This window comes from Haliotis rubra, unplaced genomic scaffold (genome assembly GCF_003918875.1).
Source record: "Haliotis rubra isolate DU_JTF1 unplaced genomic scaffold, ASM391887v1 Scf57, whole genome shotgun sequence".
Taxonomy (NCBI): domain Eukaryota; kingdom Metazoa; phylum Mollusca; class Gastropoda; order Lepetellida; family Haliotidae; genus Haliotis; species Haliotis rubra.
In genome coordinates this window covers 515763-659941 of record NW_025767268.1, presented here as the reverse complement: position 1 = coordinate 659941, position 144179 = coordinate 515763, and the positions used below count along the sequence as shown (strand labels likewise).

The 144179-nt window shown below is 39.3% G+C and overlaps 6 protein-coding genes and 1 long non-coding RNA gene across 8 annotated transcripts in view; 3 read left to right on the top strand and 4 right to left on the bottom strand.

Moving 5' to 3' along the window:
• Nucleotides 1–1187: 1187 nt before the first annotated feature.
• Nucleotides 1188–2313, bottom strand: LOC124254230 (zinc finger protein 671-like). Its single transcript, XM_046688117.1, has 4 exons — nt 2187–2313; nt 1801–1990; nt 1447–1513; nt 1188–1340 (listed from the first exon to the last, which is right to left on the bottom strand). Exons 1-4 carry the CDS (start codon nt 2201–2203, stop codon nt 1222–1224), a joined length of 393 nt encoding a protein of 130 aa, XP_046544073.1. The 5' UTR covers nt 2204–2313; the 3' UTR covers nt 1188–1221.
• A 9643-nt stretch (nt 2314–11956) lies between these two features.
• LOC124254274 (sodium- and chloride-dependent creatine transporter 1-like) lies at nt 11957–21702 on the top strand. The gene is made up of 7 exons (XM_046688189.1): nt 11957–12119; nt 12322–12500; nt 14507–14641; nt 19675–19774; nt 20180–20235; nt 21101–21268; nt 21559–21702. The coding sequence occupies exons 1-7, from the start codon at nt 11957–11959 to the stop codon at nt 21700–21702; spliced, it is 945 nt and encodes a 314-aa protein (XP_046544145.1).
• A 4805-nt stretch (nt 21703–26507) lies between these two features.
• On the bottom strand, nt 26508–48164 carry LOC124254273 (sodium- and chloride-dependent glycine transporter 1-like). Its single transcript, XM_046688188.1, has 13 exons — nt 47870–48164; nt 42840–42971; nt 42309–42591; nt 41816–41948; nt 40480–40614; nt 39811–39914; nt 38680–38804; nt 33251–33363; nt 30035–30166; nt 29312–29411; nt 28101–28201; nt 27425–27592; nt 26508–27136 (listed from the first exon to the last, which is right to left on the bottom strand). Exons 1-13 carry the CDS (start codon nt 48057–48059, stop codon nt 26996–26998), a joined length of 1857 nt encoding a protein of 618 aa, XP_046544144.1. The 5' UTR covers nt 48060–48164; the 3' UTR covers nt 26508–26995.
• Nucleotides 48165–73619: 25455 nt separating this feature from the next.
• LOC124254267 (phosphoethanolamine N-methyltransferase-like) lies at nt 73620–100423 on the top strand. The gene is made up of 11 exons (XM_046688182.1): nt 73620–73697; nt 90417–90594; nt 91717–91872; nt 92296–92432; nt 94730–94878; nt 95699–95875; nt 96571–96660; nt 97026–97244; nt 97808–97939; nt 99397–99513; nt 99934–100423. Exons 1-11 carry the CDS (start codon nt 73682–73684, stop codon nt 100057–100059), a joined length of 1497 nt encoding a protein of 498 aa, XP_046544138.1. The 5' UTR covers nt 73620–73681; the 3' UTR covers nt 100060–100423.
• On the bottom strand, nt 78217–86922 carry LOC124254322. Its single transcript, XR_006892454.1, has 3 exons — nt 86817–86922; nt 86300–86301; nt 78217–78226 (listed from the first exon to the last, which is right to left on the bottom strand). It is a non-coding gene; the product is annotated as an uncharacterized LOC124254322 (long non-coding RNA).
• Nucleotides 100424–110400: 9977 nt separating the features above from the next.
• LOC124254271 (sodium- and chloride-dependent glycine transporter 2-like) lies at nt 110401–129632 on the top strand. 2 transcript variants are annotated; one of them, XM_046688184.1, is made up of 13 exons: nt 110401–110633; nt 119234–119365; nt 120498–120780; nt 121136–121268; nt 121877–122011; nt 122329–122432; nt 124211–124335; nt 124953–125065; nt 126226–126358; nt 126946–127045; nt 127911–128011; nt 128507–128674; nt 128978–129632. In XM_046688184.1, exons 3-9 carry the CDS (start codon nt 120518–120520, stop codon nt 126355–126357), a joined length of 1005 nt encoding a protein of 334 aa, XP_046544140.1. In that variant the 5' UTR covers nt 110401–110633; nt 119234–119365; nt 120498–120517; the 3' UTR covers nt 126358; nt 126946–127045; nt 127911–128011; nt 128507–128674; nt 128978–129632. The 2 variants fall into 2 exon arrangements, with proteins under 2 accessions (XP_046544140.1, XP_046544141.1); XM_046688185.1 differs by lacking the exon at nt 110401–110633 and adding an exon at nt 119061–119091.
• Nucleotides 129633–140189: 10557 nt separating this feature from the next.
• LOC124254232 (glycine cleavage system H protein-like) overlaps nt 140190–144179 on the bottom strand; it is a 16649-nt gene continuing 12659 nt past the window's right edge. Inside the window, 2 exon segments of the mRNA XM_046688118.1 lie at nt 140190–141148; nt 142134–142265. Coding sequence (XP_046544074.1) covers nt 141054–141148; nt 142134–142265 — 227 coding nt within the window. The 3' untranslated portion in view covers nt 140190–141053.

Here is a 144179-nt window from a genome sequence, read left to right as displayed (position 1 = left end):
CATCATAAAACCGTTTTGGGAACTTGTTATAATCTAATGTTCTAATAGCTTTATGGTTTTTGATGTAATCGGGGAGAGGGACTGGAGGGTGGCCGAGCGGAAAATTTGTTCTGTAAATAAAGAAATTCACATTCGTAATCAAAACAGGTTTCCATTTGGTATCGGGGCGTTGTTAAATGAGAAAGGACATGACATCTTGGCTTTCTAGTCTCTGACGCAACCGTTCGAGATCCCTCAGCTCGGTGATATAGAGAGGACTAGTAAAGAGTGGATCGACAGCATAAGGATGGAAATAGCGATAGCGTCCCGTCTCCACGTGACGTAGGATGACACCGAACGCTAGATTCAATCTAAAACTCTAATTTAATGATTGATAGATATCCCTAGCACGTTCCATCAACTCACCTATCGAAAAGTTGTTGTTAAGGGGGAGGTTGTAGATAGAAAACACCTCCCCGGGTTGGTCTCGTGCGAGGATGTAGGGAGCGTCCAGGTCATAGGCTTCCTGGAGTCCGGGCTCCGTCACCTCACCAGTGCTCTCGTCTACCCATGGAGCGGGACCTTCTCCCCATGGGCGTGGTTGGAGCTCACTGCCAGCAGCAGCATCGGTATCCCTACTCCCGCCGGACTGCGATGGTAGGACGCGGTGTCCCTCTATCATCTGATGACGGTAGAGAGACAACCGATCCTCGAAACGCCTATGACACGCCCGGCAGGTACAACCATCCGATGCTGCGACGCGGGAAGACGAGGGAGCTGGTGATAGAGAAAAAAAAATCAATGTATGAATACTAAGTCTCATATAACAGCATCATTCACTCACTACGAGCTCTTATGCTTCACATAAAACTCATGACTAACACATGGTATAATACTTCCAAAGCGAATACATATAAACACATTCTATGATACTTCCAAAGCGAATACATATTAACACTATGACGAACTGAATTAATACATAATTCAGGGCTATCTAAAACCCTTAGCATATAAAATACTATTCAACATCTACCTCCACTAGCACGAGAGTTTCCCGCCCTTGCAGCCTGACCCGAGGATGTGGACGGTGTCGGCTGGCTTGTCCCTGAAATACAAAAACAATTTATTGAAAACATTCCCCGGCCGATGCTATCTACAAACACATCTCACTCACTCACACACACGCACACACATACACACACACATACATTGAAACCCTATGCGGTACGAACCTCGGTAATACTAACCATCGTACATGGATGAATAAAGTGACAGAGAGATATAATAGAGCTTACCCCCACTAACCGGTACTCCTCTCGAGGTAGACGGGCGTGCGTGAACATCTGTTTGCGTAGTTGTGCCTGTAAATATACATCATTATCTGTACATACTAAACTAAAACACACTCGAAAATACACGGAAGCAGCACATAGACAAGATTAATGTCGGAGATGAACATAAACTCACCAGAAGAATGAACGCGCCGAAAATGCACGCCCAGCTCACGGGGAGAAGGGAACACCTCGGGGCATTTCTGTATATAGAAGTAACATTTTTAAGCAAATAGCTCTCAATTATAGGGGAAGTTTGTCGCTATGTCGCTGTAACATTTAACTTTACTGATGATAACCACTGTGATACTATGTGAAAGTAACAATTGAAACTGTAGACAACATTGCTCACGTCTTTAAAATATACACCTTATGAAACAGTCGGTTAAAGACATAGGAAGATAATATCTCTACATATGATGAAATATATCTGATGATATTATAGCAGACAGAAGCGAGAACTTACACATAAATAATAAACACTACTCACGCTACATCGATATTCCGATAGACGTTGTTGCGACAAGGCACATTTGTGTTGCTTCAGTTTTTGATTTGAAGCAAAAGATTTTGTGCATGTAAAGCACACGTAGCGTTCTCCCCGGTGGACTGATCGCACATGGCGGCAAAGGTTATCTTTTCTATTAAAACCTTTCCCGCACTGTGGACAGGTAAATTGTCTGAAAGACATAACGTTTCTTTCAATTCACGCTAGAGATACAAAAATTGTTTCTACATGATTTCATAAACTTGGTCATGAAACTCATAATTACTATACTAACATATACCCTTTTATTGAAATCAAAACATTTGTTAGCTGTAGCATTCTCATTTATAAAAATTAAATAGTGAGACCTCATTAAGAAGTATACTTACGCGTTTGTTGAGTCCATGTTCAGACTGGTCACGTAAAAGTTGATGAATTCTCGCTCGTTGTTGAAACTGAAATGACACTCTGATATTCGGGTGGTGCTTATATAGCACGGTTCTGGCGAATGATTGACATATAGTAACTGATCATTCAACGCGCCCGTGTATCTCGCTAAGACATGACTGACGGGCTGGGATAGGGACCACCCATGTTTGCCCACACGGGAAAAGACATTGAACCTTTTCCTTCACAGCTCTCAGTTCACACACCAAATAGTACACACACCTGCCTGTTCCATTGACTGTTCAGTCATGCATGTCGTCCTCCTTGATTATGCTTTGTGAACTACGGTTTTTCAGTCTAATCTCGTTGCCTATAATCTGATGCTATCTACAACTGAATCTGGATTTAGTTATTTTCAAAAATGTCACTGATATTTTGCGAGTTCTTTTTTATTGGACTGAGGTATAACTATCTTTATTTTATACGAGCTAACATACGCATTTTGAAATGATGAGGTAGGAGGGTGTCACGTCCTAAATTTCTCAAATCTGTTCTCTGTCTGAACAGGGCACGCCAGAACTGTTTCAATAAGCAGATTCCTATTTCTATTTTCTTTCGTCTCTCTCCAAATGACGTGATTTTCATGGTATTATACGTGTGCTATATGATATTGATATGCTTCTATCTCTATCTAGCCTCTTTTTTTTTTCAAACATCTCGCTGTCTTGTAAAACTAAAACTGTATCCATTAGAGTTCATGGCTCAAAATCATTTATTTCTCATCACGCTATATTTGGATGGAAAAAAAACCTAGTATGAAATAACATATAAACCTACACCGACTTTCCATTACTTTGATGGTGTTATACTTGTACAGGACGCGTTCTGTATGAAATGTTTTTCAACTACATTTTACACAACTCGAAGATTCCGTCTCCGAACAGTGTTGACACAACCCGTCTCTATTGTGATACGATGTACTTTCAACACACACACACACCCCTGCATTCATCAAAACAGGTCGCACGCTCTGTCGAGCGCGGGCTATTTAAAACGACGGAGTCATGTCAGTTGTCAAGCGCGCTCAATTCAAAACCGGGCTGACGGGTACTGTCTGTCTGTCTATTCTAGGCAGCATGCTATACATAGCTCTATTCAGGACACTTTGCTTTTGTTTTTCGCTTAATGAAGAGTTTGCTGCCTTAAAACACCCACACCTTTCATTGAACTTTCCTGACCTGTGACGTGCTGTCTATATTTACCTATCAGCTATGATCACGTGACTTACATCAGCCAATCCATGTCCTTACCCTTCCCTCAACCAAATCTACCGTCTGGCGACACGTTATATACTACTAGTGTGTCAAAAATGAAAGCTTATATCATGTGAAGTTTACTGAGAAAACAATAAGTGAAATGCCGTTCTTTCTCACTGATAACATCTACATAAAATTCAGGTGAAACGTTTAGGTGAAATCGGGTTGGTAAATAATCAAAGCAAGACAATTTGACCAAGACGTTTAACCTAAGCTTCAGTTTTTTTCTATGATCTAATATCGTTCACATAGGCAATTCCCTGAACTTGATGTGAAGGAAACAAGTGAAGTCGCCTCATGTGTTTCATATTTAGATATATTCTCACAGACTGCTCACCAACATTCAGGTTAAATGTGTTTGTGGTAAATGTATTCCAAGTGTGTGTGACATAGATACACATGTGAAATATATACTGCATATTGTATAATAAACACCTTCGAATGCATACAGCAAATGTTAACAGACGTTGCACACGTGTCATGTATACATGTAGCATGCCCCAGCACCAGGAATCAGAGTCAACGTGCATCTACCAGAAGTAGCACATATTTTGTTCTATTCAAAAACGGTGAGTAGATGGACGTTTCGAAGCCGCTGTCGACAATGTAGTTTCATTATAATAATTATTTGTCACTGAACGTTGTTATATTTGCTCATAAAACAAAGATTAAACTGAGCTCATTGCACCACGTGTTTGGAAAATAGAGCGCCATATGGAGATGAAAGAAAGGCTTATATGTTTTACACGCGTCGCTGCTTTTGTTGCTCAATCCTTCTGAAAAGCAAAGACAAGGCAGCATATGTTTGGTTAAATCCTGATAATGAATTAATACCAATTGCAACTGCAATTAATACTGACCTCCCATCTTCCCACTTATTCCCAATAACGCCTTAATATAATATCGGGGTCAACGTTTTAAATACTTGCGAACCCAAAGAGATATTTGTGTACAATGTGTTTGGATTCGCATGTCATATACCCATACATAACTTCTAGGGTTTCCTCCTAATATATTATACACCAAAATTTCAAAAATTTAAACAGCACGCTGAAAAAATGAAAATCAATTTTGCGTCCGATAATGGTGAGGACTACAATGAAGTTTTCTCTAATTTCATGAGCTAAATACTGCCTTAGGGCAAGCTCATGATACTGCTACGGGTGCTGATGGTATTTATTATCAGTTACTTAAACATTTACCTGATTTTTGTTTAGAAACCCTATTAAATACTTTTTGATCAAATATGGACGACAGGTAATTTCCCTTCCTCGTGGCGGAATGCTGTCATTATTCCAATTCCAAAACCAGGCCGTGATCATACTATCCTTCCAACTATAGGCCAATATCGCTAACTAGTTGTGTTTGCAAGACCATGGAAAGAATGGTCAATAACAGACTAATATGGTACTTAGAAACCAATAATCTTATTACGAATATCCAGTGGCGGTTTAGGAAAAACAGAAGTACCATTGACCATTTAGTTAGATTAGAAACGTTTCTTAAGTATGCTATCGTCAATAAACAACATGCTTTATCTATATTTTATTATCTCGAAAAAGCATATGATACAACCTGGAAAAGAAAAGATCTTCATGAAATGGGTCTGAGAGGCCGTTTGCATAATTTCATATCACAGTTTTTAACAGATCGACATTTCCAGGTACGTGTGGGTTCCACCTTGTCTGAATTTTATGAACAAGATCAAGGTGTCCCACAAGGTAGCATATTATCTGTAACATTGTTCAGTATTAAAATAAGTAGTTTATCGAAAGTGTTAAATGACTCTGTTGATGGGTCATTATCTGTTGATGATTTTAATGTATAATGTCGGGGTAAAAATATGCACACGATTGAGAGACAGTTGCAGCTCTGTCTCAATAAAATTAATGATTGGTCCGAACGAAATGGCTTTAAGTTTTCTAAATCTAAAACTAACTGCATCCATTTCTGTCGTAAATATAAACAACACAAGGACCCAGACTTACATCTATCGGGTACTCCCATTAACGTAGTATAGGAAGCTAAAATTTTGGGTATCATATTTGACCATTATCTTACGTTTTTACCTCATATTCAATATCTTAAGGCAAAGTGCCTGAAGGCATTAGATCTATTAAAAGTAGTCTCCATTGCTAAGTGGGGAGGTGGCCAGTCGACCCTCCTTCATTTGTATACAGCACTAATTCGTTCTAAACTTGATTATGGTTCGATCGTTTATGGTGGAGCCTGCAAAAGTAATTTAAAACTATTAGATTCTGTCCACCACCAAGGTCTAAGACTTTGTCTTGGATCCTTTAGAACCTCTCCCATTGACAGTCTCTACGTTGAGGCCGATGAGCCATCTTTAAAACTTTGCCGTATCAAATTGTCTTTACAATATATCACAAAGTTATATTCTAATGAATCCAATACTGCTCACAACTGCGTTTTTCATCATCTTTATGAGGATTTGTATAACAAAATACTTCACTTGTTCCACCTCTTAGGATAAGAATCCAACACTATATTTCTGCTGCTGGCATTGAGTTGGAGAATATATCTCCTTCCCGTCTTCTTTCTTCTCCTCCTTGGCAGTTGGTTAGGCCACAAGTCGACCTAACACTCACTAAATTTTAAAAAATCAGAAACTAATGACTTACAATATAAACAAGCACATAATCAATTAAAAAGTAAATATAATACATATAAATCCTTATTTACTGATTGGTCCAAGGATGCTGGCGCGGTGGCTTGTGCCACTGTCATTGGATCCAGAACAATATCTTCTCGTTTACCGCATAAAAGCTCTATTTTTACAGCAGAAGCAAACGCCATATTAACAGCCTTAAGATATATTAAAAAACACCCTAAACACGAACAATATATAATATTTTCAGACTCTCTTCCTTGCCTTTAAGCTATTAAAAGTCTTTCTTGTAAACATCCACTTTTAACAGAAATTATTGAATTGTATATATAATTTTAGCTTGCTACTGGCCAATGCGACATCGTCTTTTGTTGGTTACCCAGCCATGTTGGCATTTCTGGAAATACACTGGCTGATCTTGCTGCCAAGGCAGCACTAAATAAATCTGTGACACCACTTCTTATTCCATATTCTGATTACAGGGCTAGCATTAGAACCTACATCCGTGATCTGATGCAAAAGAAGTGGGACACCCAAGTAGGTATTAATAAATTACATGAAATAAAACCCTATATTGGTTACACCTACTTGGGTTGTCAGTCCAGATTTGAAGAGGTCATCATGCCACGATGTCGTATTGGCCATACAAGGTATACTCACAAATACTTGTTAAAAGGTGAGGATCCTCCGTCCTGTATCCCTTGTGATGAGAGAGTCACAGTCAAGCATATCCTGCTTGACTGTATTGAATTCTCCATCACAAGGGATAAATATTTCAATGTTAAAACGGTTAAGGATCTTTTTAATACTGTTCAATTTCATTTAATTCTTGTTTTTTTAAAAGAAATTGATTTAATTAGTGAATTTTGATAAATATGTTCTGTAGATAGATGTGTTTTAATGATTGGTAGTTTTGATTAATAACTTAGAATGTTAGTGGCTGTACCCTCAAAGGGGGTTAAAGTATCGTAAAATTATTGTCCTCCTGAGATGGTATGTAAGTCCCAAAACTTTAAAAGTCAATTTAAACTTACCAGGATTTTTAAACGTAGTATTCTTGTTATTTTAATTTTGGCTAAATTTTCTTACAATCACCAACGGCTGAAGGGATTGTGTAAATCCAACTAGGGTCCATGCAGGTAGCAAAGGTACTGTAAGTCCCCATGGTCCCTGGTATGGTGATCTACCCTCAGTTGTTGGCGATCTATAGCCTATTTTTATATTATGTTTTCCTCTATAGTAAAAACGTTTTAGATTTAATTACTAGTTTTACATATATATCTGTGATGTTCTAGTTGTTTTACTGTCCTTTGTTGACAGGATTTTATAATCTATCTTTAATTATTGTTAATCTATAACTTGTTTTAGTCACGATATGGCTGAAATATTGCCAAAGTGACTTTATATTTTAACTCACTCACTCACTCACTCCTCCTAATATTATATATACTTAGTTCCATAAGAAACCCGACATGCATGTTTTTGAAATTTCTATAATTGGCTTATCTACTTTACAATCATAACGAATGTGGATGTTAAATGTTATTTTAAAACAATTTTCGAAATTAAACTTCTCAAACAAGACTTTTAACGTCAGATTAGACGTGACAACTGTATCTAATTATTGAACATTTTTATGGGAACAAACAACAGAAACGCATCACATAAACGCATGCCCTGACGCGTTGTGCACGTGGATTTAATGACGCTTTCTTCAAGAAAAACGAGAGAAAGAACCCTTTAAAAGATGCAAAGACAGTTTCTGTTGTGTTCCTTTTCTGAATGGTTCTGAGAACAATATGCCACGTCTGAGCAATGAAGAACGTCTACGTGCTTTTGGGTTGATTGATGCTGGTTCCAGCGTTGTCAACGTTGCACAACATATGGGAGTACATCGGACGACAATTTACCGACTGATTGAACGCCAAAATCAAACGAATTCGGTGAGAGATCGACCTAGAGATGGCGGGCAACGAGTGGCGTCACACAAGGCAAGACCATTACATTGTAACGTCACATCTTTGCAACCGTTTTCTTCCAGCTACTGTTAAAGCCCGTCAGACAATTGGGATTCACAACAGACCAATGTCAGGAAACATTGTGCGTCGATGTTTGAGAGCACATCGGCTACACTGTAGGAGACCCTATGTTGGACCGATTTTGACGCCACAGCACCGTCGTCTGCGCTTAGTATGGGCTCGCAACCATCAGCATTGGAGATATGCACAGTGGCAGAACGTTGTTTTCTCAGACGAGAGTTGTTTTTGTGTCCACGTTGCAGATGGGAGAGTGAGAGTATGGCGTCGACGAAATGAGACCCATGTGTTCTGGAAAGTGACCGCTAGGGTGGGCCATCCCTCATGATGTGAGACCGCCTCCGTGGTGTAGTGGTTAGAGCGTCCGCCCGGAGAGCGGAAGGTCGTGGGTTCGATCCCCGAACGCGTCATACCAAAAGACGTTAAAATATGGTACTTCGGGTAAGGGTACATCAAGGACTGGTCGGCTCGGAGTCAGTATAATGTGTCTGAGTGGGGTATTCATGCTTCACTGCGGCATGGTATCTCAGTGGGCTAGCATTTTAAAACCAGCTTAAGTCTGGGTTAGTTCAAGCAGCCGCATATACACATACACACGCATGCACGTCGTCATGTGAGCGAAATATTCTCAAACACGACGTTAAACCCCAATTTTACCTCACCTCACCGTATGATGTGGGGTGGAATAAGCTGGGGAAGTCATGTACCACCTGTAATTTTCCAAAACAACGGTCATGGTCGTGGAAGGGGCGTAACTGCACGACGCTACATTTACGAAGTCTTAAGGCCTGTTGTCGTCCCGTTCTTTAGCCCCAGACCACAGTTGCAGTTCCAACACGATAATGCCCGGTGTCCTCCCATTACGCACACAGCCAGTTCGCAAACACCTTAAAACAACAACATTTACGGTTCAGTGAACAGAGTATCTACTACCTGTTACCTACACATTATTATGGAATAGACCAAATAAAAACAGGAACAAACTGAAGCTAAATTCTTCAAAGGCATTTAGAAGTTGGTGTAGTAATACAAGACAAATCTTATGGATAACATAAATCAAGAAGTTGTTATCCATAAGATGTTTCTTGTATTAAAACTGAAGCTATATTATTTATTTTGAAAGATGGACGAAAAGACAGTAATTTGAATTTTTATTGCTGCAATATGAAAACAGTTTTTCACAAACATTTCGGTTTAATTATATAACCTTCTAGTCTAACAGGTGTCGGCATCAATATATTGAAAACATTAGCTTATCTATTAGAAATTACGACACTGATGTATCATATAAATCAAATAAAGACAAATGTGAACATAAATGTTATTCATATGGAATAAAGAAGTTATATGTTTTGCACACAGTATTCAGATATATACTACCCATCAAAAGTTTAGACTTACTTAAAGCACTCACTATATGTTATGTATATATACATGGTTACATCGAAGATGAACTTCTCCACTAACCTAGGGGAACCAACTGGAAACCTTATGCAGATGAATTGCACGAGGATCATGCATCAAATTGCTGAAAAGCATGTGCAAATATCGTGCATGTGAACAGCTGCGTTTTGGTGTAAAGTTTTGTTAAGAATTCGCCAATTTTCACTGAGTTTCATCATTTATTGAACTCACGGCAATAATCTTGTCAACATTACAAAGTTGTTTTACAATACATCAGTTCACGTGTAAACAGTAGCTTTAAACGGTATGGAATATTTTGCAAAATCAAGTTTAGAACAGTTGACTGAAGTAAGTGGCTACATTTACACTAGTGAGTCTAAACCTTTGATGGGTAGTATATGACGAGTGCACTTAATTACGATTTATTTAGAATAAATATTTAAAATATTACGCATCATGTCAATGTGTCCATGGATGTGAGAATGTTTTTCATTACGTCCTTGAATGGCCATTGTATACTACTCAAAGACATAAACTGTTACAATCTTTAGAAAGTATTGTTAAAATTAGAACACTGATTTGTATTAATCGTATCTTACATGGCAATGCAGATGTCTCATTTACTGCAAATCAAAATGTTTTCAAATATGTACATATCTATATCTCTCCCACAAAACGTTTTCTCAGTAAACTTCTGTTGTACATATGCTATTATTATTGGGAGGGGGCTTTTCTATCAATAAACACAATCAAACTTCTCAGTGACAAACTTGTTTTTTATATTCGATAGTAATTGATAGTAAAAAACAATTTTGAGAAGAGAAATCATTTATCATTTAAACACAGCAAAGTTCTATTTACCTACAATCAAACTTCTCAGTAACGAACCTGTTTCAGGCTCACACTGCTCTACTCACTAAACAGTGGACTGTTCCATTATACCCGTAGGTGTTACCCTAATTAACCTTCTAGTTCAGTGTCTGTCAATTGGGTGTCTGTCAAATGGGTGTCTGTCAAATGGGAGATAACCTAATGCCCGCGCCCACTCGGTCATTATCACAGGACAATTCCTGGCCAATCACCACCTCCAGACAATGGTTTGGCCACTTCTTAGTCCTGATTTGAATCCAGTGGAACATCTCTGGGACGAGTTGGACCGACGCCTTTGTCAAAGACCAGTTCCTCCTCAAAATCGGCGGCAGTTGGAGAATGCAGTGTTGAATGAGTACAATAACATTCCCCATGCTTTCATTCGACGTTTGTTCATGTCCATGGGAAGACGGTGTACTCATGTGATAAACAATAATGGTGGTCATACCAGGTACTGACAACATCGAATCCTTAAGCTTCTAAACGTGTCTAATGCACACTCTTCAGGTTGGACACAATAAAACTTTCATCAGATCTTAAATCCACTGTCGTTGCTGATGCCTTTTATCTTTCTTTGGTCCGTTTTGTGCAAAGCATATAGTGGCAAGAAGCGTGTATGTGGGATAACAGTTCTGATTTCAAATGGACATGTCACGTTTCTTTTGGAACTAAGTATATATTCAATAACACAATATGCTTGGTGTTGGTAGCTAAAGCTACCTGTCATCAAGGTACTACAAATAGTATATTGTAAACAGAAGCCCCGTGACGTCATTGCTTGCTCGTGACATGACGTCACCTTTTGACAAAATGCATCATGGTACCAGCACCTGATTGAATAAGTTGTGTTGGACCCATGCTCATGTCATCATTCCATAAGTACTTCAAAACGACGACGAAAACACGACAGCATCATCAAACACTGAAGTCATACAGCATTACAGGAGACTCGTAAACAAACAGAGGTGACATGTTTCTTCATCTTAGAAACTGCCTCGACACCACAGACTCGGTGGCATCTTGTTCTGCTGCTGCTGCTGTTGCTGTGTCAGACTCATCACTTATCACTAAGCGTCATACTTCAAGCGACAGAGCATGGCACAATCTGTTGTCTAATGTATGATGGGTGTGGGTGGCACCATTTACTTCAACTCTAGTCGGTCTAATTAATGTTGATATTGAGATGATGTTACCTTTGGTAAAAACAATTCGAAACATTGGAAGACTGAAAACGTAAGCAGTTCGTTAGTTCTGAAAATTTTGTTCGTTTTGGATAAAACAGAGATGTATTGAAAAATACGATGTTGTTATTAAAACGCTCTTTGATCTGATGAACTCAAACAGGCTATTTCTAAATGTAAACATACGTCTCCTGTCCTTTGTGTGATAGCTTGTAATCTAACCCTTGAATAGATTCTCAGAACATAACACAATACGTATGAATATTAACTCAGTCTGTGACTCTCTTCAATCCAGCCTACTGCTGCCCAAGAGAACAAGTATCTTCTAATATCACCATGTCTCACGGTGAGAAAAGGAGAAAGGCTGAAGCTGGTGAGCAGGGACAGATGAGAGAAGTTTGGACAAACAAGCGAGAGTATATTTTGTCTCAAATAGGTTTTGCTGTTGGGCTTGGAACCTTCTGGAGATTCCCCTACCTCTGCAACAGAAACGGTGGAGGTGTGTATACTGGGAAGGCATGATGGTTTATTACGATGTATATAATTCAAGGCTACCCGTGTTTTCTAAGGTGTCTCTGTAGAATGAATTTACCAGTGCCATCTAGTCATGGCACAACACTAGTGAAATTTGAATACCTCAGCTCGTCTTTTGAAGTACTTGGAGAAAGTTTTCATTGAACTTTGCATTTCCTTTATTACAGGTGCATTCCTCATCCCTTATTTCTGTGGGATATTTCTTTGCGCAGTTCCTCTCTTCTTTCTCGAGGTGTCCATTGGCCAGTTCTCCAGCAGGAGCGCTGCTCATGTCTGGGACATGTGCCCGCTGTTTAAAGGTCAGGATTTCCCTGACCTCTTGTCATGTGAAAGAGTTATTGGCAAAGTAGTATGAGGAATTTATCTATGATTTAACGAACATATTTAAACTGTCAGTACTGTATTTGCCTACATGCTCTAAGAAGATCAGTTTAAGTCAAAGACGTGAAATGCTGCAGAAACTTAGTAGTCGTAACTCTTCATATATTTCGGTGTCAAGAACAATGACATATGGTTCTGCGATTCATCGTCAATAGTTGTAACATCGTCGAGATTCCGGGATAGAATTGTTCACACTGGTTGACCAGATCTATTACAAGACTCTTTACAAGACTCTTTGCGAGTCGGACGGTGTTGGGCGTTGTTGACAATAGGAGTCGCTGGACTGGTTAGTCCTGACTCGATATTATCAGGCCACAGCGATAATGTACTCATTAAAGTGAACTATTTACGGTATAAAGATGATATTCGTTCATATGTTATAATTAGTGCGGATATGTGTCGATTGATAAAATCACTTACTTTTTAAATTTTGATGGCGTATGGCATCTCCTCCTACTATGAGATCTTTCCTCTTTATTGTCTCTTCTTTTCAGGCATTGGCATCTCACAGGCCGTAGTGTGTTTCATCAGTTCCATTTCCTACAATCTGATTATTGTGTGGACCTTGTACTATCTGTATCAATCATTTTGGCCCATGTTACCTTGGACCACTTGCAACAACTGGTGGAATACGGCTCTATGCACTGATGATATCGGCAGTAACACAACTTACAACGACAGCAATTACCGCATGATGAATGACCCCAGAATCACCGCTCCGTGGAGAAAACCGAACGAGACATTGACAGCAGCTGAAGAATTTTGGCAGTAGGTCTAAATATGTTTTTTCTTCTTTAGATAGACATAACCCGTCATTTGTTCAGTAATGACAACCAAAGTAGACATATTCATGCATACTGGCATGATATTGGCGCTTGTACCATAGTAATATGCACAGTGTGTGAAGCCCATTTCTGTTGTCCCCCAGCGTGATAATGCTGGAATATTGCTAAAAGCGACGTAAAGCAGAACTCACTCACTCACCTACAATGAGATGTACAAGTTGCACTCGCAGGCACATTTGTAATTTTTTGTCATTACACCGGTTGATGAATGACCCTAGAATCATCCCTCCGTGGAGAAAACCGAACGAAACATTGACAGCCTCTGAAGAATGTTGGCAGTTATTCTAAATGTTGTTTTTTCACTACTGGTAACCCCCCGAACTCACTACCTCTCCATGTCAAGTCATCTCCTTCCATCTCCATCTTTAAATCAAGACTCAAAACATTCTTGTTCAACCACAACTAAATCTTATAACACTTCTTCCTGTATATAGTGTACATATTTACTGTTACGCAAAGAGCATGCCCTTGAGGTGTGGAGTTACTACTGCGCTCTACAAATGTCCATAGAAGAAGTGTGAAGAGAGAACTAAATAAGAAGGCTTCCATTTCCATCTGCAGATATAATGCTATAAGGGTTTCCGATGGCGTTGAAACATTAGGTTCGGTCCAGACCCACCTGCTTCTGTGCTCAGCTGCATCCTGGGCGATCTTGTTCCTCTGTATGATGTCGGGAATCAAATCAGTTGGAAAAGTAAGTGTAATATTGTTGTACAATGCCAAAGAAAGAAGGTAGTCACTTTGGCCTCTTTGTTTGAAAGCCATAGGTTTCACCTTTATCGAGAGTTGATGTTCTTTACTTGATTTTTCACAATTTGTAACTAAAAATAATTATAATCAGGAAATCAGGGATTCGAATCCGCAGTCATAGAATTCCAACACGCTTAAGACAAGGTTTCCTTTGTTGTCATCAGCATAAATGAAAGCAAATGGATACGCTGAAATGTAACAAGCAAGTCAGCGAGCCTTACCATCCGATCCTGTTAGTTGCTGAAGACCAGTTCTAACCCGGTTCTTCACGGGTATTAGACGATGGCTGATTACTCTAATGTAACTGAAGCCTATATGTGTATGGATAAATCTTCGTGCTGCTTGCCCTGTACAGTGCCGTAATCCTATATTGCAGGTAGTGTATGTGACGGCCGTGTTGCCATACATCCTGCTGACGGTGCTGCTGATCAGGTCGTGCATGATGCCGGGGTCGGTGGACGGCCTTCTGTATTTCCTTAGGCCGGATTTTTCAAAACTACTGACAGTCCAGGTAACAGTAATATATTACTTGATCTGTCTGAAGGATACAGGCATATGTAATCCATTTAATGTTTTCAAACCGTACTAGTCATTTCAAGACCAGTATAATCTGGCGATTTTTTATGATAACAATTAAATGAGGGTGGATAAGTGCTTGTCAATTGATAGCTATTTAAGTCATGAAATGCACTGTGTAGAGAACTACTGGTAGAGAATATAACACGTGTATGTTTTAATTTGCTGTTAAACGCCGAATCCAATAATACCCAAGTCTAGGATGGTGGTTTGCATGTAATGAAGCAAGGCAAGACAATCAATGACCTACGCAACTGAAATATGATGACAAGTATCATATTGACAAATATGATATTATTTAGAAACCGAATGTTATGATTATACATGGATTTAGAAAAAGATCATTCTTTTACTAGTGTTATGTACTTTTGCAAACACGCTAATATTCGTGAAAGTGTTTTTCATGGTTTCATGGTCTGGTTAAAATTCGAAATTTGGACGTAGTGTGATAGTGTCTAGACACTTAACTTTGAAAAGTATGTACGCCTTCTTTGGACCAATGAAAATGGTTTCACCTCTAATAAGTTTGTGGTGACGGAAGGTGTGGCTGGAGGCATTACTGCAGAGTTTCTACTCGCTGAATACAACGTATGGCGGCCTCATCACAATGGGCAGTTTCAACTCCTTCAACAATAATTGTGTCAGGTAATCAAATTCTACTCAAGATCAAACATTCAATAAATACATTATATGGCATGGATTTGGAAAATTGAATGACTAAATAAATATGTTAATCAGTACCTGCATTTTGAAGATTACTGTCACTACCATCGATGCTCCAGATTTGAACTTATTAGATTATAATGTTTAAATTATTTTGATATAAACATAAGGTTTGTATTTCTAAATTAAGGGATGTGGTGTTGGTAACAATCATTGGCCAGCTGAGCTGTATCTTCTGTGGCTTCACCGTCTTCTCTACTCTGGGCTTTATGGCTACTGAAGCACAGGTACCCATATCTGAAGTCGTATCCTCAGGTTCGTACATCACTGATCTCATGTAATGAAATCACGTCAAACATTATCGAAGTTGAGCCTAATACGTCTAGTTCATTCATGACAAAATAGTGATTAGGATGGAAGGCTTTTATTTCGGGACAACAGTAAGTTCGACACAATTGTGTTTCACTGCACCTTCGTCTCCGCCTGGAGAACATACTTTGGGACATTGTTGTTTTAGTTACAGCATAAGTTCTGGGTAATTATACACTCCAGTGAATTACAGGTTTTCTTGGACTAAATATGTGACGTTAAATCTTAACTCACTCACTCACTTGGACTAAATCTAGCTGGATAGAGACAGAAGACAAATGCCACCATACACAATATTAAAAGACACCCGTTTATGTATGTATATATGTATGTTATATGAAGTGTGTGTGTAAGTGTGCGTGCGTGCGGGCGTGTCTGTGTATGTTTGATACATTGCACTATTTCATGTTTCTGTGTGGCAATCATCAGACAAACTGAAATCAAGTTGCTTGGAACTTCCCTTCAATACAGTGGTTACATAATCCTGAGTTTCGCTTGCTTCTGTTTGATTGCTTCAAAACGTTCCCTTTTATTTCATTTTGTCTGATTATTGACACACAGAACACTTGTGTCTGTGCGTGCATGAAACTCCGAGTACCAAACATGAAATAAACCAGTGTATAAAACATACATATACATTTGCTCAGCTATCTCAAGTGTAGAGCACCCAGGGCCTAGATTTTCGAAGCTCTCTTAGCACTAATATAGTCGTAAGTTAATGTTATTGTATGGCACTTACGACTATCTTAGCGCTAAGAGAGCTTCGACCATGTAGGCCCTGTACTGGAAAAGAACAACGCGCGCGGAAGACTGTTCACATCTTGTTCAGGAAAGCAGATAAGGCAAAGTTCGGTTTTTCGAAATATCATATAATCGAGACAACACATATTTGTATCACGTGCTATCTTTTACTGTCATTTAATGAATAAAATCAACACTTATTATGACATCCATCAAACGATCCCTTTTGGCTTAGCGTAAACGTCAAAACTCGTTCACAAGAACCATAATCAAACATGGCGTGTCGAGTGAAATCGAACTGACAAAAACTTCAACTATTTACCGTGTCAGTAAGCATAAAAACAAGTAATAAACTGCCAATGGAATAAAATCAAATCACTTGTACATATCATGTCAGCTTAGGACGCGTCCAACTCGTAACTGTGTTCTGAGAACATGCAAACTAGTGCGAAACGAGGCGTGAACTTGACACAGCACAGCGAGGGACAGTTACTGACACTCACTCAGGTACGATGCACTGAATGACGCAGCGACCAGCTGATCGGTTCGAGTGCTCATCGCTGGAAATTGCTGACATATGGTGAAATGCATGTGCTTACACTGCCATTTGTTATGGGCCACCAAAGTACTGGACAGAAATCTTTGTTGAGTCATGAGTACGGATATTTTCACTGCAGTGAACATATCAAATTTCTGTCACTATAGTGAAAATATAACTTTCTCAGAAATCTCCGTCTTTCACACATAATCATATGATAATTCTCGTTAACTTTCCGTTTTCTTCGTAAATTGTTCTTAAGGATCAGGGCTTGGGTTCATCATCTACCCTGAGGCTATATCCAAGCTGCCTTTATCCCAACTCTGGGCTGTTCTGTTCTTCCTCACACTGCTCACCGTTGGGATTGACTCCATGGTAAAGTGTAGGAACCAGCAAATGTATTGACTGACTTTATTGTAACGTATTGGATAAAGAAATCTATTGGTTGACTCCTTGGTAAAGTTTAGGAGCCATACAGATTAAGGTTTTCTAACCAGCTAATCTATTGATTGACAAAGTGGCAAAGTACAGGAACCTGCAGGTCTACTGAATAACTTCATGGTAAAGTATAGGGATCTGCATATATACTGAATGATTTCATGGTAAAGTATAGGAACCTGCAAATCTATTGAATGACTTCATGGTAAAGAGTCGGAACCAGGAAATCTACTGAATAACTTCACGGTTCAGATTAGGAACAAGGAAATGTCTTCATAAGTGAGCATAACACCATCAAATATCTTGATGTAACAAGTTTGGTTTCACAATGGTTTACCCCTTATACGCATCATATATCATGGTTGAAGATCACTTTGAAGTCATCCACCCATAAAGTGACTTCTAAATATATTCACGCAAAATGTATTGTCAGAATAGTATAGAGTAATAGAGTGATAGTATATCAGAAACCCCAGATCCGCGACAAGTAATGTGTTTGCAATAACTAGGAAAGTGTCGGATTTTACAAGTTTTGATATACAATACATTCCATTCTTATATAGTCATTTCTCAAAATAATGTATGCAATAAGAGTCCGAATTGCTGCAAGTATCACGATTCCATCTTTCAGAATATTTGGCGTTCAACTCTTTGACATTAGATGATGTCGTATGATTATTTTTCAGTTTGGTACAGTTGAATGTGTTATCTCTGGTATTCTGGAAGCTTCACCAAAGAGGATTCAATCGAAACGAGCGCTGACCACGCTGGGTGTGTGTATGGTTAGCTTTCTGCTAACTATTCCCTTTGTTACAGAGGTAAGTTCAATTTGATGTTCAATTTGAATTAAATAAATGACACGAAAAATCCCATTCCAAAATATAAAGACACCTCTGCCGAAAACAGAAACACTGTGAGATTCCCAGTACGTCATTAGTATCTTTATAAATTACTTTGAAATCGTGAACCTTAATTACTCAAGCAAGTACCGAGTGCGTTTTTAATGAAATGTGAATACATCTACATCTTTTGCTTATTTATTTGAGTTCTATCAGTTAGGATAATGGTATTCTTTATAGGCAGTCTATATACAACTAACATATATGGTTCAAGAGGTTATATTGTATAATATATGTCAAATGGTCAACAATCTTTACATTTACACCCACAAAGGTCATAAACGGACTTTATTCTTATCTCAAAGCCGACTAACAACTGTTCTAACCCCACGACCCACGGGCTATTGTGTGAACAAACGCTGTTTTAGGGATAGACAGTAGGAATGTGGCGTACATTTTCGATAAATTATAACGTGACGAATATATGCGTGATCCAAAAGACTCTGAAGGCAGTTGTGAATGAATTATTCGTGTTCCTTATATTTCCTAACAAGATTAGTTACCTTGTAGGCACCTTAAACTTGTAGGTACAGGTAAACTCACCCCAAAGCCACAAACGGGGGTGGGGTGGATTTCGTTCCTGGAACACCGCTCAAATACCATGAGACACTTTTCATCCAAATCGGGTTCATGCATTAACCAAAGGCTAAAGTGGTGCTTTTTGCTATTTAGGAATTTTAAGAATATGAATTTGTTTCTTGTTTCCATAGCTCAATAACTACTTTTGTATACGGATGGAAAGATTAGACAGAAATTCTCTCATCAAATTGGACTTAAAGTAACGGTCAGATGATTGGTTCTTTCAAATTTGTGAGGACCGGGGAATTTGTCATCTTCTGATGACTCTTGATCTTTCCGTTATTGATCGTCTTCACCCAGTAGATCTACCTCGCTGCTATAATGAGTATTTTGACTATCCAAAGACTGATACTGATATAGATGAATATGTGTAAGGTCACTGAACAACACTTCCATATTTTCAGCGTTGTTATTGTGTGGTAATGCAAACTGTTGTAAGCTTCTAAACAACGTACTGAAGCAGCGACCGACTGCAAGTAACTCTCCACTATGACGTAGGGTCACGCGATGACAACTCTACTCATTAACACACAGTGGTTTCCAGAATACCAGTATTTCAATATTTTTTGGCTACAAAATACTTGTTTTAATATGCTTTATGAAAATTTTATTTTCAAGGTATTTATTACATTACAGCAAGAAAATTAGCAAATTGATATTCTTGAGCTCAAAGTATTTTTGGTTTGTTTCGAACAAATAATGAGCTGGTTGTTCACTAAATGTGCAACTTAAACATTTCAGGGAGGAGTGTACCTCTTCCAGTTACTCGACTGGTACTCCTCTTCCTTCAATACGTTTCTGACTGGCTGTCTCGAATGTGTCGTCATCTACTGGATCTATGGTAAATGAACCCAAGGAATAAATATGTTTTGGGACCATTTAGACTCGGGTTTAAGATAGCAACGCCCACCTACGGTATCATGGACTGGCGGATCAGTTATCTATAAATGTATGTAACATAGCATATGCTTTCAATAAGAAATGTCCTTGTAGGTTATATCTGATATTGAAGGTGAAGGTCATTTCTTCCTTGCCTCTATGTTATTGGCTGACGTGGTCAGTTATCTAACGTTACATGCATTGTACAGGATGTGTCTATATATAGAATCTGATCACTATCCATTAATAGTTTCTCATGTTTTGATTCAGTTACCGGTGTTCAAGAGATTTATGTCGTAAAACAGACAAATGATATTTAGATCAAAGCACTACCTTTCACGTTGCGTGTGCTCTTTGTATTTTCCAGGTTCTGAGAGGTTCAGCAAGGATATCAAAACGATGCTGGGCCGTCGTCCTCCAACTGTACTGAGATTTCTGTTGTCATATGTTACCCCAGTCATTCTCTTTGTACGTCATATTGGTTTGTTCAAGTCTTTATGTTTGATCGTCAGTTGTTTAACTCCACAACACTCGAGGTTTATGACGGGGCTATTACTGGGGTCTGGGCTAAAGAATATAGTTGGTTGATCATGGCTGATATTGGTTGATTATAGCTGCCATATGTGTTATTGTTATTTGATGCAACACGATGCAATATTCAGACAATACAGTGAATGACATCATGATCATCAGTCTCTGCAAATGGAATGCAATGACATGCATGAACCCGGTCAGCGAGTCTGACCACCCAATCCCGCTAGGCGCCTCTTACGACAAGCATGGGTTGCTGAGAACAAATTATTATGCAGATCTCCTCAGATCTTCTCCTTCTACCAATTGTAGAATGCTTTTGTAGTATTGATGCAAATATGTTCTGTAAATCAGCTTGTGATACACAGTTCTAAACAATTGGTTTTGGCATTTATATTCCACTTAAGGATGCGTTGCCTTTACCTTCACTATGAGGCTTTGATATTTATTGACGCTTTAACATCGGCTCATATCTAACAGAGCAGCACGTGCGTATATATTACGTTTGTTGTCACGGTAGTACCATTCTACTATTGTACAAAACAACCGTACCGCTACGACTGTGGTTAATCTTTATTAAGGTATAGGAATTACAGTCACCTTAGTCCTTTGTCGTATGCCTTATGTTAAGTTGTGGTAGTTACTGTCAACTTAGCGCTTAGCCTGTAGCGAGTCTTATGGTATGGGCGTTCCAGTCACCTTAGTGCTCAGAGCGCTTTGTACAACCTCACCATGGTCTATATTTCTTGGTTTGCAGGCTGCTCTCGTCGTTTCCTTGTTTGGGTACGATCCTCCCAGCTATGGCGAGTACCTGTATCCAGATATTGCCAAAATAATGGGAATTCTTTTGGCAGTAGGGTTTTCAGTACCAATACCTGTCATGTTCGTGTATGAATGTCTTAGGAAGAAAGGAAGTATCTGTCAGGTAAAGGTTTCACTGCAACGTTTGAACACACTTTCATGACACCCAGTTCAATGGTAATACCTTATCGAATGCTCACACTCCACGTATATTTAATAATGCAGTCTGTCTTACACTTTCATGTTTAGCAGTATTGCTCAAATAAAGATTACTACACGTTTTTGTTTGAAACTGGAGCATTTTCCTCTCCTACATAGTTCCAGTGAAAGAGAATACTTGTTAGTTTAAAATGGGTTTGATTCAGTATAACTGAACGTCCTGTTAATGATCAGGTTAAACACTCCCTTTTACAGCGTGTGCGCCTGGCGAGCCAACCAACACCAGACTGGGGACCCTTGTATGACCGGACTGACATAGGGGTCAGGCTGATGCCACTGACGGGAATGAAGGAAGCAGATAGAGATACCCAAATGAATGAAGACATCCTATACAAATAATATAAAGGAGACAGCGTGTTCTGCTAATTGTGAGTTTGGAGCCCTGATTCATGAAGACTGTGACCCGTGAAGTTCCAGCACCACACTCCTGTTAATAATGTCCAGACTCTTGCTCCTCTGCCAGTACCATACCGAGCATCGGACCTCTTGATGAAATGTTGTTTGATATGAGTTTCAATATTCAAGGCCTCAGTAAAGGTTACTGAGGACATGTGTAGAATAATTCCATATTGGATTTGTTATTTGTTTGTTGTTTAACGCCGCACCCAGCAGTGTTCAAACTATATATGGCGGCCGTCTGTAAATAATCGAGTCTGGACCAGACAACCCAGTGATCAACAACATGAGCATTGATCTATGCAAACGGGATACGATGACGTGTCTACCAAGTGAGCGAGTCTGACCACCCGATCCCGTTAGTCGCCTTTAACGACAAGCATGGGTTGCTAAAGACGGGTTTTATATATTTTGCAATCCATTCTGAAAGTTGTCTCCATATGGGGGGGCGGTGGGGGTAGACTAGTGGTTTAAGCGTTGGCTCGTCACGCCGAAGACTCGGGTTCGAATCCCCACATGGGCACAATGTGTGAAGCCCATTTCTGGTGTCCCCCGCCGTGATGTTGCTGGAATATTGCTAAAAGCGGCGTAAAACCAAACTCAGTCAGTCAGTCAGTCTCCATATGATTTTTGCAACCACTAACACAGGCCAACTAACCCATTTGTCGCCCTGTATAAGCACAATAAAAAAGCTATAAAATATGATACGGTTACGATATGGTAAACCCCCACTGCTTAAAGAATAACCCCGAACATACATAAAGTACTGTGAAGAAGCGGACGTCTCTATTCCATGGGGGATAAAGAAGGCGTTAAGAGCTGGCGTGGAGTCTGGATTATAAACAACCAAAGGTGCTCATCCTACCGAGTTGCCATGGGGGTTATCGACATAGTATACGCTGAATGGCATATGTAGAGTCGACCAGAAGACATAAAAGCTTGCTTGTTTACAGTTTGATAATGCAGTACATGTTGTTGTTTGATTGTATCTATATATTTCTTGTTGTAAAGGTTTAAATTTGGTTTGACTTTTTTAATAGTACATCTGTAAAGCATAAATTTTGTTATAATAATAATAGTATTCACAGGGTTATCATTCATACCCTTAAATCCAAAAAGTATATTCTCTTCATTGAATTCCTTCATGTTTCTTTCAGTATATTTTGCAAGCCATTCTGATAGTTGTCTCCGTATGGATTTTGCATTCTGACAGGCATATAAAACATATACAATGGTTTCAAGTGGGTCGTTACATAAAGAACATGCTGGGGATTGAATGTATCCCATCTAAGATAATAACTTATTGGTACTCAGTATATTATGAATGATTTTAAATTGAAACCATCTTAGTTCACTTCTCTGTGTACATCTTTTTGTCATAAGATTAATATTCTCAACTCTGTGTCACTGTACTCGTTTTTTAAATGATCTTCTCCCATTTCAACAGCCCTTTGAACTTTAAAACTTTTGGTCTAATAAATTCATATAAAATGCTGAACAGTCTTGTTGACTGACACAAGAGTTGATGGTGTATAAAAGATGACACTGATTTCTTGACTCCCTCACAAGTCAAATGTCTGCTTTGATGCTATATCTTTTTACACTTTTTATAATCATATATTTTTCCATCATCATCGATTATGTCTCTAAAATATGTTCCCCATGGTCCCTGGTATGGTGAACTACCTTCAGTTGTTGGCAATTTATAGAGAATAGGCACCCCTCCACTAGTTTGGGATGCTAGGCCACTTCCCTAGAGGTCCCTGGTGAGGTGATCTACCTTCAGTTCTTGGCAATATAGCCTGTTTTTATGTTGTATTGTCTTCTGTAATTTAGCTGTTTTAGAGTTGCATTCTAGTTTTATATTCATATCTGTGATATTCTAGCTGGTTTTACTGTTCTTCGCTGGCAGGTTTATTAAAATATACCTTTATTTATTCTAAAGTTATTACTTGTTTTTAGTCATGGCTCATGGCTCAAATCTTAACTCGCTCACTCACTCTAAAATATGTTACACCCTTTTTATGCCTTTGCTGTATATAAATAGTTTCACTCCAAGTTCTAATAGCATTGTTGTAGCAAATAAATTGTGACATGATCTCTTCATCACTGTTTTCACCCTTATCACAACAGTACAAATATGTTGACCATAGGGAGAGTACCTCCTTCCCAAAACCTATTGGAATGCTTGGAGTAATCTTCTCTGTAATATAGTAGGAATCTGCTGAATAAAGAACATTCAAATCCATGATATATTCTGAAACCAGCTTTGTCAGATGACATTGCTGTAGATTAATCTCTTAATCCAACTCAGTTTTTTTGTGCTGCAATAACTGTTTTTACATCAGGAGCGCTGATACCTCTATATTTAGGTGGTAATTATATAATATGTCTTTGGATTTTGTCAGTTTTTCCCTTCCAAATGAATTGATAACACTTCTTTTGAAAATCTTCCACTATTTTTTTTAGAGGGGCTAGGAATACTACTAAACAAATGGTTAAGCTTTGGAAGTAGTAGTGACTTCAATACAACATTTCTACCCATGAGTGTTAGGTGCGCGACACCTATCAGAATGAGCAAAATACTCATCTGGAACACTGCTTTCCACGGGCCATGTTGTGTCCTTCAATGCTATCCTTTGATTGAGCAGTGGGTCTGCCACGGTCGAGTTGTATACCTGGGGGATTGTCTGGGGAACTAGGGACGTTGATGATATCGTGACTTGTGAGCATTGATCGGTGGCGATACCGGAGCGAGTTTTGCTGAAACTTCAGTAATATGTCATCTTTGAGTAGCGATTGCTAGCATGACCTTTGTACAGTCTGCAGATTTGAGGGATGTCCGATCTAGCCAGTCGCGCAAATGAGACTGCCTAATTCAGCACAGGTGGCTGTTTAATCAATATATGTTGATAGTATTGCCATCCAGTCTCCTAACGAATGCGCTCATAAGGTCCATATCTGACTTTCCTATTTGGCTAGCCGTCTCTGTCAATTCCGCCAAAAATGTATCAATTCTTTCCGTATTCATGAATGTCAACGCTGGGCCACATCGTTCTCGTGCAGTGACAACTTTCATTCAGAATAATGCAGTGACTGACCTTCCATAAGCTGCCATGAGTCCCGACCTTGACTTGCTGGAGTATATTTGAGACTCTATCGGGTGGCGGATACAAGAGCGTGTGCCACCTATTCAAAATCTGCATGAGTTGGAAGCAACTTTGCACCAAGACTAGCCACAATTGCCTCTGCATGTGTGCGGGGTCACGTGACGACAATTTAATGTGACTAACCACCAACGTGGTTTGTTGGACGTGTTGGAACAGATCAGATCAGACTCGAGCAATTTTAAAGTGAGTAAATTAGAGAAGCACGTGCACAAGTGCCGACAAAGTTATTGATTCATTAACCTGTGCTGTGCCGTCTCCATCCTGTCTCGCACACCTGGCTGTCCCTTTCTCTGCACTCCTCCCTCGTAACAAATAGTGAACTGTGTCAATATTTTAATGATAGTTTGTTAAACAACTTTTTTATTTTTAGGACATAAATTCTGCAAAAAAAAAAACCCTCATAGAGTTGGTCTGACGTTTTGATTATGATCATTGTTTCATTGAGTATTTTATGTTTATTAGTTTTCAAGTTAGATTGCAATTCATCGGTCCGCTTTTAAGCCAAACGGACTATAAGTGGTTTTGTTATGTTCCGCTGCTTCCAAACTCTCAAGCGTCCATCAGTTACAAGAAGAAGGAATCCGCTTTCATCGGCAGAGAGTTTGATGACTGTTCTAGGGTTGTACCAGGCTCTTCTTGTGCGATTGTCCTGGTACAGATTGTTCTCGTAGAGACCAGGAGAAATGATAAACAGTGGTGCTTCAGAACAGTGCTTGTGAATGGTTAAGCCTCAATAGCGACCTGTCTTCACCATCTGACGTCACGCTGGGTCGTCCAGAACGTTTCCCAGTATTTTCTGACCAAACAACTGGCAACTGTTACGTTGGCATTCATTTCCCCACCAATTGTTTTGAATTCATATTTAAATACCCAGAGGTAAGGATGCCAATATTATGCCATCTCTGGCCATCTGATAATCTTTTTCATTCCACAGCGCAGAAAACTGATCGAACATTGTAACTCATGCAGATTAAATACCGACATGAGGTACGTGAACAAATGCACTTGTGAAAGGAAATATCCGTGGGATTGCTTCTTGGACATGCTCCACAGGGTATGTTTCGGAGACACTTTCCACCAAGTACGGTTGCAATAAATTCGTACCATACGTATTATCATATACAAGCTGAACTAAAACATACTTTTAGTTCTGTTGACAATCGGGGGCGGTGGGGTAGCCTAGTGTTTAATGCGTTGGCTCGTCACGCCGAAGACCCGGGTTCGAATCCCCACATGGGTACAATGTGTGAAGCCCATTTCTGGTGTCTCCCGCCGTGATGTTGCTGGAATATTGCTAAAAGCGGCGTAAAACCAAACTCAGTCAGTCAGTCTGTTGACGATCGACGAATTTAAGGGTGCTTAACATTTTTATAAGTGTATATATTAGTTTTTTGGACAGAACGTGTGATTTCAGTACTTATATTTCACTCTTTTTCAAAAATTGACTAAATGTTTCTGGGATATTTGATTTATCACAGTTAAAAAAATATTCAATATACTTACCCCCAGTGACCAAGGTATCCACAATTGGGATTTCATCTACATTTTTGTTTGAATATTTTTTTAAAACAAAACAAATGGTACGAAGAGAATGTTTATTCAGTGAAAAGAAATAACATCATATAACCGAATATTGTTACCAATGTGTAAAAGGTATAACAAGAGATAATCATTCTTCAAATGTAGATACATTTAGATCAAATACATTCAATGTGCAGACGCTTCGGAATAGGTTGTGTTGAACAAGTTCTGAACAATAATTGTGATTTAACATACAGAGAACAGTAAATGATTATTTAAAATAGTTTTCACTGTCATTTCGGCGACTGTTTACAGCTTTGTAAATAATGCCACTTATATATCTTTAAAAATTTAAACGCCACCTTATGCGCCTTTTACATTGAGCATATTTACATAGACACATTCGATTATTTGATGTATATCCATTTGACAACGGTACAGGAATCTGTATCGAAAACGTCGCACTCACGAAGTAAAGAAGTCGTTATCCATGAAGTTTGTATATGTTGCAAAGATATCTTTTTGAATTACATTCATCCAGAACATCAATGAAGTGAATCACCATGGCGATCTTTTTGTTCCAGGTGCAGGAGAATGCACTGTGGATGACGTTCCGTGTACCGCTTCATGTCATCAGCTGCTGCTGGTCCCCACTGGGGCGAAGGTCTGCTTGCAAATCTCAGACGCTGCAAAAAATTGTTTCCTAGGAAAATGTTGATCTGTTCTGGACCATTGATGGGCATTCATGCGAGTCTAATATGACCTGGGTTTGGCGTTATTGGTAAAAGGGCATACTTCTGTTTTATCATAATACATCACTTCTGTTGGCCAATTAATTAGATGTAAGTGTTCTCACAATTAAGAAGGGATTCTCACGTTAATGAGTCGGCACTAGAACTGATTGTACAACTCTTTAATTTCATGATATATTTTCCGACCCTTTAATTACTTTTTCACAATGCGAACAAACGTACCTCGAAACAGCTCCCCCTCCCCTTTACAACTTGGTACACCAATGTGACGGGTATGGGCAGAGTCAGCACCACAGCAACCATTATACCAATCACTTTGGCAGATTCAGGGTAGATGTACTCGCCATAGCTTGGTGGGTCATATAGAAACAGGGAACATGTCAGGGAGGCCTGGAAACAAATATTACCATCACATGTTTGCTCTCACACCACACCCTCTCTCTGTGTGAATATTTGTATATATAGACATAGGAATGTCCGAATTTCAAAGAATGTCAGCGAGTTATAATAACTTTGACATTGTTTTGTCGAGGTTAGATTTGTATCTATGTCAACCATTACTGGTTTATTTACTTGCTGTTGCGTTCAGAAAATAAATTCAGCAATATGACAGAATCATATCCAAGACTGGCAACCAAACAATCAAGTGACTGACATTATGAGCTGTCGTAACTGCAGCATGTGGTATGACCACTTAACCCCGATAGTCGCCTCTTATGGCAAACATGGTTTGCTAATGATCAATTCCAACCCGATTATTCACAAGAGAATAGTGTTTGGACTTGCCATCGGTTTATCGCAATATTTGAGTGTACACTAACTTCTCCCCGTCTACAGCCATTCCATTCAGTCATTATCATCAATTGTCCATATAATAAAGTCTTGGGTGTGAACTCACGAAAAGAATGAAAGGCGTCAAGTAGGTTGACATGATCTTCAGTAACAGTGGAAATCGCCTTCCCGTCATCATCTCAATATCGTTGCTGAGTCTCCTTGAACCTTAAAAACATAAAATCGACGTTAAAGGTGTGACACTGAAGGGTGTGTTGGTGAAACCCGTTTACACCTACTATAAACATGTCATCAAAATGAATGATTGGAATGACGTTAACGTCCCTCTAGACAATGTATATGTCATGGTCTAGAAGTTTGATGTTGGGGAATCCCAGGAAACGGTGCGGTCCTAGGCATTATAACTCGGGCGGAAACTGCCAGTTTAGTGTAGACTGCTTAAAAGGTATCCAGTCTAAATCTGTTCAAAGCCCGTCATCATAATATTGTGATATGCATGGTATGACCAAACGACTAGTTCATCCGCTCTCCAGTTCTTAATTGTAATACTAAATGTACACACCCTGGCCATACTGTGTCAATTTATTATAAATAGTAGCGACAGAACCTTTGTCACATTCATAAGAGTCGATTGTACAATTGAGACTATATTATGAGTATATATTTATTTCAGCAGTACATGGACCCTAGTATGGTGATCTACCTTCTGTTGTTGGCGATCTATAGCCTGATTTTATATTGTATTGTCCCAATAGTGCTATTAGTTTTAAACTTTTCACGCTAGTTTTAATTCTAATTGTGATAATCTAGTTGTTTTACTGTCCTTCGTCGACAGGTTTTTATAATGTACATGTGTTTCATTTCAATATCAAATGTTCTCGTCACGATATGGCTGAAATATTGCCGATGTGACGTTAAGTATTAACTCACTCACTCACTATTTCAGCAGTAAACGTGTATGTAATATCAACGGTAGAGAACTGTACAGTAGTGTTGAAAGTAACATAAAAACATCACCGCCAGTCGGTGATGACACCACGTGTTCACCAAAAGAGTAAGCATGTTCTGCTCCACCAAAAGCAAACGCCACCTGCATCGTTTGCATAAGATAGTAATAAGGACATTTGCTATGTCGTGCAACGTGGGGTTACCATAGATCCAGGGACGGTGAGATAGCCCACTGGTTACGTGTTCGCTCGTCATGTCTGGGTTTGATTCCATTGACAATTATATTGCATGAGACCCATTTTTGGTGCTTCCTATCGTGGTTAAATATTACTAAAATCGGCATAAAGCCATACTCACTCACTCACTCACCATATATCCAGTTGATGACCACACACTCGAGACAGCCAATGAGAAGTACACTGAAGGAGGAAGTGTACCAGTCCAACAGCTGGAAGAGGTAGATCCCACCCTGTGGCAATGGTAATATCAGTGACGGAATGTTAACTGACATGTTCATATTTGATCAATAATGGATTCTTTTATTTGTAACGATTTCTACACCCCCCCCACCACCACAACCACACACACACACACACACACCTGCCAACATCATATCGAATTGATCCTGTGTACAGCCTTCATTCCAGAACCAAGACCATTCTCCAGTTAAAATACGTACAAAAACCAGTTCGTCACATGCATCAGTTCCTTATACACGCGTCATAACCGTAGTTAACTGTCTCACTGATATTATCCTATACAAACATGTCTAATAAGTACTAGCCACGTCCCACATATAACAAGTAAGCTGGGAGTAATAATTACATGTGTTAGACGATATTATTCTGAGTTTTTGGTAATACTTACATTTGGCTGTTCCAGCTGTTTTCATCGGTAGTCGTTCTTTGCGAATAATAAACATGTGAAAAACAGGTTTAGATTATCTTTTACCCGAAAACGTTAAGCCTGTATCGGATTCACCAGGATATGTTTTGAAGGGAAGGTCAAATGTGTTCTGTGTACAGACCTAATTACGTAAACATGTTTCGCCATGTAACATATGTATATTTGGGATGTTTCGCCAGCACGTACCTCAGTTACAAAGGGAATGGACACAACGAAGCTGGCTAGACACACCCCAGCCGTGACCCACATTCTCCGTCCTTGAAGATACTGAGTCCACAAATCTGTTATTCCAGCAATAGTCGTTTCCGTTTCACCAAACTTTGAAAGTAGAAAGTGAACTTTTGTGGTTTCACAAAGTAGTAATATATATATAGAGAGAACGTCATACTAGAACGTTTGGCTGTTTTGTATCTATCATATACCCTCATATCGTGCATTAACCTGTTACTTAATAAAACAAATCATAGCGTAGTGATACATATTTTCACGCCTCTCGATACTTCCGCATTCAGGTTAGTTTGACATTAAGTATCACTCCGCGCGTGGGCGGATCACGCAACTGACCTAAATCATACATTCTTCCGCATGACGTCATCAATAAAGTCCCACTTTCACACTTACCATTCTAATCAAATTTATTCATATTTTAATACATACAAACATGTATGAAGGAACGAACAAACTATTCAACTTTTAAATCGAATCCCGGAAAACTTTGGAGAAAGTAGAACCGGCAGGGGTTCAATACGGAATCTGGGGTGCAATACGGAATTTGACCACGTCCTAAGTTTACAGGTATATAGTAAATGGTGTTAATGATAATACCAGAAGAAAATCTTCCATTGTCAGTAAATACAGGCTGCTTGTGCACTGATGACGTTTATCTTTTTTAGTCCAGAAGTGAACTATTTCCGCATAAAATTGACACGGTATGGTGAATAGAAGATATGGATGATCGGTATTGTAATCATCTGTGTGAGCACGCGCTGGTTGTCGCACAGTAGAACCTGTAGTCTCTTGATCCACTGGTTGAAAACATTCAAAATGACTCAACAGTGAACGTGTATGACCAATTATAAAATTCATCATATGTACCCGTGTTTTTTTTCCAGATGAAAAAGCGACTTGACTTTGCCCATGTTTGTGATACGTGGCAATGGCGATGCATTACACTCACCGTTTCATGAATACCGAGTATCACGTTTACCTGATACCAATGTATGCTTATGACACATTGGGAATATTACAATCGCGTTAGCAGAGATTTCTTTAGAAAATTAATTTTGTTTCAGTATTATTTAACAAAATCAATTCCAATGCAAATCGGACGTATGTACCCACGGATGAGAGAGGAACACTGGCAAGTATTGACAATGGACAAATACGTAATTATCCAACATTTACAATTATTATGTAAGCATATATTTCCGGCTACCTGATTGGTCTAGAGGCGGTCACGTGATCGTCGACAGAAAAGCATATTGACTCCAACCCAGGTCCGACCAAAACTCATTTTGACTTGAGTTACTTAAAATAGATTTTGTTCATGTAAGGGCGTCAAGCTATGACGTCATTCGATTGTTTACATGTCACAATATTGTTGACATAACGTTATTGGTTTGTAGTGAAAATAAAATTACTTTTCTTCACTAAATGGACATGGTTTTGATTTTAGAAGCTTTTTGTCGGTAATTACATAATAAAATAATTATGGACTGGTAAATTCGGTCAATACCTGTTTGTATGGACCCGCGAAAAGCAAATAATTTTAACAACCTCTCTGTGACCTGCGGTGGAAAAGGGGCTTATTTTAGTCTCGTCTTAATGTCGTAATGGTAAATCGTTACTGCTCTTTCATGCCACACAGGGCCTCCTTTCACAAAACACTAAGGTGATCGTAAATCACAAAGGTAACATTAGTGCAATGTTAAAGAATGGGAGTTAAGGTTAACCTTAGTAAAGGTTGCTTCGTGAAAGGAAGGTCTGTAAATATTCGAGTTCCGTTCATTAAACGATGCGATGTCAAGAAATCAACCACGTCACAGAGGCTGGCCATCCGATTCATTCTTGCGAGCGAGTGAGTGCGGTAGCCGATTTTAGCAATGTTGTTATCACTGTGATATCACACCGAAGCACACCAAAATGGGTTTCACACATTTTGTCCATGTGGGGAATCAAACCCGGATCTTTGACGTGACCAGCGAACGCTTTAACCACCAGGCTACCAAACCGACTCCTTTTGTAGTTGTTGTTTACGAAACGCCATGTATCCAAACCGAAACATGAGTCTCATTAACCTATTAAGACAATGACCTTTTCAGCCGATCCGAATTTTCTCGTGTGAAAGTGAAAATAGACATCACAAACAACTATGGTTAGACTGAATTCCAATTCCTTGTTTCATAAGAAGATGGTATTTACAAATGAATTTTTAATTAATTTTAAACTTTAATAACATCGTATTTCTATATTTTATGGCGAGGTGTAGGCTGCATGACCTTAACTAAGACGTCACAGACTGCCCCTTTTGGATTAGGTCGTAAAATGATTCATAATGCATCTGGCTCACTGGTTACACCTGTTATGAGGTTTTTTTTAGTTTTGTAACGCAAAAAGTGATTGATAAAATATCAAGTCCGTACCAGACCGCCAAACCTTTCTTGCGGAAGAGCCTCGTTTGAGATTTCCACGACTTCCCGGTTTCTGTTTGTCAGGGCTCGCTGTACGACAGAGCACGCTGCACGATGTGTTTGCAAGGATTAGAAGGAGCGTAGTGTTGCAATATACAAGTACTTAGATGTATCAAATAATACTGATGAATAATCATATATCCAGTTAAATGAATTGGTCCCAAAATTCTGGACTGGATATTGTACTAAGTTGCGCAATAGGACGGGACCCAGTCAACAGGAAACGAGACTGTTGTGTAATCAATGTTTTGCCTTGTCCAGCGACAGCGAGCCTGACAACCCTGTTAATAGACTCTTATGACAGACACGGGCAGTTGAACACCATTTCTAAGAATGACTAGCTATATCTTTTACCTAGGAGCTACCTTCCTGGTCATTAACCAAAGAATTGTTTTGATGGGTATAATGTAGGAAGCCCTTTCTTACTGCCCCTCAAAGAGACTGAAATATTGCTGCGTGACGCAATATCACAGAAAATGCTTTGGTTGATAATGCTACAGGTGGATTATTGTGTCCCTAGACTGGAATTTTAAGAAAACGTTCTCATTCAGTGATGACTGTTTGATCATTATTTACGTGGCACCTGGCATTTATATATGTTTCTCAAAGATTCAACAGTAGAGTGTCCATCTCGCATGGAAACGTCATTGAACAGAAGATAAACGTAGCGAATCGTCACTTCAAATATATCGTCACTATTAACATTATTTACCAAAGAATCTATTCCCATCGCAAAGAGCATCAGGAAGAACAGGACTGCCCACAACTGGGGCACAGGAAGCAGGGCGATGGCCTCTGGATAGATGATGAACCCCAGACCAGAACCTGCAACCAATAGGTGTTATAGTTATGTGTAATTGTGAGCTTGAGTTAAGATTTACGCATTTAGCAATATCCGAGCAATATCACGACATGGGACACTGTGAACGAGTATAGTTTTACGCCGCTTTTACAATATAAACATATTGTAGCCATATGGGGAATCTATCCGGGTCTTAATCGTGACGCTTTAACCACTAAGGCACCTCATGGAACACAAGACCAGGGGCTCACACAGATGAAAATCGAACACGAGCCTTTGACGTTACGAGCGAACACTCCAGCGCTGCATCCTTAGTGTGAGTGAATCTGTTTAGCGTCACTTGAGCATTAATACAGTTATATTACCAGGCAGCTCGGTGTTGAGCAACAGGTCTTCGACTTTAGCCACATCGGTGAAACCATTCAAAACGAGTATGGTGTCGACTAAGCAGAATTAAATTCAATGTGAATAACTCGAATCATTTATGTTTGACAATTATGAGTGAGTGAGTGAGTTAATATTTAACGTCACATCGGCAATATTTCAGCCAGATCGTGACGAGAACATATTTGACATTGAAATGGAATATATGTATATTATAAAAACCTGTCACCGAAGAACAGTAAAACAACTACATTATCACAATTTGAATTAAAACTAGTATAGAAAGATAAAACTGATAGCACTATCTGGACAAAACAATATATAAACTGGTTATAGATCGCCAACAAATGAAGGTAGATCACCATACTAGGGACCATGGGGACTTACAGTACTTTCGCTACCTGCATGTACCCTAGCTGGATTTATATCATCACTTCAGCCGCTGGCGATTGAAGTCAAATTTAGCCAAAATTAAAATGACAGCAATGCTACATTTAAAACAGCTGGTACATTTAAATTTCCTTTGAAAGTTTTGGGACTTACGTACCCTCTCAGGAGGACAATAATATTAAGCTACTTCAACCCCCTTTGAGGGTACATCCACTAACAATCTCAGTTATTATTCTAAACTACCAATAATAAAATATGTATCTATTTACAAATTATTTAACAAATCTAATTCTTATAAAAATGCAATATTTAAATGAGAACTTATATTATTAAAAAGATCCTTCATAGTTCGTGATTTGAAATAGATATCCCTTGTGTTGTAATATTCAACACAGTCAAGCAAGACATGCTTGACCGTGATTCTTTCATCACAAGGGATGCAAAACGGAGGATCTTCACCTTTAAGCAAATATTCATGTGTATATCTTGTGTGGCCAATGCGACACCATCGTATGATGACCTCTTCAAATCTGGACTGACATCCCAAGTAGGTCTAACCAATGTAAGGTTTACTTCCAGTAATTTATTAATACCTACCTGGTTGTCCCACTTCTTTTGCATCAGATCACGGATGTAGGTTCTAATGCTAGCTTTGTAATCAGAGTATGGAATAAGAAGTGGTGTCACAGATTTGTTGAGTGCTGCCTTGGCAGCAAGATCAGCCATTGTGTTCCCAGAAATGCCACCGTGGCTGGGTAACCAACAAAAGACGATGTAGCATTGGCCAGTAGCAAGATCATTATACAATTCAATAATTTCTAATAAAAGTGGATGTTTACAAGAAAGATATTTAATAGCCTGAAGACACGAAAGAGAATCAGAAAAGATGATGTATTATTTATATTTACGGTGTTTATTTATATATATAAGAGCTGTTAATATGGCGTCGAGAAGATATTGTTCTGGATCCAATGACAGTGGCACAAGCCACCGCGTCACCATCCTTGGACCCATCTGTAAATAAGGATTTATATGTATTATATTTATTTCTTAATTGACTAAATTCTTGTTTATACTGTAAATCATTAGTTTCGGATTTTTTTAAATGTGGTTAATGTTAAGCCAACGTCTGGCCTCACTAATTGCCAAGGAGGAGAAGAAAGAAGACGAGAAGGAGATATATTCTTCAGCTCAATTCCAGCAGCAGCAATGAATGGTTTAATTCTGTGCCCAAGAGGCGGAACAAGAGAAGACCTTTTGTTATACAAATCCTCATAAAGAGGATTAAAGATACAGTTAAATGCAGGGTTAGATTCGTTAGAATATAGTTTGGTAATATATTGTAAAGATAATCTTATACGGCGTTTGTTAAGAGAAGTCTCATCTGCCTCGACGTAGAGACTATCAACTGGAGAAGTTCTAAATGATCCAAGACAAAGTCTTAGACCTTGGTGGTGGATAGAATCAAGTAGTTTAAGGTTGCTTTTGCAAGCTCCGCTATATACGATCGAGCCATAATCAAGTTTCGATCGCACCAATGATCTATATAAGTGAAGGAGGGTAGTTTGATCCCCCTCCCCACTTTGAATTAGAAACAACCTTTAACAAATCAAGTGCCTTCAGGCATTTAGCTTTACGGGATTTAATATGCGGCAAAAAGGTTAGATGTGAATCGAAAATTAGACCCAAAAACTTAGCCTCTTTTATAACTTGGATAGGTGAACCATTTAGAAATAGTGATCCGTCAATTGAATCAGTTAAAACCCAGGATAAACTGTTGATCTTAATGCTAAACAGTGTGACAGACAAAACACTTCCTTGTGGGACACCCTGATCCTGATTATAATGGTCAGACAGGGTTGAACCCACTCGGACTTGAAATTGCCTGTCTCTTAAAAACTGTGATATAAAGAAAGGTAAACGACCCCTTAAACCAAAATCATGTAAACCCTTTAAAATGCCATGCTTCCAGGTGGTATCGTACGCTTTCTCAAGATCAAAGAATATCGATACTGCATGTTGTTTCTTTACTAGAGCATTCTTAACAAAGGATTCTAAACGTACCAAATGATCAATGGTACTACGATTATTCCTGAAACCACATTGAATATTTGTTATTAGGTTATTGGTTTTTAAGATACCAAGTTAATCTATTGTTTACCATTCGTTCCATGGTTTGACAGACACAACTCGTTAAAGAGATTGGTCTGTAATTAGACGGATCAATATGATCCCGGCCAGTCTTTGGAATAGGGACAACAATGGCATTACACCAAGAAGTTGGGAAGTTCCCTGAAGTCCATATGGTAACAAAGATATTTAGAAGTGTTTCCAAAGATGATTCAGGTAAATGTTTCAAGAGCTGATAGTGAATAGTATCAGCTCCTGTTGCTGTATCATGAGCTTGCTCAAGTGCGGTATTTAGCTCATGTAGTGAAAATAGTTCGTTCTAATCTTCACCATTGTCCGAGTTAAAATTAATTCTTTTCTTCTCCTGTTGTTTCTGATGCAACTTAAACTCGGGGACATAATTTGATGAAGACCAATGCTTGGCGAAAGTTTCACCAAGTTTATTGGCAATGTCAGCCTTATCCGTCAAAAAATTAGCACCATCCTTCAGATGATGGACAGTAGATTTGGACCCTTTGCCCTTTATTCGTTGAATCATGTTCCACAACTTTGAAATAGGTGTGCGAGAATTAATTTTGGAAACGTAGTTTCTCCAAGACTGACACTTATTCTGTGTAAAGGTGCGTCGAGCCCTGGCATTTAAAATTTGTAATTTATCTAAATTATGGACTGTAGGATGTCGTCGAAAATAATGTTCGGCTTTTTCCTACACTTTCTGGCCTGTTTACAGTCATTATTGAACCCTGTTTTTCGAATATGTGGAATTGCAGAGGACTTAGGTATAGTTTCATCAGCTATATTTTTCAGTTTATCAGAGAATAACTGAATCGGATCTAGAGCATTGATAAAAACGTCAGATTTCAAGGTGTCAGTACACAGTGCCTGAAATAATGGCCAGTTGGCCTTATCAAAATTCCACCTTGTTGCCGGTGGGTCATCAGTCGGATTTATTGCTGAGAGAATTGTGGGAAAATGGTCACTTCCACACAGGTCATCGTGGACTGACCATTCGAATTCGTTATAAATAGTTGGGTCTGTGAGAGACAGATCCAGTACAGAATAAGTACAGAACCGGGGTGTGAATATGTGGCTGATCCATCATTGAAGATACATAAATTATTATTAGAAAGGAAGGCTTCAAGGATTTTCCCTTTATTGTTAGTATCAGTACTTCCCCACAAAGGGTTATGTCCGTTAAGATCGCCCATTATGATACAGGGTTTGGCAAGCTGGTCGAATAGATCCTTGCTTCACGAGAATAGAACCGCCGCGAGTAGCTCTAGCACCTGGAGGTGAGAATGAATGAAATGAATTGTATCGACGCATGTCAAATTTATCTGTACTTTTCAGGTATGTCTCTTGTAGACTAAAGGCCGATGGTGTAAAATCTTGTGATAATGATTGTAGATCGTTAAAATTGTTCTTAAGGCCTCTGCAATTCCATTGTATTAATTTCATTAAAATGCTTAGGGAGGTTTAACTGGAGATCGTGAGCGCGTAGAAGCGCCATTCCTACACCCTGTGCGTGAAGGGGTGATCTCCATGTCCAGTGGCTCAAATGGAAGACTCTTCCAAATGTTGAAGAGCTTTGATCTTTTTCTTCATTATTTTCTTTTCTTTACTGTAAAGGTGGGCAACCCTCTCTGTTGTCTGAGTTGAAATTATATCTTCTGATTGTGTGTCCACAGTCTGGGAGGCTGAAGAACGTTGAAAATCTTGTGTTATAGCACTATTGTCATCCAAGTGTATTTGAGTTGCATTAACCCAGGATAACACAGTTTGACAGGAAGTTGAAACTGTTGTAGATATATTAACAGATGTTGGAGCAGAAGATGAACCTGTTTCTGAATATGTCAGACCGGTAGAAGGTTGAAACTGTGCATTCACTAGTTGTTTGGCCTCAAAGTATGACATGTTATTGCTGAATTTCATTTTATGAATTTTGGCCTCGTATTCAAATTTCATTCACTAAGGAAGATAACTCTTCATCAGACGAAGAAGAAAGATGTCTCCGCTTATTTGCTATGCACAGGGCTTGGCTTGACCAGCCGATTGATAGAACCGGGCCAGTTCTACCACCCGTCTAGGTAAAGTAAGGGGCGAAGTGATGTGTTGGGCAAAAGGCACACGGTTCCAGGCTCCCAGTGCCCTTAACCACCAGACTCCCGTCCTCCACCGACGCAGGGGCGCAACCCACGTCAAACGTGTTGGTGGACCAAATATACCCCCGGGTCCACAACGGGGGGTGGGGGCGGGTGTCGAAGAGCGCTCCACGAGGAGGTGGCTCTTCACGGGTGCTTACTTGTCAAAGAAATTGCCACATAGGTACAATGTGTGAAGCCCATTTCTATGTTATTGCTGGTATTTTGGAAACTGAGCTCACTCACTCAGAGAAATTGTCTGAGGATAGGCCAATAAGGAACAAATAGATTTACCGGATGATACAACCTCTGATATCGGTATCTGCGCCTGGTGCGCCATGAAGCCCAAAGTGGAGAAGACCACGAGGCCACAGAATATACTACTTGCTTGACCAACGACAGTAACTATCACCAAGTCTCTGAAATACAAAACATAAAAATATTTACATCACAATAGAATGTATTAAGGTTAAAATGCATATATATAGTAAACAGGTATATCATTATTAAGGTAATAGGTTAACGAACATGTGTCATATATTGCTTAGAGTTTTGGCCACTTGTATAGAGCACATCATTATATTAAACATACGTGAGACCTCAGTAAAACTATCAAAACGTGTTATAATAATAATAATAATAATATTAATGCTAATTTTTTGCGCCTATGATGCAACGCAATGCTGTTCTCTGGCGTTACATTATTACCCTAACGGAATTGTACTTTCAAAGCAGCTACTAAGCGCTCCGCGCGACCGTATAATTACGTACATCCGCTTCTCAGGTACCCATTTTAAACAGCTGGGTGGACTGAGTGCAATGTGGACGAAGTGCCTTGCCCAGGGGCACAACACAGTATGAGACCCAGGTCACAAATTTTGGTGTCTCCACCGGGATTCGAACCTGGGCCTTGGGCGTGAGAGGCCAGCATGCTAACCACTGGGCTCCACACACAAACAAGAGCAGGTAATTTCTATCACTGACTCCGATGCGGTTGCCTTTATTTATTTGACTTCAGACATATGTTCCTGAGTGGTTTCAGGTGGGCAATTGACTCGCCTTGCCATGTGTTTTTAAAGCATGGGCAGGATACACCCACCCGTTTGCATCATCACTATTTGATAGTGATCATATCACACGGTTATCACACAGTCAGAGACGTACAATGGAGACTGATTGGGGATTTAATTTAGCATTTACTGATATCGATCAACAAATCTACATCTTCGCCATTATTGTAACATTCGTTGTTGGAATATCGATCACTTCAGCTTGACCCTGAAAAGCCAAATCCAATTTTAAAATGGATTGTAAGATAGATGACCAGTGCAACGTCAGTTACATATACAGTGCATGAACCTAAACTTGTCTTACTTAAACTATCATCATCCCAAACAATTTGAGAAGTAAAGTATTACTATTTACTTCAGGAGTCTGTTGTTGAAGTTGTTGTAACTGCTCATGGTGATGAGTCCACCGTACGTAACGCTCGTTGAATAGAAACCTTGCAGCAATGTTTCCAACCACACCTATACAATGCAATGTTATTAATACTGTTTGAAACATATGGAAATAACATGTAATCAGACTGTAGGACTCTCAGATTCTCACAAAGTCATTACAGCTGTAGCAGCTGGCATCGTCTACATTTCTCCCTCTCTGTCTATGTCTATCTCTCTCACTGGTCCTAGTTGTCATGATTAGAGCTGAGACACCTGGTATCATATGTATTTCTCTCTCTCTCCCCCCTCCCTATATAATGATTACATATTAACATTATAATCCCTACTCTAATTATTACAGCTGTGGCAAGTATATGCATTTCTCTCTCCCCCTCCCCCTATTAGACCTGTGATGACCTGATATAATCAGTATATGTAATTCTCTCAGTAACATAACACACACACACACACCCTCGTTGACTTGGTTGACACATATCATCGGTTCCCAATTGCGCAGATCGATGCTCGTTCTGTTGATCACTGGTTCTCTGGTCCAGATTCGATTATAAACAGACCGTCGCCATATAGCTGGAATATTGCTGAGTGCGGCGTAAAATAAACTCACTCACTCAATCTCTCTCTCTGTGTGTACCTGAACGGAGGCTAGTCGTGAGAAGTCAGGACGTAGGAAGTACACAATTCCCTCCCCTGCTCCCGGCATCATGCACGACCTTATCAGCAGCACCGTCAGCAGGATGTACGGGATCAATGCAGTCACATACACCACCTGCCAATATAGACAGGAACTGTCAAGTGAGGACAAGCCCTCAACCCGGACTTATTACATGAGTCTCATGAATCCATGCAGAAAATGACATACTTTTCAGCCGATCCGAATTTTCTCGTGTGAAAGTGAAAAGAGACATTGCAAACAACTATGGTTACAGGAAATTCCAATTCCTTGTTTCATAAGACAATGGTATTTACAAATATCTATATTTCATGGCGAGGTTTAGGCAGCATGACGATAACTAAGACGTCAGAGTCTGCCCCTCTTTGATGAGGTCGTAAAATGATTCACAATTCCTCTGGCTCACTGGTTACACCTGTTATGTGTTCTTTGTACTTATTGTGTGTATTTCAGTGTGATTGATATAACATCAAGGCCGTACAAGACCGCCAAAATTTTCTAGCTGCCGAGCCTTCGTTTTGAGACTTCCACGATTTCTAGATTTCCAGAGCAGCTGTACGACAGAGCACGCTGCACGAGGTGTTTGCAAGGAGTAGTGTAGTGTTGCAATATACAAGTCATTAGATGTATGAAATAATACTGATTAATATTTCTTTATCCAGTTGAATAAGTAGGTCTAAAAATTCTGGTCTGGTTATTGTACTACGTTGCGCAATAGGACGGAACCCAGTCAGCAGGAAACTTGCACCAATAAATCTTCGGATATTGCAAGTGAACGAATGTTGTTTTGTGGCGTAGTCAAACATGTCTATTTATGTTTAATTCATGTCGCCCTGTAAAAAGTCGATCAGTCAATCAGTCAAATCAATGACCGAAAGCAAAGAGTAGATGGCAATGGTGATTGGTGGAATGGTGACACGTGATATGGAAAACATTCTGAACTGTAGAAACTTGCGTTACGACAAGCATGACGAGTCGACCATTATATATTTAAGGGAGGCGGTGTCATTAGTTCCCATGTATGCTGTTAAACATACTTTGCTATTTAACCCAAAGAGCAATTCTTTCACTGGAAATGTCGGATGTTCTGAAAACTATGTGGTTTGGATCCAAGTTGATCTAAAAACGTTCAGCTTCTCTTTCCTGAGATTGTACAACTTTAAAATCTCCGTTAAAGTCATTACATGCCTGATCCCCTACTGGAAACAGTAGTCCCCACGGGCCTACAGTTACACCTATATCAATCCTCGTGGTAAGATCAGATGATGACATCGGCAACTTGAATGGAGCTTCTTACCTTTCCCATAGACTTGACGCCTTTCATGAGACAGAAAAACACTACTACCCAGGAAGCAAGGTTGCACAGAAGGAGATCACCCTGCACTGACCCGAACTTGTTGATTCCACTGGACACCCTCAGTGTGCCGTATCTGCCACAATAAATGTCCCTAACAATAAATAACTGTATTTACTTCATTTACAGTGTGTATGTATGTGTGTGTGTGTGTGTGTGTGTGTGTGCGCGCGTGCGTATTCGTGTGTGCGTGTGGACAAATATTAGTTACGTTGTTAGATGTATGATATACAATATCAAAGGTGGAGTGAACCTTGATTATCTTCCGGAGTAGCTGTATCAGTACTACAAAGCAACACAGTGAAAACATGTTATGAAGGAATAAGGTAAAATCACTGAGGGCACTAGGTAACTAAGTCAAAGAGAAAAATGCCTTCGCATATTCATTCCAGATGTATTCACACTATTTACATATCTACTATAATATTTCTCTTACTGCCAAAATTCTTCTGACGCTGTCAATGTTACATTTGCCTTTCTCCATGATGAGTACTGAAGGCGTTCATCATCTAGATGTGTGCTGTTGGCCTGGCTCACGCTGATGGATGAAACGTTCCCAAGTTTATTGACACACAGGGGGGTATTCCACCAGTTGTCACATGTTGTCCATGGCAAAACTGACGAGAACGACTTGTAGATGTAATATATGGACCAGGAAACTATGACATTGTACAACACGCTCCCGAACGAAGAGGCCATTACCTGAGAGATGCCGATACCTGAAACAAAACATGCTTATCACTGTCTGCATCATGATATCCTTTCAAGGTTCAACATATTTAAGACACGTCTAATATGCTCATTATCTGTCGTCGCCTTCCTGCTCGACATCATAGCCTGATTTAAAAAGCACGAAATTTGCTCATCCAATGAAATTATTCTCATGAGCGATGGAAATACTGCGCTACGTTAGTGATAGGCTAGTTTGAGATGATGATATCCGAAACGAAGCAGCTGTGGCACTCACCTTTAAACAGAGGACAGAGGACCCACACGTGGGCTGCACTCCTACTTGAAAACTGGCTGATGGTGATCTCCAAGAAAAATAGCGGGACAGAGCACGTGATAATTCCAATGAAGTATGGAATGAGAAACGCACCTGTATAGAACGAAGTTAACCACATGTAGAAAATATGATGACAACACACAAGACATTTTGTAAATGTCGATTGTGTTTCAAAAGTTGTGAAGTGTAGACATAACAGTTGTTGTTGACTAAAGTTGACTATTGATAAAAAACTACTTATGAATTTACTATATAAAGTAAGAACTGCATTAATCATTGAAAAAACCCGATTCGTCATGACACCAGCCTTTTATAAAGAGCTCATTGCAAGTATTAATTGGAAGGCACATTACATTAAACGAACATAGCATATTGTTTAATTATAATGCTGCATATAAATGGATTCTTTCCTATTTCTAAATCATAAGTATACTTTTTATTAGCATTATCTGACACCGGCAAACTATAATTGGAAAACGTATAGTTTGTTGGGGATGAAATCATGTGTCTAGTGTTGAATAACATTTGCATAATAGTCTGAAATACTGCAAGTACTTACAACTCGATCACAGACTGTGTAACTTTCATAACGAAAAACTAAACATCATAATTTACATGTATATTTTCCCGCGTTAGTCGAATGAAGGTATGCATATTTTGCATATTTCTAAAATAACAACAAAACCATTAAATAGCAACAAATCCAAGATCAAAGTAGTTGGGCGAATTAACGTACATTAATAATATAACACAGCCTCTCGCATGCACGCACACAGACAGACAGAAAGACAGACACACGCACGCATATGGGTGTACACACACACACACACACACACACACACACACACACACACACACACTGATTTTATACACATAGGGAAAGTATCGCAACGCCCCATATTTTTCACAGTATCCCGTTTGTTAGCATTAGCCATAGCATGTAACTTATGTAAAATCTGCTATCATCACACTAGGAATATCTCCAGCATACGTCACCTATTAACAACTGACGCAACACACCATCTTGTAAGATCTATGATGTTGTCCCGTTGGACTACTGTAACAGTTTGCTTGGGAACGTGAACAAGGATCTGCTCTCTAGGTTGCAAAAATTCCAAAATGCAGATGCCAGATTGATCTGCAGCACCACCAAGCACAGCCAGATCTCCCCAATCCTCATGCGTCTGCACTGGTTACCACTCCCAGCCAGGATAGAATGCAAGATACTTAACATGACTTATAGATGTCTTAACAATGCAGCTCCATCCTATCTCTCTAGTCTTGTCAGAGAGTACGTTCCTCCCAGCACTCTGAGATCAGCCAACCAGTCGCTGCTCACCGTCCCAAATACGGACACAGACGTTTTTCCTGCTTGTCAGCTATCCTCTAGAACAATCTGCATGTGTCTCTCAAAAATCCCCCTCAATAGCCAGCTTCCAGTTTAACTAAAAAAACGTTCCTGTTCAAAAAGCACTATGCCATCTAAATGAACTCCTGTTGTAAATATGTATATATGTCAGCGTCATGAGCAATCACTTGGTGATTGGATATAGGGCCCTATACAAATGGACTTATTATTATGTTTTACAGATTAAAGATAGTATGCAGCAGAGAGGGTTCGGGTTATCCTGGCACAGTCAGGCTGGTAAGGCTCATCAGCAACTCATGACCCTTGCCCCCTCTACACGCACCACAAACAGCGAATTGGACTTCCCCCAGGAAACGCTGCCTAGTCGAACCCACCAAGAACTTTCCGGAGAATATGTAGACGCCCCAACACTGCAGCTTTCTGCATTACCCAGAGTGTAAGAAGGGATGTTCAAACCAACGGCACCGAGAACAATGGAGAGTCTGACGACAGTGTACTTGGGATGCATTTCAAAGGTGAGGTCCCCATATTTAGCATTCTTTTCCTGATTCTTGCCAATCACGTTGCTGTCAAAAGGGACAGAAAATTCAATGATATAAATAACTTCATTGGCTTTATCAAAGAGGACAAGATCAGGTTTGTTGGCAGGAATTCTTCTGAGGCTGTATAGTAGGCCTATTCCATTGCAAAGTCGACATTTCATATTAATATTTTCTCTAAGAGTCACATTTAGACGATTACGAGTGGGAAGTGACTGGTCATGAGCAACAAAAAGAAAGCCCTCAGTTTCACATTTAAGACCAGCCGACTTCATCCAGGTGCAGGAGTCGGTGGGATTACTATTCTATTCCACGCACTGCATGTACACACGATGCAATGGTTTCTCAGAAAGATTCTCCACAAATGACCGACTCTGGGCAGACTGGTGAAGGACTTCACCTGGTTTACTCCCATCGCTGTACCGTCCAGCAGTACATTGCCATCAACAAAATCAACATCAAATTTCAGATTCTGTCCAAACAACTTTGGCACGCTTAAAATAGCTGTGGAATTCCTTGCTTTCATCATGAGTGAGTGAGTGAGTTAATATTTAACGTCACATCGGCAATATCTCAGCCATATCGTGACGAAAACAATTTATACAATAAAAAGTGAAAACATTTTGAAGATTAAAACCTGCCGACGATGGACAGTAAAAATACTAGAGAATCACAGATATGAATATAAAACTAGCGAGCAAAGCTAAAACATTCCAATTAAAGAAGACAATACAATTTAAAACACGGGCTATAGATCGCCAACAACTGAAGGTAGATCACCATACTAGGAACCATGGGGACTTACATTACTTTTGCTACCTGCATGGACCCTAGTTGGATTTACACCATCCCTTCAGCCGCTGGCGATAGTAGGAAAATATTAAAATCACAAAAATACTACGATTAAAAAGTATGGTTGAGCAAAACTGACTTGGAAAGTTTTTGGGACTTACGTACCCTCTCAGGAGGACAATAATTTTACGCTACTTCAACCCCCTTTGAGGATACAGCCACAAACAATCTAAGTTGATAATCTGAACTACCAACTATAAAACTGTCTCCATTTACAAATCAATAATGATTAAATGATAATTAACATTATTAAAAAGGTCCTTCACAGTTTTGATATTGAAATATTTATCCCTTATGATGGAGAATTCAACACAGTCAAGCAGGACATGCTGGATTTTCTGGATCATGTTCCATACCTTCGATATCGGAGTGCGTGAATTAAGTTTTGAGACATAGTTCCGCCAAGATTGGCGTTTTCTTTGCTTGAAAGTACGTCGTGCTTTAGCGTTTAAAATTTTAAATTTGTCTAAATTGTGGACCATAGGATGGCGACGGAAATAATTTTCTCCTTTTTTCCTTGCCTTCCTAGCCTGTTTGCAATCATCTGTAAGCCATGGTTTTCGTATGTGAGGATTTGAAGAGGACTTTGGAATATACTCGTCAGCTATGTTGTTTAGTTCCTCTGAAAGCCATTTTATGGCATCAGGAATATCATTAAAAAGTTCAGGTTTGAGTTTTGTCAGCACAAACAGTTTCATATAAAGGCCAGTTAGCTTTTTTAAAATTCCATCTTGATGAAGGAGGAACATCAGATGGAATCACGGGTTTTAATAATGTTGGGAAATTGTCCCTCCCACAAAGGTCGTCGTGGACTGACCATTCGAATTCACTCAATAGGTTGGAGTCAGTAATAGATAAATCAAGAGCAGAATAGGTTCCTGTGCCAGGATGTAAATAAGTATTTGTGCCGACATTATAAATGCATAAGTCATTATTTGAAATGAATTCCTCCAGTATTTTACCTTTGGCGTTTGTATTAGTACCACCCCAGAGTGGGTTGTGGCCATTTAAATCCCCCACGATTAAACAGGGTTTAGGTAATTGATCATAGAGATCTTGCAGATCCGTAAGTCGAACAGCTGTTGAAGGTGGGATATACAAAGAACACAAAGTAAAAGCAACCTGTAATGTAAGTCGAACTGCAACAACTTGAAGATTCGTTTTAAGAGGAACACTGCTATGGATAACATTGCTCCTCACCCATGATTGATGATCCACCAGAAGCTCTATCACCATGAGTTAATAAAGGGCCCCGTCATTAAACCATGATGATAATTATTATCCATGATGCATTGCAGGTGCACACTCATCCTATGCATAATGAAGATCATATCAGTGTGTTCAACAGCAAACTGATAACTCCATTACTAATGACGAAAAGAAGCAGATATGGGACAAAATAATGTCTGAGTAGGTCATCAAACAATCAAAAACTTTCAACATAGTATGTATACCCTATATCCACGTATGATATGATATTGAACAAAACTAAATGTAGATACTCAAGAATCAGTTTCATGACCGATTGTCTGAACTATACGAAAATACACATCATAATACTGACAGTGTAATCGGAAGGATAACTCTTGTTCAGCCGACCTTCACCTCAAAGAAATTGCCTAATATGTGTGAAGGTTGACGTATGACATCACTATCGCTGACCGATTTATTACAAAATGGCCACAAGGGTACACAGGATTTGGCGAGGACTCTTCCCTTGATTCAGGGAAGCTCATTGCAAAAGAATGATACGCATTAAACTGACGTAGGTCAAAATTACAAACCGGGTCCAAAGAATGATACGCATTAAACTGACGTAGGTCAAAATTATCTGTCTGTTTCAGATAAGTTTCTTGTAAGCAAAACGCTGACGGTTTTAAATCTTGGACTAATAACTGTAAATCGGTTAAACTAGTCCTCAGTCATCGACAATTCCATTGTATTATAGGTGTGGACATTATGTCTTCGGAGGATGGACTGGAGATCTACCCCTCATCTTCCTTGAAGGCGACATAATGCACGTGATGCTCGCCTTTGGATGTGCATATCGGAATCAATGTATGGTGTCCCTGAAGGGTGAAAATAATCATACAAACAAATATTATTAGGATATAAATATAAATGGCTATGTGGTAGTTACAATCATTGGAGTTGCGATGCTTGTCTCCACATAGATATATAGAGTCCATGTACACTGTAATTAAACGTCTGAATACACTGTTTATACTGACCACCACCATTTCTGTTACACAGGTATGGGAATCTCCACAGAGACCCTAGTCCCACTGCGTATCCGAGGAGGGACAATATGTACTCTCTCTTTCTGGTCCATTCCTCTCTGGTCGGTACGGAACCTCTTTCTCTATTCTCTGGAGAAACGTTGGGACGGACATCATCAAGAAATATTTCACTCTCTGTCATGTTTGGATAGACAATGAGTCCTTATGGCGAGCATGCGGATATTCCCTTTCAGTTGACAAAAAGAACATTTCCTTTCCGTGCTAACCCAGTGATATGTGGTACAGCTGGAATATTCATCATTCAGCATAGCTTGCTGACATGTATATAGTTAATTTATTATAGGTGTGGACATTATGTCTTGGTCTGCAAGTTTCGATTACAAACGGTATGAATATCATTATTCATAAGTTGATAATGAAACCAAATAAATACTGGAAGTGCTAATATAAATCGTATTTCGTTGGATTTCATTAACAGGTGTTGCCAGGTGTATTAGTGTAAAACATGTTTATTCCATTTCTGATGTCTATTTCGGTATACCTAACAGAGTCGACACAGTTCATCAAAAATGAAACTGACTAGTTAAAAGGCCGAAAAATATCGAGAGGGCGATTAGAAATACTGTGAGATCCTCTGTTAGGAAGCAAATGATTATCAGTGGAAAGTCGGAATACCAAATAATCACAATAAATCTACTCACAATTTCGGCATTAAATTTTACCAAACATATAAAATTGTTATTGGCACTGTCATAATGTCATACCAAATACGGACTCTAAAGAAACCATGTATAAATTACGTTGTTTTAACCCTCTCAGTCAGAGCAAATATTCCTATCTATATTCTAAAAGAAAAGTTGTGATCAACACATTTGTTTATAAAAATGAGAAAAAAAATTATAACGCATTTATTATTTTTTATAATACACTTAATCCATAACCCATACAGGGCTCTGTGGGTAGTTTTTGTTTTGAATGCGTTTTCCGTGCTTTCAAGAAGTTCGTGGAAATAAAGTATAAAACGTGACCTTGAAATAGTGTGGCTCTAAACCTCGACTCCTTGTCACCCGTTGTTTAGACGTCGACGGGTCCGAAAACCACCAAATTGGAAGGATCTGCTTGCATTTCTTTATGCCATGACTAACTGAAAATACAAGATGGCGAGCCATTTGAATGCTTGAAACAGGAATACTCCAGTGCAACGTTGCACAGCAGTTTAACGTGCACAGGAACACCATATGCAGCTTGTGGAGACGTTATCAATAAAACACCGTCGTTGCAGACCGTCCCCGACGTGGCCGTCCACCTGTAACAACGCCACGCAACGATCTTTGGATTCGAACCACCCATCTGCGCCAAAGATTCCAACCAGCCACACTGACAACCCGAACAGTTCCTGGTGTCAATAGGATATCGCCAAGGGTCATTCGCCGGCGTCTGGCTGCACACGGGATACGTGCTAGACGTCCTGCCAGAGGACAAATTTTGACATTATGTCACCAACGTCTACGACTGCAGTGATGCAGACAGCATCTGAGGTGGAGAGCACGTGGGTTGAGACGCATTCTCTTCACTGACGAGTTCAGATTCATCTTGCACCACGCTGAAGGCCGAACCCGAGTTTACCGGCGACGTGGTGAGCGTTGTTAGCAACTGTGTCCTTGCCGCCGACGGTATTGGCGGCGGTGGAGTGATGGGTTGGGGTGGGATAACGAGTGCTGGACGTACACTTCTGCTTGTCATGAATAGAAATTGAATGGGTCTCAGGCACAGAGACGAAATTGTTAATATTGTCGCCATATCATTTCTCCATCAGAATTGACCAGGATTGATCTTCCAACAGGAAGACCTCATGTCGCCAGGGTGGTTCAGCAGCTCTTGTCGCTGCACAATGTTAACGTCCTTCCCTGGGTAGCTAAATCCCCAGATCCGGCAGATCTGGGACGAAATGGAGAGGAGATTGAGACGGGTTTTTTTCTGAGACAAAGTCGGACAAATCCATTAGAGTTTCGAGAATCCTCATTATATTTATTTCACGTCACTTCACTTCACTAAATATATAGAAAGTCCATCGGTGAGTGTTTCGTGGATCATGATTTATCTCTGAGATAAGGATTAGGTAATATCCTTACTGGAACCAGTGGTATCTCTTTCTTTTACAAAAGTGGAATGACATGTCAGGTTTTAGTGAAGGCAAAAGTTGATGGCACTTCATAGTATTGACAGATTCGTCTGTATACTGATTCCTTAAACGCCACTAGTCAGCAGCATCAAAACTTAATGTTGTGTTGCTTGCATGTAATGGTCATGTTATTTGTGGTATTGTCAGAGGGAACAACTACAAACGTGCAACCAGACTTTGGTAGTTACCTATTACAATTTTGATTGCTCTTTTTCGGTTTGTGCATCCTTCCAATGACAACATCTGATGACTGTTAGAGGCAGTGTCATATATTCGAATCAACAGACTCCAAGGTTTGTTTACGTGAGTTGTGTGGGTGACGTCATAAAATGTGACGTCACGACTTTGTGAGTAGAGGAGTGACGTCTGCGAAGATTAAAAAGGCGAACGACACCAACGCTTTGCTTGTTTTTGTCAGCAAACTAGCGGGCCTGCAGCAGGGCCAGAAATCCTCCAAACAATGATAAACGTTTGTAGGGCGTCTATTCTACATGGTGGAGATGCAAAGGTAAATGTTACACTCGGAAAAGTCGTTTCAAATGTGAACATTCTCGTCATTGTATCGTGTCCATGGCATTGGGCATGTCGCGATCCAGCGATTTGGATTCGTGTCTCAAGTCTATCGTAACTACGTTCTAACATCTGGAAAACTACCCAGTTTCACGAGCTGAATTAATAATTGGGCCCTGTCTACAACACGAAACCGACTGCATTATTGACGGCAAACTACAGATGTGAATCTAGGAATTTCTGTAATGGAGATTTACCATCCCATGGTCACCACAACTCACAGCTCACCTTGTACCACATGCACCGGTACCTGTCCAATATTTCTGAGGAACAGCTATTTATCATCGTAAGGTCTTGTGTAGATATCCGACAGAAGAGAACTCAGATGTACTCAAAATCAATTTTTCATTCAGAAAGTTTGGAAAATGGAAGGAGATTAAACAATTCTAACAGGGACATCTTGGCTAAATTTGTAGAGGGCCTACCAGAAAGATTAGCTTTCTATGTACGAGCTGGACGCTCTATCAGTCACCAGGCAGCTATCAATTCAGTCAAAATGGGAGAGGTTTATGGTTACCGTTCTGTTACAACAATCTTCCAAACAATAGTTTCCAACCAGCCTCAACATCTACCCAAGGCAGGTGATAGCACTCAGGCTATGGTTTTCCAGCCGACCCGACAATATGTTGCTTAAGTTGGAAGATCAGAAATGGATACACTAAGGGAAGAAATACGGAAGCGGATTTGAACTTGGGTCACGTGACAATGATGGCGGCACGCATGAAATCGCTCTCGGATTAAATGCTGAAAACGAGGTGAACTAAGTAGCACTCTATTCGAAAACCAAATCCCTGCTGTGCATAAGGTAGTGTACTTCCTTGGAAGCACCATGTCTATATCCATTGAAACATGGAGAGCGAGAATTGGAACATTCTCTCCCCGAGGAGTGAGACAGGGCACCCTATTAAACCGCGTTATAAGGACGCCGGGTGGTATACGTCTTTGCCTGAGACTCGCTATTCTGTCTTTTACGCTGCTGGCGATAGCAGGAGATGTTGAAACAAATCCAGGTCCGCCTAAAAGGCCACAGACTCTACTCAGATCCAAACACGGCTCTCGACGAAATATATACCAGGAGAGGTGGTAACTGATGATGCACTAACACTCGGCGACCTCGCTAAAACGCTGTCGGCTATCCAGGCGCAACTTACCTCCCTTGACCGGAAGCTGGAGTTGTTTACAATTGACTACAATAACAAACTGTCGTCGCTCGAAGATGAGAACGCAAATCTCAAGACACAGATACAGGCTATGGACAAAAGGTGGACAACATGGAGGCACAGTCAAGACGCAACAATTTATTAATACATGGACTAGATGACAAAATAGGTGAAACTTGGGATGAAACAGAAGTTAAAGTTCGACAATTTCTTCAAGATGAGCTTTCATATAAATCAGCTGATACCGTTGGAATAGAACGAGCCCACAGGCTTCACTCGAAGACTGGGAAGCGACCGGTGATTGTGAAATTCACTCTGTTCAAGGAGAGGAGTAAAATCCTCGAGACCGCCAAGAAGACCCTGAAAGGTAATGCTCTATTTAGGGTGTCGGAGGATTTCACGGAGGGTGAGGAATATATGCTCCAAACTGTTCCCGTTCATGAAAACTGCAAGAGAAGATGGCAGGATTGCATATATGAACTATGATAAACTTAACATAGATGGTGCAGTATATGTATACGAAGAAAACAAGAACGACATTAAACAAATTGGACAGCGTAAACATTGGGAGAACCGAAAACGTCAGCTAACAACTCTGCAGAATCTCCAACATAGGATTATGGCCGAGGCCCCAACTACTCTGTAAAACATGATGGATCGTGCAGACAGAACACATTTACACAAATTTGTACATGGAACGTTCATGGTTTACTTTCAAAGCTAACATTCCCAGACTTTCAAACCTTTTGTAAACAATTTGACATATTTTGTCTCATCGAGACTTGGTGTATTGATGCAATTGATATACATGCACTGTTTACTGATTATAAATGTTTTATCTGTGATCCTATTAAGCTATCAAAGTATGGTAGACATTCAGGTGGTATTGTTGTGTGTGTTAAAAAACAGTTAGCATCATCATGTATAAGAGTCTATGACAAGTGGCAAAACTGTGTGTTCCTAAAAGTTCTCAATGACTCTACTGTTGAACATACTTTCCTTGGATTTGTATATGTACACCCTGACAAATCACCATTCTATAATGGTGCAGAGGAAAACAGTATTGACTTGAGAAAAAACTCACCAGAATTTATAACGATTTTAGTGACGCTTCTCTATTTATACTTAGTGGCGACTTCAACGCTCGGACAAGTAATATGGACGACTTCATTACTGATGACAACCCAGAATACCTACCTCTACCAGATGATTATAAAACTGACTCTTTTAGTGTACCCAGAGAATCCTATGATTCCGATATAAACGTATACGGAACACAGTTATTGGACCTATGTAAATTATTTAATGTACATATTGTAAATGGACGTACTGAGTCTGACACACCCAGTAAACTCACATTTATTTCTCATATGGGAACAAGCATAGTAGATTATTTCCTAGTCTCTAGTCAATTATTTCATAAGGTTGTGGATCTAAAAATATGTGACCGTGTTGAATCTGACCATATGCCGGTATTGTGTACTCTGTCGACAGTATTCAATGACGTTGTAGCACCTAAAAAGTAGTATAAATCTAACTATTGTTCCCAGAGATATAGGTTACCAGAATCAGCTTCATCTACTTACAAAGAACTTCTGCGATCACCTAGTGCACTGGACGACTTTCTTGCTATGTTACAGACTGATATAAATCTTGCTGTAGTAAAACTGAATGATTTTCTTATTACATGTGCATGTGCAGCCGGGGGGTTTTGTGTGTCAGAAATGAAGAATACTAGAAAACAACCATTATGGTTTGATAGTGAATGTGCAGAACTTAAAAAAGAGAAATACAGAAGCTTGAATTTATTCCAAAAACCTAGTTAAGTATGTGGAATCTAAGGCTCAATTTAGAAAAAATATGTGCTATGAAAAGGACAATTTGGAAAAACGTTTAGCAGACGATCTGTGTCGAGCTGCTAAGTATGGTGACTGTAAAACATTTTGGAACAGTTTAAAAAGCTCTCTACGGAATAAAACAAAAAGGATGTCCTATAACACCAGATACTCTACAGCTATATTTTAAGGATCTCTTAAACCCATCTAAACTTCAAACAGATGACGACTTTGATCAACATGTTTCTGATTTTATAACTAACCATTATTGTGATGAGTGTGTGAACTCCTCAGGTATAGATCAATTGTTGTCTGATAATATTTCTGAACTTGAAATCACTGAGGCTATTTGGAAACTGAAAACTGGTAAATCCCTGGCGAAGATGGAATTCCTCCAGATTTTTTAAGATTGGACAATCGACGTTACTTGCTTTCCTTAAGCCACTATTTAACTCAGTATTAGACTCTGGAATATTTCCAGATGCCTGGAACTCTGCACTAACCATACCAAATCAAACAACTACAGGGGTATATCACTCCTAAATGTTTCAGGGAAAATATTTACATCAATACTAGATAAACGCCTCCGTCTGTGGATAGACTTGAATGATATTTTAACAGAAGCACAAGCTGGTTTCAGGCCCGGATATGCTACTACAGATAATATATTTACCCTTCAGACTTTATGTTCCAAATATCTTTCTAAGCCTAAGGGGCGATTCTTCTGTGCTTTTATAGATTTTTAAAAGGCCTTCGACTATGTTGATAGAGCCAAACTTCTATATTTGTTACTTAAGTCAGGTTGCCATGGTAAATTATACAATCTTCTTCATAATATGTATTCATCTGTAAAATCTTGTGTAAAGACTGGAAATTGTAAAACTGATATATTCTCAACAAGTTCTGGAGTACGTCAAGGTTGCATTTTAAGCCCAATTCTTTTCATCTTTTTATAAATGAACTTGTTGCAGAAATATATAAATCCTGTAAACATGGTGTGTTTATATCTCAAGACATTGATGATATTATGATGTTACTTTTTGCTTTGATGATGTAAATATGTTTTCCTATACAGTTAATGGTTTACAGCAACAACTTAATGTTTTGCATAAATTTTGTATTACTTGGGGTTTGAGTGTTAATATTGAGAAAACTAATATTATTGTGTTTAGAAATGGAGTTGTGCAAAAAAAGGATGAGGTATGGTATTATGGTAATACAAGGCCGAAATGTGTTTCGTATTGTAAATATTTGGGTTTAATATTCTCATCCAGACTAAATTGGTCAACAGCCTGTAAACATTTATCTGTTCAAGCATCAAAGGCTATGCAATCTGTATATCAGCTATTCAAAAGAATTCTTTTATTTCTTTCAAAACGGCCTGTACCATCTTTGATTGTAAGATTTTACCGATTCTTTTATATGGGTCCGAAATCTGGGAACTAAATACTTTCATTGTATAGAAAAGGTTCATGCATCATATTTTAAATGCTTCCTAAATTTGGTAAAGTATGCTTCAAATAAGGCCGCATTAGGGGAAACTGGTCGTTGCAATATATTTGTACTACTCACCAGATTACGAGTAATAAAATTTTGGTTGAAATTATTAAAATTGATTCTTATAGGTACCCAAGGCAAAGTTATATGTTCCTAAAGCTACAAGATGATATTGGCAAGCTTAATTGGGCATCAGAGGTTAGACAGTTACTTTTTTCGACTGGATTTTCTCATGTGTGGATTTCACAAATGGTTGGAAATGAATGTAATTTTTATATGTTTTTAAAAGCAACGTCTTCAGGACATTTTCTTCCAAGAATGGTCTATGTCTATAAGTAATTCAAGTTTCTTAGAACACTTTTCTTCTCATAAATCTCTGTTAGAACCGGAGTTTTATATTATGAACCTACAAGACAAATCGTTAATACGGGCGTTGTGTAAATTTAGAATTGGCTTTCATGATTTTAGAATTCACTATTTACGCAAACCCAATAGAGCTTTCAGTGATGTAAATGAATCCATCTGTAAAAATTGTAATACAGGTAATATTGAAAGTGAATTTCATGTATTATTTGTGTGTACCAAATATTTAGATTTAAGAAGTAAGTATTTATCATTTGTACAAACACCTGTAAGAGATGAACAAACATTGTCCAGTCTGTTAAAATCTAAAAATATTGATATTATCAAATCTATTGCAATTTATTTAAAACATGTCTTTAATGCAAGAAATGCCTCCACAACCAACACGTGCATATAATTGTAGCGAGTGTATTTGTACTATAGGCCTTTAGGCCCGAAATACTGAATAAAAATGAATCTGAATCTGAAATACGGAAGCTGTCTGAGACTGTGCATGAACCTCAAGTTAGTACACAGTCACAATCACAATCACAACGAAACGCAACTCACCAATTTCGGCTAAATTATAGCTATCAGGGACCAAGAGACGAATCAGCAAATCAGACACCCAGCACTGATATTTGTTTCAAGTGTCAAGGAACTGGCCATACTTTGCAACTCACCAGACGATATCAGGGGATGGTCGGATCTCTCTTGCCAGGTTCGTCATCAGAATGGTCACTCTGCAAGGAAGTGCAGGCTTGTGACTGTCATAGACATGGGGCAGGGAAACTCGACAGTCCCAAGGACACAAGCGCCAATTCTAATCATGTTCATTCAGACTCTAATTTGTTTACAACTAGCAACAGTCAGAATTCAGATAGGTGTATTGTCCAAGAATCAGCCAACAGTTCAGAAAAAGACAATTGCCATTCTTCTCAGTCAGAGCAATACGACAGTGATGCAGAAGAAAATGAACCCCTCCGTAATGTTGACACCATACTGCTGTAGGAAGTCCCGTGTAGCTCTGACAGTATGGGCCCGGGCGTTATCATGCTGGAAAATGTTGTTCCGGTGACGTGCGAAATATGGTATGACGTGGGGTCTGAGAGCTTGGTGGCACCCGTGAAGAGCCACCTCCTCGTGGTGGGTGCTGGGTCACGCTAAGCGCTCTTCGACTCCCCGTTGTGGACCCGGGGGTATATTTTGTCAACCAACCCGTTTGCCGTGGGTTGCGCCCCTGTGTCGTTGGAGGAAGGGATTCTGGTGGTTGAGGGCACATTGGTTCCAGGAACAGTGTTCCTTTGCCCAACGATGGCACCACTTACGAAACCCCCATTAAAAAAACAAAACGTCCACTCGACACTGATCCTGTTGATACTGACCACAGACCGTCCCTATCGATTGGATATTGGCCACGTTTCCTTGTGATTGAGACTCTTGACAAGACGCCGTTAAAGTTGAACCCTTTCGCAGTATCTAAGGGTATTCAAGGTATTGCTGGGGATGTCAAGAACATTAAACGCTTACGTTCGGGTGCGCTGCTAGTTGAGTGCGGAAAAAAGCAACAGTCAATCAACCTGATGAGTACTGAATCGTTCGTTGGCATTCCGGTCACGGTCTCTGCTCACAAAACTTTGAACACAAGTAAAGGTATCGTCAGAGATCGTGATCGATTGTTTGCTGATATGTCAGAACTTGACATAGTATCAGAGATGAAAGATCAAGGTGTGCTTTATGTAAAGCGGTTTTCAACTCGAAAAAACAATGAAACTTTCAAAACAAATACCTATCTGTTTTCCTTTTCGTCTCCAAATGCTCCCAAATCACTGAAGGCAGGTTACTGTAACATCCAAGTTGACACCTATATCCCCAACCCGCTCAGGTTTTTAAATGCCAGAAATATGGACACGGTGTAAATACCTGCACATTGTCTGTTGTAGTGTGCTCACTGTGGTGAGAAGACACACACAACAGAAGATTGTAACAGCGATTTTAAAAGTGCACCAACTGCTCAGGCGACCATTCATCTTTTTCAAAGAGTGTCCGATTTGGAAAGAGCAAATGGCGATAAACAAAATCAAATTTACCCAAAATATCACATTTTCTGAGGCAAAAAAACTGGCAAAGAGATCCGACCTTCCAGGAAGTTATGCTGCAGTAACCAAAACACCATCTGAGTCTAGCTCTAAAATAACAAAATCATCCACTAGCTGCCAAACAACCTTGACTTGGGTCAATTGCGACTCTCCACAGCTTTTGTACCCTGTGATATCATCTCAGACTGAGGAATCACTTCCTGGTACGTCAAAGTATTCTTCTGATCATAAATCATCTTCTCAATCACGCTCAGAGTCTCAATCGTCATCCGATAGTCAACAAATTGTTAAAAGTAAAATCAAACCTAAGCCTGATGTTTCAAAAAAACAAAGTGGCAGAGCCCCTAAAGGGTCGCAAAATAAAGTTCAGTTGTTCAACAAGTATGGATTTCTTGAGGACATGGACGTATCTGAAAACGTCCATTCTAGGGCACATAGCTTGTCGCCCTCCAAACAAGTGCGGGGTAGATCCCCAATAAATCCCCCAAAAGATATTTTATTCCAATAGTATTGTGCAGTGGAACTGCAGAGGACTGAGGACTAATTTAAGCGATTTACAGCTATTAGTCCAAGATTTTATACCATCAGCGATCTGTCTACAGGAAACATATTTAAAACAGACAGATACTGTTGACTTTTAATGCATATCATTGTTTTTCCCCTCCGGGTGATAGGGCCACTGGAGGATCTTCTATCCTAGTCAAACAGAACGTTATCCATAGCCCTGTTGCACTTACTACTAATCTTCAGGCTGTTGCAGTGCGACTAACTTTGCACGTTGCGTGTACATTATGCTCTCTCTATATATCTCCGTCTTCAACGTTTCACAAAACTGATCTTCAAGCGCTATATGACCAACTCCCGAAGCCCTGTATTATTATGGGAGATTTAAATGGGCACAACCCACTCTGGGGTAGTGCAAATACAAACGCTAAAGGTAAATTACTGGAGGAGTTTTGTTCAGATAACGATTTATGTATTTATAATGATGGTTCCAACACATACACTCAGTCAAAAAAAGAAACTTCACACTCATACATTTCTAAATATTTTCTTGAAACTAAATACAAGAGTTATTATTATTATTATTAGGGGTAAATGCGTCGTCAAAGACATCATGACACACATCAACTCCGACGTGCACAGGCATGCAGCACGTGCGAGCGTACATCACGGTAAAAGCATGTTTTCTCGTGTTCCCAGTCACGTGACCTTATGAGAAACGTGCAATTGAGTTAGCACGGTATAGTGACATCTCGGGAAAACAAGTTCTGACAGTCAATTATCCGTTGATTTGCAATGCCACGACTGTCAAACATTCAACGTGAACGTGCCATTGGCATGCTGAATACGGGAACGTCGGTCACTGACGTTGCCAGGGTTATGGGATACAGTCGACGGACTATCCATGATCTTCGGACACGTCTCCAACAAACTGGCACCACAGCAGACCGACCTCGTTCGGGTAGACCACGTGTGACGACACAAGCAGAAGACCGACAAATCGTCTTACGTCATTTGCGTAATCGATTTCTCACTGCAACGTCCACTAGGAATCAATTGTTTAGAGGTCGTGTGACTGCCCAAACAATACGTAATCGCCTGCGCACTGCTCGTCTCCATGCACGTCGGCCATATCGTGGACCAATTTTAACCCAGTTACACCGACGTCAACGGCTGATCTGGGCACAACGACATCTCAGATGGACTCAGCGTGATTGGAATAGGGTCGTTTTTAGTGACGAATCCAGATTCAATTTGCACTTCGCTGACGGGAGAGTTAGAGTTTGGAGGAGACGCGGTGAACGCAACGCCCAGTGTTGTGTGCAGGAAGTGGACCGTTTTGGGGGCGGTAGTGTTATGGTTTGGTGTGACTTTAATGGTCCTGCCCGTTTCAGACTGATTGTCGTTCAAGGAAACCTAACTGCTGCAGGATACAGGGATCATGTGCTTATTCCAGAGCTTTTGCCATTCATGGCAGCTCATGGCCCAGGTCTGACATTCCAACACGATAATGCCATACGGACGCTCAGGAATGCTGGCAGATCTCCCGACCTTAATCCCATAGAACATGGGATGTGTTGGGCAGAAGACTCCGTCAAGTAAGGAACCCTCCACAGAATTTGCAGGAACTTGGTGCCATGTTGGTACAATTATGGCGACGCATCCCCAAGCTGTGTTCAGACGCATCATTCAATCCATGAGGAGACGTTGCGTCGCAGTTGTGAACGCTCATGGAGGGCATACGCGCTATTGACATTCTTTCATCAAGTTGTAACTTACCATATTTACTCTCTTACATTTCCGTAGCTTTTCCGGTGGAACTGGTTACATTATGAACATAATTTTTATGGTACACCGTCCTTAATGGGTACAGAATGGAATAAAATCATTATTTAAAACCTCTTTTCATGTATGTTCAACTTATCGACCTCCAAACGAGTGTGAAGTTTCTTTTTTGACACACCCTGGTACGGGAACCTATTCTGCTCTCGACTTGTCAGTCACAAATTCAGAACTACTAAATGAATTTGAATGGTCAGTTCACGATGACCTATGTGGAAGTGAGCATTTCCCTACTATACTAAAACATGTTACTCCATCTGATGTACCTCCATCATCAAGGCGGAATTTTAAAAAGGCTAACTAGGCTTTATATGAAACACTGTGTGCTACAAAACTGAAACCTGAACTTTTTATTGACGTTCCTGATGCTATTAACTGTTTTTCTGATGAACTGAATACCATAGCTGATGAGTGTATACCACAGTCCTCTGCAAATCCACATATCCGAAAACCATGGTTCAACGATGAGTGCAAACAAGCTAGGAAGGCAAGGAAAAAGCAGAACATTATTTCCGTCGCCATCCTATGGTGCATAATTTAAATAAATTTAAAATGTTAAATGCTAAAGCGCGGCGTACCTTTAAACAGAATAAACGCAAATCTTGGCAAAATTATGTCTCCAAAATAAATTCTCGAACGCCCATGTCCAAGGTTTGGAACATGGTCCAGAAAATTAAAGGTAAAGGTACTAAATCTAGTGTCCATCATCTTAAACATGGAGATCGATTACTTACAAATAAATCAGATATTGCGAATAAACTGGGTGAAACTCTCGCTAAACACTCTTCCTCTTCTAATTATGTGCCTAAATTCCAACAATATCAAAAACAAGAAGAAAAGAAAACTATTAATTTCAATTCAGATAATGGGGAAGATTATAATGAAACATTTTCTATTCATGAACTCCATACTGCTCTTGAGCAAGCACATGATACTGCTACAGGTGCAGATAACATACATTATCAACTCCTGAAACACTTACCAGAGTCATGTTTAGAGACGCTCTTACACATTTTTGATGATATTTGGACGTCAGGGAAATTTCCTTCCTAATGGCATGATGCTATAGTAGTACCAATACCTAAACCTGGACGTGATCATACGGATCCGTCCAATTATCGACCGATTTCACTAACAAGCTGTGTTTGCAAAACCATGGAACGCATGATAAATAATCGACTTGTTTGGTATTTTGAAACTAATAACCTTATAACAGATATACAATGTGGTTTCCGTAAAAACAGAAGTACTGTCGATCACCTAGTTCGTTTGGAATCATTTGTTAAAAACGCACTAATTAATAAACAACACGCTGTGTCTATCTTTTTTTATCTTGAAAAGGCATATGACACTACGTGGAAATATGGCATTTTAAGAGATTTACATGGCTTCGGATTGTGAAAGCCGTTTGCCTCAATTCATAGCTAACTTTTTAAATGACAGACAATTTCAAGTCCGCGTGGGTTCTACCCTGTCTGATCATTACAATCAGGATCAGGGTGTTCCACAAGGCAGTATTTTGTCTGTTACTGTATTTAGTATCAAGATCAACAGTTTATCCAAGGTTTTAAATGATTCAATCGATGGATCACTTTTTGTCGTGGTAAAAATATGCATACTATTGAACGGCAACTGCAGTTGTGTTTAAACAAGATAAATAAATGGTGTCTTGAAAACGGCTTTAAATTTTCTAAATCCAAAACTAATTGTATACATTTCTGCCGTAAATACAAACCGCATAAAGACCCAGAACTATCTCTAAATGGCACACCCATCAAAGTTGTGAAGGAGGCCAAGTTCTTGGGTATTATTTTTGACTCACACTTAACGTTTCTACCACATATTAAATCCCTTAAAACTAAATGCCTGAAGGCACTTGACTTGTTGAAAGTCGTTTCCAATTCTAAGTGGGAGGGGATCAAGCTACCCTCCTACATCTATATCGATCACTGGTACGTTCCAAACTTGATTATGGTTCCTTCGTTTATGGTGGGGCTTGCAAAAGCAACCTCAAACTATTAGATTCTGTCCACCACCAAGGTCTAAGACTTCGTCTTGGGTCCTTTAGAACTTCTCCTGTTGACAGTCTCTACGTCGAGGCCGATGAGCCATCTCTTACACAACGCAGTATAAAATTATCCTTGCAGTATGTAACAAAACTATATTCTAATGAGTCAAATCCTGCATTTAACTGTGTTTTTAATCCTCTTTATGAGGATCTGTACAACAAAAAACCTTCTCTTGTTCCGCCTCTTGGTTTGAGAATTAAACCATTTATTTCTGCTGCCGGCATTGAGCTGGAAAATATATCTCCGTCCCGTCTTCTTTCTTCTCCTCCTTGGCAACTGGTGAGGCCTGAAGTTGATCTAACTCTTACAAAGTTTAAGAAATCTGTAACTAATGAATTACAATATAAACAAGAATATAATCAATTAAAAAATAAATATAATACATACAAATCCTTATTTACAGATGGATCCAAGGATGGTGGCGCGGTGGCATGTGCCACTGTCATTGGATCCAGAACAATATCTTCTCGACTACCAAATAACAGCTCTATTTTCACAGCAGAAGCTAACGCCATATTAACAGCTCTTCAATATATTAATAAACACCGTAAATATAAACAATACATAATATTTTCCGATTCTCTTTCGTGTCTTCAGGCTATTAAAAATCTTTCTTGTAAACATCCACTTTTATTAGAAATTATTGAATTGTATAATGAGCTTGCTACTGGCCAATGCGACATCGTCTTTTGTTGGTTACCCAGCCACGTTGGCATTTCTGGGAACACAATGGCCGATATTGCTGCTAAGGCAGCACTCAACAAATCTGTGACACCACTTCTTATTCCATACTCTGATTACGGAGCTAGCATTAGAACTTACATCCGCGATCTGATGCAGAAGAAGTGGGACACCCAAGTAGGTATTAATAAATTACATGAAATAAAACCCTATATTGGTTACACCTTCTTGGGTTGTCAGTCCAGATTTGAAGAGGTCATCATGCGACGATGTCGTATTGGCCATACACGGTACACTCACAAATATTTGTTAAAAGGTGAAGATCCTCCGTTTTGTATCCCTTGTGATGAGAGAGTCACAGTCAAGCATCTCCTGCTTGACTGTGTTGAATTCTCCATCATAAGGGATAAATATTTCAATGTTAAAACTGTTAAGGATCTTTTTAATTCTGTTCATCTTCATTTAATTCTTGCTTTTTTAAAAGAAATTGATTTAATTAATGAATTTTGATAAATATGTTCTGTAGATAGATGTGTTTTAATGATTGGTAGTGTAGATTATCAGCTAAGATTGTTCATGGCTGTATCCTCAAAGGGGGTTGAAGTACCATAAAATTATTGTCCTCCTGAGAGGGTACGTAAGTCCCCAAAACTTTCAAAGTAAAATTTTCACGTACTGTGTTTTTAAACGTAGTATTCTTGTCATTTTACTTTGTGGCTAAATTTTCCTACAATCGCCAACAGCTGAAGGGATGGTGTAAATCCAGCTAGGATCCATGCAGGTAGCAAAAGTAATGTAAGTCCCCATTGTTCCTAGTATGGTGATCTACCTTCAGTTGTTGGCGATCTATAGCCCGTTTTTATATTGTATTGTCTTCGTAAATAAAATAGTTTTACATGTTCATGCTAGTTTTAGACTCCATCTGTGATACTCTAGTTATTTTACAGTCCTTCGATGACTGATTATTTAGCAACTTTAATTTATTGTTTATGTAAAACATTTCTCGTCACTATATGGCTGAAATATTGCCGAGGTGACGTTAAATTCTAACTCACTCACTCACTCTGAGAGCTTGGTCGATGTAGCGCACCGCTGTGATGCCGCCTCCTGTCCCCGGACCAAGGTTCTGGAACACCACAAGACCCACTTTCTGGTTCAGGCCTATTCAACCCCATACCATAATGCTTGCACCTCCCCATGAGTCCCTTTCCATAACTCATTGGTCTGAGTAACGCTGGCCACGTCATCGCCATGTTCTTGTTCTGCCATCTGCAGTTGATACGCAGTACCGACTCTCATCTGTGAACAGAACAGTTCTCCATTGCCTGTATCGCCCGTTTTGGTGTTGTAGGGCAACCTAAAGACGTTCACGCCGATGACGAGGGTTGAGGATAGGTCCACGGTAAGGTCTACGGCAATGGAGGTTCCCGCTGTTAAGACGTCGGCGTACTGTATCAGTACTGATTGTTCTTCCGTGAGTTCCCACTGTCTGACGTGCTGTTTCAGATGCCTGCATGAAGGGATATTGTATATGCTGTCGCACAACATGGCGGTCTTGTCGTCTTGTGGTAACCCTTGGTCTTCCAGTACGGGAGCCCGGAAACGTTGCTGCAGCCTGTAGATGCTCAGAACGGTGACCTGGAAGTGATTGGCAACGGCTTGTGCAGTGTGGCCAGCTTCAAGTCTTCCTAGCGCCTGGTTCCTCTGAGCTAGCGTGAGTCGCGGCATCCTGCTGATGTTGTAATGTGAATGTTTCAACCAGGTTTGGGGGTGCATTTTATAGGGCTGGTCCTTGTGAACAGCACGTGCAGCATGAGTTGCATGAAAAACATGGAGAACACCGTACCATCTCCGAGGTCAGGTTGCGTTTTTGAGACCATTTCCTGGGTTCTATTCTAAGTTTGGGAAGGAATGTCTTTGCTCAAGTAAAGTTGGAGATGTAAAAAATATACAATCAAAACATTACAGTTTACAGTCCTACGTTTCTGCGAAGGAAAATTCCAAACTGACGTTTCTTTTGCTGCTTAGTATAGTTCAGTTACACTCAGCATGTGTAATGCCTGTCAGTTTACCATTACTGAGTAGTCTCACTCCAAGACATGGATCTTAACACGTAGTCTTCATTGTGTAAGTGCCCGACTCTGTTGTGAATTTGTCTCAGAGGAGTAGTCTCCCCTGTATCAGTAGAAGACCATATTGTGAATTTGTCTTGAGACATGAATTTGTGGAGTTTTTTTTAGGCAGTTTAGCAGTTTCAGATTTTCTGTTTCTATGTATACTCAAGGTTTGACTGTATGAATACATTGTCACATCTATGGGCATTAGTTTAAGGAAGCAACATCTCATCAGCTATGTTCAACAAACTTTGGAGTCAGTCAAAATTTAAATGTTGCCAATTTTCTTTCAGCGGCCCACATGTCATATATTCGAATCAACAGACTCCAAGGTTGGTTTACACTAGTTGTGTGGGTGACGTCATAAAGTGTGACGTCACGAGAGTAGAGAGTGACATGTGCGAAGATTAAACATGGCGAACGTTTTGCTTGTTTTTGTCAGCAAAGACGCGGGCCTGCAGCAGGACCAGAAATCCCCAAAACAAGGATACACGTTTGTAGGGCGTCTATCCTGCAGCAGACAATTGAAACCCTCGTAAGAGAGGCGCTTATGTCAAGTGATCTTTTGTCCTATATCGGTAACCCCGTGGCAGCTCGGTAGAATGACCATCTTAGGTTGTATATAATCCAGACTCCGCACCAGATCTTGACGCCTTCTTTATCCCTCATGAATAGAGGTGTCCGTTTTGTGGGACATGTTTTCATACGCCTTCGGAGTGATTCCCGGGACAAAACTACTTGAACGGAGCTAGTCTCCCTTTGAATGACAAGCTCGGAGCTCATTTCTAGTTTGAATGACAGTTCTGTATGCTTCTGCTAGATATAAATGATATTAAATCTAAAATATAATTGCAAGCAACGATGAGGGCTCCTTGGCTTTAGTTCTATCTATTGCATCTGAGGGCTAGAAATCATCGTCCAAAACGGAGACAGAACACATTTTGACAGGCGAGCGGATCTTCCAAATACAGCACAGCCCCGGGGTCGCGGGGTGTGGTGTGTGGTGGGGTGGTAGGTGTGTGTGGGTCATGTCCTTTTAAGAAGTTCCGGAGAAGAAATAGTTCCCTCATAGTTCCCTGTATCTCAGTTGTTCTTGGGTCTACGGTCAGAAAAATTAGTGTTCTGGAATCACCAAGCCTTCATCTATCACACTGGCAGAATTTGCACATTTTGGGAGCAAACTACTCAGAAAACTGCTGAAAAACATGGCCAAAAACTGAAAACAAAAAATAACTGCCAAACAGTACGTTTTAGCGACTTGACCCGTCCAGGCAAAATTGTTGGGAAGTCGATTGTGCATCTGTACATTTGAAAGTGTTGGAACAATTAGTTCTTGAGATATTTGCTGTCAAACTTTGAAATTAATTTTGACTTATCTCCCCTTTGCTATTGGGCCTAGAGCCTAGAGATTTATAAGGAGAATATCTACACCTCGGTGCGCATCTGTGTGATTTTCTGTAAGCGATTCGGAGCATTGGTTTAGGAGTTATGTTTCGTACAAAAATCGGCGGAATAATAAATACTACTACGACTAATAATAATAATCCGAACGATTACAATAGGTCTCCTGCCTAGAGGCAAGGAGCCCTAAAAATAAGATTAGTTATTTACTGTTCAAGGAGGCATGATCACTAATTCTCATTTCTCAATGTCGCTGTCTATTTAAGGTTATTCTTTGATTAGTCGAATGATTGGACTAAATGCAGTAGTATTTGGGTGTACTACAACAGGCATACATTCAGTTTTATTTTTATGTAAACTTCAAAAGCGCAAGGGAAGGATAATTAAGATGTTGTAATGTACGTACTGTTTCCAGGCTGAACTGTGATAAACGAGATATGTGTTTCTATTAGGCTTCAATGATTTAATCGTTCCGTGTGTTTATTTAATCGTTTTATGTTTTTACCGCGTCTCCAGTTTTCATGCAACGCACTACTAACTTCATAAATACATTGACAAAAACTATATTTACGGAGTAAAAACAATTATTTGGGTTTGTTTTAAGTGATAATAATGTAGTTTACAAGAAAACAATGTTTGGTTCTTACAAAAGAGTTGTTTAATGTTTCTACACTCATTTTATGTACCCGTGAAGGTTCAGGTTAGAATATTGATCTTCAGTAACCTTCAGCTTGTTGTAAGAGGCGATTAACGGGATCGGGTGGTAAGGCTCGCTGACTTGGTTGACACATGTCATCGGTTCCCAATTGCGCAGATCGATGCTCATGGTGTTGATCACTGGATTGTCTGGTCCAGACTGGATTATTTACAGACCGCCGCCATATAGCTGGGATATTGCTGATTGCGGCGTAAAACTACACTCGCTCATTTTATGTGCCAGTATTCAATGGTTATTGTTAAGGATGTAACCGACTGTTCCTCAATTTGAGGTCATTATTAGAATAATGCCTGCAGTTGTTTTTATGCAATATGTCATAGAAAAGTGGCAAGTTCGACAAACATGGGATCAATAAGGACAAACTTGTACATGACCGAAATGCACGTTACCGTAATGTACGTTACCATCAGATACGACACTGCCAACAACGGGTCGCTGAATTTGAAACGGCTTGCCATTTTGCTTACGTCATTAGAACCTACGACGACCGACCATATATTTCAATTTAGAAGATTATCAACAAACCTCGGTAAGTGCTTTGGGCGTCTTTTGTCAAGATAATATGAAGGTGACTAAATATCTGAAAAGTTACTTTATCTACACATTATTTCCTGGGGCTCCTTTCACAAAGCACTAATGTGATCGTAAGTCCCTAAGGTAACCTTAGGTCAATGTTAAAGAATGGGAGTTAAGGTTAACCTTAGTAAAGGTTGCTTCGTGAAAGGAGGCCCTGATCTGTAGCCTGTACTCTCTGAAAAAGTGGCATATTGATGAATGCTAGGCGAAATACGTTTAATGGTTATTACTGAATACGTTACAATTGGTAACATACATTTCCATTTCCAATTGTCCAATGAAATTTTAGTAATACTTGTTTGATATATTGCGAGGTAAATGTTATTTTTTGAAGGACAGGTTGACATAACTCAATTGATCCATATTTATACCATTCTAGTTTGCACCAAGATCTATGGAAACCTTCATAACATATAAGTACCACTGTTAGTCCTTGTTGATAGTATAATGACACATTTCCTTTCGTGACAATGTGCTAAACTAACATATTATTCGCATAGATTTACTGTATAAGTCTACTACGTAAGCTATTGAACTTTTATTTATGTGGACCTATTACCAAGAAACACATGCACAAGATCTGGTAACGTATGTGTGGTAACGTACATTACCAGATACTTTCATTGATGGTATTTACTTTAAAGTGTAACATAAGACTGCGATATATTGTGTAAATAATCCACAGGTATGGGAAAGACCAGAGCAGAGATACAGAAGGCCTATAGAGAAAGAAAAGGAAGGAGAGGAGTACCTTGCAAAAGAAAGAAGGAGAAGAATGACTTACTGAGTTCCTAGCAGTCAGCTGAATCACAAAGAAAGGAAAAAGAGAAACAGTGTTAACCAGGAAAGAGTAATAAAGCATAATATTACGGCGGCTCTGAAACACGAAGAAAACATGCAATCCCCTGAAGACACTAGCGGGTATGATAGTGTAGGTGCATCAGACAATCAAGCCATGGTTGTCAGGCTGAACTTCAATAGCCAAAGAAGAGCAGAACAAGACGCCGAACTAGTACAGCTCTCGCTTCAGCCCACAAAAGAATATCATAGCTTAAAACATCTCAACAGTAAGAAAGAATAAGACACAACAGAAGCGTTTGCAAAGAAAGAGACGTAATTAAAGCAGTGGACTCGCCGAAAACGCCAAACAGTATGACTCGTAGAGACTTACTGCAAGCAGGTCTGTCAGTAGCAGAGGGTGACAAAGTGCGACGTCAAAATTATTTTAGGGAATACTCTGTTGTGTGAAGTTAAAGATGCTAGAGGTGACGATGTTCACAAAAAAGAACCAAGAGAAGGCACTCCACAGCATCGTGTGTGTGAAGATCACCGAGAAATATCGTGAGATGAGTTGTCTGTCCACACAGACCGGATGAACAGAAACACGCTTGGTAAAACAGGGAAGAAGTGGACATCTGTACCACCTCAGACACGATATAGGATTCAACAGATTTAGAAAGGAAGTCGAAAGCGTCATGGAAAGGGATGATAACAGCATCAAAACATTGCACGTCTCTCGAAGGCAATGAGGAGAGAAGGCTTATCTGTGTGTGCCAATCATGATACATGTATCAGACAGCAGAGGCCGAGTCACCAGGATCTCTCTGAAAAACTACCCGACGACCTTGTCTTTGGACAGTGGATGAGAGTTGAAGTAAATGAAAAAGGACGAGGAAGGAAGGTCATGAGGATAGTCGAGTCTGAGCTGGAGAGGTCTAAGGCAATAACATACATTCAGTCGCAGTTAGAGGAATTTCGTGATCATGTGTCTATAGTGAAGAGACAGTATGATGAAGTTAGACGATTGAAAGAATACCTTCCAACTCACAACATCATGCATCAAATGGACTTGCAGAAGATTATAATGTTGAAGCTGGGTGAAAACGAAATGGGGTTGGTTTTGCAGGCATTTCAATCCTGCACAGATATCCCTGAGAATGGAAATTATGGCCAATCTATTTCTAAAATAGCAAATATTTTTCTTTATACCAGCATTGACTAGATCACTTCTGTTGTTATAACGATCAGTGGAAACACTATTTATGTAACGATCTTATTCACTGGGTAACAATTTTGAAAACATGACCATTGTTGCAGGGATGTGTATATTATGACCATATATATATATATCGTCTTTTTTGCTTTAATCGCTGCCACTGTAAAACCTTTGCGGTGATTTGTATTGATTTGTAAACGTAGTTAATTTTAGAATACAATTGCTAATTATAGGCGTTGCTTTGTAGTTTGATGGCTTTACACCGAAGTATTTTACTCTCTGAGGTTTCAACTTTGGAATTCACTATTAACAGCTGGAAGTCAGGTCATGATTAGATTTCAAAATTCTGGCATACCACCTGGCGGATTAGTGTATCGGTGTTTGCCTTTTATTGAGTTTTATTTATAAGGTAAAATTTCACATGACTGTCCAGCCGAGTGTCATTATAAATTACAATGACATTTGCTACTACCTAATGATGTTGCTGGACAAAATGAATATTTGTATTACCTTGATTGCCCAAATAGAGTTAATGACAATGAGCGAAGTGGGGTTAGCGAGCGGGCATGACACCAATAACACCATTCACGTCCACCACGAATTGAACTCGTGGTTAACAGGAGACAGCCTAGCTACTTGTTCCACGTACGGGACAAACACACGACAGACAGACGGCGGATCGAGGCTAGCGCGATCACCAGCAGCACACAGTAAAAACGTGAGCCAAAGTCAGTGCCATTAGTTACTTTTTGTTGTAATTGACCAGCTATATAACGGCGGGCTACAAATCCTCGAGTCTGGACTAATCCAGTGATTGACATCATGAGCATCGATGTACGCAACTGGGATACGATGACATATATCTAACAAGTGAGTCTCACCAGGATATCTAGTAGGTCGCGTCGTATGAAAAGAATATTTTCTTGAAGACTAATTCAAACCCGCGTCTTCACCCTTTCCTTCTGAACCCCGAGAAGTTGTGGTGTTACAAGTAGTGGACATTTGTTTGTACCGTGACCCGGATTGAGGACCAGAAAGGACGTCAAGTGAATAGTGAACTCCATATGAAATACTTCCATGTTCAAGTTACCTTGGCATTTTAACTTCTACACCGTGATGACCCGGGGGTAATTTGGTCTTCAGCAACCAATGCTGATCTTAACCAAGTTAAACATGTTATCGTAACCAAGTTGCGTAGGCTGATGCTCATGGTGTCCTAGCGAACGGTTTTGGACTAGACTAGAACGGTTTTGGACTGTGGCGTTTATCAACACGCAAACAATTTACTCTTCTTACTTACATTAACCTCCAGTGTGTCACTGGGACATATGTTAACCTCCAGTGTGTCACTGGGACATATATTAACCTCCTTGGACATATATTAACCTGCTACTGGGACATATATTACCTCCTGGGTGCTACTGGGACATATATTACCACCTGGGTGCTACTGGGACATATATTACCTCCTGGGTGCTACTGGGACATATGGTAACTTCCAGTGTGTTACTGGGACATATTTTAGCCTCCTGGGTGCTACTGGTACATATATTAACCGCCATTGTGTTACTGGGACATAAAGTAACCTCCAGTGTGTCACTGGGACATATATTACCCTCCTGGGTGCTACTGAACATATAGTAACATCCTGTTCACACATAACTCACCATGCACTTAAAAAACCCAGTGTTTTGATTCTGATGCAAATTACAGCTGACCATTAGGTACATCGTATATATTCATTTTTACATTTTACAAAACTACAATTCGTTTTTCGTGTATGATTTGAATTACAAATACCGGATATTTACTCGGAAAATTCAGTTACAAATAGGGCATATTAGTGATCGATTCGACAGTGAATGTTCTGAATTGTCGCTAATAAGCCTATATTAATAACAATATTTCAGAGAATGTTCGGAAACGGACGCCATGTGAAATATCCCACACATTGTATAGTTTGGACAACATCGCAGATGCCTGCTATCTAACACCTGCTCCATCATATTTATGTTTTAGGAAATAAATACAGTTGAGTTGATCATGCATTTACAACAAAACAGACAAACTTATGATTTTGAAACTCGACAACAATCGTCAAAAATTTAGCTCCAAGCATCGCCACTGTTGACACAAATGATACACACCGACTAATATATGTATTGTGCCGTATTCTGATTTGTATTTTGCAGAATATGTATTTTTATTTTGAAATTTTTACTTTGGATATTTCATTGATCGTATTTACATATAAAAATGTAAACTGAATAACAATTAAATATTATCTTTGAACTAAAATAAATAATTCAACGATATGGGCTATTTGGTTTCATATAGAGTGCATATGTGCATATACAGTTGAAGAAAACGTTTTCAATGTTTTGATCATTTTATAATAGAATAGTGGTTTCAAGTGCATATAGTCCGGAACTAATAGCTCCTATCGTTTCAGGTCATTTGATCAAGTGTAACCATATATTGAAAAATTAACTGTTAAATTAGATTTAAGAATATGACGCATGCAAATATGACGACTGACATGATCTAATTCCACAATGATATCTGTCTATCTCCACTCTATCTCGCATTCTATCAGTTGAAGGCATTTTCATCATGAAAGTAATAAAACAGTTAGTAAGTGGCACGAAGATTTGTAATTCGTTACATAAAATAATAAGACTAGTACTGCATTAAGTCAAATTACTTCTTTACAGTGAGGTGAATTTTACTATTTAAAGATTAATTTACCTGTGAGATAGGCCCAGCCATTTGGCTCGACATCCAGAGGGTTAACACAGACTCCTAGGTGGGAATTGGTCCGAATACCGTACTCCACTGTTTAACGAAGATCCACACCCATAACCCCTACACTCTCATTTCACCTCCACCCCAGTTCACCTACACTTATTCAATGCATGTTTTCTCAGTACCCCTACTCTTTGCTTTGGTTCTACCCTATTCACGTGTGGACTCACTCATTTCTGTAGAAACTCGGGGCTTGATAGACACAATGAGCATAAACTTTGATTTCTGAGTAACACAATTGATTTTGTGAAGGTGTTATGCGTTGTCTATTTAAACAATCAATGACTGACAGCTTCTAGCTTACTTCCTCACATTAGAATGTAGTCTATTTAAGATGTATATTGCATTTCAAAGCACATTTGTAAGAAACACACTAACAAAAAGGCTCTTTTAGATGCTGTTGGACATTTGGTGAAACTTGGAATTTAGGCATTTTAATGTTATATGTTTTTAGCATTTGTATTGCTAAACTATTGTTTTCATTTTTTATATGACTTTTATTTTTTTTATTTTTTGCAACTTTTCATTCTTAAATTATTACATTATCATTTGATGTTCAAATCCATTTTAATATTTATTTACATGTTTATATATATTGTTATAAGAAAAATATATACAATGTAAATGACAAAAAATGATTTTAACAGATGCGATTTATTTATGAAATTCTTTGGTCCAGCAATACACTTGTAAGGTAAAATATATTGTTTGTTTTACACACAGATTGAAAGTGTCCATTTTACAAGAGAGGATGTACATCATGTACAGCGTTTATTTAGGACACTCCATTACCCCAACACTTTTTTACCCCCAAAAGAGTAGGTGAATGTAGAGTGTAGGGGTAATGGTGGGCCACCTTAACGAACTATGCAAGATAGGGAAGACAGCCTTTTATACTTACATATTGTGTTCACATTGCCTACATAATGGTCTTGTTGTTTGAGTGACAACAAACAAGTAAACAAACTAATTATTACCAGACAGTGAAATAATACAAACTAATTATTACCAGACAGTGAAATACTATCCAGAAAGACGATCAAGGGTAATACAATTTCTTATGAAAGGACGGGAAACGATAACTTATCATCTGTCTTCTGCTTGTCCTCTGGGAATTATTCGCCCTCGGAATCCCCGGAAATGATAGTCTAAATTGAAATAAGATAGTACAGCTCCAAGTACATATAATATAAATATAATCTGATATAAGCGATGAATGATCGCTTCAGTTAACAAAAGAATATTAACATTTGCATTTAGTTAAGCTATGATGTGAATCAATAATTGGCGTTTTCCAATCACGTGTTTATCATATTGTTATTGTACTGACTACAACCCCGTTCTTCGCTCTCCTTCTCAGCCGGAACGTGGACTCACTGACGCATTTGTCAGATCCCATCTAGCCGTTTCAAATGGATCAACATGACTGTAAGTAGCATTTGTTTTATCCTGACTGACATGTCCATGAGTTTAGGTAACATTTTCATAAGCATGATTGTCCTATAACTATTTCCCCTTAATTCTGTGATAAGACAAACTTATCACTAGTGTATGTGTTTGCTTAGTGTTTAGAAGATGCTGTACAGTTACTTGGCTGGGCTCCGTCCCTTATTAACATAAATGAAATGCACCATCTTTGTTCTTGTACATAAACCTCGCTCAGTCATTTGTTTTGTCTCCCTAAAGAACACAGTGGTATTACCAAGTGACATCGCATCAATAAAATAACCTTGATGATTTATTCTTTTGATTTAAACATATTTTATTCACAAATGTGAAAGGGATTGGGGACAAGTTATCCAACTTAAAATACCCGCTCCCTAATATTTACATACATACAATTTCAATTATATACATCTTAGGAAAGAATACAGAGAAGAGATAGGAAAGTAAAAGAGAGAAGAGAGGAAGGGACACGACTTATGTGATCACTCAAAACGTTTTGATTGATGAATAAAAGTTTGCACACATTTGAAAATGCATTCATTCTGTTGAATAACGTTGATGCAAGGCATTAAATGTTTTCCGCCCAAGAATTTCATAAGTGGACGCAGAACATGTAACCATATGTTGTTGTTATAGTATTAAACAACCATATGACATGGCATAACATATACAGTGAACACAAAATCAGTATCAGAAAATGTATTGTTGATAAATGAAGTCGGTAGGAATATTGAAGGTGGTAGGAAAATACGAAACTAAATCTTGGCATCCGTGTCTTCAGAATGGTTGTAATTAGTGATATCATTTTAAATGCGTTCGTGTACGTGCCACTACGAGTAACAGTGATGGAATTATTATTTTAAGACGATGAGTGAGTGAGTGAGTGAGTGCACTTAGCAATATTCCAGCTGTATGGTATTTACGGTCTGTAAATAATCGAGTCTGGATCAGACATTCAGGGATCAACAGCATGAGCATCGATCTACGCAATTTGGATACGATGACATGTACATCCTTTAAGACGATGAAGTTTCGTTCCTTATATTCCATTATGCTGCATCAGTGGTCATGGAAATTACACAACAAGATGTCCAGCAAAAATTAAAAAGTAAGTCTGCGCAAACAATATTTATTCAATCTCAACATTTCCCTATCCCAGCCGGGTAGATTTTCACGTCGAAAATGGTGAAAGCTTGACCTTCATTCTTCGCACACTGCCTATATAACACGCGATGTAGTGCAAAAGAAGTTTACATTAGAGTTATTTGGATGAGGAAGCTAATTAGAGACTCCCTAAACAGCCTCAACTTACGGATTGAATAATATAAGACCTACAGCATTGCAAGGACAATATTAACTGTAACAATAACCCGTGTGAGATGAAGCAGAATGGCGCTACCCATCAGTGAAATACAAACCAACCAGATACTTCCCAGCCTTCAGGTCGGGTAAGAGTAACAGGCACCGATCACAGGCCCTCATGTCTTTGCGAGGATAAAAGATTTTAACAAATATAACAAATGTGAAATGATCTCCAACCCCATATGCCTTTCTTTAAATTTTTTTAAAATCTTTACTACTAGCAAAGACACGAGGAAATTGATATCATTATTCTGCAGACGTTCTTCCCACCTGTGTCATGATAAAACATTGAAGGCAACACTGCTTTGGAAACGGTTATCTTTTAAAGAGCATAATTACACATGGATGCAAACGTGAAAGGTCTGTTATCATAGAACATTCTGAATGAGGGTAACCGATAGTTATATATCAGCGAGACCTGAGTGTATGGTGACACGTTGAAGAAATAGTTGAAGGCAAGTTTAAAGAATTATTTTCTCAAACAAACTCTATTCTATTCTATTGTATAATTGGAGTGTGTACATCTTACGAGTTTATTAATATTTATCCCTTGTAAATAATAGAAATCTGAAAAGCCTCGTCATCGGGCACTGGGTACAGTCACTGCCTTGTCCTGTTAACAGTTTTTATTCATTTATGGTAACAAATAATAAGATAATGTTTGAGTTTTATTTATCCCTTTTTACCTTCAGGATTAAATTTTCAGCTCTGGTTTATGTATATCAACAAATAGACAATAAAATGCCCTTTTGACAGTATATCGTTTATGGTGATATAGAAAGAAAGCCAAGCAGATCAGAGCAAGTATAACGAATACCACTTTGACATTCAGGCAGACAAGGAGGCGATAGACTTAACTGCTAAAGCAAAACTTCCAATTGTTAAGAAGACTCTGGGTCCTACACTTAGTGTTGCCTCACCGTCTGCATTCCGGCCAAGTAGCTTGACATGACCTTGGGAATGTCGCTGCTGCTCCAGAAAGTTGGCCAAGCTCTTCACTTCCTTTATATTTCTGACTGTCGCAAGTTTATGAGACAGATAACAGAAATGTGAAGCAATTGATTTTACCTCCATGGATGCATAGCTGTGTTAATACTTTAAGTATGATAAAAATAAACCTAGGAGTTTAACTTTTATAGTGTGCCAGAAACTGATAATCCCGACATCCAAATCTAGGTGGTTTCTTGGTTGGTCAGCGCCATAACCATTGTGATGGCTTTAGTAGGTCGATGAATATAACATGGCTGTAGTTTCCAAATCCTTTGCTCAGTTCCTAACAAGTCTATACTCAATTCAAAACAATTCAACTTCAAAGTAACATGTCATGCACTTCTTCAACAAAAAAATGACAAAACCTTCAATACAGTTGACTTGACTTTTATTCTTCATCAGTCCTTGAATGATTGACATTAATATATATGATGATGCAGGTCCTCAAATCCTTAAAGAACCACTAAACTTTGTTTTTTTGTTACTCTTTTAACCATTACATATGAAAGATTTGTGGTTAGTCTTATGCGGAACACCAAATTTATTCTTTAAAAACTTGTGGTTAATTAATACCGAGCGATTAAAAGTGGCCAAAAAGTCGCCTGCTTCCCTCTCGCCCGCCAACGAAACCACAGACAGGTTACGTAACTCTGTCGCCAGAGCACTGCAGTGACGTCATATGAGGAACGATTTTCAGTTAGTTGTATAGAAAATGTGTAGCACGCTCATCATTTTGATGATTTCTCGACATCAACGACGACATGCCGAATCGTTGCTTTGTCGTCAATTGCTCCTAGGGGTCGGGCGATGGTGTCCCCATGCACAGATTTCCACAGGACCCCGCAGTTCGTGCTAAATGGGTTATGTTTGTGAGTGCGAAGCGAGCGTTATGGAAGCCTGAAACGATATCTTACTTGTGTTCAGATCGCTTCACGGAAGTTAAAGAATCAAAACTACTTACTAGTTGTAGTAAAATATGCATATGATTGATGACCATAAAGATTTTCTATGACACAACTTGTAACATAACGATTTCTTCCTCGGAAGTGAGGTTGTGGTCGAAGTAACAATAATATTGTAAGTAGTATTATATTGACACCCACCTCGCTGCCACGAGAGAAATTGTTATGATATACGCTATGTCATGCAAAATCCTATTGGCCATCAATAAAATACATATTTTACTACCAGTAGAAAGTAGTTTTGATTTTGTAACTCGGTGAAAACAAACCTAAATACCATTTATCCTCAGACTGGCGGATGTTCCCGACAGGGCGCCGCCATTTTAAAAATAAAAATCTGTTAGAATTAATGAGATTATAGTTTGTTTTCATCAAGTTAGAAAATCAAGACTACTTTCTACTCGTAGTTAAATATGTATTGGAATCATAACCAAACGGATTTTGCATGACACAACTTATAACATAACGATTTCTTCCACGGAAGCGAGGTGGGGGTCGAAGTCACAATACTGCGCGATAAATTTCTTGCTACATTCACATGGTTAATATCCACTCACCAGTATGTAGATACTAGTCAATGTGCGTCTTTATATTTGGTCTTATAATCCTAATTAGTTTATTATTACACTTGTATGCATTTTGAAACTAAATAAAAAGCAGACGATCTGCTGATACTTATAGTGAATTTATAACAGAACTGTAATATCTAGACATTTTATAGTTTGCCAATGTGAATCATAATTCGCACACACACCCTAGTGCATGTTGTCTGTCTCATTACACTTCACGGCGAAAACAATGATTCTGTTGAATGCTACGACAAATGAATAAAAACAAAATGCAAATATTAAAATTAAAACAGATTAAAGTTATAGGAACAATATCAGGCCATTACCTTGTTCGAGGAATGTATCCATCAATATCCACAAAACTGTTCCAAATGATGTGTCTTTTAACAGTTTAATATACGAAAAAGTGATAAATCTTTTCAGGTATTGGTGTATTGTCTCATTGGTCACCCAAGATAGCACACCTGGCAACTAATTGCATAATGTCCACCTTTCTTTAAAAACAGTAATTTAGTTAGCCAATAATGGGCAATCAATCAATGTATTGCAGGTTAATCCTTTGAAAGAAGGACGTTGTTTTTACGCAGACACCGACACGACAGAGTGTATTCAGTATAGATTATTAAATCTACATACATAAACACTACCTTTTGACAATTCCGCTGTGTAAGATAAAAGTAATTAATCAATCAGCGTGTTATCGGTTAATCCTTTGATCGATGTTTATAATGTTGAATATTTACTCCAGACACAAGAAATGCCAAATGGGAACCTTTGTCGAGGTAATCTAAGTGTGTTACCACTAATTATACCTGTTATAAATTCATTAACTGACCATCAAGTGAATGATGACAAATAACATGTGTAGGTTTATACCACCTAGCACGGGTTACAACAAGGGAGTATTAATTGCTGTATTGCATGTGAAAACGTATGGGCCGACACTGTTTTGAGAATACAAACAGATTTTTACATGACATGATTAAATATCGAGGTAAAAAATCACAGAAATGGGATCAATTTGGATCAGTCATTATACAAATAGGGCCTAACGACACCTATCGATTTTGACAGAATCGTCTATGAAAACAAGTTGTAACTCGGAAACTAGGCAAAACAGGAGACAAAATTAAATGACAGTAGATTGTGAGAACATATAGCTTTCATTTTCCACAACAATTGTCACGATTTCAGGTTTGTACAAGCCTGTAAACAAGATAATTTAACCCCTAAAATGTAGATGAATTCTGCATCGGCCCTCAAAGCTATTCCTCATATGACGTCACAGAGGCGCGCCGCTCTGATTGGTTGAAATTTCGTTCGCGGGTGAGAATTGTGCACTGTTGTCAAAAAGGTCGATTTAAGTCAATTAAAGGTCGAAATGAGTAGTTTTAATGACGGGGTTTCATTTATAACGATGCCAGTTAGTGATTTATGTATTTGTACCCCCTAGGGTTTATGTGACCTTTAAACATATAGAGCCAACACTCCAAATCCAAATCCACAAATTACACCATTACATGGAATCCCTCTGACCATGTGCTCACATCTCTAGTCATGTGTCAACTCATAGAATTACTTCCCTTGGCCCCTGGCTGGAGCTAACTGTCTCAAAATGTAGACCAATTTAGTTTCGCACAAAAATTAAAGTTTTGACATAAAAATAATTCCAACTCATAATTCTGGCCATAACAATGGCAATGCCACTTTGTTTTATTCCATATCGATCCACATTTCATGTTGTATACTTTAGGCTTATATATAGCATTTCAACAGATGAAGTTAGATATAGATATATGTTTCCGAGGTAAACATATCTGTCAGGGCTCCAGATCATTTTTCAACATCAGGAGTACGTACCCCTTATTTTTTCAATATAGGAGTACTGGAGAAAACTTAAGAGTACATTTAGAGCACTGAATGGAATTTAATGGAGTATCAGTAATCTTGTGTTTCGTTTCATATATGCACCACAGCATTGCTACTATTGCGTAAACAGGTCAATAAACAATAATCAATACTTTTTCTGATAAATACGTCTGTAAATGACCGTACACCATTGCCGTGGTGCGTATCTGCTACGTTTTCTAAATGATTTCCTACCGTATCGTGCACATGCCGATCTGGAGCCCTGGATAATATCTATTGTGATAAAATTCTGTCTGGTTTTTAAATAACAGCAGCTATTGTAGCTACTTATCTGCATATGTGACCAATGTGAATTCAATAACAATTATATGGAAGTTTTACGATGTAAATGAGGTCATCTCTGTCATGTGAATTTCAAAGTAATTATCAAATAGTGCAGCTGTTGTCAGTAGTGTTGAAACCGTGATATTTACATAGTTAATTGTAGACAGTTGGCAAGAATGCATTGTTAATGTATACATCGCGGGTCTTTAAACTCATTTTCCGATGTTTGAGTGGGACATTACCGAACTTTGCTTTTTATGTCATACTGTCACTTTTTGGTACTACCCGGCATTGAGCTGGAAAATATATCTCCTTCCCGTCTTCTTTCTTCTCCTCCTTGGCAACTGGTGAGACCAGAAGTTGACCTAACTCTGATAAAGTTTAAGAAATCTGTAACTAATTAATTACAATATAAACCAGAATATAATATATTAAAAAATAAATATAATACATACAAATCCTTATTTACAGATGGGTCCAAGGATGGTGGCGCGGTGGCATGTGCCACTGTCATTGGATCCAGAACAATATCTTCTCGACTACCAAATAACAGCTCTATTTTCACAGCAGAAGCTAACGCCATATTAACAGCTCTTAAATATATCAATAAACACCGTAAATATAAACAATACATAATATTTTCCGATTCTCTTTCGTGTCTTCAGGCTATTAAAAATCTTTATTGTAAACATCCACTTTTATTAGAAATCATTGAATTGTATAATGAACTTGCTACTGGCCAATGCGACATCGTCTTTTGTTGGTTACCCAGCCACGTTGGCATTTCTGGGAACACAATGGCCGATCTTGCTGCTAAGGCAGCACTCAACAAATCTGTGACACCACTTCTGATCCCATACTCTGATTACAAAGCTGCTATTAGATCTTATATCCGTGATCTGATGCAAAAGAAGTGGGACACCCAAGTAGGTATCAATAAATTACATGCAATAAAACCAAATATCGGTTACACCTACTTGGGTTGTCAGTCCAGATTTGAAGAGGTCATCATACGACGATGTCGTATTGGCCACACAAGATATACTCATGAGTACCTATTAAAAGTGAGGATCCTCCGTTTTGTATCCCTTGTGATGAAAGAATCACGGTCAAGCATGTCCTGCTTGACTGTGTTGAATATTCCATCACAAGAGATATCTATTTCAAATCCCAAACTATGAAGGATCTTTTTAGTTTTTTTAGTAATATAAGTTCTCATTTAATTATTGCATTTTTAAAAAAAAGTAGACTTGTTAAATGATTTGTAAATAGATACATATTTTATTATTGTTAGTTTAGATTAGTAACTGAGATTGTTAGTGACTGTGCCCTCGGGGGGTTGAAGTAGCGTAAAATTATTGTCCTCCTGAGAGGGTACGTAAGTCCGAAAAACTTTCAAAGTAAAATTTTTACGTACCAAGTTTTCAAACGTAGTATTTTTGTTCTTTTAAATTTCGGCTAAATTATCCTACAATCGCCAGCGGCTGAAGGGATGGTGTAAATCAAGCTAGGGTCCATGCAGGTAGCAAAAGTAATGTAAGTCCCCATGGTTCCTAGTATGGTGATCTACCTTCAGTTGTTGGCGATCTATAGCCTGTGTTTTATATTGTATTGTCTTCTTTTATTGGAATGTTTTAGCTTTGTTCGCTAGTTTCATATTATCCCTGTGATTATCTAGTATTTTTACTGTCCATCGTCGACAGGTTTAATCTTCAAAATATTTTCACTTTTTATTGTATAAATTGTTTTCACTCACTCACTTTTGGTACTACATACTGTCGCATGTAAGACTTCGAGGATATTAATTTAACTGTGTCAGCTTTTTAACTAACATCAAACGTTAACTAATGTAATAGTGGAAGTGTACCATGCATTAACGTGAAAATGCATAGCATGAGCATACAATGATGAATATTATTGCTTGTTTTGAATCCCTTTCCCATTTAATGATCAGTATATAATCCGATTTTGGTTCTAGTAAATTAATTCATGCCCAGGGCCCAAAAGAGAACCAGTTTACATATATTTGCAATAAAATGTGACCCTTATTTCTGCGCTTGATATGGCGGTGGGGGAGCCTAGTGGTTACGGCGTTTGCTTGTCACGCTGAAGACCCGGGTTCGATTCCCCACATGGTGTGAAGCCTATTTCAGGTGTCCCCCGTCGTGATATTGCTGGAATATTGCTAAAAGCGGCATAAAACACAAATTGTGTTTATTTCCTTCTTTCTCTGTTTGTGAATATAATTATTGTTATGGATGTTCAAACGGCCGTATTTACTGAAGCAACAAGCATTGAAAGTACAACTAACCAAACATTCTTCTGCCCAGAATACAAATGTAGCTTCAACAGTATAGTAATCGTTCAGCTTACACACATCCTACAACACAGAGAATATTGTTGTTACAACTGTAAACGTCTATCTACACCGCACCCATTTTACAAGAATAAATGTTATCTATAAATATTTAGATCAATGTCAATTATATTCAGAAATGTCACTTCATGTATTTGGTATGAGACCACGTTACCTAGTCTTGTCGCGGCTGGGTCTTCAGTCGACCTGTATTTTCTGGTGTAAAGACCTTTGACTGACATTGAGTTTGACGAATATGTATAAGGTCTGTGAGCCAAGATGTATCAAACATTACAGTGAGAGGTGATGTGTGGTCCTGTGTGCAGAACCCAGGCCACAAGTCAGTTCAAGTTAAGTAATGATGGTCACGAAGAATCCTTATATTACCATTTATCAGTCCATTCTAAATGAGGATTGAATATTCTGATTGTAGTCATGCGGTCTTCGGCAAATACATAACGTGATGCATAATGAGCAGACAGTTTATTTGACTGCATATCATAAAAGTGTCATGTATCAAAGCGAAAAAGTAGAGGGACAAATACAGATCCCTGCTGCACGCCTGCTGCTAAATGGTTTATTTTGGAGCACTGAAAATTAATTACTGCTCTCTGGATTAAAAGGCATGCATAGCATTTCAATAAACTTCCATTGATGCACACTGTGTCTAATTTTAATTAATAATACCTTGTTTCATTAAATATCATATCAAATGCCTCCAATGCCATGGGTAAAATGTGTGAATCCCATTTCTGGTGTCCCCCGACGTGATATTGCTGATATATTCCTGATATAGCGGCGTAAAACCAAACTCACTCACTCACTCTTACGGACAGAAAATTGTGCCATATAATGTATATTGCAGTTTATGTTCTGTTACAACACAGGTGCAATCCAGTTTGCGAACCTGTTTCTGGTCACACACAAAAAGCCCTCATTGTTGATACTTCCTATTTCACCATCTGCACCATAAACGGTATCACTATTAACCAAGGGAAAGGAAGAGGCGACCAAATACGATCTGAGTAATTATGTAAATGTAAGATGCTGTCACCCGCGTGATATTGCTGGAAAATTGTGTAAAGCAAAACTCACTCACTCTTACTGACAGAAAACTATGTCATATAATGTATACTGCAGTTTATGTTCTGTTGCAACACAAGGGCAATCCAGTTTGCGAACCTGTTTCTGGTCACACACAAAAAAGACTCATTGTTGATACTGCCATCTGCACCATAAACAGTATTACTATTAACCAAGTGAAAGGAAGAAGCGACAATATATGATCTAAAGTAATTATGCAAAGGTAAGATTCTATAACGTTTTACTTTCCTTTCAAACATTCATTCTGTCGACTTGCATGATCACGTTTCCCTTTTCATACCATGGATATGATCTGTTTTTATAGTTATCTGAACGTATGTCAGAGTATGTTAATATAATTTGTGTTTATACCCATGGTGTCAGATGGGGATATTCATATTTGTCAAATCTTTGAAGGGCATTGTGAAGTGGAATGCATAAGATAATTTTATGCAAGCTCACCGATGAAGGAGCAAGCATACACTCCGACACGTCGTGTTATTCACAATAAAGAAGTTAACATCCATAAATCTTGCTTTTCTTATTCATATTGTGATTTGAAAAGAAAATCATTGCAAGTCTTGCTTGTTCAAATACTGGACAGTGGTATTCCAGACATCACCACTATATTTGACTGAACATGAAATCAGTTGATGCATCGGAATGAGACGTGAGAATTTGCCTCACTCTATGTAGGACCTCCAACTTGAAAGCTGCCACCTCGTTTCCAAGATAATATTTATAACCCCTGGTAGAGACCGTAATCATGTTACGATCGACACGATTTCAAATAGATTCAAATAGTTTATGCTTCTTTCTGAATGGTACATTTTACCTATGATGAACATTTAAATTTAAATTTTAACTTGTACCCAGTTTGCCTCAAGACCCAATAATACTAGATGAACTCTTGTAACATATGTTGCTATTCCACCTCATCTTGTCTGTATGGAACATATACATGCAGGTAATACAATATCACAACCATTAGAGAGTGCATCTAGTCTGCATACGTCTTATAATTGGTAGATTACATTACCAACAGCGACTTTTGTTAGTGGCTGTAACCTCAAAGGTGGTCAAGTACTGTAAAGTATTGTTCTCCCGAGGGTACCCTCCCGAGTGGGTATGTAAGTCATAAAACATTCAATCTCGGTCTAGCAAGCTTTTTAATCGTAGTATATTTGTTATTTTAAGTACAATCGCTGAAGGGATGGTGCAAATCCAGCAAGAGTCCATGCAGGTAGCAACAGTAGTCCCAAGGTTCCTAGTATAGTAATATACTAGATCTATAGCCCGTTTTTAAATTGAATTGCTGTTATTTCAACTTTACATGTTAGGTTTACTTTTATCTGTGATATTCTTGTTGTTTTACTGTCAATTGACGACATGTGTTTATTGTACAAATGTATTCCTTATCACGATGTTGTCACGATGTGCCTGAAATATTGCCGATGTGACGTTAAATATTAACACTCTCACTCTTTGGCCCAGGATGTAACGCTTCACCCCAGCAAGTAATACAAGTATCACGAAATAAAAAAAACTCCTCTAAATATACATAAATAATTGTGCAATATAAGGTCATTAAACGTTATTGCGTAAGCATTTGTGGTAGATTATGCAACCTGTAATACAGTGTCATTGAACTAAGTCAACCCCCATTATCAAGTCTGAATAAATCAATCTTACATGCCAACTTGCAGATAGTTTCAGTGACAATTTGGATTGCAAATGAAACTGCATTGATGAACAGATAATAGATTTTATGATATCCCTTAAAAAGTGCTAGTGTACATTATTCACCTGTATCTTTGGATCACGAAGGGAAATACGTTGATCGTGATGGCAGATAACGGTTATCAGTGGTGAATTCCATGAGTACCGATGTACAATATTTAGTTGCAAGCTTGGATTATAAAGTTAAATGATTAGGTGGTGGTCAGAAGGTGAGTAAAAATACATTGTACAGTCATAATGTTTAAGGTGACAATTTCATATGTAAATGTAAATGAAATTATCTCTGTAGACACGTAGTTTAACGTATTGGTATTATGAGATAACCATATAGGGAGTCTTTAATAAGGAGCCCTAAAATGTTTACGTATTGTAATATTAAATTAACGATTTCTTGTGAAACATATTCAATTCATATAACTGTATCCAAATATAGATCTTGTTTTTCACGATTTAGGTTAAGTTCCCATAGTTTAGAAATTGAAAGAGGTCGTTACTATAACATTCCCCGGGAACAAAGAAAATGCAAAAATGTGTAACTTAAACGTAATTGAAAATGAATAACCCTTCCTACTTATCTGTCCAGCCTACATTGAATTAAGACGTAAATATCTGTTCTATGTTTTTCCCAATATACACAAAATTAATTCGTTGTTATCATCCAAAAATGTAGACATTTCCTTGAACACTGTTTTATGCATTTGACAAAAAGGAAATAAGTTTTTGTCATATTAAGTTTGTATATGCTGTACTAGTCTGTCTCACAGTCCCTGAACCACATTATTTTCCCTACTTCCAAGCCCTCTCTGCAGTGCTACAGCCCTAAATAAAGCAAGTCTAGATTTTCCCCAGGTTCTACCTAGGGCTCCTTTTCAATTTAAATGGGCTTTTTTGTTACTATCAAAATTATATATATTCAGAGACTAAGCATTAGTCTAATGCTGTACATGCTTTCAGTGTTATTACATTTCTGCACCGATGTGGTGATTTGATTGGTAAGGACTCTTTATATAGTATTCCCAGAAATTATTGAGAAAGTTGTTTCGGTAAATATCTAATACATGTATATAAACTATAGACGTTTTACTTCAATTAATATGTTGAGATATGATTCTGTGACAGTCTAAGTGTCTTTTCAGTACTTTCTGTGACCTCCTTGGGTTCATGGCCGGGAAGGCTAAAATCGTGACGCTTCTCGGTTCAATACAATGTTATGGCTGAATGAACACGGCGCGCCTCACTCGCAGGCTCTGACAAATTACAAAGACAACGGTTAACGCGGATGCTATTTAATTTGGGCACACATAAATAAATGCATTTACACATTTCCACGTCTATTCTTCATTATACTTTTTTTTAATTCGACATTAAATTATCATTTTCCATAGTAAAACAATCTACTTCGAGTTTACGTCAATTTGAGAAGTTCAGACACGTGGTCAGTGTAGGCGATGTCCCCGATTAAGTTGTTCACAAGATCGTCCTTCAGGGTTTGGAGTATGGAGTCTAACGACTTCGTAGACGTTTGGGTGTTTCTTCAATGTCCCCTTGTTGATCTTGTGGTAATGTTGGCGCGATGTATTAATTTGGCCTTGAAAGCATCCACTTCGAAGATGAAGTTTGGATCCGCATGATTGTGGTTGTGCTCTGCTGTCTGAAGTCGGTCTCCACTTGACTCGATACATGCAGAACACCAAGCCTCTGTGCACTTCCAATAACTAATGCCTCCCTTCTGTCATCACGAATATGTGTATGAAGGTTCGGTGTCAGTTTGCAACTATCTACTCCCCACATTTATTAAGCTTCCCGATAATTATTGTGCTCTGATGTTTTTTTTCTAATCAAATACATCTGAAATACAAACGCCACTTAAATAAAGTTCTAAATAAGCGAAGAAGATAAATACTCTATTATAATAATTTCTTGAAAATAAATCTATCTACTCCAGACATGGATTATGCCACCGTATCTTTAACTTTGGCGGTACTCCCCTACTCCCTTGGAAATTAGCTCTCCCGGGAAATCCAAAATATAAATGTTATCCTTCCCGGGACATCTGAAAAATATATTTTAGCCTTCCCGGCACGACATCCCTCCTTGACCTGCAATACACGACTGAATACGCCTAGGTACACTACCGATCAAAGTTTGTAGGAAATCGTGTGACAGCGTATCCCAATATTCGACCACTTCTTTCTTCATATCGTCACTATTTGGAAGTCCTTTTGGTTTATTCGGTCCTTCATTAGTCCACACACATTCTAAATCGGGTTAAGATCTGGGCTGTCTAAAACATGAACATTTTGTCCGACAACCACTGTTTTGTGTAGCCAGCAGTGTGTTTTGGGTCGTGATCATGCTGGAAAATCCAATTATCTTCTTAAAAGGTTCGGGCCGTTGGAAGGAGGTGATCACTTTAGATGTCAACATATCGTTCCTTCGTCATATTTCCAGTGAAAATACACAACGGCGTCACTCCACGTGATGATATCCTGCCCCACATGTGAAATTATGGGCTATGTTTTGATTTTCGTCAGCCGTACACCAGTTTAAACGTCTTTCATTTTGTGCATCTTTCATCAATGGTGAGGGAATTCCGCGCTTTTTCACCCAGTTCAGTCTTTGTAATTCTTGTCTGAGGGTTTCATTACATACTTGAGGACTTCCTCTATTAATCATCTCATTTCTGATATTCTCAACGCTTTTCAATTTTCCACTACTCACAATCTGACCAAGTCGACGGCGATCCGTAGTACTGAACTTCCTTGGCCTCCCTGTCCCTGTCTTGTGCTCAATCCCAACTCCTGACTGAATATTCTTCAAAGTTCTGTATACTGTAGACCTAGGGAATGCCATGTCTACCAGCTTACTATTTTGCATTAGTCACACCCCTTTCAAAATCATCTGGAACCAGCTTTCTTTCTTTTCTAGAATGTCAACAAAGGAAGCTGTCTGCTACACCAGGGGAGATAACTCTTGATGTAGTAAGGTTCATTCTTAAGCCTACACGAGTTGCCTCCCATATTGAGTACCTTACCACATAATGTAACACTGACTGACTGAGTTGGCTTTTACGCCGCTTTTAGCAATATTCCAGCAACATCACGGCGGGGTACACCAGAAATGGGCTTCACACATTGTACCCATGTGGGGATTCGAACCCGGGTCTTCGGTGTGACGAGCCAACGCTTTAACCACTAGGCTACCCCACCGCCCCACCTATTTTAAAATTCTATTATCAGTATTAGGAAACAAAGATTTTCTCAATGATTACTCGGAAAACTGTAAGGTCATTACCCGAAGCAGCCCAAGGGTCGTGTCTGCGATGCTGCAAAGCAATTCTGTCATTTTAATGTTTCATCGTTATTCCTAATGGCAATGAAGTATCACCACTGCATATTCTTATAACATACATATAAACATGAATCAACCCATTATCAGACAATAACTACAATATACGACATTTTTATGAATATAGTATTCATATGTTCTAGAATCTATATATCATGAAAGAAAATGTATCTGACAAAACGCGAATTTGTCGAAAAAGGCAATTTTAACAATGGATGACTGAAAATCGGTGACGAAACCAGGTGTTCGTGAAAGGGCGTATATCTTGTTCTACCGATAGCACTCGCATAATTAGTATAAGAAAGTGCTTGTTTGTTTCCCCGACACCACACAACGGCACTCCTACCATGCAAACGATAATGGAATTCAGTAATGATTTCAAACTTTCTTATGGAGCTGGGAATTTGTGTGCACTTCATGCTCATAGACAATAATGCTGTACATAAATGCGCGCTCAGCAGTAGCACATACATGTACGCACACCGCACGAGCGCACACACAGACACACATTACTATTGTTATATATACATGCTTGCGTCAGTTGTTGACAATCTATAGCCTGTTTTTATATTGTATCGTCCTCTATAGATAAAGTTTTTTAAATCTAATTACTAGTTTTAAATATATCTATCTGTGAAAGTCTAGTTGGTTTTACTGTCCTGTGTTGGCAGCTATTTTAAAATGATTACCTTGATTTCATTGCTATATGGTATAATATTGCCGATGCGATGTAAAATTTTAACTCACTCACTCACTATACTATTACATGCTTGCGAGTCAACAAAACGTCAACATTAATACTGATACTATCCAACGGCAAGATTGCTCACAAGGACGAAACCAGCAATGGTGAATAATACTCTTACGCCACATACGGCTCTTTCACTGGCCGATCAAGAGTATGAAAGACACATTTTATGACTTTGAGCTTCAGCATTTGTTCGACACATTTTCTTGATAACGTTTCAGTGATCGACTGATGTCTTTCATCTGTGTTAACTGAAGATACAAGTTCATTGTCAAATCTCACCCTTCACTCTCATAATGTTAGTCAATTACACGTCTTGTGATTGAATAAATGAACTTCACTGACGAAGAATAATCAAGTATCTACAGAAAAAGGCAACCCTCGATAATCTCCAAGGCATACGGTCCGATAAATATCTACTGGTACCCTGGATGCATCTACGGCTCCGTTCGATAATTGAATTACCTCCCTTTGCTGACTTTTTATCCAATCAGGTGTCTACGCTGGGAAGTTGAGCGTACTGATCACAAGGCTTCTATCATAATTCACTTCCGTTTCTTCGGTAAACAGTAATGTTAAGAGGTAGGAAGAGTTCTTGCATACGTTGTTTGAATGTTTCAGACCTGTCAATTAGTTTGTTTCATTTCCCCCTAAATCTGAGTCGCACAGCGATCAAACGTTCGCGGCTGCAGCCAGATCTTCACGGGTCGATCTATGTATGAGACTGACTGACTGACTGAGTTTGGCTTTACGCCGCTTTTAGCAATATTCCAGCAACATCACGGCGGGGACACCAGAAATGGGCTTCACACGTTGTACCCATGTATGGATTCGAACCCGGGTCTTCGGCGTGACGAGCCAACGCTTTAACCACTAGACTACCCCACCGCCCCCTATGTATGAGAATTCACGGTGACAGATAAAAACCCCGATGACTCATCGTCTGTATGACAAGATAGGTGACTTCAACTTTCCTATAGACACGTTCCCATCTGTATCGAGCAGTATTCCAGCACATCCAGCCTTCGGCCTTGGTGTTGACATTTAACTGTTACAAGTTTGAGTTACACTCGAGCATGCTCATTTTACCAAGATTTCAAAGAGCGTCATACGAGTCTTGTTCTATTTTGTAACCTATTAAGGTTACAAACTTCAAGGAAAAGTACCACTTTCTTAACGTTTTATGGTAGAGGTGCAGGACATTTCCAAATTTGACGCATCAGTGACAAAGATGACGTCAGATGCTATTCCATCGTTTAATTACAGTGACACGACCATGAATTCATTAACAACATTGGGAATTTGGAAAATATGACACATGGACCTCACTGAATAATGTTCTACATTAAGGTGACCGAGTGTCCATGGCAGACTACTGGAAAGAATTCTCCACACCATCAGCTTCCGTCGTTGAGATGATGTTGGACAGAGGGGGTGAGAAGCTTGCTGCTTTGGAACAGCCGGAGATACTATCTTATCTACCGGACTTCACTGGCAAAAGGGTGATCGACCTTGGAGCAGGCATTGGGTGGGTACCTTCACTACATGTGTCTCCTAATGATAACAAGGCCATCTAAATAGCGCTGAAGTCCACGCTGCACGGGCATGTTCTAAGCGCGTACGTTGAACCAAGCTGCCTGTGTAGCGCTAGAGAGCTAATGGCCACATGACTTATCCCACCGGGTACCTAATTTTCTACTGGATGAACAGAGGCAATTATGAACAAACTCGCTTGTCTAAGGTGACACCACACGCATCACGTGTGCTTTATAAAATAGCATTGTATTATATCTTGTGCATAGATACGTTAAGCAACGTTGGGCGTGGAGAGTCCTTGGATGGGTGGCCCTGTTTGGCAGCTTGACCCCTGAGAGATTCTAGGACTTCCGTCCTGCGCCACAACGAAGCACATGTGATACATGTGGTCTCACCGGGTTGGGATAAGTCATAAGACTATAACCTTCTAGCGCCTGACAGGCAGCTTGGGTTATCTCTTCTTTGATGGACATATTAGAAGTTGAGTTGATGAATAACTATTCTTCAGCTTGGGTTATCCATTGTAGTAATGAACTCTGACTGAAATGGGCTTCACACGTTGTACCCGTGTGGGAAATCGAATACGGGTCTTCGACGTGAAGAGTGAACACTTTAACCACAAGGCTACCCCAGCACCCCATGTCTTGTGCGAATGGTGACCTCGAAAGTTACAGAGCCATGTCACCGAAAGGCTATATGTGCGAATTACTGACTTCCTTTTTGAACAGTTGGTGTGATACCAGGATATTATTCAAGAGACATAGGCAGGATTCAGATGCAAATATTCCATTGCTGATCATGTATTCTCTCTCCATGCAATATGCTTGTGAAAAAAGGTGGATTCTACTGCTTGTACATTGATTTTTGATGTTCCTAAAGCTTCTGATACTGTTGAGTAGAAAGTGAATATCAATGGGAAAAACGTCAATATCATTTCATGAATGTTTCAAAGCTACCAAGCCGTGCGTTTAGTTCAGATACATTGTATAATTATTACTTCATATATTTATTCCTATATGTTTATTTTTAGATCCTATTGTTATGCTTGGTGGAGATACGTATTTCAATATGTCATCAATGATACCTTCACAATTTGCTGTGCTTGTATTCATAGGCGCTATACATCCACATTTGCCAAGTCAGCCTACAGCGTGTTCGCCATCGATTTCATGAATGAATTTATTGAAAAAAATGAAACTATCAACAATCTCTACAAAAACATTGACTTCCAATGTGGAGACGTCACTAAACTTCAAAGAGACAACAGAAGGTGATTTTTGTCAAGCTGAAAGTTATAATAGATAGTACAGGGGAATAAATATGCTCGTCACCATGATGAGTACGAGAATCCAGCGAAAACGAAAGGGGCAGTGTTGGTCCCCTACTTTTGTAAATACCCTTTAACCTTCTTTACATATGGTGTTCGACATCAGTGATGCCAAATTACTGCACAGTGTCAATTCATTTAACATTGGAACATGATATTATTATTCCAATTATTTGTTTTCATAAAAACCTAACTGCATTATGAAATAAATATGAAAATCATATTCGAAAGGATATGATAATGTTTGCATGACATTGTCCATTTACATGCGGTGTAATCATTGGAACATCTGTTTAGTGTTAATGTTTGTTAATGCATAGGCAAGAGAAAGCCACCCTCCAGTCAATGATTATGCTGACTTTGCAGTGCTGACTTTGTGTTCTCCAACTGGCTGTTGATGTACCTGTCGGACACGGAGGTACTGGAGCTGCTGCAGAAGGTGCTGGAGTGGTTAGATGAGGACGGTTATCTATTCATTAGAGAATCCTGCATGGGTCCCTCAGGTTTGTTGGTAATCAGGAACATTCCAGTTATCTCGCCATGCTGACACACACAACTCGGTTAAGACCAAATCAGTGGATGATAGTGATGACATGCTACCAGGTCGTCAGTTGGTTATGTTAAACTTTAATGGACAAATTACAGTAGGGTTTTACACAGGCGATTAAGTTACCAAATTTCCTCCTAAAACACATTAAATAACTACCATTAATGAAATCTATACACCTTGGCCTCCTTTCACAAAACACTAAGCTGATCGTAAGTCACTAAGGTAACCTTTATACAATTATAGACTGGTGATGAGGTCAATACCTGTTTTTATGGACCCGCGAAAAGCAATATTGACCGAGGACGAAGCTTAAGTCCATAAAAACAGGTATTGACCGAATTCACCAGTCTTTAATTGTTTTATTATGTAATTACCGAAAAAGCTTATAAAAACCAAATCATGTCCATTTAGTCAAGAAAAGTAATTATATTTTCACTACAAACGATAGCCAAAATATACATCATAATACCGAAAGTGTAATCGGAAAGATAGGGCCATTGTGTTTACTCTTGTTCAACCGACCTTCACCTCAAAGAAATTCCCTAATATGTACAAAAACGTTGACGTATGACATCACTACCAATGACCGATTTCTTACAAAATGGCGACTTAGCTGACAAGGGCACACATGATTTTGCGAGGACCATTCCCTTGATTCAGGGATCGTTTGTACATAAATATGAAAAGTGAGTAATCAGAATGATTCCGTCTATCTGTTGACTGTTATATTTTTACATCGTTTTCATTGTAAGTAAGCGAAGAAGCCAGAAATGCTGATAATTACCGTTGTCGTTCTGCGTGATTTTGCGTCAGTCATGGCATTACGCTGCACGGAAACTTTGACAATTTCTTATCAATTATCAAATCATTGCATATTATCTGTTTTTAATTTCCTATTTCTTGCTACGATACCCTTTCCATGCATACTCTAAAGGCATTGAGCCAATGCAAGCAATGAATAGACGACTGGATGTCGGAAAATTTCAGAAAATGCTACGCAGTGTAAAATCGGAAGTTTTTCTTTGTTTACATTTCAAACAAGCGCAGTCTTTCGAGCACTGTTTTCGTTTTCACACTCAATATTTTTCGTTTCATTTCATCTAGACAGTTGATATTGGTCTCAAATGCCATTTGCAATTTAATTCTAAAATGTATGGGGTATTCAGTGATTCATTTGTCGCCGCATTTGAAATATAGTGATGTAATATACGTCTCAATACCGGCCTTCGCGAAAGGTGATTTTGTAAACACTATCCAATATGGCGGAAAGCGCACTTCGGCGTTCGTGTTAGTGTATTTTTGAAAACATCCCAACCGATTCTAAGTTCATCGGCAACGTTTCAGAATATTCATTAGTGATTTCATGAAAAACTAATATATGTGATTATTAATATGCTATTTTTGAAATTCGATACTCCGAGTAATTATCCGACTTTCACATTTCAAAACATAAAGCAAATAAATACATTTACGATGAAGCTTATGTTGAAAGGTGTTTTACATCACTTTAGCTTTGTCTGAGATAATAGTGGATGGTACCAGTAAACAGGAAATCTCCCGCAAAATTCGAAACTATGAAGTATATTTGTGTGCGTGATATATTTAGAATTTTATTGGAGTTCAAAGTGAGGGTTGAGGAGGAAGGACATATATGTCCCTGTGGCAGCCAGGGGGTTTACGAATGAAGCGTAACGGGGATGCCGTCAAGCAAAGCAATCTGATTGCTTGAATCAAAGGGAAGTCAAATATTTACGCTACTTCGCCCACAGGCGATCAGTGTCAAAGAATGTATACGTTTGCTCAAAATTCATGTTTTATAAATGAAGTGTCATGACACACATTTCAACATATTTTAACTTAATTCGGCTTATTCAGAGCGTAATTAAAATATCTCGCCCGTGGTCGTGAATATTTATTTTTTCTCGAGCTCATTATTTGGAAGCTGCAAATGAATGAAAATATGTGTATCATTATGTATATCATTTTATCCCCGAACAGGCGACATATACACGTGACACCTGATTTACACATGATGAACAAACAAATTGTACAAACCTTTAAAGTTTGAACGTTTGGTAACTAATCAATTTTGGCATGGTCTAGTTGCATTCATACAATACTGTGCACTTCCGGCAAAGATCGATGTGTTGAACTATCTGTAAGAAAGCTCTGTGCTGACCAGTGTGTTTTTATTATTGCTCAGATAACAGGTGTCCCCATGCCTACTGAAACAACATAATTTCATTGCAGGTGACTATCCAGTTCGATTCAACCCAACTATCTACCGAAATGCAATGAGATACGAAGCATTATTCGCTTCTTCTGCTATATCATGCGATGAAAACAAGTCATATGGATTTGAATGCGTGATGTCTACTTCAGTTGACGCATATGCTAAGGTTAATATATGTCTTCACAGCAGAGCTGCATGTATTGTCATTGCTGTATAGTAGGTATTGGTCGTAGATGGCTCGGTCATCTAATTTATTGTGCAGAGTAGTGTCCCTTGGGTGTACCGGGAACCTACGATCGTGGAGTCAAATCTCTGATTCTCATTGGTGATCTGCGTGAGTTCTGACACAGCAAGATATAACTGTCGCTGGGTAACATACTGGATAAAGCTTTCGCTCGTCACGTGGATGATCCGGGTTCGATTCCCCACATGGGTGCAACATGTGAAGCCCATTTCTGGTGTCCCCCGCCGTCACATTGCTGGAACATTGCCAACAGCGGCGTAAAACCCAATCTCTGTCTGAGTGTATGTATACATAAAATCAAATTAAGCACTGGAAACCAAAGTGATATAGAATTCCTTTTACAACTTGGTAGTCAAATATATATATACAGGTAAAGGAAGTGTACAACCATTATGCCAATCACTTTGGAAGATTCGGGGTAGATGTCCTCGCCATACCTTGGCGGGTCGTATAGAAACAGGGAACATGTCAGGGAGGCCTGGAAACAAATATAACCACCACATGGTCACAATTGTTTTGTTAACAGTTGAAACAATTTCAGGAATCGCTCTCCTTTTCACTCACTGTTTCCTCAAAGCCAGCACGGCTAGCACAAGCTGCCACACATACACATGCATGCACGTCGTCATATGAAATGAAATTCTCTAGAAAATGAATTCTACTTCATCAAATACGTTTCAGTCACATAATAATGAACTCACTAGTCACAAAGAATTTAACCAGAGGAACTGTGATTTTTCAGGTAAAAGATAACAGAAACCAGATAGTATGGTTGTTGCAAAAGGTTGAGCGAAACAACGGCACCAATAAGGCATTCCTAGAAAGCCATGAGTTACAAGAGACCTATCAACACCGTGTGATTGGATACCAGAAGATGTTTGGTTGTACGATGTTTGGTGACGTCCTGGAGACTGGTGAGGTACATGGTAGCACATCAATAGAATTCAGATTATACGAATACAAGATCAATAATAATCTGTGTTGAATATAGGTATTTGTGATAATAATTGCAACACGTATCTGAACAGGACATATTATAACAAAAGCAAATACATTATGAAATGTAATTATCTGTTTTTGAGTAACTGTTCACAAAGAACATGTATACTGCAAGTTCAAAACACATCTTCAAGAAGATTGTTGAAACATTACACAAAAAAACCCCAATACCATTCCATCAGTGCATGAAATCCTTAGTGAACGAAAATATGAATTTGTAAACAAAACATGAACAGATTAAGCATTACAGCTTTATGACAAATAGACACATGATAAATCCAAATAAGTGACAAATAGACACATGATAAATCCAAATAAGTGACAAATAGACACATGATAAATCCAAATAAGTGACAAATAGACACATGATAAATCCAAATAAGTGACAAATAGACACATGATAAATCCAAATAAGTGACAAATAGACACATGATAAATCCAAATAAGTGACAAATAGACACATGATAAATCCAAATAAGTGATAATTATTTTGAAAAGATAATACCCCAACTCACTTAGTGCATGAATTGCTATGCAGACGTACCCTCATGTCTTGTTGGGTTATTAAATGTGTTGCGAATGCTTGTGTTACATGTAATAAATTGAACTGTTCAGGTGGATGTGGGTACGCTTGACCTGAAACCCCACCACACCGTGTTAGAAGTCGGATGTAGTTTTGGTGACAGATCCGTCGACTTAGCGAAGGTATGATTTTAGAGCCTCTGCATATGACTTTCAATTTACAATGATTATCTTCAGATATGTATATATCTACGGTTAACGTGAATAGTTTAAGATTAGAAATATTTCGTCAAGCTTCATTTGCAGGTGGAATCAAATTAACTTTGTCTGAAATAACATTTCAGTGGTAAAAATCTTGTTTTACTGTATCATACAATTACTATATTTGAATATTTGTGTAACGTGACACCTTTTTGCGAACACCTGGTGTCATAGCTTATTAACTAATTTTATTATACAGCTGGAAAAGCACCATTAACTCTGTCTCTGTCACAGGTTACAATCTACTTATGATATATCTACACTGCAAAACATGGCTCATTTAACAGAAATACGGATGCAAGGTTGTTGGAGTTGCCATGTCCATCATACAAAGGCGCCATGCAGAGAAAAACGCAAAGGAAAACGCCATGGGTCCTGATCAAGTGAAGTTTGAGTTTGCTGATTTATTGAAGAGAAACTACCCGAACGAGTCTTTCCATGCGATATACAGTCGGGATTCCATATGCACAATCGCTGACAAGATGACTCTGTTTGGGAACTTCTACGTTAGTATAACAATTGGAAATCTTTCGGTTCAATATACTACTCCAAAGAAGTGTAAGGAACACCGACTACTGGAATTCTGGGCTTTGCAAATGAACTATACTTGGGTGTCCTTTAACTTGAAATATTACAGCCATGTAAATTGATTAATCGATCATCATACCTGTCCACATTCTTCCTTGTGTATTCATTTGCTGGTGGAGTGAGTGAGTTTAGTTTTAAGCCTCACTCAGCAATATTCCATCTATATGGCGGCGGTCTGTAAATAACCGATTGTGGACCAGACAATCCAGTGATCAACAGCATGAGCATCGATCAACGCAACTGGGATACGATGACATGTGTCAACCAAGTCAGCGAGCCTGACCACCCGATCCCGCTAGTCGCCTCTTACGACAAGCATGGGTTACTGAAGATCAATTCTAACCCGGATCTTCACGGGTATTAAATTTTGCTGGTGGAAGACTTACAAAAGTTAAATATGCTTGGCATATGAACTGCCTTGGTTTAATATGTAATCCATTAAAAGTACTTGTGGAAACTAAACAATATAGCTATGTTTTAGAAATGGCTAAAACCAGGCGGAAAGGTCTTGATATCGGACTATTGCAGCAGCACAGAGGGTCACTCAGATATCTTCAGGAAGTATATGAAGCAGAGAGGCTACACCTTGTACAGTCCCGTACAGTATGGGAAGGTATTTTGTACGCTGCGTTATTAAGAGAAACTTCTTAACTTACACACACCATTTTTTTATAAAGTACACAATGATATTTCAATGTAAGTGTTTTTAAAAATACATCTGATAAGTTTAGTTTTCCTCAGGAAAATATATTGTTTTTAGAAATTAGTATGTAAGCGTTTCAAAGGAGTGCATTATCATTCAAATGTAGGATACTGGTATTTTTAAGACATAGCTGCATATCGACTTAACAAGTCACAATAGCAAATACAGACAGTACGTGAGTGAGTGAGTTAAAATTTAAAGTCACATGGGCAGTATTTCAGCCATATCGTGACTATGAAAGTTGTAAATTTATAAATGTATACATGAAATAAAAACAAACGTATATACTTATCTGTCTGCGAAGGACAGTACAATGACTAGTGTGTCATAGATTTATACTTAAAACTAGCATATAACCATAAAACACCATTTCTAATTTTAACGGTACAATATAAAAAGATACTGTAGATTGCCAACAACTGAAGGTAGATCACCATACTAGGGACCATGGGGACGTACAGTAATTTGCTTCCTGCATGGACCCTAGCTGGATTCACACCATCCATTCAGCTGTCAGCATTTTAGTCACACATAACCATACATTAAAAGAACACATATTCTACGATTAAAAAGGTGGTAAGCATAAATTTACTTTAAATGTTTTGGGACTTACGTACCCTCTCAGGAGTACAATACTTTTACGATACTTTAAAACAGACAGTAAGGGTCAAAGCCTTGTTCCAAATCACGATATTAACTCTGCAGATGGCGTATTATGGGAGTTTATGTTTCCTTCTCTTGACACAAATCCAAACACAAGCAATGAACATTAGTGACCTGTTTCTGTAACAGGTCGTTACAGATCTTTAGTAGATTTGAAGATCAAGATCCAAATATAATTTCCAGAAATAGTAAGGTCATTTCACTATCCTTACTATTTCACTTTATCATCCAAAACTGTGTTCCACAGGAGATATCGCTTGTGTGACATCAAACGATATCGCCTAGGAGATATCGTTTTGACAGTAGATTTTGTACAATGCCCTGACAATGCTATGACGTCATGTACTTGATGACGTCACAATGCTATTATATCGCTGCACTGCAAGTCTAATGGCAGCACCATGTTCAGAGATGTACATTTTTCATTGAAAATTAATGAAGAGTGATGTTGGATGATAAATAGAATCTCACCCTCGTGTCTTCTGATATCAAATATATCAACACTCGTTGATAAAAGTAAAAATATCCTCGGCAAGCCTCGGATATTTGTAACTTTATCAACTCGTGTTGATATAATTGATATCAGAAGACACTTGGGTGAGATTCTCTATATCCTTACTGGTATATTTTGAAAACATGGAGCTGTCGTGATGAAGTGTTCGTGTTTTGAAACCATATCCATGGCTGCTAACTATATCTTTCAGCGTTTTGAAGAAGCAGGGTTTGTAGACGTCAGAGTTGAGGACAAAACAAAGGTCTTCACAGAAGCACTAACTACAGAGCTCAATCAAATCCATAAACGGCGTGCTGATTATATTGGGGTAATCTAATCTTCTGTTGACTATAGATGTTTAACTCAGTGTTGATGTGAGTTTATAAATATTACCAAAACAACATTTACTTTTACGAATCGATGTTTGGCATCGCTTGAATAGGCAGCAAATTAGTATTATATGTCCGTTGCAGTCAAACGGAAATGTGTTTTTTCTGTTAACGCCTCACGCAGGAATAATCTAGCCGTATGACTATAGTTTTGTACACACTACATCGTTACGCGATACAGGTATATGTGGATGTGATGACTGCAGCCACACAACGGTGACAATGACCTAAATTCTTATTTTCTTTTGTACCAAAATAGTTCATGCATACTGGGCAGAATCTATCGGAATAATAGCAACAAAGACAAAACACGCATCTCATTTTACACCTATAATGACATTTCATGGAACAATTTGCAGGATGTCCACAAGAAAGACTGTGATGACATTGTCAGTGACTGGAAGGACACACTGCATCTGACTGGAGAAGGGGAACAAAGATGGGGAATCTTCTGTGCCACAAAACCATCACGTCCTTTGACATAAGGGCAACTGTACATTTCTTTTGAATGACATTTAGAAGTGATACACATAAGGTAGATAGTTTTTATGGATGTCAACATCTTTATTATGAGGAACACAACGTTTCGGAGTATATCCTTACTTCTTCATCACCTAACATCCATCTCCGAAACGTTGTGTTCCTCATAATAAAGAAGTTGACATCCATAAATTCTACCCTCATTAACCGTACATTTCAATTACAAAATGTATTCTAATTATTATTGATTTAACATTTCCACTCATCCAAATGTTTGGAAAGGAACCAATATATTCAAGTACTTGTAAAGAACACGTGTCTTTTTCAACTTTGTACACCTGATGAAGGAACAGGAATTAGCTCTGAAACGTCGTATAAAGAATAAAAAGAAGTTGATATCCATACAGCGTGTCATGTGTTCAACTTTGCACACATTTTCGATCCTAATGTCGAAGAGCTTTTGCTTTTTTATGGCTTATTCTTATCGTAATCCAGTTATCAAGAAGATGCACCAAGACAGTTCTAAGATGATTCATCCTATTTGTTTCACAAACGCCATCAGTTTCACAAAGGAAATCTTTAAGACATTTTCAACTGCGCCAGTCACACCTGAAAGTCGGTATTTGAGATTAAAATGAATGCAGGCATGGCAAATAGGATTATTCTGTCTTGTTTGGGTATCGCAGGTTATCTATGCTCCATATATTTGTCGATTCAGAATCAAACTTCCCTGTTGTAAAGTCGGCACAGAAAAGGAACTTAGTGGAAGGGCCCGACTTCAGACTAACAACGTGAGCTTTACGCATTTTGTTCGAAAAATGAAATGCATGTAACACCACTCGATACTTCTATTTGTATTATTGTTAGATGCGTTTGAAAACGTGATGTTATGTCTGTGATATCATACACTGTAAATTGCTGTTTCCACAAGGAAAAAGGGTAGAAAAAGCTGCAGTGTTAGTTTCACGTACAAATATATGAACTAGTTTATCATTATTTCGTTGTATGATTGTGCTAGATGTTATTCAGGCAAGTGAATATTTTAAGCAGTTAAATAGTATAATACAAATTTATACCAGAGTTTCAGACGTAGGTTTATCAGTTGCAGTATATCCGGTATGGTTGATACATGTTATGTGAGGGCTGCTTCATTGTCTTTGTTCTCAATGGTTGGTTTGATGTAATTGCAATTTTATTTTTTTATACGTTGAATGAAGATATGTTTTGAGAGTAGAAATGTTTGACACCGTTTGGTCATATTTACAAATGATCTAGAACGTAATGAAAATGTAAAGGTGTGTTGTTTGGTTTTTACTAACTGTTTTTCTTTAGTATATATTTCGTTTCAGCTTTGAAATCGCTGGATTTGTTATTATTAAATAACTAAAAACCGCCTAGTGCTACTCGTGAGTCGCCCTTCACATCCATCTTAGCATTAGCATTAACAGATATGAATACTTTTGTCAATATGATCTTCCTGTTAAAGACATGGAATTCAACACGAGGTCTAACCTAAGCACGGTCATCCCAGAAGTCCTACGTATCCATCCACCCTGGAAATTCATGGCTAACAACATTAGTTCCACTAGGCACATCAGGAAATAAATGAGAAAACTCATGAATCAAATCTGACATTTGAACTTTCTGCTCAGGGGATAAATGTGATAGTTTCTCATCAAGGTGAGCTAACACATCGGAACTTTGGTGAAACATTATCACTAAGGTGATCAAACTTCACATTGCTAACACCATCATCAATATTGTCAACATGTTCACCATTGTCTTTAGTACAATCAGTAACTGGAGAGAGTGTGGCAATACAATTGACCTGTTTGGTTTCTAACCTGTCGTGGTATTTCTTAAACATGTTTACATGACACAGCATCTTTTGCATACGGCGGCCAGGCGTCAGGACGACATGTCTGTGTCGCTAACCTTTTTTGTCAACAACATATGGACCTTGATATCTAGCTCTCAGTGGTTGACCAGGAGTGGGAAGTAAGACTAACACTTTCTCACCACAAATGATTTTTCTCTCTTTTGACATTCTGTCATAGTTTTGTTTCATTTTTGCTTGTGAAACTTTCAATTTTCAATCATATTCTTCAAAGTTTCATGAAACCTCTCTAAAGCTCCCTGTGACTCCGGATGATAACCACTAGACTTAACTTGCTTAATACCCAACTGATACATAGCTTGTTGAAACACCTTAGACATAAAATTTGAGCCCTGATCAGACAGAACAACATCTGGCAAACCAACTAAGGTGAAAAACGTGATCAAAGCCTTGACAATCACAGGAGCAACAATCTTACGAAGTGAAATTGCTTCAATCTGGAAATCTGGCAGAAGCACACGATAGTGAGAAGATACTGATTACCAGACTTAGTCTTAGGTAGTGGACCAACACAATCAATAATAACTCTATGGAAAGATTTCCTCAAAAGCCGGTATAGGCCTTAAAAGATTGGTAGGAATTTTCTGATTTGGTTTTCCAAAACTTTGGCATGCATGACAGGTCTTGCAAAATTCAGCCACATCTTGTCTCAAACTGGGCCAAAAGAAATGTGCCAAAATGTTCTCAAAAGTTTTGTTTACACCCAGATGACATGCCATGGGACTTTCATGTGCCAATGAAAGTACATACTTTCGAAATAATTTTGGTACTACAATTTGATGATACAATTTCCATTCATCCTCCGTGGGAACGTCAGGCGAATCCTTGAAGTAATAACAAACTGGGACCTTGCTAACCTCCTCAAAAGAAACAGCCTTAAAAGCCAACTTCTTCAATTCAACATCCTTGCCCTGCGCACTAATAAGCTGCTCTCTGGAAAGAATGTGATCACCACCTGACAAACTATCAGACTTATCAAGAAGACCTGAAGCGTTACTACTCTTAGAAGATAAGTCATCAGCCTCTACCTCACAAAAAAGAATGATCCATGAAAGTACCTGACAAATCATAAATGGAATCATTTGGCAAAGAAGTCTTGGAAGAAATGCCTTTTGACATTGAACGAGTCACTGCACAAGAAGGAAAAAAACCCCGGAAATTCATCCTCCAACTTTTCTGTACTAACTGAACTCTCCGAAGAACAGTGACAATGGGATCAGCATCAACTTTGTCCCCCATAAGATCATGAGCTATCAACAAATCGACACCCGGAACTGGGAGAGAGAGTCAAGAACACCAACTTTCATCTTACCAGAAATCAGATCTGAAGTCAAATTCACAAAATGAAGAGCAAACGAATTACCACCAAGACCCTGAAGCAAAACATCTGAGACTCATCAGAAAAAGGCAAAATATCCTTCAAAATCAGAGATTGAACAGCTCCAGTATCCCTCAAGATAATAACGGCCGTGGGGTAGAAGTATCTCCCATAAGTGACACAGAACCCCTTAGAAACAAAGGGCAAATACACCTTCCGAACTACAGAATCTGGGGACTTACTCTCACAAAGAAAACTCTCCTCAGAACCACCTAAGAAAAGCTTAGGTGCGATAGACACAAAAGCAATTTGGGGAACCTACAGCCTGATTTTTAAACTGGAGTTTGTAACATGCAGAAATCAAATGACCTGGCTTCTTACAATATGCACAAACAGGATCAGAACCACTGGAAGTCTTAGGTTTAGACTGAAAAGAATGTAACTGCTTGTCAGAAGAATTTGAACCTGTTCTAACACCACTGTAACCTGCATGTCCTGAAGTCTTTCCCGGGAAAAAGCCCTTTTGGCCAAAAAACTTGATACTACCCGGAGACATGAAAGAAGTCTCGTGAGTGAAACAATAATCATCTGACATCGCTGCCTCATGTAAGTCATCAACTTTATGTTCATCCAATAAGTCTTGAGATAAGAATGAACACTGCTTGAAATCCTCCATCAAAACGAACTGTCTCAAACCATCAAAATCTGTGACTTCCTTAGACCCACACCACCTAGCAAATTCTACAAAAGTCTCATTGTCCCTTTTATAAGCATTTCCGAATTTCTGACGATAAGCTTCCGGCACTAACTCATAAGCTTTTAAAAGTGGCCTTTTGACAAGATCATAGTCTGAACTTTGCTGTATGGACAAGGCCGAATACGCATCCTGAGCTTTACCCTTCAAAACAGTTTGCAGTAGCATAGTCCATGGGTCCCCAGCCCACTTGAGGTTTTCAGCATCTTTTTTTCAAAATGTAGAAAATATTTGTCAACTTCTTTCTCATTAAAATGGGGTGCCAGTCTGGCATGCCTTGCAATGTCAAAAGAGGAAGAATTTGAGGAGAAGGGTTTTTCAAGCATTTTCAGTTCCATTTCTCTGTCAATTTCCAATCATCTTTTATCAGTTTTCAATTTTCTTAATACTATTACTTTTCTGAATTCTATTTCTTTCTCTATTTCCAACTTTTTCAATTCTCTTTCCTCTTTTTCTCTTTGAATTTGTAACTGAATTTCAAGTTTGGGGCGGTGGGATAGCCTAGCGGTTAAAGCGTTGGCTTGTCACGCCGAAGGCCCGGGTTCGATTCCCCACATGGGCACAATGTGTTAAGCCCATTTCTGGTGTCCCCCCGCCGTGATATTGCTGGAATATTGCTAAAAGCGGCGTAAAACTAAAACTCCGTCAGTCAAGTTTGAAATGTGAAGAAATTTGCAATAAATCTGATTTGCGCAATTCACTGACTGTGTCAGGGTCAGGAAACTTAAGAAACTTCCCAAGTTTACATACCATTTTGCTGGTTTCAAAAATTACCTTGTTGCAAAATTGCAGAAATTTGAAATAATTTTCACCATAGGTTTCAAATGTCAAATAAATTCTATCCTGGAAGAGCCCCCAATTTTGTTACGGTTAACAATTTGCCGTGACAAAAGGTTTAAGAGATCCCTTTGAACAAGCAAAAGACAACACAGACAAGTCTGAAATATTCAATGATATATTGAATAAACAATGAGCAAACTACAATGAATGATAATGCAGATTTCTAGTACAATGCAATTGAGTCACAAATCTAAAATATTGGGTCACAGATATCAAATATTAACTCACCAGAGTCTTGATATTTACAGTAAGAACAGATATACTGATTGAAGGTTGTTTACATTGACAGCAGTTGAATAGGCAAGCACGGTCGGTCTTGAAATGTTGAACAACTTGACGATGGCAGACAGATGTGTATAAATCCAGTCGTGTAAAAATCCCGTGTCGCACTACTCAACAACCAGCTTTTATATAGCTCTTACACAGCTCTCGAGCATTCTAGCAAAGCTATTCTCCATCATTATTCTCTCGGAACGCCATGGAACTACGTGGAAAACACACGACGTGACAAGACCCGGAAGTCAAAACAAAATAAAGCCAGCCAAGGGGGGCAACTCTGAAGCGCTCTCAAAAAGGCGTGCTGCTACAAATCATATTGCCATTGAACATATATTATGCGAGATGCGAGTCAAAACCCACACTCAAAACTTTAAACATTGTGACCCATAATAACTATCACTTAATCAATGTGATATTACAAAAAAGAAAAAAAGAAAAAAAGAACAAAACAAACAAACAAACAAACAAAAAAACACCCCCACACTCTCATAACACATGGAAGCACTGTAATGTTCGCTTTCTAAAGATACTCAATAGTGGCATGTGCTGTGCGAGGCCTTGCTTTATCTTGCATGAACAACTACCGCTGTCGGTCAATGATTGGAACCATGCGAATCCTTCAGATTTTGTCTTTGTGCCGAGTAGCTGTTATATTATCCCCGAAGGCGCACAAAGTTAGATTTCTGCCCGTAGTACGTGGCTCCCCACATCAGAACACTCTCACCACCATATTATCGGTTAACATGTTCGACACAGTTCTGTTTACAACGTTCTTTCCGACGTCGATAAACAAGTACGTTTCCGTCCCGGCACTGAGTAGAAAGCCTGATTCGTCACTAAACCATACACGTCACCAGTTCTCTAGATTCCAGATTCCAGTTATTACACCACTGGACTTGTTGACGTCGATGTAGTCGTCGTAGCACTGGGCCAAAGTAAGGTCTTCTGGCTCGAGGTCCAGCTTCTCGTAAATGATTACGAATGGTTTGCGCCGACACTCTCCTCAAACCAGGCCCTGCATTTGCAGTAGCAGTTACTGTGACAGTTCCTTTCCGCAAATGAAGTACCCGGATGTACCTATCCTGCGCTGCATTGGTAATCCGAGGTTTATAACTTCGAGACAGATCTTGCGTAGAGTTAGGTCGTTGATATCGGTCCCATATACGACTGATGGCACTCTGGTGAACATTGAGGTGACGTGCAATGGCTGATTTAGACTCCCCACCTTCCAGTGACAATGCTTCGATTTACAGAAGCGAATCGCGGCATAACGATATTCTTTCATTTAGCTTTGAAATACCAATGGCCGTCTTGAAGGAAACCAGCCTTATATTGGCAATGTTCGTGCTCACGATTCCTCAAAACTGCACGTGCATATCCACTTTTTTTCCATGACATATTCATGCAAGTTGACCAGGACAAAAGGGTTTAAGTGTGGCGTGAGTGTGTAGGTGTGTGTGCGTGCGCGCGCAACCCCCCACCCCCCATTTTGTCCTGAAAGTTTGTTAAATGACCATAGAAACTCTCGTGAAAATGAAATGCGCACCCCACCCCCCTTTCTCAAAAGTGTGCACCCCCCTTTCTCAATAAACTGTATCCGCCCCTGGTTTAACACGCTTAACACATCATTGTGTATGCCAGTTATTACAACCATAAAATATGGCTGGGAACTGCTGCTATCATAATATTTACAGGTGAACAGTCAACTTGTCTTTGCATATGTTTATAATGGGTGCCTACGTTGGCATGAATTAGCAAGATATATGCGTCACGGAACAAAATGGTATATTCAACTGAATTGAAACTGAAACTTACAATGAAGCACGAAAATTGCAAAGCGGATAGCTCTATCGAATCACGTGATACACAGTGAGCTGAGAGAACAAGAATCGCCTCTTTGTGCATTGGCAGTGTGATCACTTGGTACAGTCGCAGTCCCCTCATCATCGCTTGGTATGTATTCAGTATTGAGACCATTTGTAGACAGAAAGTGTTGAGATCATCACTTGTACATTGGCAGTGTCGATATCATCATTTGTACATAGACACTGTCGGGCTAATCGCTTGATACGTTGGCGAGGCAGTTACCTGAGAATACGGAGGCGGGACCGGCAGTGGAGTCTCTTGAAACAGGTAACTCTATGCTTCGTGTTGATCTGATATAGCATGGAAACATTATTTTCTTGTTCTCCTCTAGGAGAACACTTCACTCACCATTGCATGTGTTTGACCACTGTCGCATATTCGCAAACACCTGGAGTCATCGCTATTTGATAATTGATAAACACATGCTTATAATACAGTCGGAACCCTACATGTTTATCACACAGTCGGAATCGTACATGCTAATGTTACTGTCAGAACCGTACATGCTTATGATACAGTCGGAACCGTACATGTTTATGATACAGTCAGAATGGTACATGCTTATTATACAGTCGGAATGGTACATGCTATGATACAGTCGGAATGGTACATGCTTATGATACAGCTAGGCCATGAGCCAGACAATTTTTTTGGTACAACACTTTGACGTTTTTTGACGTTGTTATGGTCTCAACATATCAAAAAAGTATGATGGCCATGTCGGTTTGGTAGCTCAGAGGGACCAAAAGTTTTAGTGTTTTTTATATTCTTTTATGTCTCTTTATATCACAAATGTATGATGGACATCTCAATTTGGTAGCCCAGGTTCAGAACGAGGCTAAATCCAAGATGGCCGCCCAAAAACCCCAACATTTAAAAAAAAAATGTCAATTCCAAGCTTTAATTGTGAGTGAAGTTTAGCAAATAAATTGGAAATGAAAAAAGGGAGGTACAAATAGTGCTTACTTGATTAAAAGGATCTAATTGATATCAAGTGGAGTTGTCAATGCCTTACCAATGGACTGAAATGCACTATGACATGTCGGAACCAGACTTGTGACAACATGGTATTCGAGGACCATGATATGCCGAAGAGAGACACTGATGATGGAGTTGACGTTTATGATGCGGAACAGTGACTATCACAAACCAATTTAAGGAACATGAAGGTGCTCTCACTATTTGAAGTTAACGAGCTGTCTTAAGAATAAATGAAATGATGAGTTTTCGAAAAAGTTCTTTGAGCTTACAATTTCGACTCTTAAACATCAGGAAAAAATATGATTTAAAGGTATCAATTAAACAAAACTTGATATTAATTGAATACTTTTAATCATGTTAGCACTATTTGTACCTCCTTTTTTACATTTCCAACTTATTTGCTGAACGTTTCTCATGATAAAAGCTTGGAATTGACATGTTTTGAAAATGTTGGGGTTGTTTGGCGGCCATCTTGGATTTAGCCTCGTTCTGAGTCTGGGCTACCAAATTGAGATGTCCATCATACATTTGTGATATATAAAGACATAAAACAATATAAAAAACACTAAAACTTTTGGTCCCTCTGGGTGGTACCAATATGTGAATTTTCAGCTCCTGGCTTAAGTCGGATGGTACATGCTTATGATAGAGTCGGAATGGTACATGCTTATGATACAGTCGGAATGGTACATGCTTATGATACAGTCGGATGGTACATGCTTATGAAACAGTCGGATGGTGCATGCTTATGATACGGTCGGAATGGTACATGGCTGTGATACAGTCGGAATGGTACATGGCTGTGATACAGTCGAGATAGTTAAAAGGTAGTCGCCGCCTATTTAATTCAGTAGTGTCATATGCACGTATTCGATGCCTGTACGTATCCCGTGACACCACTGCGTTTGTATGAATTTTGATTTTGAAAAGAAATCGACATTTCTGTACTGAAAAGTCTACGACAGAAAAAGACCAGTTTCGATTATTCCCGGAACATGTACATAAGTGAAAATCATTAATCTGAAAATGCAATTAACATCAGTACTAAAAAAATGATTCTTTTGAATAATATATTGTGCTGACACCTGAAACATTTTAGCTTTCAACAGAATAAACAATTGTTACAGCTGTTGTCACGACCTATAAATGTTACAATGACCGACGTTCATATAGTGTATTGAAAACATGTGGTAATTGTGTATGTGCTACCTGACACTGAAATTTTCACTTTGTCATTCTTTCTTCCAGGTAACTCCGAAACAGTAGAAAAGAATTAATACACTTTAAGATCGAATTACACCAACGTTATCAAAACGTTCCTAGGCTTTTAAAAGTCGCCGAAACACTGAAACAAACTAAAGGTCCAAAACACGCTTCTGATACCGATATTAAATACATGACCATCGTATAACCATTTCATTTTGTGCCATTCTTCAGCCACAGTCAAACATGGGTGTATAGTTTCTTTTGTCCAGTAGTATAACAGATGGATTCCATTGTTTCTCAACAGTAATTGTGCTTTTTATTAAAATTAAGATGGATGTGCACAGCGCTTGGGGAGATATTACACAGAAAAAAAAAAAAAAAAATTTATGCAAAGTGTAAGCAATGGTTGAATCTGTATTTCTGTAAGTGGCATGTAAACTGCAGTTTCAATGAACAGTTAACGCATGTAATTAAACGTTTATATGTTTTCCATAAGATTTTCAGTTTAGATGTTAAAATTCATAAAGCAAGCGCTGGAATGAAATCAACTTGAGAAAAAAGAAATTCTAATTCATGTCAGTTCTGTATTTCTAACAGAAAAAAGAAGAAAACTAAACATAACGCAATGCATATAATGGAAAGAGTCCTAAGAACCATGCAATGTGGTGTTACAATATGCTTCAACGGTATTATGTATTATATACTTGTACCATTTGAAAAGGGTAAACGAAAATTTAATGCTTATTCGACCATACTCTAAATATACTACCCATCAAAAATTGGGGGAACCAGCTGCAAACCATATGCAGATGAACTGCACGAGGATCAAGCATTAAATTGCTGAAAAACATGTGCAAATATCGTGCATGTGAACAGCTTCGTTTTGGTGTAAAGTTTTGTTAGGAATTCGCCAATTTTATCATTTATTGATCTCATGACAATAATCTTATCAACGTTACAAATTTGTTTTATAACACATCAGTTCGTGTGTAAACAGTACCTTTAAACAGTATGGAATATTTTTCAAAATCAAGTTTAGAACAGTTGACTGAAGTAAGTGGCTACAACCGAATGAGCACAATCTGGATACATTAACTATACACATGTCAACAAGCTATGCTGAATGATGGATATTCCAGCTGTACCAGATTATCATTTGTGTAACTCGGAAATGAGATATTCTTTTTGTCTACTGCCAGGGAACATCTGCATGCTCGTCATCACAAGGACACATTGTCTATCCAAACATGGCGGAGAGTGAAATATGTCTTGATGATGTCCGTCCCAAAGCTTCGCAAGATAATGGAGAAAGAAGTTCCGTACCGACCAGAGAGGAATGGACCAGAAAGAGAGAGTACATATTGTCTCTCCTTGGATACACAGTGGGACTAGGATCTCTGTGGAGATTCCCCCTACCTGTGTAACAGAAATGGTGGTGGTCAGTATAAAAAGTGTAGTCAGACTATATTGTATATTCATGTTGAAGAAAGTATCGCAACTCCTATGATTTTCACAACTACAAAGCCATTTATATTCATTTCATAATTATGTTTGCTTGTATGATTACTGTCACCCTTCTGGGGCACCATGCATTGATCTAAGATGGCGAGTTATTGATGTGTGGAATGCTGGCTATTATGTATATTGCCATCCATCGACTATCGGCCAGAAAACATCAGCAAACTAATGACGTCAAGGACCGTAAGTGTTCAGGCTGACCAAGAGTGACAACTCGGGGAGGATACAACCTTTCTCGGCGAGCTGGCTAAGGCGCCAGATGGGCATCCAGCGAGATTGAGGTGCCGGGATCGAGCCCTCCTGTGACCGGGTGTAAAATCCTTGAGTCAGCTATGTGTGCAGACTCTCTCAGTGTTGTCACAACCCCTAGTGTACAGTACACAACCCCGTGATCTTAAAAGAACCCACGAATCCGTTGGTAAATGACCAGATGGTGGCTTCATGAGTACGTGCAAACAAGTAGTTGCGGGTACAGCAACGTGCAGTAAAACTTGGACAAAGTACTCTGACTATGTGTCCCAGTCCACCCAGCTGTGAATGGTTACCTCGTAAGGATGGTAAAGCCACGTGAACTCGGAGATTGATAATACGGTGTGTTGTTTGAGATTGACATCGGATCAAATGATCGCGGGAAAAACAAAGCGCCTTTGAGCAGCTGAGCAGGATATTGGCGCTATACAAACGTTAGTATAATTATAATATTAAGAAAAAGAATCACAAGACTTCATCTGTTCATTTCAAGTGGCGTGATAAACAGATTAACTTCCATGTCGTCGTTTGTGAACCAGATTTCCTATAATCGGCCGGGAGTAAACCAGCCGACCCATCAAACGTCCGTTGTTATCCCGTTGGTGTCAAGCTGGACGTCACTGTATTTTGAGGTCATTTGAGGTCATGGTCCACTGGTTGGACGAAAGTCGATTTTATTTGTCCTGACTGATGGCAGAGATCTCGTTTGGCGCTGTAGAAACACTGCATAGGCACAACAGTGTATCTGGTTGTCGGGTGTACATTGATGGTGTTGACTTGACCACGTGACTCTCAGACAAAATCTGAATGGACCACGGTCTAAGACATTTCACACAGGGTTGTTGTGCCACATTTCCTCTGACTACAAGACCAGACGTCATGGACGACAATACAAGGCCACATCGTACACGTGCCGTAGTTGATTTCTTACGTCAACTCTACTTTAGCCTATCAAACATCTGATCCGCCATCTACATGGAGATGAAGCAGTATGCCTATCAAGCATCTACTTTAGCCCGCCAATATACAAGTTCCTAATGCCACAGAGCATGTCTGTGACATAAAGAGTCGCATTATTACGCCAGAGAGATCCTCCAGCAGCAAATCCTGATGTATTGGACTGACTGACTGAGTTTGGTTTTACGCCGCTTTTAGCAATATTCCAGCAACATCACGGCGGGGGACACCAGAAATGGGCTTCACACATTGTACCCATGTGGGGAATCGAACCCGGATCTTCGGCGTGACAAGCCAACGCTTTAACCACTAGGCTACCCCACCGCCCCCTGATGTATTGGAACAAACCATCAAGAATGGATCGCAATACCTCACCGTCATGTTTTGACGTCTAATGGTATTGCAATTGGCGGAGGTTGCACCAGATATTGACATTACGCTCGGTCATTGATACTCATGTGATGTCTTGATTGTATGCCGGCATATTGATTGAGTGAGTGAGTTTAGTTTTACGCCGAACTCCGCAATATTCCAGCTATATGGCGGCGGTCTGTAAATAATCGAGTGTGTACTAGATAATCCAGTGATCAACAACATGAGCATCGATCTACGCAACTGGGATACGATGCCATGTGTCAACCAAGTCAGCGAGCCTGACCACCCCATCCCGTTAGTCGCCTCTTATGACAAGCATAGTCGCCTTTTGTGGCAGGCATGGGTTGCTGAAGACCTATTCTACCCCGGATCTTCACGGGTCCCGGCATATTGAAAATGGCCGCACTTGTTGACGTCAAATGACCATAGTTATCGGCATTACAAAATGAATGAACAAATTGGCACGGCTCCAAGCGCCGAAACACGTTTAGCCGACTTGGTTAGACTTTCTGTACTGGCGATTAGGTGCCTGACTCTGAGGGTGTGGGTTCGAATCCCGAATGGGACCCAACCCAATAAAATACTGGAATCTGTGCTACCGAGAAAGTGTAATCCCAAATATAACGTGTTCCATTTGAACACTTTATAAATGGCATTGTGTATTCATATTAAGCAAATGACACACGATCTCATTAATTAAAATCTTTGCGTTTTCCAATTAAAATTAGCCGGTGTTAGATAACAGTGCTAATAAACAACTAGCTAATAATGTAAGGTAAGGATTAAAAATACGTAAAATAAATCCATCTGTTAAATTTTTATTGATCAATTTTCAATGTTCGTTGGAGACAATGTGCCTTCCAAATATTACTTGCAATTAGTTCATTATGAAAGGGCTTGTCTCGCGAAGGTGCAGTTTCTTTGAATGAATGCAAAATTATTCTTTAATTTGTTTATAAACAGTCAACTCTCCGTTCATGTCCAAAAATATCCCCGCTGTTACAAGTGAGTGAGTTAATATTTAACGTCACATCGGCAATATTTCAGCCATATTATGACGACAAAAAGTTATGTACTAAGAATAAACATATGTATACATATTTAAAAACCTGCCAGTGAAGGACAGTATAACGACTAGAATATCACAATTCGATTAAAACTAGTTTGAGTTCAGTGTAAAATGTTAAATCATTTCAAAACATCACAATATAAAATCGGGCTATAGATCGCCAACAACTGAAGGTAGATCACCATACTAGGGAACATGGGGACTTACATTACTTTTGCTACCTGCATGAGCCCTACCTGGATTTACACCATCCCCTCAGCCGCTGGCGATGGAAGGGAATTTAGCCATAATTTAAATAAAAAATGTCTACGTTTAAAAAGCATGGTTGAACTAAATTGACTCAGGAGGACAATAATTTTACGATACTTTAACCCCCTTTGAGGATACAGCCACTAACAATCGCAGTTTGCTAATTTATACTACCGTTGATAATAAAATGACATTTATCTATTTACAAAACATATTGTTCAAAATTTATCTAATAATTCAATTTCTTTTTAAAATGCGATACTTAAATGAGAATGTACATTATAAAAAAATCCTTCATTGTTTTGACACTGAAATATATATCCCTTGTGATGGAAAAATCAATACAGTCAAGCAGGACATGCTTGACTGTGATTCCCTCTTCACAAGGGATGCAAAATGGAGGATCCTCACCTTTAAGTAAATACTCATTTGTGTATCGAGAATGGCCAATACGGCATCGTCGTAGAATGACCTCTTCAAATCTGGACCGACAACCCAAGTAGGTGTAACCGATAGTTGGTTTTATTGCATGTAATTTATTGATACCTACTTGGGTGTCCCACTTCTTCTGCATAAGATCCTTGAGACCGCCTCCGTGGTGTAGTGGTTAGAGCGTCCGCCAGGAGAGCGGAAGGTCGCGGGTTCGATCCCCGACCGCGTCATACCAAAAGACGTTAAAATATGGTACTCACTGGTCCCCGCCTGGCGCTCAGCATTAATGGGTACAACAAGGACTGGTCGGCTCGGAGTCAGTATAATGTGTCTGAGTGGGGTATTCATGCTTCACTGCGGCATGGTATCTCAGTGGGCTAGCACTATAAAACCAGCTTCAGTCTGGGCTAGTACACAGCAGCCGCACAAACACATACACACGCATGCACGTCGTCATATGAGCGAAATATTCTCGAGCACGACGTTAAACCAAATTTCACCTCACCTCACCTTCATCTGCATAAGATCCCAGATGTAACTTCTTATAACTGGTTGATAATCACTGTAAGGTATCAGAAGTGATGTCACAGATTTGTTGAGAGCAGGCCTTTGCAGCAGAATCGGCCACGGTGTTACCAGTGATTCCAACATGGCTGAGTAACCAACAAAAGACGATGTCGTATTGGCCAGTAGCAAGATTATTATGGAGTTCAATTATGTCAAGTAAAACAGGATGCTGACAACGAATTGTTTTTAATTGCTTGAAGACAAGACAGCGAGTCCGAAAAAATAAATACGTCCTTATGTTTAGACTGTTTGATATATCTGAGGGGAGATAAAATGGCCTTTGATTCGGCTGTAAATATGGAAGCGTGATCTGGTAATCTAGTTGATAATGTTTTGGATCCAATGACAGTGGTACAAGCAACTGCGCCACCATCCTTGGATCCATCTGTAAATATAGATTTATATGTATTATATGTACTTCTTAGTTGATTATATTCTTATTTATACTGTAACTGATTTGTTTCTGATTTGGTTTAGTTTGGTTAATGTCAGGTCAACTCTTGGCTGTACCAACTGCCAAGGTGGAGAAGAGAGCAGGCGGAAATGAGATATGTTAGTGAGCACAATATTAGCAGCTAAAATAAAAGGTTGAATTCGTATTCCCAGAGGTGGAATAAGCGATGACTTTTTACCGTAAAGATCTTCATACAGAGGATTAAACACACAATTGTAAGCAGGGTTAGACTTATAAGCATATAACTTGGTTATGTACTGTAAAGAGAGTTTAATTCGGCGTTGTTTTAGGGATGGCTCGTCAGCTTCAACGTAAAGACTGTCAATAGGTGAAGTTCGGAAAGATCCAAGACATAGTCTCAGACCTTGATGGTGAATAGAATCAAGCAGTTTAAGATTACTTTTACAAGCTCCACCAGAGACGATGGAACCATAATCAAGCTTGGAACGGATCAACGATCTATACAAGTGTTGTAGGGTTGACTGATCACCTCCCCACTTAGAGTTAGAGACAACTTTCAAGAGATCCAAAGATTTCAGACATTTTGTTTTAAGATATTTGATATGAGGTAGGAATGCAAGATGATGGTCAAATATGATACGTAAGAATTTAGCTTCCTTAACTACTTTAATGGGAGTACCCGATAGATTTAAGTCTGGGTCTTTATGTGGTTTATACTTACGACAGAAATGGATGCAGTTAGTTTTAGACTTAGAAAACTTAAAGCCATTTTGTTCGGACCAATCATTGATTTTATTGAGACATACTTGCAACTGTCTCTCAATTGTGCACATATTTTTACCTCGACATGAAACATAAAAAAATCATCGACAAATAACGACCCATCAATAGAGTCGTTTAAAACTTTAGATAAGCTGTTGATTTTTATACTAAACAACGTTACCGACAATATGCTGCCTTTTTATTACACCCTGATCTTGATCGTAAAAATCAGACAATGTGGATCCCACTCGAACCTGGAAATGCCTGTTTGCCAAAAAACTGTGATATGAAATTTGGCAAACGGCCTCTCAAACCCATGTTATGAAGATCTGTTAAAATTCCATGTTTCCAGGTGGTATCGTAAGCTTTTTCTAAGGAAAACAATATAGATACTGTGTGTTGTTTATTAATAATACCATTCTTCACAAAAGTTTCCAGTCTAACCAAATGGTCAATGGTACTTCTGCTTTTCCTAAACCCACATTGGATATCGGTAACAGTTCATTTGTTTCTAAGTACCATATTTGTTATTGACCATTCGTTCCATGGTCTTACAAACACAACTAGTAAGCGATATTGGCCTATAGTTTGAAGGATCAGTGTGATCGCGGCCAGGTTATTGGTATAGGAATGACGACAGCATTGCGCCATGATGAATGAAAATTTCCCGTTGTCCAGATGTGATCGAATATATTTAATAAAGTTTCTAAACAGGAATCAGGTAAGTGTTTAAGTAACTGATAATGAATATTATCAGAACCTGTAGCAGTATCATGAGCTTGCCCCAAGGCAGTATGCAGCTCATGAATGGAGAAAACTTCATTATAGTCCTCTCCATTATCTGAAGCAAAATTGAGTTTCTTTTTTTCTGCGTGTTCTTTAGTTTTTTGAAATTTCGGTGTAAAATTTGATGAAGATGAATGTTGAGCTAACGTTTCTCCCAATTTATTTGCTATGTCAGATTTACTGGTTAAGAGTGTGTCACCATCCTTCAGATGATGAACACCAGATCTTGAACCTTTACCTTTTATCCTTTGCACCATATTCCAAACATGGGTGTTCGAGAATTAAGTTTGGACACATAGTCTCGCCAAGACTGCCGTTTGTTTTGTTTGAAGGTACGACGTGCCTTCGCATTAAGTATTTTAAATTTATTCAAGTTATTGACAGTTGGGTGATGGCGAAAATATTTCTCTGCCTTTTTCCTCGCTTTTCTAGCATGTTTACAATCTGAACTAAACCATGGTTTCCGCACATGTGGACTCGTAGAGGACTTTGGTATACAATGATCAGCTATATCATTTAAAGCGTCAGAAAATACCTGAATAGGATCAGCTACATCACTGAAAAAATGAGTTTGTAGTTTTGATTTACACATAGTTTCATACAAGGACCAGTTAGCCTTGGAAAAATTCCATCTTGTGTAAGATGGAGAATCAGCTGGGTTTATTTCTGAAAGGATAGTTGGGAAGTGGTCACTTCCACAAAGGTCATTATGGACTGACCAATCAAATTCATTGAAAAGGTTAAAGTCAGCCAGAGACAAGTCCAAAGAAGAGTAAGTTCCGGTTGCAGGATGGAGGTAAGTGTGTGAATCATCATTATATATACACAGATCATTATCTGAGAGGAAATCTCAGATCGGGTTATGACCATTTAGGTCACCCACAATAACACAGGGTTTCGGAAGTTGATTATAGAGCGATTGGAGATCAGCAAGATAAATTGCTGATGAAGGCGGAATATATAGGGAGCATAATGTAAAAGCCACGTGAAAAGTAATCCGCACTGTAACGGCTTGGAGATTAGTTTAAAGTGTTAAAGGACTATGGATAATATCCTGCTTAACAAGGATTGAAGATCCTCCAGTGGCCATGTCACCCAGAGGAGAAAAATAATGATATCCAATGAACTGACGTAAGTTAAAATTGTCAGTCTGCTTCAGGTAGGTTTCCTGTAAGCAGAAAGCTGATGGTTGTAAATCCTGAATCAACAGCTGTAATTCATTGAAGTTGGTCTTTAGTCCTCTACAATTCCATTGGACAATACGTGAAGAAACTATGTCTTTTGTGGGTTGATTGGGGATCTACCCCTTGACTTTTGTTTGGGTGACAAGCTATGAGTCATGTACTGGATGTTTTCAGAGACATCCATGTCTTCGAGAGATCCAAACTTATTGTAAATTTGGATTTTGTCTTCTGTACCTTTTGAGGCTCTGCCACTATAGTATTTTCTTGAAGATTCGTTTATTGGTTTGTTTTAATGTTTCGATATTTGCTTCCCATTAATTCCAGATGGAAGTTCGGAAGTAGACTGTGATGATGATTGCTCCTGGGAAGATGGCCGAGATTCAACTTCTGCTCTAGCAGTTGTTGTTGATGTTGATACAACGGTTTGCGTTGACTGGTCAGGAGAGTAGACTTCGGGTGCATCAGAGTCAACCCATGTCAAATTAGTTTGGCATTGTGTTGATGAAGTGGACACAGTTGAAGTTACATTTTGATGTGTTCCGGTTCTCGTAACTGAAGCATAGGACTCATTTGGTTCTGGTGTGTGAACAAGTTTTTTGGCATCAACAAAACTAATATTCCTTATGAATTTAATTTTATCAATTTCCATTTGTTGTTTCCAGATTGGACATTCTTTTGAAAAAGATGAATGAGTACCAGAGCAGTTAGTGCATTGTTTAAAGTTGTTATCACAATCTTCAGTAACATGGTTTTTTTTCGCTGCAGTGAGCGCATGAAATAGAATTGGTGCAGTTGTTTACACCATGACCATACTTTTGGCATTTGAAACATCTCAATGGGTTGGGAATATAAATATCAACGTTGAGATGACAATACCCTGCTTTAATTGATTTTGGAGCAGTTGGATAAGAAAAATGGAATTGGTAAGTGTTTGTTGGTTTAGTTTCAGAGTTTTTCCGTGTTGTGAATCGTTTGACAAACGCCACTCCTTGTTCTTTCATTTCAGAGACTATGTCTAATTCACTCATATCTGCAAATAGTTGATCCCGGTCTCTGACGATACCTTTGCTTGTGTTCAAAGTTCTATGTGGAGATACCGAAACCGGTATTCCAACAAACAGCTGAGTTGACATCAAATTTGTTGATTGCTGTTTCCTGCTGCATCCGATGAGCAAAGCGCCTGAGCGCAATCGTTTGATATTGCGGACCTCAACTGCAATACCATGTACACCCTTTGACACTGCAAAAGGGTTTAATTTTTAGATTCTCGAGAACTAAAAATCGTGGCCAGTATTCAATTGAGGTAGACGGTCATCATCACTGTCCAATTGACGTTTGTTTCGTTTTTTTTGTTTTTTGTAGTCCATAGTTAGCGTAGAAGGGTCATCAACCGAGCTCCCCACCCGCCACGGAGTATCATAAAGACAATGCTAAAACCAGTGGATATCCGACTTGCAGCACCTTGTTCTTTACAGGTGCGTTTCTCATTCCTTACTTCATTGGAATTATCACGTGCTCTGTCCCGCTCTTTTTCTTGGAGATCACCATCAGCCAGTTTTCAAGCAGGAGTGCAGGCCACGTGTGGGTCCTCTGTCCTCTGTTTAAAGGTGAGTGCGGCCCAAGTGCTGGTCCTCTGTTTAAAGGCGAGTGCAGCCCAAGTGTGGGTCCTCTGTTTAAAGGTGAGTGCGGTCCAAGTGCTGGTCCTCTGTTTAAATGCGAGTGCAGCCCAAGTGTGGGTCCTCTGTTTAAAGGTGAGTGCAGCCCAAGTGCTGGTCCTCTGTGTAAAGGTGAGTGCGTCCCAAGTGCTGGTCCTCTGTTTAAAGGCGAGTGCAGCCATAGTATGGGTCCTCTGTTTAAAGGTTAGGGCGGCCGAAATGGTGGTCCTCTGTTTAAAGGTGAGTGCAGCCCACGTGTGGGTCCTCAGTCCTCTGTTTCAATGTGAGTGCAGCCCACATGGTGGTCCTCTGTTTCAATGTGAGTACAGAACACACGGTGGTCCTCTGTTTGTGAGTTCAGCACACGTGTGGGTCCTCTGTTCTCTGTCGAATCAGTCCAAGGTATCTGTCATAATAGGAGGTGAGGTCAAATGGGGTTTAACGTCGTACTTAAGGAATATTTCGCTCATATGACGACGTGCATGCTTGTGTATGTGTGGCTGTTTGTACTAGCCCAGACTTTAGTTGGTTTTATAGTGATAGCTCACTGAGATTCCATGCCGCAGTTAAGCATGAATACCCAACTCAGACACATTATACTGACTCCGAGCCGACCAGTCCTTGTTGTACCCTTTAATGCTGAGCGCCAGGCGGGGACCAATTCGGTACCTTATTGTAACGTCTTTTGGTATGACACGGCCGAGGATCGAACCCACGAGCGGAAGCTATTCCCACTACACCACGGAGGTAATGATAGGAAGGCGGTACTAAACAACAAAGAGTCTGATTTTCCTTTGTTGATTACTGCCGCACTCAGCAATATCCCAGCTATATGGTGGCGGTCTGTAAATAATCGAACAGACAATCCAGTGATCGGCAGCATGAGCATCGACCGACGCAATTGGGATACGCTGACATGTGCCAACCAGGTAAGCGAGCCTAACCTTCACATCCCGTTAGTTACAATAAGCATGTGTGTTTGAAGACCAATTCTAACCCGGATACTTACGGGTTTAGTTTACAGATAATGAGCTTATTAGACGTATCTTATGATGCAGATAGTGATAACCATGTTTTGTTCCAGGTATCGGTATCTCGCAGGTAATGGCCTCATCGTTCGGGAGCGTTCTGTACAATGTCATAATTTGTTGGTCCATATATTACATCTACAAGTCGTTCTCGTCAGTGTTGCCTTGGACAACGTGTGACAACTGGTGGAACACTCCCCTGTGTGTTAATAAACTTGGGAACGTTTCATCCATCAGCGTGAGCCAGGCCAACAGCACACATCTAGATGATGAACGCCTTCTGTACTCATCATGGAGAAAGGCAAATGTAACATTGACAGCGTCAGAAGAATTTTGGCAGTAAGGGAAAGATTGTAGCATGCATGTAAATGGTTTATTACCAAGATACCAAATAAAGAATATATCTGGCATAAGGACAGTTTTCTCTTTGACTTTGTCACCTGGTGCTCTGGTGATATTCAGTAATATATTTAAATAAGTTGTCCACTGTTTTGCCTTTTAGTACTGGTATAACTATTTCGGAAAATAATCACGGTTCATGGATATTCTATATTTTACATCCAACAACGTAACTAAAGTTCATTCGAACATGAACATGTGCATGCGCGCACACACACACGCACACACACATATACACACTGTAAATGAGCTTCATACAATCGTTATTTATTGTGAGGGACATTTATTGTGGCAGATACGGCACACTAAGAGTGTCCAGTGGAATCGACAAGTTCGGGTCAGTGCAGGGTGATCTCCTTCTGTGTAACCTTGCTTCCTGGGTAGTAGTGTTCTTCTGTCTCATGAAAGGCGTCAAGTCTGTGGGAAAGGTAAGAAGCTTCATTCGCAAAGACACCAACAGTTCTGATGTCATCATCCGATCTTACCATGAGGACTGATATACTTGTAACTGTAACCAATTGGGACTCTTGGATAGAACTGTTTCCAGTAGGGTATCAATCATGTCATGCCTTTAACGGGCATTTGAAGATGTTTACAATCTCCGAAAAGAGAAGCTAAACGTTTCAGGACCCATTTGGATCCCAAGCACATAGTTTGCAGGCATTTCCAGTGAAAGCATGGCTCTTTGGGTTAAAAAGCAAAATAATGGTTAACAACATGCTTGGGAACTAATATAATGGTCGACTCGTGCTTATCGTAACGCAATTTTCGACTGGAAAGCATTGATTGTTCAGAATGGTTTCCATATCACGTGTCACCAATCCGCCAATCACCATTGCCATCTACTCTTGCTTTCGGTCATTGATTTGACTGATCGATTATTTACGGGGGGACACGATTTAAATGATAGACCTGTTGGACTGCGCCACAAAACAACATTCGTTCACTCGTTATGTCCGTAGATTTATTAGTGGTATGTTGTAATATTAGGTTTGAGAGCTTGTCCTCACTTGACATTTCCTGTCTATATTGGCAGGTGGTGTATGTGACTGCATTGATCCCGTACATCCTGCTGACGGTGCTGCTGATAAGGTCGTGCATGATGCCGGGAGCAGGAGAAGGGATTGTGTACTTCCTACGTCCTGACTTCTCACGACTAGCCTCCGTTCAGGTACAGAGAGAGGGAGGGTGTGGGTGTGGGGGGTGGAGGGGGATGGAGAGGGAGAGAGAGAACTATCATACCAGGTGTCACGGCTCTAACAATAACAATAAGTATAATGTGTAATCATTACTGTATAGGGAGAGAGAGAAATACATACTAGTATTATACCAGGTGCTTCAGCACTAATCATGACAATTAGGACAATTATCATCACCATATATATAGAGAGGGAGAGATGATGATCTGAGAATTTGAGAGTCCTACAGACTGAATATATATTATTTCTATATTTATCAAGACAGCATTATTAACCTTGCATTGTATAGGTGTGGTTGGAAGCATTGCTGCAAGGTTTCTATTCAACGAGCGTGACGTACGGCGGACTCATCACCATGAGCAGCTACAACAACTTCAACAACAGACTCCTGAAGTAAATAGTAATACTTAACCTCTCAAATTGTTTCCGATGATAGTTATGACAAGTTTAGGTTCATGCATTGTATATTAAACTGAAGTTTTGCCACGAATTGCACTGGTCTGCTATCTTACCACCCTTCTTATAATTGCGGGGCGGTGGGGTAGCCTAGTGGTTAAAGCGTTCGCTCGTCACGCCGAAGACCCGGGTTCGATTCCCCACATGGGTAAAATATGTGAAACCCATTTCTGGTGTCCCCCGCTGTGATATTGCTGGAATATTGCTAAAAGCGGCGTAAAACCATACTCACTCACTCACTCTTATAATTGCATTTGGCGATTCAGAATCAGGCTGAAGTGATCGAAGTTCCAACCAAAAAAATTCCAATAATGACGAGGATGCAGATTTATTGATCGATATCAGAAAATACGAAAAGAAATTCCTGATCATTCTCCGTTGTACGTCTCCGACTGTATGACTTTATTATGATTCACTATCAAATAGTGATGATGACAGGTGTTTGCAAATGGGTGGGCGTATCCTGCCCATGCTTCAAAAACACATGACCAAGCCTGTCACTTGCCCACCTAAAAGTCAGTGATGGAATTGACCTCCTCCTGTCTAACATAACAAGTTTTACTGAGGTTTTGAACGCTCTCACGTATGTTTAATTTAATGATGTACTCTATACATGAACACGTGTCAAAAACGCTAACAATTATCTGTTTAAAGCCATAATCTTAATAATCCTGGACCTGGTAACGATACATGCATTTTAATGTTAATACGTGTTGAGATGAGAAATTTGACTCCGAGGTCCATCCATGGTACGACCCTGAACATGTCCAGAGCGTCAAGGAAAATGACGCTTTAAACTTCTTTCGAATAGATCCATATATAGCCTAAGAAGAATAGGCTGATGTTGTTATTTTTTATAAAGCCAATGAATTCATTTCTATCATTGAATTTTCTGTCCCTTTTGACAGCAGTGTGATTGGCAACATTCAGGAAAAGCATGCTAAATATGCGGACCTCGCCTTTGAAATGTCTCTGCTGCATCCCAAATACACTGTTGTCAGATTCCCCAGTGTTGTCGGTGCCCTTGGTTGGGTACCTCCTGATCTCTTGGTGCAGATCAGGAGAGTGTCCGGGTTCTCAACCGGGAGCACAGCCCTTCTGACACTCTGGGTAATGCAGAAGGCTGCAGTGTTGGGAGTCTACATATTCTCCGCTGGGTTCGACTAGGCAGCGTTTCCTGGGAGAAGTCCCATTCGCTGTCAGGGCTGTGTGTAGAGGGGGCTGGGGCCCTTAGCTGATGATAAGCCTTACCAGCCTGACTGTGCCAGGATCACCCACACCCTCGCTGCTGCATTTTATCTTAATCTGTAAATTTAAACATAACAAAAATGATAAGGTTCAAGTTTATATGGAGCTTCGAATCCAAACGTTGCTCAAAGACGCAGGATCTTCATGCTGGAATGTCTGAAAGAGAAGCGACAAAAACCTTTCCACATTCATCAGAAATCTCTGCTTAAAGCAGAGTCAATTGTACAATAGTGACTATATCATGAATATATATTTGTTTCAGCAGTATTGCAGCTGGATGATGCTGTTTGAGACAAATCGACTCTGGGCCAGACAATCCAGTGATTGTCACCATGCGATACAAAAGTCAGCTGTATGTGATCTGGAAGTTCATTCCAGAGGACTTGACCTTTATTAGCAAAACCCTTGTTAATATAGGATGGCGTTTGAGTTTTGGGCATAGTTACTTGATGTTTTGTATATTTCAGAGATGTGGTGATAGTTACTGTCGTTGGTCAAGCAAGTAGTCTCTTCTGTGGCCTCGTGGTCTTCTCCACTTTGGGCTTCATGGCACACCAGGCGCAGATACCGATATCAGAGGTTGTATCATCCGGTAAATCTATTTGTTCCTAATTGGCCTATCCTCAGACAATTTCCTTTGCGTGAGTGATTGAGTTTAGTTTCCAAAATATCAGCAATTACACCAGAAATGGGCTTCACACATTGTACCTATGTGACAGTTTCTTTGACATATGTGTACCAATGTATATAAATGTGCATAAACCATTTGATGAAAGTTACATCATAATAGTCAGAAATACTCGTTTTGTATGGTTTCACCGATGTAGCTGAAGTCGAAGACATGTTGCTTAATACCGAGCTGCCTGGTAATATAACTGTAGTAATGCTCAAAATGACGTAAAAATAGATTCACTCACACTGAGGGTGCAGCGCTAGGGTAGTAGTGTTAGCGTTTGCACGTTACGCCAAAGGCTCGAGGTCGATTTTTCTCATGGATATAATGTGTGAACCCATGTCTTGTGTTCCATGGGATGGCTTAGTGGTTAAAGCGTTATGGTGAAACCCGGTTCGATTCCACATATGGGTACAACGCGTGAACATTGCCAAATCTATACTCACTCTCTGTGGTCCATATCTTGATATTGCCAACAGTGTGAACCTTAGCTCACACTCACTACTGCTTACAACTATAACACCTGTTGGTTGCAGGTTCTGGTCTGGGGTTCATCATCTATCCAGAGGCCATCGCCCAGCTTCCTGTGCCCCAGTTGTGGGCAGTCCTGTTCTTCCTGATGCTCTTTGCGATGGGAATAGACTCTATGGTAGACAATATTTATAATTATCAGATATCTGTAGGTTTGTCTTAATGACGATTCTTCGGTTAAAGAGCGGGAAGGTAACACCATGGTAAAGCTATAGGTATTCATTCTCAAAATGGTCCAGCTGCCTGTGCTTGCTGTAAGAGTCGATTAACAGGGCCGGGAGGTCAGACACGCTGAATTGGGTGATACATGCCAGAAACTACGCGTTACGTAAACACCAACTGCTAAAGGTGTGTGTGTGTGTGTGTGTGTGTTTGATTCCCCAATGGGTAAGATTGTGTGTAGCCCTTTCTGGTGTCTCTTGCTGTGATATCGCTATAACATTGCTAAAAGCAGCGACCATACTCACTCGATCATACTCAATGTATCGGCTGGCCAGCCTCGGTGACTTGGCATCGCATCGTCTGATATACGTAACTTGAATACTTACAGGCCTGCGTGGCATGAGAGAATACAGCTGATATCTAATTCAGTGACGTATCTAGACGTGATCATTGTTTCATCATAATTTGAATGTCCTTAAGCAACTTATCTAGACGTGATCATTTTTGCGCCATATTTTGAATGTCCTCAACCAAAGGATCACAACATGATCAGTGTTGAGTGTCCACATCCAAAGGATCAAGATCTGATCATTGTTGCATCATACATTGAATGTCCTCAAGCAACTGATCTAGACGTGATCATTTTTGCGTCTTATTTGGAATGTCCTCAAGCAACTTAACTAGACGTGATCATTGTTTCGTGATATTTTTAATGTCTTCATGCAACTTATCTAGACGTGATCATCGTTGCGTCATATTTTGAATGTCCTCAACCAACGGATCTAGAGTATACGGGATCCAGTGTGAGAAAACTAGCGTGTGATCACCCAAATGAATGCTAAGATTACATTGCAGAAGCACCATATCTAGTATTCAACACACTGCTCGAATATTTAACTAAACGATAATAGATTAACCCACCGAAACGTCCCTCATATTGATAATAAGGACTTTGTAAATCATCAAGACGTGACGTTTGTATATCCATAGAACTCTCTTCGTTGTTCAGAAATGGTTTCACACAACTCTCTTAACCCTTCAATAAAAGAAATCAAAACGATATTCCACTATATTACTACTTTGTGAAACCGATAAGTTCCCTTTTTACTTTCCTAGTTTGGCTTAACGGAAACGACCGTAGCTGGAATAACAGATTCGTGGCCTCAGTATCTTCAAGGACGGAGAATGTGGGTCACGGCTCGGGGTGTGTCTAGCCAGCTTTCTTGTGTCCATTCCCTTTGTAACTGAGGTGTGTATTTTAATATGAGTGAGAGAGTTAAGATCTGAAGTCACATCGGCAGTATTTCAGCCATATTTAATTGAGGTCTGATCACATCACAAATCTGATCTTCCCTTCAAAGTATAATCCTGGTGAAACTGGTAAATAGCCCGAACGTTTTCGGGTAAAAGATAATCTAAACTGGTTTTTAGGTTTATTCATCGATAAAAGAACAACTAGCAATGCAAGTGGTTTTTAACCAAGATAACATTTTCCAACACGCTACCTTTACTACCAGCTGATTGATTGCTTGGTTGGTTGGTTGGTTAGTCGGTCGGTTGGTTGGTTGGGTGGTTGGTTAGTCGATTGATTGATTGATTAGTTGATTGATTGAGATTGATTGAGATTGATTGTGATTGATTGATTGATTGATTGATAAAGAATCGTCTTGGTTCTGGAAAGAAGGCTGTTAACATGATCATATTCGCCATGATGTTTGCAGGTCTGATTTTTAATATGGAAAACGTTACAAGTGAAGAAAATCATTGTTGATCAAACATGAACATGTCAGTTAACATCTTGTTACATATCCAGCACTGATGTTATCTTCGATACAGGGTGGGATCTACCTCTTCCAGCTGTTAGACTGGTATGCCTCCTCCTTTAGTGTTCTTCTCATTGGCTGTCTCGAGTGTGTCGTCATCAACTGGATATATGGTGAGTGTGTGAGGCTTTATGTCTCTTTAAGCAACATTCAAGGAGGACTCACAGCAGGAGACACCAGAAATGGACTTCATACAATGTACCTGTGTATGGAATCAAAACTCAGACCTCCGACGTTACGAGCGAACACTGTTACCCCTTGGCTATCTCACTGTCACTGGTTCTATAGTAAACCCACGTGGCAAGACATAGCAAATGTCCTTATTACTATTTTATGCAAACAATGCAGGTGGCGTTTGCTTTCGGTGGAGCAGAACATGCTTACTCTTTTGGTGAACACCTGGTGTCATCACCGACTGACAGTGATCCATTTATATAACTTTCACCACTACACTACTGTCTAGCGTTCATGTTATAGAGTTTATATATTGACAGAGTATGGTGTGTACACTTCCTGTTTCAATTATGAACAAGAACGGATGAACTGGCCCTTTTGGTCATACTAAGCAAATCAGAATATTATGATGACGGGCTTGGAACAGATTCGGGCTGAAGATTTTAAAGAAATCTACGCTGAACTGGCAGGTGTCACTCCAGTTAAACGTAAACGCCTTCGTTTTTGGCATGGCTGAGGACCTAGAAACTCTCAGGAGTCAAGCTGCCGAACACGGTCACCCATTAAAAGACTCCCCGCGCCCAACGTTGCTTAGCTTCAACTAGCTTGTGACCGGATCTGTATGCACAGGACCACACACCACCACATTTCCTGGTTTTCCTAAACAGCACACTTCTACACCATGACATGTACACTGTCTAGAGGGACGTTAACGTCATTCCACTCATTCATTTTGATGACATGTTTATAGTAGGTGTTAACGGGTTTCACCAACACACCTAACGTCGATTTTATGTTTTTAAGGTTCAAGGAGACTCAGCAACGATATTGAGATGATGACGGGAAGGCGATTTCCGCTGTTACTCAAGATCATGTCAACCTACTTGACGCCTTTCATTCTCTTCGTGAGTTCACACCAAAAGGTTTATCAGATAGAAACAAAGTCTTGATGTTACTCCTATTCGTTGTTACAGCGACTGGGAGACTAGATGGGGTGTGTCTGATAAAATCTCACAAACATTGCAATAAACTGATGGTGTGTGTTTTGGTTGGGGCCTGGGGAATTGGTCATCAGCAACCCATGTTTGTTGTGTGAAGCGACAAACGGGATTCGGTGGTCACACGACATGTTGCTGTTACAACTGCTAATCATGCCAGTCAGTCTGATCTACTCCGTCCTAATCCTGAATTTTGTTTCTGATGGCAACAGGAAGTAAATAAATCAGCAATAGTTGACATAGAAACAAAACTAACCCGGACTAACCTAACTAACTAACTTACCTGCCAAAATTATTATAACTCACAGAAATGTGTTTGAATTCGGACATTCCTATGTAAGAATATATTCACTGAGACAGTGAGACACTTTGTGACCATGCGATGGTAATATTTGTTTCCAGGCCTCCCTGACATGTTCCCTGTTTCTATACGACCCACCAAGCTATGGCGAGTACATCTACCCTGAATCTGCCAAAGTGATTGGTATAATGGTTGCTGTGGTGATGACTCTGCCCATACCCGTCACATTGGTGTACCAAGTTGTAAAGGGGAAGGGGAGCTGTTTCGAGGTACGTTTGTTCGCATAGTAGTTGTAACGTGTTCGGGATATACTGTAATAAAGCAATTAACGAGACGGAAAATATCTCATGAAATTAAAGAGTTGCAAAATCAGTTCAGACTTATTAACGTTAGAATCCCTATTTAATTGTGAAAACAACAATATCTAATTAATTGGCCAATAAATGTGATGCATTAGGATGAAGCAGAATTATGCCCGTTTGTCATTAACGCCAAAACCCAGCTCATATCAGACTCGCATATATGCCCTATCAATGGTCCAGAACAGATCAACATTTTCCCATTCTTTGCAGCGTCTGAGATTTGCAAGCAGACCTTCACCCGAGTGGAGACCATTAGGAGCCAATGACATGAAGCTGTACACAGAAGGTCATCTGCAGAGCATTCCCCTGCAGCTGGGACAAAAAGATCGCCATTATGATTAACTGCAATGTTGTTTTGGATGAACGAATGTAATTAAAAAAGATAACTTGGAAAGATAACTTGCTTATCATATGTGCATCAAATATCCACATGTGTCTATGTACACATGCTCAAATTTATTAATGTAGAGGACGTATAAAGTGTCGATCCAAAGAAATATCCACCTAGTGTTGACCATAAAAATGCTACTAAGCTGAAATGACGGTAATAACTATTTTAAATATTCATTTACTGTCGTCTGTATGTTAGATCACAATTATTGTCCACAACGTGTTCAACCAAACCTGTTCTGAAAGGTATGCATATTGCAAAACAAATTTGATCTGCCTATAAATGATGAGGGAATTTTAAGAATGATTCGCTCTTATCAAACTGTGTACACATTTATTAACATGATTCGGTTATATGATGTTAATTTCCATCTTTAAAGTGGCCTTACGTCGCCCCTTGTCAATGTTATTCAAGATCATGTTATTATGTGAGAATGGCCGGAAGCCCCTTCAATGAATAAACATTCTCTCCATACTACTTGTTTTACTAAAAAGGACATCAAAACACTGGATAATTCAGATTATACACTGAATCTGTACAACACTAGTCATTGAAGTCAGACAACCTGCCGTGGACATCTGGAGCTCAGAGCTAAATGCTCGAAACAGGGTCATATACGTTTGCTGCACCAGTCCTTCCCTATTCCTTTGGAGTAGGCTGATTGGACAAAACAAGACATACAGGGCTTGACCGCCTGATAGTAGACTCCACCACCCTCATTCCTCTCTTAATCGTTCATATAAGGCAATCAATTCTGGGAGTCGGGGTTTGATTAATGTGGAGGCTCTTCATGATAGTTCTGTACTTTTGCACAAATATATTTATCGGATGATCCTCTGGTGATGCATGTCAAGACTCATGACGAAAGCAAGAAATTCCACAGTATTTCAAGCGTGCCAAAGTTGTTGAACAGAAGCTGAAATTTGAGGTTGATTTAGTTGATGGTGATGTACTGCTGGACCGTACAGCAATGGGCGTAAACCAGGTGAAGTCCTTCACCAAGTCTGATCAGAGTCGGTCATTTGTGGAGAAGCTTTCTGCGAAAACACTGCATCGTGTGTACATGATGTATGTAGAACAGAACAGTAAGCCAACCGACTCCTTCGCCTGGAGGAAGTCGGCTGGTCCTAAATGTGAAACAGAAGGCTTCCTTTTCGCTGTCCAAGACCAGTCACTTCCCACTCGCAATCGGCAAATTGTGATTCTTAAAGAACATATTTGCATGAAATGTCGATTGTGCAATGGATTTAGCAGAGACTGTCAATGGATGCCCTTCCCTGGCACAAACAGCATATCTTAAAAGACATGATGGTATGACTCGTTGTTTCTACTATCGTCTTCGCCATGTCTGTGGCTTTGATTCTGAGGTCCAACCATGGTATGACCCTGAACATGTCCAGGGCGTCATGGAAAATGACAGCTTTAAACTTCTTTGGAATAGTTCCCATATATAGCCTCAGAAGAATTCCAACCAACAAACCTGATCTTGGCCCATATACAGCCTACAAACCTGATCTTGACCATTTTGATAAACCAATGAATTTATTTATATCATTGAATTTTCTGTCCCTTTTGACAACAACGTGATTGGCAAGATTCGGGAAAAGCATGCTTAATATGCGGACCTCGTCTTTGAAATGTCTCGCTAGCATCCTAAGGACACTGTCGTGAGGCTCGCCATCATTCTTTGTGCCCTTGGTTTGGCATCTCCTGATCTCTTGGCGCAGATGAGGAGGGTGTCCGGGTTCTCCACCGGGAGCACAGCCCTTCTGACACTCTGGGTAGTGCAAAAGGCTGCAGCGTTGTTGAGGCTACATTGTCTCAGGAATGTTCTTGGTGGGTTCGATTCGGCAGTGCTTCCTGGGAGAAGTTCCATTCGCTGTCTGGTCTGGGCCCTGAGCTAATGATGAACCTTACCAGCCTGACTGTTTTAGAACCCTCTCTGCTGCATTTCCATCAATCTGTAAAACATAATAATAATAGTTCTTTTCTAGTGATGACAGCTCTCGTGTTACATGACGAGACCCCCGTTGTTAAGGGATCTTTGAATCAGCATTGTCATGGCCGCAGATATAAGATTTCCAAAACATCCTCGGGCAAGCCATATAGGTAGAGGATCCAGGACACAACACCCAGCAGGTGCTTTCTTGATACTTTCAGTCACTTCTGTAACTTCGACTTTGGTAAATGGAAAAAGCATGAGTATACAGGTGGTAGGACAATAGGCCCACAAGGACATAACACCCTCAGACAAAACACCCCTAGGCTAAATGCCCCCATGACAAAAAGCCCTCAATGGGTAGGACAAAAGGTTCTCAATGAAGAGATGTAATAGAATACCAACAAATCTTTTTTTCATTCCCACATGAATACAATATAATATAACATTAAATAGCATATGTAATAGCACATACTTCACAAATGTAAATCAGTCTAATATTGTGTCCTATACCAGTCAAAAGCGAATGCTGTGAACACCGTCACCAATAGCCGGCCGCTGGATTCCAAACTTTAAAGAAGGTAGCAGGAAATCAGCATCAGACCATCTTAATAAACACTATGTTCATTGACATACCACAATGAGTACCTGCCCAACGAAATCAAACATAAGAGGAAGTGACCAATTTAAGCCAGTTCTCTGAAACAACATTTAGCAGACTTCATTCCATTGTTACAATAGCAACATCGTCACCGAGGAGCCTGTAACAACTATCAGCAGTGGGAGGAATTGCTTAGAAAACATCATGTTATCACCTGTCAACTCAAAATATACACAGAGGGTGTTTTATCCTATGGGTAGAAATTTGCAAGGGCTTTTTGTCCTGGGGGCATTTAGCCTAGGGGTTTTTTGTCCGAGGGCTTTTTATCCCAGTGGGCTTATTGTCTGCCCACCGAGTAGGACTGATCTGATGTGGAAAGGGATTCAAGTCGAAGTCGCGTAACTTTAGCTGTAAAGAAGTCTGCTAAGGAATTTGCCTGGTTCTCTGATAGCTTCGTGGATTGTTCCTTGATTACAGTTCATGGTTTCGTAAGTTGGTTGGTGATAGCAATGATTTGTCTTGGATTGATCCTGTTTTCAGAAATTTACTGCTTGATATTGTTGATCTTGGCCCACTGGGTGAGGATGTTGGCTTAGCATGGTCAAGTCGACGTGGCCAATATTGTGGACTCCTCTTCTCGTCAAACTGCTTGGAAATCAAGGAACAGAATTGTTTATAACTGTATAAATTAGCATGATTATGTTACTGTAATATCTAAAGGTTAATTGTATGTTTTCTATATGGTCAGTAAGTATAATCAGAAGCTTCTATTGGTACTCAAAATGTCAACTAACTAAAATTAACCAAATCAAGGAAACAAAACAAAAGCAATATTGGACTGAAGCAAAGTTTAAACAAAATATAGATGAAATCGTAATTGTTGAGGTCTCGATGATTCGAATAGCCTTCTTAGACCTTTCGGGGATTAAACATTGTAGTCACTGGGGGTAAGTTCACTGAAACTTTAAAAAGAAATTGCGATAAATCAAATTTCCCAGATACATTTAGTCATTTTGTGGAAAAGAAAAAATATAACATTCGTAGAAGGTATTCGAGGGTCCAGGTGAAAGTACTGAAATCACACGTTGTGTCCCAAAACTAAAATATAAACCCCAAATTATGAAGTAACCCCTAAGTATGTTGACCGCTTTCAGAATTATGTTCCAGTTCAGTTTGTGTTTGATGATACGTATAATCACGATATTCCTTAAAGAAATTATTGCAAGTGCAGTTTGTGCACGTTCCATGTGTTAGTATTTAATCTGCATTAATGACAATGTTCAGTCATCATTCTGCCACTCTGGTACGAAGATTATCAGATGGCTGGAGGTGGCAAATTATTGGTATGCATAACTCTGTTATGTCCCTTGAAGCGATTGGTCGTGGATGAATGTCCACTACACAGTTGTCAGTCGTTTGGTCAGCAAATACAATGAGCTTGAGGTGTGTCCATGTTCTGGACGGTTTAGGGTGACTACTGAGGTTCACTCGTCGACAACCTTTCACCACCAGCACTGTTTAGAAGCACCACTGGCAACCATTTCAGCGGGTTTCTCCGAGAACAGTCCTGAATCGCCTACAAAGAGCCGGGTAAACAAATGGTCTCTAAAAACTGCAAACTTTATAAATTTGACGAATGACCAGCATATCCAGGAAGTGCTGGATGCAATTGTTGTCCGCCCTTTTTGATAATCATCCTCTTGCTTAAAATTAGTTCGTTTGGCTCAAAAGCGGACCGATGTATTGCAATCTAACTCGAAAACTAATAAACATATAATACTCAATGAAACGCTGATCATAATCAAAACATCAGACCAACTCTGTTATTTGTTTGCAGAATTTATGTTCTAAAATTAAAAAAGTTGTTTAACAAACTATCATGTAAATGTTGACACAGTTCACCATTTGTTACGAGGGAGGAGTGCAGAGAAAGGGACAGCCAGGTGTTAGAGAAGCACGTACACAAGTGCCGACAACGTTATTGATTCATTAACTTGTGCTGGGCAGTCTCCATCCTTTCTCGCACACCTGGCTGTCCCTTTCTCTGCACTCGTCCCTCGTAACAAATAGTGAATTGTGTCAATATTTTAATGATCGTTTGTTAAAACAACTTTTTTATTTTTAGGACATAAATTCTGCAAAAACCTCACGGAGTTGGTCTGAGGTTTTGATTATGATCAGTGTTTCATTGAGTATTTTATGTTTATTAGTTATCGAGTTAGATTGCAATTCATCGGTCCGCTTTTGAGCCAAACTGACTATACAACACCTGTATTTATGGACGACACCGCTGGGCCACGCCATTCTCGTGCAGTCCCATCTTTCATTCAGAATAATACAGTGACTCACCTTCCGTGGTCCGCCATGAGTCCAGACCTGGACCTAAAAAGGCGGATTGTAAATGGACCTCAGTCTATTATTTATTATTTTTTAGTAATTATCATTTGAACTATTCATTTTTATCTTGGAGACTTTCGCAAGTCTAGTCTACATACAACAATATTTATTGCAATATATGATATTTAAATATAAAACACAATTTTTGGCAAGGCTCAAAATGTTCTTTCGGAAAAGGTGTGGTCGTTAGTAACTCTTGAGTCATTTACTTACCATATGTCCAGAAAAGGCGTTACTCCTCACATAAAGAAATCTCAAGCATTTTTTCGAAATGTGTCTTTAGTCCGTTTGAATAGTTTATAAATCTGTGTTGTGTAGTCTGGGAGATGTCATGCCATATGTGAGATGAGGTGAAGTGGATTTTTTCACGGCCAACAGGGTGCAGTTACTTACAGTAAGTGAGTGAGTTTAGTTTTACACCACTTATAGCAATATTCCAGTAATATCACAGCGGGTGACGCCAGAAACGGGCTTCACACATTGTACACATGTGGGGAATCGAACCCGCTTCTTCGGCGTGACGAGTGAAGCAGTTACTTAGAAGTGTGTGTGTGCGCGTGAATGTTTTGCTTTGTAGGTTTTATAATGCAAGCTCACCAACATAAATCAATAATCAAGAATATGCACCAGTCAGACAGACTGATCTCAAGTTCTCAACAGAATATTCTGAAATAATAGGCCACGATTTCATGATGATCATCAAGGTCAATGGTCGCACTTTACTGAACAACATATAACATTCTGTGTAAATGACACTTTATTTATCCTGATGTATATTTCATCACTGACTATGACACATTTTCAAATTCACCCTTTACAAAATGTCAGTATTAAATTCAGACACAGGTGGTCTCAACACTCACACATCATAGAATCATCTACTCTTTATGTCATAAAAACGGGAAGTGGAACCCTGTCAAATAAAAACTCATCCACTGGAAAACAATATAACATCCAGTCAATGGATTTCCCTGAACACAAATCAAGATACCTACATTCTTGAGAAAGCCTTATGAACTTCACATTTCAAATTCCATACCAGACCCATTAACATCAAATATAACATGTTTAAATCATGCAACAAAACCCTGCAAAAAATGTGATACCTTTCCCAAAATGAATTCATCTGTCATATTCATCATCAAGTTTTGATATCAATATATGTGTACAGTGACTGGCAACATCCATATATAGTAAGCATTTCCGTTATTTACAGAGCTATAAGATTAGTGAGCTACTACCTGTTTGATGTATCCTAAATGTCCATTAGGTCATTGATTCGACACTAAAATTCATATTGTCTGTTAAGTATTAACAGCAATGGTGAGTATGTTGGGTTTAACTCTGCTGTTAACCATGTCCTTGTTAAATCAAGGCATGTTAGCCCGTAATGAGGAAGGTGAAATGATGCACGTCACAGACATACAGCAATTCTTTTAAACCCATGGACATGGGAATTCTGATGGACATAGAAACAGAAGGGTAAACCGGAATTCAAACCACTCAACAATTGTAAGTTCTTTAAACACAACATAATTAAACATAACAGGGTCAAAATCCACAAAAGCGTTCATATTGTTATGACATATCGTACCTCTATAGTTTACCATAGGCTTACGATTGTGATAAGAACGCTATGTGGATCACAACGCAGTTTCTTAATTAACATCAACAGTGAGATTCTACCTGTGTAAAGACACCTTTTCTTCATCTAGATCTATGCATATATAACATATTTTAATCAACCAGCAACACAATTGTATATCTCAAAACAAATAATATGATTTCCTATGCAAATGAATATTGTTTAAGTTTCAATTTAATCTATTAACTTCTGTAGACAATTCAAAATTTTGTCCAATGTACATAGGACATAACTGAACCTGATCAGCAAAACCATTTACTACAGAGAGCAATACATAACAAACTTGGTCAGCATGAAATAATTTTTGCAACATAATTGATGTGAACTGTCATACTAAAACTTGCAGTTTTATTTCAACAATTCTGCTCCTGCGGATATCAGAGATTGATCATTATGCAATATTTGTTGGCATTACTTTAAATATCTTGATATCTTTCCTGAGAATTTGATTACAATTCAGAAAAAAACCTCATGCATAACAATACAAAATGGATATTCTGTGCAAAACCCAAACATCTGTTATTTTCAACAGCTGCTCAATACTAAACAAGAATTCATGAATACATCAACCATGACATCCTGAATGAAGCATTATCCATTTCAAATAGGCAATGTGTATCTGTGATTACTTTACACACAACCTAAAATGACTGCAACATGAACCGGAATTATTCGATCCAGCAGCCCAGGACTAAATGAAAACTATACATCAGCACCGGACACGATTAGGAAGACTCTTACATTTACACTTAGAAAAAATAGATTTCAGTGCAGATGTTACGAGATTGGAATATTTGCTGAATGTTGTTAATCAAGACTAGATATAATTGTACATAAAGCTACAGCAACATGCCTTCAATCCGAGAGCTAATGTCATGAAAGGAAATAAAGTTCAAAAGCTCACCTTCATCATTCATATATTTGCTTTGAGAGATCCGGATTTTTACATACATAATTTCCTGAACATCTGATGACAAAAATGATAGGTTGTTTTTTTCTATTTAGATAACAATTTCTTGTGCAACCAATATTCCATCTATACTTTATTCATTTGGTGTAAAAGCATTTACACACGTTCAGTTGAAACTAGCGGTCAGGAGATGACATATCCCCTCTTTTTTCGCCATTTAGAAAATCACTTTGGGCTCAATGCCATTGGATACCTTCAGAATAAATTAATACTGTTCAGTGTTGAAGACGCCAAATTATCAAAATGCACCAGTTCACCACAAGACTGATCTGTACAGCAAGTTTCATCTAGAAATTGTCAACAGTTTTGAAGTTATATTAATAAAACTGAAAAGATGGAAAGAAAGTGACATGTTGACAAGTATTTTATCCAGCCCATTCACCCACCCATTTCTTTATACCGAGAGGATACTAATACTAACTTACAAGCTTATTTATCAAAATGCAGCATCGAGGTAGTAAATATGAATGGTTACACCTTGGATGTATCCTTCTAAACTTCAACTGATTTTCATATAGTTTGTCATTAATGCTACTTTCAGCAATACTAACTCTCTAGTAATAGGTGTGTGAACTTACTCTTGTTTGGCAAAATGTGATAACATTGAGCATTTCTTTGTGTCCATACTATTTAAAAAACATTAAAAATCATTTTATAGCCATGAAAAAATGTGAGCACTGGGTAGTGTGATTCATAAATACATGTTTATGATAAGTCAGAATTGTAAAATAAACTCTGAAATAGTCAGAAACAGTTTTGTAGCCTTTTTAATGTATACAATTTATGTAGAGATTTTGCTGCATGGATACAAAAACTCACTGCATGATGGCAAAGCATTAAAGAAATCATTGAAACAAGTCGACGTAAACCCTTGGCAATAGTCAAATCTAATGGTTTCAATTTTCTTCATTGTTTCCACCTATCAATGCCGATATAAATACTAGTATACTAGTAACTATATTTTCTTACTTTGAAAATTTGCAACTCTTTGTTGCCAATATGTAACCAGCCCTAACATGGAGTTCTGTACTCCCTGCCTTTGTATACCTATCTGAAATGAATAAAAATAAAAATAAAAACCAAAAAATGCCGATATAAATAATATTTCAACCCAGATGGGTAACCCAACACATATACATCCACATTGAGAATGGAGGCACATAATACTGTTATTTCCATTGATTGCTTGAATAATTAATGCTATTTCAATGCTCCTGTGGAATGTATGTACATTCGAGTCACTTTTATGAAATAAAATAAAATTAAATTTAAATAGTTTTTTAATGTGAGGTTTACAAGTTTATAGTCATGTTACATTGGAAAGAAGATGACTGACTGACTGACTGAGTTTGGTTTTACGCCGCTTTTAGCAATATTCCAGCAATATCAGGGCGGGGGACACCAGAAATGGGCCTCACACATTGTACCCATGTGGGGATTCGAACCCGGGTCTTTGGCGTGACGAGCCAACGCTTTAACCACTAGGCTACCCCACCGCCCCAAAAGAAGATGACAAAACTGGATTTCATTTGTGTCTCGATGACATGTTTCGCACGCGTTTTTTACAAGAGAGTTTTCTTGAAAAGATGGAAGCACTTGTGGACGATTTCCATCTTCTTTGGAATCCCCCGAGAATTACACAAGCACTAAAAAGGACAGAAGCATTGTTTCTGATCATATGCACCTTCAATGTTGAACTAAGCAGACATTTCCATAAGTCAGTTTCATGGCTAGCCCATACATGAATATCCTCCCTTCAACCCTTCCAGGTGAAAGAGTGAAAAATGCATATCCGAAGTATGGACACAATCAAGAGTTACGGCTGACAAGTGACAGTGCCCACAATAGATCAACAAATCTCTAACAATCACCTTCCAGTGATTGGCTATTGAGTAATGGTGACCGATAATTGTAATCTCCAGAAGTTCAGAAAAAACTTCGGAAATATCTTCCATCATGTTTATTGTGTCAGCCATGTCCTGTGTTTGATCTGTACATAATATTACGAGCTGTCACTGTGCCTAACTGAGGTAGTTTGTAAGACATTATTTTCACCTATGATGGTATTATCTGAATCTATTTGTGTTTGAACTTACAATAAAACAAATTCCTGTACATACACTCATGTCACCTCGACTACTGGTATTCTATTCCATGTTACAGTTAAATGTGCAAAATTAAACTGTAACAAATTGTGAGAAATTTAAAATAGTGACATAAAACATTACAAGAATTAACGTCTCCTTTGTGCGAGTTCATCAGAGTATTTATGTTTGATTTAACACAAATACCAACTTAATCCCATGGAAACATTTACAATTAGGCTCAGATTCTGAGCAGAAACAGTGCTTTGTCATCTCCAATGGAATGGAAATTACAAAATTTCTCAAATATTTGCCAACTGACTTAACTTTTCTACCATATATACATAAGAAGCAAGCTGTTACAAGTGCTACTGGTTAACTGAGAACATAGAATCAGTGATATTTTAAACTAAATGTGGTTATTGGATTTCATAGCACAATCACATTACAAGATATGGACAAGACAATGCATTTGTTAGGAAGGAAACACTCTTGAATGTTTAGTGGTTTATATGCAGAGATGCCAACCCCAAAGTGTTGCAAATAGTAGTTTCAAGGATCAAAATTAGAAGTTTGACCATAAAATTAGTAGTAAACTAAATTCTTAAAATCATGATGGATTCTGAGAAAGATACATGTAATATGACACTAATCAAGAGTCAAGCTTTAATTTCACATACCTCCAACGGCAAATTTCCAAATTATCAGCATTACATTTCTTCTTGTCTCTTTTTGGAGAAAATGTATTTATTGATAAAAATATATGTTTTTGTCTGTATATATCCTTTTTTTAATGAATTTTCTTCAAATTTCGCAGTATTTCTAGTGCAATCGTATAGGCGTAGTTTGAGGCTAAAAGTCATAGCGACTACGATAAATTCGTAGAGGTTAGCATCTTTGTATATGCCATAGCAATCTACAATTCTCGAAACCATCAGTTACCATGGTAACATTGCCCAGTAGCATGAAACACAATACAATATTCAGTTTATTGTGACTGACATTATGGTATTAAAACTGTCCTGTCCAGTACATACACTATCCACACATTAATTTTTACTCAACAGAGGATGTTACATAGTATTGATTACACAATTTCCCTTGAAACAAAGATAGGAATGCACATATACTTGAATGAATTCAAATTCAATCCTGAGTAATCATCAATTAGTTTAGATGATACTGTACTAAGCAGTAATGTATTAGCAACAATTCCTCTGACCCAACACTTAATACAATGACATTCAAAAAACAACCTTGGGTAAATGATACCACACTGATCTCCGACAAAGCATCTGCTTATCGCTCTTGCAGACAGTTCCTAATACTGTCACCATCACTAACAGTCAATCATCTTGTGTGAGGAGATGACATCTAGGGACCATCCAGTTAATATTTTTGGGGAACAGCCTGGGATTTTAATAAAAAGACAAAATCCCTTTTTAGATACTGCTTTATGACGCCCAGTTTTTATTTCTGTGTTTTTCAATATTTTGTCAAAACAAGATGTGGACTTTCTAAAAGTCAACCCATCCTACCCCAGCCATATCAATGGTTGCTCCCTCCAGATGTCATTGTGCATACACACAAATGACCAACAGACTTTTGTCCCATGAGTGACAACTCCTGCTATATAATTTCCAGCACACATTAATTTTTCACATGATTTGATAAAAATAATGGCACACCAATCGCATTTCTTACTTTAATTCCCCCTAGAAAAATAAAATGTGTACAAAATTATTGGGTATGGACTTGAGTCATACTCTAGAAAAAAGTAACCAATTTAGTAAATGTGATCTTGGTTTAAGGTTTGAGCAGTCTTTCAGTTTGAAGAAAGGGTAATCAGCTTGATGTGGGAAAGAGTTTGAAGTGATGCAGATCACAAACATTTTTAAACCAGCAAGCACAGGCATGGTGCTAACAAACCAAGAAGCTTATGAGTGCACCAGGATTTGAACCCTCTATCATAACTCTCTGACACATGAAAGGGAAATAACTCTCTACAGTGAATTGCAGCATCTCTGACAACTGTACAATCTTTGCTAATAACTAATTAAGGATTTATGAGGAATCTGTTTAGGACTGTGACACATGATTCAGGGTACCTTGTTTTTTCACTTTAAAACCTATGGAGAAAAGGACACAAGTCCTTCAACTTGCTCTAACTGGGACCAACATGGTACATTTTGTGTGACAGCCAATACAATGTGAGAATGCTAGTGGCTCCCCTCCCAGTGAGATAATGTGTTTCTCCACTTAGTTGGAAGACTCGGTGAACTTCTTGTATGCTGTCTCATCCATCATGGCCTTCAGTTCACTGGGGTCTGACAGCTCCAGCTTGTACAACCAGCCTGACAACGGAAGGAAAATAGGGAGTCAGGTTTAACACTGTTTTGAGCAGCAGTTTGTTTAGATATAAGGTGAGGTGAGGTGAAAGTGGGTTTAACGTCGTACTTGAGAATATTTCGCTCATATGACGACGTGCATGCATGTGTTTGTGTATGTGCGCCTGCTTGTACTAGCCCAGACTTAAGCTGGTTTTATAGTGCTTGACCACTGAGATACCATGCCGCAGTGAAGCATGAGTACCCCACTCAGACACATTATACTGACTTTGAGCCGACCAGTCCTTGTTGTACCCATTAATGCCGAGCGCCAGGCAGGGACCAGCAAGTACCATATTTTAATGTCTTTTGGTATGACGCGGTCGGTTATTACTGCGACCTTCCGCTCTCCAGGCGGACGCTCTAACCACTACACCACGGAGGCGGTCTGTTTAGATATAAGCTTGAGGTAGAAGTAAATCTTGAACTGATGTTTGTTTGTTGTTTAACGGCACACTCAGAGATATTCCATACATATGGTGGCGGTCTTGACCAGACAATCCAGTGATTAACAGCATGAGCATTTTGGGAGTGAGTGAGTTTAGTTTTACGCCTCACTCAGCAATATTCCAGCTATATGGCGGAGGTCTGTAAATAATCGAGTCTGGACCAGACAATCCAGTGATCGACAGCATGAGCATCGATCTGCGCAATTGTGAACTGATGACATGTGTCAACCAAGCCAGTGAGCCTGACCACCCGGTCCCGTTATTCGCTTCTTAGGAGGATACGTTTGGGATACGGATGTGTCAACCAAGTCAGCCAGCCTGACCACCCATTCCCGTTAGTTGCCTCTTACGACAAACATGGGTTACTGAAGACCAATTCTAACTTGGGTCTCTTGAACTGATAAGGACTATGTCATACAATTAATCAAGTCATGGAGCCCAACGCTCCATTCACAGGTCTTTTTATGACCAGCATAGGTGCTATAGTGCAGTAGTAAACTCACCCTTATCATATGGAGAATCATTGATGAGGCGGGGCTTGTCTTCAACCAGATGATTGACAGCTGTCACTATGCCACTGACAGGACTAAACACCTCACTGGCTGCCTTAACACTCTCCAGACTGCCACACTCGTCTGAAACCAACCACCGTAACCTTAACAAATATTTGAACTAACCTGTAGAGGTTTCAGATTCTGTGAATATATTCCTCCTTGGGGTACTTATAAGCATTTAAATGTCCATTTAAAATCCCTACGACAGTTGTAACAATATTTGAATAAAATATTTACAAAACAAAAAACCACGTTTTGTCTTGTGAGACCACCCTTGAAGGGCCCTACGGCCCCCTACAGCCAAGAGCAGGTAACTCTAGACTATAACCTCGTACCTCACTTTCCATGCTGAACGAAATCAGACAGAATGTGGGGAGGTGGGCGGGCGTACCCCAAGGAGGAATATATTCAAAGAATCTGAAACCTCTACAGGTTAGTTCGATTCTTTTTTATATATTCCTCGTTGGGATACTTATAAGCATAAGACAGACTCCTAAAGACGGAGATATGGAGTGGCATTCTGTCTGCAAAAAACACACCCGACAAGAAGTGGAATTTCCCAAGCTAAAAATAGCAGAAAAAAGCTCACTTACCCGGTCACGTGTCCACCATAGCCAATCAGGCGGGGGCATGAGCCAGGGTCAGGGTCGAACACATTACGATTACAAAGGTAATGACGGATGAACGTACTCGGATGGCTCCAAATAGCCGCGGAGCAGATCTCCTCAATGGGCAGGGCTGCAGCGTAAGCTTTCGACGTAGTAACTGCCCTAACCGAATGAGCTTTCAAACCTGCAGGCGGGATACGACCTGTGTGAGTATAGCTCATATGTATGGCAGAGACAAGCCACCTAGATATGGTTTGCTTGGTCGCCGGAAGACCAGCCTTGACCCCGCCATAACAACAAAACAATTGGTTATCCTTACGGATACCCCTTGTCTGCTTGATATAAGCCTTAAGGGTCTTACGGACATCTAAGATGTGAGCACGTCGTAGAGAGGTACCGGGCAGGGGAGGCTGAGTGAAAGCCGGGAGCTCAATAGGCGCTGTCACATGAAAGGCACTATCCTTCTTAGGGCGGTAAGTATCAGGCAGCCGTATGCTAACTCTGTCTTGGTGGAAAACAGTGAGTGCGGGATCGGCCGACATTGCGTGAATATCGCCTACCCGCCTGCCTGAAGTTACCGCCACAAGAAAAGCCGTCTTCCACGTTAACAGCTGGAGGGAAAGAGCGACAGATTGTGAAATAGTGGACCGGACAGCCAATTAAGAACGATTGGCAAGTCCCACGGGGGACTAATCCCCCGGACAACCGGACGGATTCTGTCCACGCCTGCTAAAAAGCGCTGCACAAGAGGGTGCTGCCCCAAGAGTGCACCGTCAACAGGAATATGGAAAGCCGAAATAGCCGTAGAATAACCTCGAACAGTTGAAGCCGCTAGACCGGCATCCAACCGAGACTGGAGGAATTCCAACACAGAGACTAAATCTGCAGAAAAGGGATCAAGAATCCCCCCTGTTGACACACCAGCGCGCATAACAGGCCCATCTATCCTCATACTGAACATCTGTCGAATCCCTCCGCGAAGCCAGAATTGTGTCTGCAACTGGTGCAGGAATTCCGCTCGCTTGGAGGCGATCCCGGACAGCGGCCAAGCCACCCACTGAATCCTGGGATTCGGGTGGGGCGCTCCGTTCTGGGATAGGAGGTCCGGTCGAAAAGGTAATAGAACAGGAGGCTGAGCCAGAAACCTGATGATTACCGGAAACCAACTTTGAGCCGACCAAAGGGGTGCAAGAAGCACAAGTAGCCGAGCTGGTTGCGCGGTCAGCTGAGACAGGACCCTGGGAATCAGTGGTATCGGTGGGAACGCCCACAGTACCCTGCCCGTCCAATCTAGCTGAAAAGCGTCGTTGGCTAGCACCCTCGGATCCGGAATCCGAGAGCAAAACACAGGAATCTGGTTCGTCACCCCAGACGCAAACAGATCCAC

Bases quoted from the DNA above. Each gene is read 5' to 3' on its own strand.
- LOC124254230 (XM_046688117.1), bottom strand. The intron at 1,514-1,800 runs GTGAGTAGTGTT...TTCTATATACAG, and splicing joins TATCGGAATATCGATGTAGC to AAATGCCCCGAGGTGTTCCC. The intron at 1,341-1,446 runs GTGAGTTTATGT...GTATATTTACAG, and splicing joins TCGGCGCGTTCATTCTTCTG to GCACAACTACGCAAACAGAT.
- LOC124254274 (XM_046688189.1), top strand. From the start codon at position 11,957: ATGTCTCACGGTGAGAAAAGGAGAAAGGCTGAAGCTGGTGAGCAGGGA. The intron at 19,775-20,179 runs GTAAATGAACCC...TGTATTTTCCAG, and splicing joins CGTCATCTACTGGATCTATG to GTTCTGAGAGGTTCAGCAAG. The intron at 21,269-21,558 runs GTAAAGGTTTCA...TCCCTTTTACAG, and splicing joins AGAAAGGAAGTATCTGTCAG to CGTGTGCGCCTGGCGAGCCA.
- LOC124254273 (XM_046688188.1), bottom strand. From the start codon at position 48,059: ATGACAGAGAGTGAAATATTTCTTGATGATGTCCGTCCCAACGTTTCT. The intron at 39,915-40,479 runs GTACACACAGAG...TGCATTGTATAG, and splicing joins CACGACTAGCCTCCGTTCAG to GTGTGGTTGGAAACATTGCT. The intron at 38,805-39,810 runs GTAAATAGTAAT...TTTGTATTTCAG, and splicing joins TTCAACAACAGACTCCTGAA to AGACTTGGTGATAGTTACTG.
- LOC124254267 (XM_046688182.1), top strand. The intron at 92,433-94,729 runs GTTTGTTGGTAA...ATTTCATTGCAG, and splicing joins ATCCTGCATGGGTCCCTCAG to GTGACTATCCAGTTCGATTC. The intron at 97,940-99,396 runs GTATTTTGTACG...TATATCTTTCAG, and splicing joins GTCCCGTACAGTATGGGAAG to CGTTTTGAAGAAGCAGGGTT.
- LOC124254271 (XM_046688184.1), top strand. From the start codon at position 120,518: ATGGCCTCATCGTTCGGGAGCGTTCTGTACAATGTCATAATTTGTTGG. The intron at 121,269-121,876 runs GTAAGAAGCTTC...CTATATTGGCAG, and splicing joins GCGTCAAGTCTGTGGGAAAG to GTGGTGTATGTGACTGCATT. The intron at 122,012-122,328 runs GTACAGAGAGAG...TGCATTGTATAG, and splicing joins CACGACTAGCCTCCGTTCAG to GTGTGGTTGGAAGCATTGCT.